At 32.3% G+C, this 144,179-nt stretch overlaps 6 protein-coding genes and 1 long non-coding RNA gene across 16 annotated transcripts; 3 read left to right on the top strand and 4 right to left on the bottom strand.

Annotated features, from left to right (window-relative positions):
• The first annotated feature begins 42,327 nt into the window (after positions 1-42,327).
• On the top strand, positions 42,328-43,770 carry LOC107945109 (putative elongation of fatty acids protein DDB_G0272012). The gene has a single exon (XM_016878965.2). The coding sequence runs from the start codon at positions 42,672-42,674 to the stop codon at positions 43,518-43,520; it is 849 nt and encodes a 282-aa protein (XP_016734454.2). The 5' UTR covers positions 42,328-42,671; the 3' UTR covers positions 43,521-43,770.
• Positions 43,771-51,923: 8,153 nt separating this feature from the next.
• On the bottom strand, positions 51,924-63,181 carry LOC107945107 (sterol 3-beta-glucosyltransferase UGT80B1). 9 transcript variants are annotated; one of them, XR_005922271.1, is made up of 18 exons: positions 62,965-63,181; positions 62,773-62,844; positions 62,554-62,647; positions 62,338-62,480; positions 62,071-62,141; positions 61,647-61,728; positions 61,399-61,500; positions 61,258-61,313; positions 60,821-60,855; positions 60,395-60,608; positions 59,890-60,105; positions 59,574-59,633; positions 59,420-59,459; positions 58,894-59,115; positions 58,227-58,349; positions 57,770-57,995; positions 52,842-57,689; positions 51,924-52,242 (listed from the first exon to the last, which is right to left on the bottom strand). XR_005922271.1 is itself a non-coding variant. In XM_016878962.2 (16 exons), exons 1-15 carry the CDS (start codon positions 63,049-63,051, stop codon positions 58,293-58,295), a joined length of 1,551 nt encoding a protein of 516 aa, XP_016734451.1. In that variant the 5' UTR covers positions 63,052-63,181; the 3' UTR covers positions 57,769-57,995; positions 58,259-58,292. The 9 variants fall into 9 exon arrangements, 3 of the variants coding, with proteins under 3 accessions (XP_016734451.1, XP_016734450.1, XP_016734452.1); XR_005922270.1 differs by having other exon boundaries at positions 58,259-58,349; XR_005922273.1 differs by having other exon boundaries at positions 57,786-57,995; positions 58,259-58,349.
• Positions 52,067-53,482, top strand: LOC107945108 (pathogenesis-related thaumatin-like protein 3.5). Its single transcript, XM_016878964.2, has 3 exons — positions 52,067-52,262; positions 52,494-53,163; positions 53,277-53,482. Exons 1-3 carry the CDS (start codon positions 52,199-52,201, stop codon positions 53,413-53,415), a joined length of 873 nt encoding a protein of 290 aa, XP_016734453.1. The 5' UTR covers positions 52,067-52,198; the 3' UTR covers positions 53,416-53,482.
• A 311-nt stretch (positions 63,182-63,492) lies between the features above and the next one.
• LOC107945106 (pentatricopeptide repeat-containing protein At1g05600) lies at positions 63,493-69,031 on the bottom strand. Its single transcript, XM_016878960.2, has 3 exons — positions 68,786-69,031; positions 67,793-67,935; positions 63,493-65,386 (listed from the first exon to the last, which is right to left on the bottom strand). Exon 3 carries the CDS (start codon positions 65,149-65,151, stop codon positions 63,649-63,651), a length of 1,503 nt encoding a protein of 500 aa, XP_016734449.1. The 5' UTR covers positions 65,152-65,386; positions 67,793-67,935; positions 68,786-69,031; the 3' UTR covers positions 63,493-63,648.
• Positions 69,032-89,640: 20,609 nt separating this feature from the next.
• Positions 89,641-91,081, bottom strand: LOC121224643 (uncharacterized). Its single transcript, XR_005922269.1, has 2 exons — positions 90,684-91,081; positions 89,641-90,056 (listed from the first exon to the last, which is right to left on the bottom strand). It is a non-coding gene; the product is annotated as an uncharacterized lncRNA (long non-coding RNA).
• A 4,114-nt stretch (positions 91,082-95,195) lies between these two features.
• On the top strand, positions 95,196-97,302 carry LOC107940624 (probable WRKY transcription factor 9). The gene is made up of 5 exons (XM_016874059.2): positions 95,196-95,601; positions 95,683-95,820; positions 95,904-96,269; positions 96,348-96,461; positions 96,532-97,302. The coding sequence occupies exons 1-5, from the start codon at positions 95,401-95,403 to the stop codon at positions 97,039-97,041; spliced, it is 1,329 nt and encodes a 442-aa protein (XP_016729548.2). The 5' UTR covers positions 95,196-95,400; the 3' UTR covers positions 97,042-97,302.
• A 40,433-nt stretch (positions 97,303-137,735) lies between these two features.
• On the bottom strand, positions 137,736-142,490 carry LOC107947411 (WAT1-related protein At1g68170). 2 transcript variants are annotated; one of them, XM_016882080.2, is made up of 7 exons: positions 142,091-142,490; positions 139,241-139,300; positions 139,045-139,161; positions 138,713-138,959; positions 138,478-138,636; positions 138,251-138,402; positions 137,736-138,175 (listed from the first exon to the last, which is right to left on the bottom strand). In XM_016882080.2, the coding sequence occupies exons 1-7, from the start codon at positions 142,285-142,287 to the stop codon at positions 137,932-137,934; spliced, it is 1,176 nt and encodes a 391-aa protein (XP_016737569.2). In that variant the 5' UTR covers positions 142,288-142,490; the 3' UTR covers positions 137,736-137,931. The 2 variants fall into 2 exon arrangements, with proteins under 2 accessions (XP_016737569.2, XP_040964240.1); XM_041108306.1 differs by lacking the exon at positions 138,478-138,636.
• Between the last annotated feature and the right edge of the window lie 1,689 nt (positions 142,491-144,179).

Below are 144,179 nucleotides of genomic sequence, written 5' to 3'. Positions count from 1 at the left end.
TTAGTGAAGAAGGGTCGAAACTGTCAGACAGCAGAATAAGGATGACTTTAAAGAATAAACTGTACTTATTGACTAAACCAAAAATTCTGAAAATTTTATAGTAAGAAGATATGTGAGTCTAGTTTTATATAAAATTAACAGATCTCAATTCGGAGTTACATAGCTTAAGATATAAATAATTACGTGACAATAACTCAAGTGGACAGCTTTGAATGAACAAATAAATAGTGAAATTATAGATAATGTTACATATAAGCATGTTATATACATTAAGGATGTGGAATGAAGAGGAGGAGGAAAATATATGATTATTCAACTAGCATGAGTTTTCATTTAAATTGGCTAATTTGCATGTTTTAGGTTCAGGGACTAAATTGAACAAATGTGAAAATTTAAGGGTAAATTTGTAAAAATGTCAAAAAGTGACAAAAAATTACATGAAATGAATTTATTTATTATTTAAATTAATAAATTGAATGAAATATTAATTTATATCAAGATTGGGTGGAAATTCGAGAAAAATAAAAAAATCAAAATGTCCTTGAATTTTGGTATTTCTGCAATTTAGCCTGGTAAGTTCGTGTAAATTGAATTATAATCTTAGATGATTGAAATATATATATATGATTGAGAAATTGAATTGAATCGTGAACATGAGAAATTGTGAATTGAATGAAATAGAAATGAAGCTTTGAATTACATGAGTAAATATCGGGTCTCGTAGGCCCTATTTGTTATGAATATATTATTTCGAGGATATGTTGTAAAGAATTATGAAAGCACGTTAATAATTTAAAAGTTTTAATTCGAATGAAATTTTGTAACTCGGTTTAATACGTATGCAAATGTATGTTTTCTAGTAATGCCTCGTACCCTATTCCGGCGTCGAATACGGGTAAGGGGTGTTACAATGTGACATTGCCAAATTCGATCATAATGTTTAGACCGGGTTTGGGGTGTTACAACTAAGTTAAGGCTCAATTCGCTTTTAATATGAATTTTTAAATATGCTATATAAACTTAGCTGTGAATTAGCCTACTAAATATTATAATTTAAAACTTAACTATTAAATAATAGTTGCATACTAAATATGATTATATTCTTAAACGCGTAATTTTTCTTAACCATTTATATTAATAGCTTATATAAAATTTAAAAAATTATATTTTTATTATTTTATTATGTATTCAAAACTTTCTTGTAGCATTTTAAAATTTAATGGCATGGTGATAAGTTAATTTACTATATTTTTAATTAAGGTAGTGGTAGAAAAATTATCTAGTAATTGAATTTGGGTGTAACCATTATAATTGGTAGATCCAACTGAATTGAGTGTAATTGGAGCACCCAATTATACTTTTCAATTCTTAAGGAGAGGGTGCGAACTTGAGTAATTACACTCAAGTCTAATTACCTTATAACTTTCTAGACACTCATACATGATTTAATTTTAAAAAATTATTTTCATACAAGTTTAAGTTATAAAAATTATATTATAAGCATGAACACGTATGAATGTTTGGGATGGTTATAGCAATTTTTTAAATCATATTATAAATACTAAAAAAATATATTATAAAAATAATTTATGTGTATTTTATAAAATTATACTATTTAAATTCTAAAAAAATTCTAAAGTTATGATAAAAATTATATTATAAAAAAATAAATTACGTGTTATAAAAGTGTTATAATATACTTATTTATACAAAGTGATAACAAAAAAGTATGAACATTACTTATTTATATCCATACTATATATTATAAATAAAAAAACATATTTATAAAAAAAATGTTATAATTTTTGGTCATAACTTATCTATAAAAAATAACTCTCTAAAGTTATGGATAAAACTTATATTATTAAAAAAAGCTAAATTTTATAAATTTTTTTTATAAGGTTATATATTATAAATTTAATAATAATTTAAACTTAATCCGCGTATCATAAGAAGGTTATAATGTAACTTTTTTTTTCAAATTAAATTTATGTAAGTTTTTATAATCAAAGCTACTAATTATTCGCATCGTGAATCCAAGATTATGTGATAGATGCTAGTTAAGCAAATATAAAAGATTTTCTTATACTATATCGTAGAGTATGATACTATTTAAGAGAATGGAGTTAAACACAAGCACTAAAGACGACTCTCGCAAACTTTTTAATTTGAAACATTCAAAACTTCAAAATACATTTGAGATGACATTTATATTAAAAAAAATTCTCTTATTAATAATACCACCTTAGTATAGTATAGTATCAATTAGTTGGGCCAAACAATTCTCTTCGGTATACAAAGATGAGACGATTGAAGGCTTTAAATCCTCTAATGGGGATCAACGGACAGGGGGTTGGAATTTTATTAACACTGATGGTGCTGTCAAATTGGAATTAGGGAGTGCAACAGCTGGGGGAGTTATGCGTGATGAGAACGGTGATTGGGGCTTTGGATACAACCAATTCCTAGGAAAATGCTCGATTTTTGACACAAAACTCTGGGGCATTTTAGATGACCTAAAGATTATCCAACAAAGAGGCAATGACAAGGTGATTATCCAATCGGACAGTTTGAGGTTGTTAAAGCCATACATGAAAGCTTTTTGAAGACTTCAAATTTTGCTCTCATCAGAAGAATCCACCGTATTTTGTCTCAAGAAGATAAGTGAATATTAAGATACATTCCTATGGAGCACAATAAAAGCGTAGATTGCTTAGCCAAATTGGCCTTTGCAGAAAAGGAGAACTTGCAAGTGTTTGAGACCCTTCAACGGGAAGCACTAGAATTTCTTGAAACTGACAGGGAAAGAAGTATTTGTATCCCTTAGTATTTTTCTATGTAAATTAGTATAGCAATGACTTTTATTCACACACACACAAAAAAAAAACCAATGTTGCATACTTTATAATTTCATTCATGGGTAGAATTGAAATGATCTATATTTTGATGAGTACATATAGAAGAAGGAGATCTTGACATTTATAGTGATACATATTTAAATTCAAATGATAAAGAACTTGGTCAAGGGCTAACGGATGCTGATAATGAGTATATGTTAACTGTTAAAGAGGGAAAAAATATAACAAACATGAAATGATAGAGAAATAAGATAAAATTCAATATGATGTTTATTTTTCTTATGACTACTTTTTTGTACTAACATATTTCATATGATTATTTGATTTTAATTTTTGTCTTTTTTAAAAATATCATATTGATAATTTTTTTATAGTAACTAATATTTTTAAAATATAAATTATGTAACTATGTAATTACAATTTATACTATCAAATATAGCATAGAAAATTGTGATGTAATAACACTCTCTTAACCAAACACGTCTAGGAAATTACAATTTTTTGTAATTCCAATTCCAAGAGAATATAATTATTACCCTAATAATTACACTTTCACCATATTACTCTAAATTGCCCAAACAGATTCTAAGATAGTACAATTTATTTTATATATTAAATTCATTTAAATTTAAAAATAATAAAAATATGCATTTTACATATATATTATATATACTTGTGTATTTACATTTTATTTAAAAATAGTTGAACTCAAATACTTTAATTATTTGAATATACTCACAAACATATGAAAAAATGAATACTTCTTAAATTTAATTATTCATGCACCCAATAAAAGCACATTTAATTCACTTGACTTGGTAGGTACTTGATTTGATTTGATTTGACTTCCTATTTTTGAAGAATAATTTTAGGCATTTAAATTTAGGATATAAATATATATTGTTTATTGACTTTAATTTGAAAATTCATAAGTATGATTACATAATAGTATTAATCTCATTAGATAGCTTGATGATTAAAATATTTATGGTTTTAAATATGACTTGAATTCGAATTGTATTAATCATGTTTATTGCAACTTTGACTTGTTTTTGTAATTAAAAAAATTATAGCATTAATTTTTACAGTAACAGGTATTATCTGCTAAAGTTGTTGGTGATGGTATTTTCTTTTGTCAGAATTGATGAGGACTCTCGTTTTACATTGAGTAAGTTGAATTTACTTGAAATCTTGAGGCAAAAATAGTCCTATCATCTTTTTATCCTCCTTTAATATTGTAATAATATAAAAAGGGATTTATCACATATAAATTCTAGGTTAAATTCTGTTAATTTAATTTTTATATTTTAATTTGTTTAAATTTAAATTTTTTATTTTTTTATTTTTTGAATTTTAGTTTTTATATTTTTTTCAAAATTTAAAGTTTTAGTCTTAACCCAAATATTAACAATTAAATCCATTTTGTTAAATTCAATTATTAATTTTGTACTATGCGTACCATTGTAGATTTAGTCCATATTATCCAATTAAATCATTTTAAGCCCTTATACTTTTTGAATTTTAAAGTTTCAATCTTTGTACAAATGACAGTCGTTAATTCATTAACTGAATTTTTAGTGGGTAATATGTAGAAATAACAAGCTAATATGACATTGTGCAAATGATGATATGTATGTTGCACTAGATTTCTTAACTTAATGAATTGAATCATCAGGATTGAAATTTTAAAATTTAAAAAGTATAAGGACTAAAAATATCAAATTCAAGTATAAAGATTAAATCCACTAAAGTAAGGAGCTAATAGTAGAGTTTAACCTAAATTTTCAAAAAAATAACCTACACAAAACATAAATGTGGCAAATTTATGTAAGTTTCGAATTGATTCACATATGATTCAAGGTTGGATATATGTATTTCTAATTTTTTTTCTTTTTCATTATAATGTAATTATTGAGATGTATAAAAAATAAAACCTCAAAATGAAAGCAAATAAAAGAGGAACAGTGGGAGGGTGAGAAAAATGGGGTGTCATGCTCATAATAAAAGTTGAAAGCCTACTTTAAAGAAGACAGTTGGGCGGGGCAATACTGTTTCCATCTTCATATATTATTAATACTGCTATTATGGGAGAAATTTATGGGACGACACGTTGAAAGAGAGAAAGAGATAAGTCGCTTATTTTGCCCCAGTGCAATCCAGCGTCCTCTCTGCAACGCCATGTGCTGGCCTTTGTAACTCCATTTCTTTTTTACTATCCAACAACTGTATTTATTTATTTACTTATTTATTGTTTCTTTCTACTTCCTCATCTCCAACTGCTTTGATAGTTTCCTTTTATATTTAGAATGAGTTTGGATAGGCAGTGCGTTTATTTATTGTTAGTGTAAAAATAACGGTGGCGATGAGATTAGATACTGTAATGATATTATAGCGTGAGATAAAAAAGTAAGCTAAACGCACCGCACCGCACCCAATCACTAATCCAAAGTCACCCTTAATAAATATCAAAATACTAAAATTTTTGGTATATTTAATATATGTATTCTGCTCTTAAAATTTTGATTATATTTTATAAATTTTATGTTAACATGATTGATAGGGAAAGAAAATAGACAGGCTAATAATGGATATAAATTCCATTTTACCTATATAAGTATATATAAACCATTTTTAATATATATTAAGGAAGTATGAGTCATCTACCAATCTCATTTATAGAATTTTAAATTTTTCTTCGAATGGATATAACACTAAAATTAAAATTTGACCTGATACAATTTAATAGTTAAATATTGAATATTTTAACTATTTATATTTATTTTTAATAAATTGTTAATTTAATGTTGGTTTATATAAATTTATAAGGTATAGTACAAGAAAAGGCCCATTTTCTAAATTATTTATGGAAATGGACCATTAAAAAAATTATTTACTGAAATGGTCCGAAAATAGTAAAACGCTCTAACATGGACGCGTTTTCAGAGGAAAACGCAGAAAGCGTGCTAATGAGGACGCGCTTTACTCCGTGTTAGCAAAAGCGCGCTAACGTGGATGCGCTTTACCCCGTATTTGATTAGGGTTTTTGAGTTATTTGCATATTAGTGCTTAGGGTTTTGGAAAAAAATTAGGGTTTAGGGTTTTTAAAAAATAAATTAAGGTTTAGGGTCTATGGTTTAATTTTTTTAATTGGTAAGTACTGTTCCGAAAGAAATAAATTTGACAAGATGGGATATGAAAAAATAAATTTGATGTGATGTGTTCTGAAAAAATTATTTTGACGAGATGGATATTATTTTTTTGTACAGTCAGTAATTGTACAGAAACAGCTTCCAATTGGACTTTTTTTGTACTGTTGAATCTGAAAATATAATTTTGTGAAGATGGTTCGAAAAAATATCTTGGGATTCCTGGGAAATCTGATAATTGGGGTTGAAAAATGTTTCAAGTAGGATGTACTGTCAGCAAAAGTACTAAAAAAGCTCTCACCTAGACGTTTTTTTTGTACTGTTGATTTTGAAAAATATTTTTGAGAAGATGTTTTTGAAAAAAAAAATCCTGGGATTCACGGGAAATCTGATAGTTGGGGTTGAAAAACGCTTCAAGTAGGATGCATTGTCAACAAAAATACTAAAAAACCTCCCAGCTGGACGCTCTTTTCAGTAGTGTTGGTAACAATATATCCCACTATCCCATAGCCTATAAATGAGACAAATTTCATTCTCTTGTTGCATAAGTTACAGCATGTAATACCCCCTACCCATATTCGTCACCGAAATGGGGTATGAGGCATTACTAGATTTTACCGAATAAATTTTTCGCAAAATCCTAAAGTTTTCTTTTTGAACTCAATATAACCCCTTTATAAGTATCTAATCTTCCCTGCAATTTTAAACCGAGACCAATCCAACACAACCAATCCATTTCAACATATTTTTAAGATAGATTTAACGTATTCATAAGATAACCTCATCACATACCAAAACCAAAATTTGTTAGCCATACCAATGGTTAACCATACATTCATTTCACATTAACATTTACTTTACTAGCTTATACATGCCATTGACTTTCAAAATAAAGTTTCTTTATATACCGAAATCTTGAGGTTGATAGTATCATACGTCTTTGACCGTCTCTGACCAAATCCGACCTTTGAGCTCTTAACACTACAAAATAGGGGAAAAAGAAACAGGGTAAGCACTTTGTGCTTAGTAAGTTCATGTAACAAGAATTATACTTACCTAATATTTTCAATACAATGCAAATATTTTCAATACAATTCAATAAACATTCATACACCCATTCAATACATTATTCCCCTATCATGCACAAACTCAACATTCAAATTAGTCCAATAATTTCCATGTATCAATAATATATACCATGATTGATGAGCTCATCAATACCATGATTTCCATTCCCTTGTTATTTTTCCACATTTATCCCGTTGAATTTCTCGGAATTTCGATGGATTTTCAGGGGCACACTTTAGTGTACGAATCCGGGTCCCTCGATTCATATTCATGTGTGCACATTTCCATTTTAGAGAGCACACTCCCGCGAACCTTATCTTTACAGCGGGATTACCAGTCCAGGCAAAATCCCCTGTAATATAAACTCATAGAGTATTGTCGGGATTACCAATTCAGGCTAAATCCCCTGCAATGGCAATTACTCTAATGAGCTTGGATCTGAATTACCAGTCCAGGCTAAATTCAGACCCTAATTCGGATTACCCATTCGGGCTAAATCCATTTTCCACATATTCTTCGGGAGGGCTATATCAGGATAGGATCACCCGTCCGGGGTAGATCCTTTTTACCGTAAATTCCTTTTCAGAGATCCATCAAATTTTCCTTCCATTCAACTGGGATTGCTTCCCCTTTTATCAAATATATCACTGTTTCATCAATTTTCATACAATGAACATTCAAATCATATTCACATCAATAGTAAACATTTCAAGCATTTAAGAATATAATTCAAGCTACACGAACTTACCTCGATACTTGTTCGTAAACAAAAATCTACTAAACCTGAACTTTTTCTTTTCCTCGATCTAGCTTTGTATTTGAATTTTCTAGATCTAAATAAATAAATTTAATCATTAACCTAATACATTTCATGTTCATATGTAACATTCTCTATAATTCCATTATTATTTATAGTGCATTCAAAGCTGTCTCATTGGGTCATAGTCACTAAATTATTTATATCCTGAGATACGGAACTTCAAATTAAGATTCGCTAATTTTCCCCGAAACTAGACTTACATATATTCTTACCATAAAATTTTTAGAATTTTTGGTTTAGCGAAAAAGTACAGTTTATTCTTTAAAGTTCCCATGTTTCACTGTTTGACAGTTCCCACTACACCAAAACAGGTTTTTAGCGGCGTTTTTTAGGCCTTTAGCGGCACTTTTTAGCGCCACTAAAAGTAATTGTGGCGCTTTCATTAGCGTCGCAAAATATGCTGCTATTGACAACGTCGCTAACTTTTACGGCGTTTATTTTTATAAACGCCACTAAAGGTCAGGGTCTTTAGCGGCGCTTATCTTACGAACGCCGCTAAAGGTCATGTTCTTTAGCGGCGCTCTTTCCACAAACGCCGCTATTTGTTTGTTTACTTTTAGCGGCGTTTTTTCTAAAAACGCCACTAATTTTGAGAAATTTGTAATATAAAATTTTATATTTTTTCAGCCCTCCTGTAGCAACAAATAAAAAACAACCAAATTTAAACCAGCTAAAAGCAATAAATTCATATTATTTTCACAAAAATGTAAAAAAGTTAAAATGATAAAAATATTTATGCAATACACTATGACGGCGGAAGTTGCGACTGAAACATCTTCATCATAGTCTGAAGCTGCTGCTGGAGTTCGTCGTACTTTTTGCTCTACTTTGCTTCTCTCGCTGCAGCCTCTGATTCCCTCGCTGCAACTGCTGCTTCCCTCGCTGCCGTCTCTGCTTTAAGTTGTAGCTGGAGTTCTTCATATTTCCTTTGAACCTCAACTATGGTCGCTTGCATCTGAGCCATCTGGTCTTTTAACCTCTGAACTTTAGCTTGAGTCTGACTCCCCGAAGCCATGTATTGCTGCGAGCTGGAGCCAAAATATTGGGTTGGGCTAACAAAAGATTCTTGAAATCGAACCCGACCATACGTTTCAGGACCCAAAACTTCAGTAATAATCCAGTTATCAATGTCTTCAAGATGAACAGAACTATCACTAGAAGCAATTGCTTCGTACTCCGCCTTTTTATCCTTTAGTTTTTCTTAATAAATAAATCACATAGTTAGGAACGCAATATATATTAAAAAAAACAAATGCAACATAACAATAGTCACATTACAAGCAATGAATTAAACCATTAGAAAATAAACACTATAAATAACTAAAACAAGTCAAATCGTATTAAGTAAACGTACCATAATTTCATCAGCTTCAGGATTCATAGCAGATCCATCTTTCTTCCTATGTGTAATTTCAAAAATTTGAAGGCGTCTAACTTTTTGACCGGACGACAATTCCTACAATATAGTAGTAAAAATATTATTTAATGGAAAGTTATACATATTTGACAATATTAAAAAATTTAAAATACCTCCGCCTCAGCTACACATGCAAAACTTCTCAACCCGGCTGTGTGAGTGAATTTTTGTTTCTGCCTGCTACTTTTTCCAACTTGTTCACGATCCTACGTTATGAAATTTTTAGTATGTAAATAGTAAATACTATAAACCAAAATAATTACAATAGTTTGGAATTACATCATACCTCGCCTTTCTTCGATTGCCAAAATCTAACCGCATATTCCCATTGGTACCTCAGCATACCCGGCGGGACATTTTGCAATTTCTCTTCGAGGGTTGTTTTTGTCTTATAATAATTTTTCTTTAAAGTACTTTTATGGTCTCTCCATCTTTTTCCCAATGCCTTCTTTACATAAGCATCCGAGACCTCTAAAGCAAACCTCGCGTACAAAAAACACAAGTTAATAAAGTAAATATAAATGAAACTATTTCCCAAGCATTATAGATGACATTAACCTTAAGTTACCTTAATATTATCGAGGGCTTGGTTTTTGTTGCTATCGGGCATTTGATGCCATGACTCGTAGTTGATAGGCAACATATTCGCATTTCGTGCTAAAATGCTCATGTATCCTGCTAAAAGTCGAGCTTCTGATCCAACAGGCTGACCAAAACTGTTTCGTCCAACTTTGACATGCTCGACTAGATCTAACTCGTATAACTCTCTAAGTAGCGTACGTCCTCGACCTCTGCGTGTCCCACCATTTTCAGCTACAAATGGTATATTATAATATAAGAATTTGAAAAATAAATCAATTATAAGTCAACACGCATGTAAATTAAATATAAAATTACTTTAAACTTCTGTAGGATCCTCAGCTGTAATCGGAACATTCGAAGATCCAATTACTGTCTGTTGCTCAGTACTATTTGTTTCTGTCGAGTTTGGATAATTTTGAACAATGCTTCCCCTTAGAATTTTTCTTCTAGGCATTTTATCTGCAATACACAGAAAATAGTTGAAAACTTAATAACTAATTATAACAATAACAACGCATATAAAATAGTTGAAAAATATAATAAGACCAAGAATTAAATTATGATATTACATATAATTAAAAAATCGTAAAATCTTAATACATCATTATTCGTAAATATCTTCATCCGTATCTTGACGAACCCATTGAAATTGTGCACTAGTACTAGGGATATTATCGTTTAAGTTTTGTTCTGGAAAGGGCAAAGTTTCTGATCTGTCGTCGATGTTATCTCTACTTCCACTGCCCATGTCAAACAAGTCTCTAGGGATGTTACGGAGTACAACGTACCAACCCTCATCAGTTGGATCTTTTGAGTAAAAAACTTATTTGACTTGAGAGGAGAATACATACGGCTCATCTATTAGTTGTTGTCCTGTGTGAATCAATCGGGCGAAGTTCACCATTGTAAAACCAAATTGATCTTGCTTAATTCCACGAGCAGTATTAACATCGGCCCAATCACCTCGAAATAAGACAACTTTCCATTTTCTGTCGTAATCCAACTCAATTATGTCAGTAAGAAGTCCGAAATATTCCACATTTCCCTCGACAGGATTATTGTCCCTAGCACTAGTATAACTTGTAATTGAGGAATTAACAACTATTCCACAATTTTGCATTCTCCTCAACCTCTCGCGATATTTTGTATGAAATCTGAATCCGTTGATGAGGAATGCACTATATCTTTTAACCACTCGATTTGGACCTTGGGAGAGCCATTTAACTTCGTCGTTTACGTTCTTCCCACTCCAAACCTATTGAATGGAAAATAAACTGAGTAATTAAAAATGTTATGAGAAAACATTATTATTTGTAAGCGGAAGCATATCTCGATGTTGTGTTCTTCGGGAGCGCGAACGAGATCTCAATATTTGTTTGTACTCACTATGTTAAAAAATGTTCACTTTGTTAGAAGATAAACGATTTTTAGTTTGGTAAATATTTATCAAATTTGTAGAACTTACTTCCGTAAAGGTTCCATTGATTTGTGGTGAAACAGAACATATCGATGTGCTTGTACCCACGATAAATGATCTAATTCTGCAATTTCAACTTTGTCGATTGGTTCTCCAAAACTTTGGAACAAATAAGTATCGGTGAAGTTATGGTCCGTGAGTCCAGCATTCCTATTTGGTCTGTTCAACCTTGTTTCAACATCTTCCAAATATCTTGAGCAGAAGGTCATACATTCCTCTACCAAGTAGCCTCCTTCTGGATATCGCTTGTTGCGGCAGTAAGACTTTAATTTGAATAGGAACCTAAACATAATATACAACATGATCAAAAGTTGTAACTAAAGGCATAGAGGTGAATGAAGGAAAATTTTAAAAAAATTAATTAACACCTTTCTATGGGATACATCCATCGATAGAAAATAGGTCTGCCAAGAATTGCTTCGTGCGGGAGATGGATTATCAAGTGAACCATAATGGTGAAGAAGGATGGTGAGAAGATTTTCTCCATGTTGCATAAAGTCAAAGCGGCTCGATCTTGTACCTTCTGAAGTTCTTGAACATCCAAAACTTTGCCACAAATGGCTTTCATTATATTAAATAGTTCAATTATACAAGACGTCACCTTCTTGGACATACAACATCGTAGAGCAACTGGTAGTAAATCTTGCATCAAGATGTAATAGTCATGTGATTTTAGCGAATATAATCTTCGATCTTTAACACTAACACATCAAGATATATTTGATGCATACGCATCTGGAACCTTTATATCCTTCAACATCGTGCAGAACACTTCTTTTTCTGTCTTCGACATTGAAAAAATAGAAGGCGACAACCGATATTTCCCATTCGGAAGTGGATTGGGATGAAGATCAGGCCAGATTCCCATTTGGACTAAATCAAATCGACTTTGAAGATTGTCTTTTGATTTTCCGTCGACATTCAAAATTGTACCCACAATGTTCTCGCAGACATTTTTCTCAATGTCCATAACATCAAGATTGTGTCGTAAAAGGTGATGCTCCCAATAAGGCAACTCAAAAAAATACTTCTTTTTTTCCACAAGTCAGCTTCATTAGGATCGTCCTCTTCATCGGAGTCATCATCAGCTTCATCATTTGATCTTCTATTTCTTTGCGTGTTTGGCGGTTGGTTCATCTTCCCATAAATGAAATTCATATCTTCCAACATGAAAAAGATTTCAGAGCCACTGGTCTGCAAAGGAGCTTCTTTGAACTCTTCAGTACCGTCAAACACAGAACTCTGAAATCTAAAACTATGATTTTTCGGTAACCATCGACGATGCCCTATGTAAGAGAACTTCTTTCCATTTTACAACCATTGCGAACATGTTTGTGCAGCACAACAAGGACACGCATAACAACCCTTGGTACTCCAACCGGATAAATTGGCATAAGCGGGAAAGTCATTAATGGTCCACATCAAAGCTGCACATAAATTAAAGTTCTCCTTTCTCAGCACATCGTATGTCTCGACACCAGCCCATAATTGCTTTAACTCTTCAATAAGTGGCTGTAAATAAATGTCGATATCATTTCCGGGCCCTTTCTCTCCAGGGATAATCATAGATAAGATAAGGGAAGATTGCTTCATGCAAATCCACGGAGGCAGATTGTAAGGAACAAGCATTACTGGCCAAGTACTGTACGCAGTGCTCATGATCTTGAAAGGATTAAATCCATCAGATGCTAGCCCAAGCCTCACACTCCTAGGATCGCTTGCAAAGCTTGGAAATTTATTGTCAAATGATTTCCAAGCTAAAGAATCTACCGGATGCCTTAAACATCCATCATCGGTTCGTCCATCATGGTGCCACGTCATAGACTCCGCTGTCTTCGACGACATGAAAAACCTTTGAAGCCTTGGTATAAGGGGAAAATACCGCAAAATCTTGACTGGCTTCTTCCTCAACTGTGCATCATTTTCATGGTCGTTCCCATCTTCTGTGTTTCTATTTATCCAACGGGATTGGCCGCATACATGAAAACACTGTTGGTTTTTCCGATCGCCCCAATACAACATGCAGTCATTTGGGCAACTATGGATTTTGTTGTACCCAAGGCCTAAATCTTTTATCATTTTCTTCATATCTTTGCATGACTGAGGGATTTTTGCAAACGGAAACATTTCTCTCAAAAACTCTAACAGCATTGTCAACGAGTTCCCGGTCCACCCTCCCAAACATTTTAACTGAAAAAGACGAACACAGAAAGACATTTTTCAAAATTTTGATCCCTCATACAGGTCTTCGTTCATGTCATTAAGTAAAGCGTAGAACTTTTCCGCTTCTCCATTTGACTCTTCATGAAGTACACTACTTCCCGGTTCGGTAAAAGTAGTTCCACCAATATTACAATCATCAGATGCCACAAAATCCGTTGGGAATGACTGCACACCATGATTGTGCATATTAAATGCATCCCGCAACATACCTTCCATGTCATCCCCTCTATCAGACTGATGGTAAGCAGTACCAGGATAAGATACATCCATCGTTGAAGAGGAAGTACTAGGCGGGAATTCTCCATAAAATAACCATTGTTTATAACCCCGAACAAACCCATCAACAATTAGATGCTCGTATATAACCTCACGATAATGCCAGTTTATGTTGACACAATTCTTACAGGGGCAAAGAATCATGTTCTCTTGGCTTGCGTATTGAAATGAAAAATTTAGAAATGTTTGTACTCCATTTCGATAACCGTTGCTTACCCTTGACAAATTCATCCAAGACTGGTCCATTTCTTAATTCTTGACGTTTGATTTTCGCCAAAAATTACAACGTTCAATTCTTCACATATAAGTATAAATGAGTTATGTAAGTTATGATATGTAAGTTGTTCATTTTTTTATGTAAGTTGTATTTTATGTAAGTTATTTATTATGTAAGCTACGTAAATTGTGTAGAATGTAAGCTATGTAAGTTGTATTTTATGTAAGTTATTTATTATGTAAGCTAAGTTGAGTATTATGTAAGCTATGTATTATGTTAGTTATGTAAGTTATGTATTATGTATGTTATGTAAGTTCTGTAGAATGTAAGTTATCTTAATATTATATAAGTTATCTTAATTTTATGTAGGTTATGCAAGTTATGTAATGTATCAATTTTATGTATGTAGGTTATGCAAGTTATGTATTGTATCAATTTTTAAAAATATAAGATAAATTAAATAAATATATATATTTTATGTAAGTTAAAATAAATTTTATCTTAATATTATAATACATAAACTCACCATAACCTCACCATTCCAGCCTTACATATTAAACATTTAAGTTCTTTAAGTAATGTAAGTTATAAATTTCAAAAATATATATTAATAAGTTAAATTAAATTTTTAAAATATATTTAAAATATATAAATCATATTTTAAAAAAAATAAATTTTTAAATTTAAAAAAAATATTAATAAGTTATGTAATTTGTGTAAACACAATTGGTAATTCATTGACATTCAATAAATTAATCGATCAATTTATTGTATGAAATTGATTATTAAACATTAACATTCAATCAGTTAATCGCATCTAACATCGATAGTTTATTAATTTAGAAGTGAAATTGATAACTCAGTTACATACTTTGTCAAAATCAATAAATTTTTCACATTAAACCGAATAAACTAATCGCCCATAATTTATTCAAATACTCTTTACATAAGTCCTTTAAGAATTGGGATAATCCGAAATTTAGTAAACTCTGACGATTGTTTTTGTTTGGGTAAACAGTTCGTCGACACATATCAAATCATAATTTAAACATCGCAATTATGTAATCAGGTAGCTGCAAAGTTATAAGTAAACAGATGCATATAGGTTGAAAACCAAAAACCTTAATTAAAACTCCCTTTTAAAACTAAAAAATAATAAGTAATCTATTAAGCTAAAATATATCCAAGTCAGAAATTTAAACATTTGGATGTGTTTTTGTAAGAAAAGTATGTAGTGAAACATAGGAATAAATACCTCAAATTTCCTCAAAGTTGCATAAACTTCTGCAAAAAATAACAAAACACAACTAACTTAGTACCAAAAAAACAGGAAAGAAGTAAACAGAAGATTATTTAAGTACATTTAGATTCAAATCAATGTAACAATCTTAATTATCACAACAATAAACTTAATATGAATTGATAAAGTAACAATCAACTTAATATAAATTAAATCAAAATCTTAAATTGATAAACTAACTTAGTACCAAAAAACAGGAAAAAATACAACAGAAGTAAGAAGAAGATTATTTAACTACAATTATATTCAAATCAATGTATCAATTTTAATTATCACAACAATCAACTTAATAATAATTGATAAAGTAACAATCAACTTAATATAAATTAAATCAGAAACTTAAATTAAACAAATATGGTAAAGTAACAAGGCATTACCAATCAATCTATGTGTAAAACAAGCACAAGAAAGAAAATAATTTATACACAGGAAGCACAGTTACAGGAATTTTACAGAGAAAATAATCGAATTTCATTTGAAGCCACTAAATATTCCAGAGAAAAAGGAATTTTACAGAGGTTTAAAATTTAAGATATGAATATTTCTTCAAACCTAACCAAATCATGCGGGAGAATTCACATTTTCTTCTAATTTAAACCTAAAAAAAATAATGTTAACTGACTATTTGTTTCAGTAATGGACCCATCAAGAATATATAATGCAAATGAATACAAGAAATACTCCATTTCCCATGAAATGGATGCTCGAAAAACTCCATCGACAAGGAAATTAAAGAAATTAAATTGGATGCTAGCAGAATATTTTCTGCAAATAGCAACTCCCAAGATAAAATTCTTTTAACTCAGGCTTTCTATCCATATATAACCATTGAAAGAATTAACAGAATTGATTTCATGGTAAATACCAGCGAAATAAACAAATAATTCACACCATAGTTGCATATATAATCGAAACCTAAAAACCCAATATTTCTTCCCACAACCGAAAAAAATCAGCAATGCAGGTTATCAATCTCTCTACGACTGAACAACTTCATAAAACCAAATAAACTTATATAACCTGAAGCCTAAAGACGCAAAAACAGTAACTGGAAGCAACGGATAAAACCTTACCCAAAAAACTGAATGTCCTCGACGCTGTCTTTGGAGTAAATGTTGCGAAGCCTCCAAATGAAATGATTCGGGTAAGGTAACTGATGAAATGATGAATCGAATGAACAATACCAATGCGGGGGATTAGGGATTAGGAAAAAAAGTTGAAGGGGATTTAGGGATTTCGATGGAGGGCAAAGAATTTTTCAGGAATTAGGGGCTGGGTGCGGGAAAGGAAGGGGGAAAACTACTAACCTAAGCAAAACGACGTCGTCTTTGTTAAGAATTTTTAAGTCCCCGAAATGAAACGGCGACGTTCAGGGGAATTTCTAATATGCTATTGCGGCGATTTTAGCCAAAACGCCACTAAATCTAATAAATTGCGGCGATTTTGAGAAAAACGTCACTGTAAATTTAATATCAATTAAGAAAACGATGCCACTTTTGTTCAATTTTTGATAAATTTTTGCGGCGTTTTCTTCTACGGCATTTTCGATAGAAACGCCACTAAAAACAAATTCCCTATAACCAAACGGCGCCGTTTTCTATAATTTCTAGTACATTGTTGCGGCGTTTTTGCTGCAAACGCCACTACTCTTAAAATTTTTCAATTACTTAATAATTTTATAAAATTTACATTTGATACATTAATATGCCATTATTTTTAATTGTTAAATTTTTACAAATTGAAATATTGTTCGATTTTAAATTTGAATTATGATGGAAGGCATTTTATCTGCTATTAAAATTAATTTAATTTCGGTATCTTAAAATTTATATAATTCTATTATTTAGCAAATTTAAATTTTAAATAATTCTATTAAAATTTAATACTTTAAATTTCAGTATCTAAATCCTATAAACCATTATAACCCCTATATCCTACAAAACCATATACAGTAGACGTACGACCCTAGATCACATACCCTAAACATTAAACCGTAGACCCCTAAACCCTAGGCCCCAACCCTTAAACCGTAAACCACAAATTAACTATAATGCCTAAACCCTTAACCCATATCCCCTAAGCATATTGAATCGTAGAACATAAATATATAAACTATAAACCCCTAAATCCAAAACTTATAAATCATAAACCCTTAACTCGTAACCCTTATTGAATCATAAAACATTAACTATAAACCCCTAAACCCCTAACTCCTAACCCCTAACCCCAGCCCTTAACCCTTCACCCCTAAACCCTTAACCCTTAACCCCAATCCTTAAACCATATCCATAAACCCCTAACCCATATCCCTTAAACCCTAAACCCTGATTCATAGCATATATATAAACTATAAAATGTAAACCCCATCCATTAAAAAATAAATAATAAACATAACCCCTAAACCGATAATGCCTTTAAAGCTCAAAAACAAAAGACTAAAACTTTTTGCGGCATTTTAAACAAAAGCGCCAGTATTGGTTGACTATTCCGGCGTTTCTATAAAAGCGCCACCAATTTTGAGAAGCTGAACAAGAAAACGACGTCGTCTCACTTAACTCTTTTGCGGCGCTTTTTGAGAAAACGCCACTAATTCCTGACTATTGTGGCGTTTATTAATACGCGCCACTAAAGTCTCAAAAAGCTATATAAAAACGACATCTTTTCCTTAACAGTTTATGGCGTTTTTAAACGAGCGCCACTAAAGGCCTTAAATGCTAAATAATAAACGACATCATTTGCTTAATAGTTTTGTGGCGCTTTTGTTAAAGCGCAGCTAATTCTTCACAGTTTTGCGGCATTTCTATGAAAGCGCCACCAATGTCGCAAAAGCTCAACAAGCAAACAGCGTCGTTTGGCTTAACTCCTTTGCGGCGCTTTTCAGAAATCGCCGCTAATTCCTATATTTTGCGGCATTTTTAGACAAGCGCCACTAAAGACTCTAAAACCTAAATTAAAAACAACATCGCTTTCTTAACAGTTTTGCGGCACTTGTGATAAAGCGCCACTAAAGCTTCGCTACTGCGGCGTTTTCTGAAAATCGCCACTAACGTCTCGAAAAGATAAATGAAAAACGGCAACATTTTCTTAACAGTTTTGCGGCGCTTATAATAAAGCGCTGCTAATTCTTGACTATAGCGGCTTTTTTCAGTAAGCGCCACTAAAGTCCCCAAAACCTAAACTGAAAACGACATCGTTTTCTTAACAGTTTTGCGGCGTTTATGACCAAACACCGGTAATTCTTGCATATTGCGGTGTTTCTAAGAAAGGGCCACAAATGTTTAAAAGCTTAACAAGAAAACGGCATCGTTGAACTGAACTCATTTGCGGCGCTTTCTAGAAGCACCGTTAATTCCTGTCTTCTGCGGCGTTTTTTTTAAATCGCCACTAATATCTCTGAATCCAAACAAAAAACGGCATCGTTCGCTTAGCTCTTTTGAGGTGCTTTTAGGAAAGCGCCGCTATTGATGACATTTTGCGACGTTTATTTTAGTTCGCCGCTAATGCTATATTTTTTGTGGCGTTTTTTGATTAAACGCCGCTATAAACTCCGCTAATAACCGGTTTTGGTGTAGTGTCCGATCCCTCTTCACTAAAAATTAATTATCTCTTTGTACAGAATTCGGATGATGTTCTCGCTTGTTTATTTTGAAAATAGACTTATTAAGGATTTTAAATATATAAATTTAAGCCTCTAATTATTTTTATCCAATTTCTGATGATTTTCCAAAGTTAGAATAGGGGAACCCGAATTCATTCTGACCTTGTCTCACAAAATCTATTATACCTCATGATTTACAATTCCATTGCTTACACCGTTTCTTTTATAAGAAACTAGACTCAATAAGATTTAATTTCATATTTTATTCATCCTCTAATTCGATCCATAAAATTTTTGGTGATTTTTCAAATTAGACTACTGCTGCTGTCCAAAACTGTTTTAGTGCATGATGTTAATTACCATTTTTCCCCTAAGCTTTCAATAAATGATAATTTCATCCCCGCTCAATTAACCTCTCAATTGAGCTGATTTTTCTCAATCAACACTTTATTCTATCACTTTAAACTACTTTATAACCTTTGGAAATCAGAATTTAAGCACTAGACTTTAATTCCAAACTTTTTCACAATTAAGTCCTACAAATCTATTTCTATTGAAATTACCTAATAAAATCATCTCATAAACAAATTAAAGCTTCAATTTCATGTTATTTCATCATAAACTTCTAGCACATATTCATAGCAACTTTCAATTTCATTCATAAAATCAAAAACTAATGAATTTAGTAATAGGACCTAGTTGTAAAAGTCTTACAAACACAAAAATTACAAGAAAAAGGCAAGGATTAACTCACTTGGTGCAAAAATTATGAAAAACCCAGCTTGAATAAACCCTTAGGACATTTTTGGCTGATGAGAATGCAGAAAAATAAAGAGAATTCTAGATATTCCAATTTGGTCCCATTTTTATGTTAGTAAAATTTGTTATTTTCCTATTTTACCCTTATTTCACCAATTCTCCTGATTTTTCTCAGCTTATGCCACCCAAAATAAGGTATTTGTAATTTATGTTCCTCCTCATTTAACAATTGAGCTATTTAATCCTTCTAGTAACTTTTACACTTTTTTCAATTTAGTCCTTTTCACTTAATTGATTACCCAAACATTAAAATTTTCTAGCAAAATTTTAAGATCATATTACTAACATTTCATAAATATTTATAAAAATATTTTTGATTCGGTTTTACGAGATCGAGGTCTCGATACCTTTTTTTACCCAATTTCTTCAATAATTTCTTTTTCTAACTAACCACTAAATCGGTAAAATTCTTCTATCTATATTTTCATACGATTTTCCTATCATATCAATATTCATGCAAAAATATTAAAATAAATTTATCTTTAAATCAAATTTGTGGTTATGAAACCACTGTTCCGATAACCTTGAATTTAAGCCATTACAACTCTCCCCCTTTAAGGATTTTCGTCCTCGAAAATCGTACCAGTAAAGAGGTTCGAGTATTGTTTCCTCATTGCCTCCTCCGGTTCCCATGTCGCTTCCTCTATCCTGTGCTTTTGCCATAATACTTTCACCAAATTTATCTTTTTATTTCTTAGCGCCTTTGTTTCCCGTGCCAATATCTTGACCTGTTCTTCATTGTAAGTCATATCTGGTTGAATCTCCACTTCTGTCGGAGAAATAACATGTGAAGGATCTGATCGATACCATTGTAGCATAGACACATGAAAACATTATGAATTCTATCGAGTTCCGGTGGTAATGCCAATCAATAAGCGACCGGTCTAATTCTTTCTATGATTTCATATGGCCCGATAAATCTTGAACTCAATTTACCCTTTCGACCGAACCAGAGAACTTTCTTCCAAGGAGACACTTTTAAGAATACCTTATCACCCACCTGAAATTTAATCTCTTTTCATTTAAGATCAGCATATGACTTTTGATGATCGGAAGTTGCTTTTAGACTATCTCGAATCACCTTGACTTTTTCTTCCGTTTCCTGGATCAAATCAACCCCATGTATCTTCTTTTCACTGAGCTCTGTCCAATATAACGGTGTTCTACATTTTCTACCATACAAAGCTTCATACGGAACCATTTTAATACTGGACTGATAACTGTTATTGTAAGCATATTCAATTAAAGGTAGATACTTCTCCCAATTACCTTCAAACTCTAATATACAACATCGGAGCATATCTTCCAATACCTGAATTACATGCTCAGATTGACCATCTGTCTAAGGATGAAATGCAGTGTTGAAATGCAATTGAGTACCCAAGGCTTCTTGCAATTTATCCCAAAAGCGAGATGTCAAACGGGAATCTCTATCAGAGATAATGGAGATTGGCACTCCATGTAGCCTGACAATCTCAGATATATACAGTTCAGCCAATTTATCTAGAGAATAATCCATACGTACTGGGATAAAATGTGCTGATTTTGTTAATCGATCAACGATCACCCAAATGACATATTTCTTCTTCGGTGACAATGGTAGTCCCGACACAAAATTCATAGTAATTTTTTCTCATTTCCATTCCGGTATAGTAATTGGATGGAGTAATCTCGAAGGTACTTGATGTTCTGCTTTGACTTGTTGACATATCAGACATCTTGATACAAACTCAGAAATATCACGTTTCATACCTGGCCACAATACATCTTCTTCAAATCATTATACATTTTATTACCTCCCGGATGTATGGACATAATACCATTGTGTGCCTCGTGTAAAATCTTCTATACAAGCTTTGAATTCTTCGGTACACATACTCTGCCTCTGAATAATAAACAACCATCAGTCCCAATCTGAAATTCTGAATCATTACCTGACTCAAATTGTACCCGTTTAGCCTGTAGCTTCTCATCATTTTTCTGAACTTCATATATTTTTTGTAAAAATGTCGGTTTAACTCTCAACTCAGCTACGACTGAACCATCATCAACCAAAGACAATTGGGCATTCATAGCTCACAAAGAAAATAGAGATTTTCGACTTAAAGCATCAGCAACAACATTAGCCTTACACGGATGGTAATCAATAATCAAATCATAGTTCTTTCTCAATTCAAGCCACCTACGTTGTCTTAAATTTAGATCTTTCTGTGTCATCAGATATTTCAAACTTTTATGATCAGTATAAATATGACATTTCTCACCATACAAGTAATGCCGTCATATTTTTAATGCAAATACAATAGCAGCTAATTCAAGATCATGCACCAGGTAATTTCTTTCATGTGTCTTAAGTTGTCTCAAAGCATAGGCTATAACTTTACCTTCTTGCATCAAGACACAACCTAAACCATTTAATGATGCATCACTATAAATAATAATTTTTTTACTCGGTTCAGGCTGTACCAACACAGGTGCTTTCATTAACAAATCTTTCAATCGATCGAAACTCTGCTGGCATTCATCAGTCCACTCAAATTTAACATCTTTCTGTAATAAACGGGTCATCAGAGAAGCTATCATAGAGAATCACTGTACAAATCTCCGATAATAACCAGCTAAACCCAAGAAACTTCTAACTTCAGATACATTTTTCGGTGGACTCCAATTAATAATAGCTGAGGATTTACTCGGATCTACCCTGATGCCTTCTGCGGATACAATATGTTCGAGAAAACCCAATTCTCGAAGCCAAAATTCACATTTACTGAATTTAGCATATAGCTGCTTCTCTCGCAGAATTTGCAACACAATTCTCAAATGTTCTGCATGCTCATTTTCATCTCAGGAATAGACTAAGATATCGTCAATAAAAACTACCATGAATCTGTCTAAGTACAATCTGAATATCCGATTCATCAGGTCCATAAATACTACAGGTGCATTAGTCAGCCCAAACAGCATAACCAGAAACTCATAATGCCCATACCTGGTTCTGAAAACTGTCTTTGGCACATCTGGCTCTTTTACCCGTAGCTGATAATAACCCGATCGGAGATCAATCTTTGAAAATATAGTGGCACCCTTCAACTGGTCAAACAATCATCAATCCGAGGCAATGGGTACTTATTCTTTATAGTGACTTTGTTGAGTTGTCGGTAATCAAAACATAATCTTAAGAACCCGTCCTTCTTTTTCACAAATAGAACCGAAGCACCCCAAGGTGAATGACTTGGTCGAACAAAACCCCTGTCAACAAGTTCTTGCAACTATGTCTTTAACTCCTTTAATTTCGTAGGAGTCAAACGATACAGAGCTATGGAGATTGGAGTAGTTCCCGGAATCAGATCTATAGAAAATTCCACTTCTCTTTTTGGTGGCAACCCAGGTAATTCCTCTGGAAACACACCAGAAAATTTACATACAACTGGTACTGCCCGTATCTTTGACTTAGATACCTTAGTGTCTAACACATATGCCAAATAAGCATAATACCATTTTCTAACACACCTCTGAGCTGTCATCATGGAAATAACATTAGATAATTCCTCTGTCTGATCAGATTTAACCCGAAGTAATTATCTATTCTGACACTTCAGAACAATATATTTTTGTTTACAGTTTACTACTGCATCATGCTGAGTTAGCCAATCCATACCCAATATCACATCGAACTCATCAAAAGGAAATAACATCAAGTTAACCGGAAAACAAATACCTTTTACCATCAGTGGACAATTTTTACAAACTTTATCCATCATCACAAACTGGCCCAGGGGGTTCTGGACTTTAACTACAAATTCAGTAGGTTCAACAGATAAATTTTTAACAAATACTAATTTTGTGCATATGTATGAATGTGTAGAACCAGGATCAATCAATGCAGTAGTATCAGTATCAAGTAAAGAAAATGTACCAGTAATAACATCGGGTGTCGAGGCATCTTCTCTAGCACGGATGGCATATGTCCTAGCAGGTGCTCGTGCCTCAGGCCTGCCTGCAGTATCTTTCATATATCCTCGGCTACCACTGACATTACTTGATGGTCGAGGTGGTCTACCCCTCGGAACTGGATTACTCGGCTTTGATGCCTATTCAGTTTCTTTTTCACCCCTTTCTGGACAATCCCTGAGGAAATGATCGAAAGAACCACATTGGTAACAAGCCCCACTCTTTAATCAACATTCACCAAAATGAGTTTTATTACAATACTAGCATCTCGGCTTAGGGGTACCAACACTGCCAACACTGGTCACTGATGGAGTGGAAGGTCTTGGATTAGTGCGTTGAAAACCTCGCTCTCTACCCGAATACCCAATAGCTGAGGTAGAGCGATCCTGGAATTTCTTCAATTTTTTTGAGGCAGAAAACTGAGATTTTTCCATCGATCTTTTACTAAGAATTCGAGCTTCCCTCTCAGCCTATTTCTTTTCTTTGCTCAATTTTTCTGCTTTATAAGCTCGCTCTGCCAATGTAGCAAACTCTTGAATTTCAAGAATTCCGATCAGTAGCTTAATTTCTTCATTCAGCCCTTCTTCGAATCGTTTGCACATTTCGACTTCTGATTGTACCCATTCCCGAGCATATTTACTCAATCGGACAAATTCTCTTTCATACTCAAATACTGATCTGTTACCCTGCTTCAGTTCAAGAAATTCTTTTCTCTTCCGATTGAGGAACCTCTAACTGATATATTTCTTTTTGAACTCAGTCTGAAAGAATTCCCATGTAATTTCTTCTTTCGGAACAATTGAAGCTTTAGTATTCCACCAATGATAAGCTATATCTTTTAGCAATGATACTACACATTTCAAACACTCTTCTCATGTGCAAGATAATTCCTCCAAAACCCAAGTAGTATTTTCTAACCAAAACTTAGCCCGTTCGGGATCATCATCAACCGTAACTCTAAATTCTTCTGCCCCATATTTTCTGATTTTATCAATCAGAGCTTTTTCTTTTCGGATAGATTCAGTACCTGTACCCTGTGGAATCTCGGGAACCAGTGGAGGAGGAGGAAGAGCTTGAGCTTGCTGCACTACAGGGTTAGTTCTTATATACTGAGTAAACCATTCATTCATCATTTGATAGAAGGCCGTTTTATCCTCTTCACTTTGGTCCCTTGTCTCGGACCTTCTACTACTAGTAGCTTCAACTTCTCTTTGTTCTGAAGTCGGAGCATAACTCCCAGCTTCCTCGGGTTGAGCTCGATCGGCAGGCATTTACTATAAAAAATCACATTTCAAATGGTCAGGAGATATCACACTATCAATAATAATTTAAATTGCATGTATAGCTAATCCTGTATTTGCTACGTCGGTCCAAGAACTGGCTAAATCGTGGCTCTGATACCAACAAATGCAACACCCCCTACCCGTATTCGTCGTCGAAATGGGGTATGAGGCATTACCAGATTTTACCGAATAAAATTTTCGCAAAATCCTGAAGTTTTTTTTTGAACTCAATATAACCCCTTTATAAGTATCTAATCTTCCCTGCAATTTTAAACCGAGACCAATCTAAAACAACCAATCCATTTCAACATATTTTCAAGATAGCTTTAACGTATTCATAAGATAACCTCATCACATACCAAGACCAAAATTTGTTAGTCATACCAATGGCTAACCATACATTCATTTCACATTAACATTTACTTTACTAGCTTATATATGCCATTGATTTCCAAAATAAAGTTTCTTTATATACCGAAATCTTGAGGTTGATAGTATGATACGTCTCTGACCGAATTCGACTTCCGAGCTCTTAACACTACAAGATAGGGGAAAAAGAAACAGGGTAAACACTTTTTGCTTAGTAAGTTCATGTAACAAGAATTATACTTAGCTAATATTTTCAATACAATGCAATAAACATTCATCCACCCATTCAATACATTATTCCCCTATCATGCACAAACTCAACATTTAAATTAGTCCAATAATTTCTATGTATCAATAATATATACCATGATTGATGAGCTCATCAATACCATGATTTCCATTCCCTTGTTATTTTTCCACATTTATCCCGTTGAATTTCTCAGAATTTCGATGGATTTTCAGGGGTGCACTTTAGTGTACGAATCCGGGTCCGTTAATTCATATTCATGTGCGCACATTTCCATTTCAAAGAGCACACTCCTGCGAACCTCATCCTTACAGCAGGATTAATAGTCTAGGAAAAATCCCCTGTAATATAAACTCATAGAGTATTATCGGGATTACCAGTCCAGGCTAAATCCCCTGCAATGACAATTGCTCTAATGAGCTTGGATCTGAATTATAAGTCTAGGCTAAATCTAGACCCTAATTCGGATTACCTGTCTGGACTAAATCCATTTTCCATATATTCTTTGGGAGGGCTATATCAGGATAGGATCACCCGTCTGGGCTAGATCCTTTTTACCGTAAATTCCTTTTCAGAGATCCATCGAATTTTCCTTCCATTCAACCGAGATTTCTTCCCCTATTTATCAAATATATCAATGTTTCATCAATTTTCATACAATGAACATTCAAATCATATTCACATCAATAACAAACATTTCAAGCATTTAAGAATATAATTCAAGTTACACGAACTTACCTCGATACTTGTTCGTAAACAAAAATCTACTAATCCCGAACTTTTTTTTCCTTGATCTAGCTTCGTATTTCAATTTTCTGGATCTAAATAAATAAATTTAATTATTAATCTAATACGTTTTATGTTCATATGTAACATTCTCTATAATTCAATTATTATTTATAGTGCATTCAAAGCTGTCTCATTGGGTCATAGTCACTAAATTATTTATATCTTGAGATACGGAACTCAAAATTAAGATCCGCTAATTTTCCCCAAAACTAGACTTACATATCTTATTACTATAAAATTTTCAAAATTTTTTGTTTACCAAATAAGCACATTTTATTCTTTAAATTTTCCCTTGTTTCACTATTTGACAGTTCTGACCCCTCTTCACTAAAAAATAATTATCTCTTTGTACAGAATTTGGATGATGTTCTAGCTTGTTTATTTTGAAAATAGACTCATTAAGGATTTTAAACATATAAAATTTAAGCCCCTAATTATGTTTCTCCAATTTATGATGATTTTCCAAAGTCAGAACAGAGGAACCCGAATTCATTCTGGCCTTGTCTCACAAAATCTATTATATCTCATGATTTACAATTCCATTGCTTACACCGTTTCTTTTATAAGAAACTAGACTCAAGAATATTTAATTTCATATTTTATTCATCCTCTAATTAAATCTCTACAATTTTTGGTGATTTTTCAAATTTAGACTACTGTTGCTGTCCAAAACTGTTTTAGTGCATAATGTTAATTACCATTTTTCCCCTACACTTTCAATAAAAGATAATTTCATCCCTGCTCAATTAACCTCTCAATTGAGCTGATTTTTCTCAATCAACACTTTATTCTATCACTTTAAACTACTTTATAACCTTTGGAAATCAGAATTTTAGCACTAGACTTTAATTCCAAACTTTTTCACAATTAAGTCCTACAAATATATTTCTATTGAAATTACCTAATAAAATCATCTCATAAACAATTTAAAGCTTCAATTTCATGCTATTTCATCATAAAATTCCAGCACATATTCATAGCAACTTTCGATTTCATTCATAAAATCAAAAACTAATGAATTTAGTAATAAGACCTAGTTGTAAAAGTCTTAGAAACACAAAAATTACAGGAAAAAGGCAAGGATTAACTCACTTGGTGCAAAAATTATGAAAAACCAGCTTGAATAAACCCTTAGGATGTTTTTGGCTGATGAGAATGCAGAAAAATAAAGAGAATTCTAGATATTCCAATTTGGTCCCATTTTTATGTTAGTAGAATTTGTTATTTTCCCATTTTACCTTATTTCACCAATTCTACTGATTTTTCTCATTTTGGGCTTATTTGCAATTTATGTCCCTCCTCATTTAACAATTGAGCTATTTAATCATTCTAGTAACTTTTACACCTTTTTCAATTTACTCCTTTTCACTTAATTGACTACCCAAACATTAAAATTTTCTAACGAAATTTTAATATCATATTACTAACATTTCATAAATATTTATAAAAATATTTTTGACTCATTTTTACGAGATCGAGGTCTCGATACCTTATTTTTATCCAATTTCTTCAATAGTTTTTTTTCTAACTAATCACTAAATCGGTAAAATTCTTCTATCTATATTTTCATACGATTTTCCTATCATATCAATATTCATGCAAAAATATTAAAATAAATTTATCTTTAAATCAGATTTGTGGCTACGAAACCACTGTTCTGATAACCTTGAATTTAGGCCATTACACAGCAAGAGAAATTGAAGAAGTTCAGAAGAATAGAAATTGAAGAAGTTGAGAAGGTATAAGTTGATTTATCGTATTAATATTTATACGAATCATTATATTTTTGCATAATGTTTTTTTGTTTTGAAGTTCTTTCGACAAATAATTTGGTTGAAAATGAGTGAACGTATTAATGAAGTTATTTACTACGACAGTGAGGTCCGTGACACCGAGAACGGTGTTGTTTTTTTATCGGAGAACACAGCACGACTGGTTTTCAACGAGAACATAGAATTGACAAAACTTTGCAAAAGAATTAGGCGCAAAATCTTCGAAACGACACCAATGAGAGTTTCGTCTATTAAGTATTGATTTGTGCTTCGACTAATCCAGTGACATATGACTCATTTGATATCAAAGGTGCTCGTGGCTTGGAGGCGATGGTGCAGACTCAGCTCGCCGGGGTTGTGGTTGTTCAGGATCAGCTTTTGGTTGTGGGTGTTGGGAGGATGACCCACCTTGATAGAAGAAACATTTCTTTGGTGTTTACATCACCCACGACCGAGGTGTTTGAATCCCATAAGGCGATGGAAATTGGAAATGAGATGAGCTCCCCGATGGTGCCTCGTGTAGTCTCTCCTGCGATGATGGCCTATATATCATCGGTTGAGTCGAAGTTATTGAGAAATGAGATGCATCAGGCCATGCATTCCAACCTTGCATAGGAGTGGAAAAAGGAAATATATAAGGATTAGGATACACATAAGGTTTAGGATACGCACTTGGCATAATCTAAAGAGGCTGTGGTGTGGGCATTGTCGCTTGCTTCGGTGGGGCAGGTGATTGCGTGGGCACTGTTGATGGGCCCACCTTGCTCGCCCTTGTCATTAGAATTAAAGGGCCCCGTCGTTCCCTTTCGACACAAAATTGTCGATGCCTCTGCTCTTCCGAGAGCAAATATGGCTTGCCATGGATCATAAACCATGGCATGTAATCCGGATTGCACGCTAACTTCAGAACGATAATCGGTTCGTGAGTAGGTATATTATCATATCAATTTTCCCACATTCTGATATATTCCGTGTGGAAGACCGACCAATGTGTATTTAGTCGCCATAAGTCAATTTTGTGCTCATCATCGAGCACTTCTGGTGCAACTAGAATCGGTTGTCAAAATCTAAATTGCCGCAACACTCTATCTGTCTGGTGCATCTCGACGGTAATGTAATTGACCAATGGGACCTTAGTGTGCTAGATGTTCGAATTCTGTAGGAATTCATCCGAAATTACTGCCCAAATTGTTGAATCCTTGTATGGTGTCTATTGAAACTATATGAACGTAATAAAAATATTAGTTATATACATAATACTAAATACTAAACACGAAATCGACTATGTTATATATATAGTTGAAAATGAAATAAATACTTACATGCGCTTCCGACCGTTGGTTTAATAGAAGTCGTATATCTTCAAGAGCAATAGGTATTCCCCCATAACTCGCCGAATGGTTCCACCTATTTAAATAAAATTTTAACATAAAATTATATTTTAAATCTATGCAATAATTTTAAAATCTAATATAAATTTTATCTTTTTAAGAGTGGGAATGTATACGGGTGGTTCACTCGAGGGCGTAAAAATGAAAAGTGAAATCAAGCCCATGATTGTAGCAGTGAGACACAACCTTCGATTTTGATTTTATTTGGTTGCGTAGCCTCACACATCTCTCGGTACAATGTCGACAACATGGTAGACCCCTAACTAAGTTTGCCAACTACTTTAAAATCTATGAGTTTCAGTAGCCACCTTAGATGAATGAGGTTTCGTAACTTGTCCGACATCAGATAACTTTCGAGGATCTGAAGGATGTATGCCCGAGCGTATCGTACTCTTTCTGCTTTAGTCGAATCATCCCCCGGCTTCCGGAATGTGTCATGTAACCAGCCCATATCGATCCGACCTCCGTAAATAATATCCGAAATCACACCCAAAAGATCGTAGCATATGACTCTCCAATTAGCAGATTGAGTGGACCCGGTGAGTACGGACTCATCCACCGGTAACCCCTATTGTAACTACATGTCCTCCAAAATGATGGTAGACTCCCTACATAGAAGATGGAATGTGTGCATCTCGGGTCTCCACCTCTCCACAAATGTGCTGATGAGTTTCGAGTCCAACTTGCACCCCTGGCCTATATTGGCCACGTGCCAAAAACCCGCTTCCCTCAAGTAATTTTCAATCAACGGTGATGTAGGACCATGTAAATTACGAATAAAACATTGTAATACTTGATCTACCGACTGTTATAAAAAAATATTAATTAAATTACAAAAATGAAATAAAAATATTAAATAATATTAAAAATTAAAATTAACCCTTACCATTTTCATTTGGTTGATGGAGATATGTTTATCATTGAGACGAATTAATTGTCGGGTCATTGCTAACACGATCAAATTTATTAGAAATTATAAAAAAAACTAATTTAGACAAAAGTTAAAAAGTTAGAGAGCTTTGAGATTTTTTTTTTGAGAAATTTAGAAAGAAATTTGGAAGAATTATAATTTGGAAGAAATTTTTTGTGAAAAAAATGGATGAAGGGGTTTTATAAATTTTTTTCTTGACTGTTGGGCTCAACGGTCAAATTTTTAAATGACCATTAGAGGTGACCGTTAGGAGAAAATACGGGGTAAAGCGCGTTCACGTTAACGTGCTTTTGCTGACACGTGGCAAAGCATGCCCACGTCAACGTGCTTTTGCTGACACGGGTAAAGCGAATCCCCGTCAACGCGCTTTTTTGCTTTTTTCCCTAAAAATGCATCCACGTCGAAACGTTTTACTGTTTTCGAACCATTCTAGTAAATAATTTTTTTAGTGACCCATTTCCGTAAATAATTTAGGAAATGAGCCTTTTCTGTACTATGCCCAAATTTATACACTGAGAATAAAATAAAAATAAAAAAACAAATATTAATTTAAATTTTTGGGTGAGACATCATCTAAAACTTTGTTTGATTGTAATAACTTCTTTTATTTATTACTTTTTGCTTTTTAACGTATACGTAGTTAATGTAGAATAGTACGGTATTAAAAGAAAAAACAAAAACTTAATCCACACATCAACTACTTTAGTCTTTAATTCTTTTTAGTTCAGTGTAGTTTCGAACGTTACCAGAGTTTATCTTTAGACGTTAAAAATTAATTATTAAGATATTTACCTAATCATATATTATTATGTGCCATATGATGATATCACAATAACACAATTATCCAAATAACCTTATAAAAATTTAAATATGAAAAAATTACAAAAGATTTACAAAAAGATATAAAAAATTACAAATAGAAAAAAAAATTATAAAATTATAAAATATATAAAAAGTTACAATTCTATTAAAATTATAATATATTTTTAAAATTTTTAAAATTTATAAACCAATTTTACTAGAGCTTGAACATAGAATCATTGTCTTTTGGGAGGATACCATCTACGATAATTGTTTTATAATATAATGTATTGAAATTTATAATTGGTAGATCATTTTAGGTGATAAATTTTGATAAGTGTTTAAAATTATTTAAAGGTTAAATTTTGCTATTAGTCCCTATTCTTTGTGAAAGTTGTGGATTTAGTTCCTATACTTTAATCTATTCAATTTTAGTCTCTATACTTTTCAAATTGGTTTTGTCCCCTGTACTTTTTGGATTTTGAAATTTTACTCCTAACCCAAGCAATAACAGTTAAATCTGTTTTGTAAAATTCAATTACTAGTCTTTTACTATGCTTATAGTTGTAGATTTAATACATATTCTCCCATTAGATCATTTTAAGTTCCTATACCTTTTGAATTTTGAAATTTTAATCTTCACTTAAATAACATTCGTCATCCATTAACGGGATTTTTAGTGAGTAAGATGTGGAAATAATAAGTTGACATTGCATTACTCATATGATAATATGTTTGCCGCCTCATATTTTGGAACTAGCATAACTTAATAAATTTAACAGTTATTGTTTGGTGAGGAATGAAATTTTAAAATTTGAAAAATATATAGACTAAAAACCAAATTAAAGTATAAGGACTAAATCCACAATTTTTATAAAGTATAGGGACTAATGGTAGAATTAACCTTATTTGAATAATAAAAAATAATGCTATTTCAATTAAATAATAATTTTAATTATTTCAAATATTGTTTAGGCAAATTATTTGTCTCTAGACCAGTATCTTAAGAACTATTGTGGGTGTTTGACCATTCTAAAGAACTTTGGTACAAAATAAAAAGAGGAAGTGCACAAAAATGGATGAAAGAAGCTTACTCCAGACATTAAATAACATTGGTAGGACTAAAAATTGATGTATTTTTAAATTTAAATATTTCATATAAAAATTTATTCAAAATTTTTAAAATAAAATTTTAAATAAAATGATTGTATTACAATATGTGATTTTTAAATCAAATTTTTAATATTTTAAACGCAATTAGCGTATGTATAATTTTATTATTACTAAAATATTTTAATATTTTAGTATAAGATACAACAATTTTTACTATTTTTAATTTTATAAAAATAATTTTTACAATCTTTTATAATTTCTAATCAGATTTATAATTTTTTACAATAATTTTCAATTTCTAATAATTTTTTTATAATTTTAATATTTTAAATATTTTTTTACGATTTTTATAAAATTCTAACATATTTTTAATTTTTTTAAAAATATATGTTTTATTTTATACTTTTTTTATAATTTAAAAATATCTTTTAGAATTTTTTTTGGATGGTAATACCACGTGATGTCTGTGTATGACTCATGACATAACATTATGATGTGTCATGAGTCATCTCAAATAAGAGTGGCGTTACAATTCAACTAATGGGCAAAATGAGTTCATCCAAATCTTATTTGAGATGACTCATGACAGATCATAACGCCACTCTACTTAAGTTTAAGGTACCATGTCTACCTTAATTTAGCTTTATAAATAACATCCAATAGTAATACATATTTAATCAAGTAGTATTTAAGAAAAAATGTTGGTAAAAAATGAAGTTTGCTATTAATAAGTTAGAATTATATAAAAATAATGGACCATTAAAGTAATTGTTCTTCGAAGAGGCAATATCAAATCATATTTGAACAACAATGACACCAGAGAGTGATGAAAAATTATTTTAATTGATGATAATATAATATAATATTATGATTTTTTTAAAAATTTCTGTAAGTTGTTTATATTGTGTGAAGCACTCTTAAAATCGTTTCTTCTTTTTTATCTATCTGCTATTTGTTTGGTGTAAATAAAAGTATTTTGTGACTTTATTTTGAAAAGAAAGTTAAATTTTATAAATTATTTTGTAATAATTAATAATTAATAATTAATATGTTTATTAATTTAGTATAAATATTTTTTTGTATTCATGAACTATTATTATAATTATTGCATGTTACTTACCTATTTTTTTTCAAATTAATATTATAGTTTTTTATAAGGAAAATAATTAAAAACAAAGGAGAATCCAAGTGGCAGGTACAACCTTGGCCCCCTTTTCAAATGGGCTAATTTATCTTTTAATACTTTTAAATTTTTTATCATTCAATTTAAAGTTTTTTTATACAATATTCATGTTTTGGACTCTCAAGAACTTTGAATTTTATTTCGATCTCTATATGAAAAATTCTGATTTTACTCATGATTAAAAGTACATTATTTAAAAATAATTAAAATTTAAATGCATAAATACCCAATATATTAAAAATTAGTATATATATTAAAAAAGCATGAGTCATCTACCAATCTAATTTATAAAATTAAAAAAAACCTCAAATAATGAATACAACAGTAAAATTAAAATTTGACTTGAGAGCATGACTAGTTATTTAAAAAATCTATAATTTAATAAATTTGTTATGAATGTTATTTAATAGATGTTCAACCTTTCATTTTTTATTTTCTTTAACCTTTAACCTTTCATATTCCTTAAACCTTTCATCTCCTTGTATCCGTTCTAGAAAAGTGATAGATTCATAATTTATCTTGGCTGATGATGGCCGAATGATTAATTTGCCTTGAGAGCAAGCATCACCTGAAAAATGATTAATCTGCTGGCTCTTCAATGAATGTTCACATGAATTGTCAATTTTTTGCATCATAATTGAACTAGGATAGCTTAACCAATCATGCTAAATAATAAAGTCATCAATAAACTTTTGATTTATTATAGCATATGGTTCAATTGTACTAATTCTTGTGTAGTACAAACCAAAGGAGAGTGCGAACAATTTCTCCAAAATAATTTTATTTCCTTGAATTATACTTGTAATTTGAAGATATTCATCATTCCCTTCACTTATTGTCTCAATATGATATCCATTATGACGAATATCTTTAAAACTTAACAAATTTCTTTGAGACTTAGAAGAGTATAACACATCATTAATATGAAACTTAGTTCCTCTAGGAAACAATATATTTGCTCTTTCGGAGCCTTCTATGATTTTGATACTACTAGACATAGTACTCACACTAGCTTTTTATATTGTTAAATGAGAAAAATATCTCTTATTCTTAAGTATAGTATGAGTAGTTGCACTTTCTGCTAAGCATAAGTCTTCACCATTTGTCACTAATTGAATTTGAGAGGTATTCATATTCTTGATCCAAACTAATGAAAAATGCAAGACTCTTGGATTGATGTAAGCACTTGTGCTGGTAACGTATTATAAACAAAAATAATAGATAAAAGATAGATATGAGATTATGAGGATTTCTATTGCATTCTATATTTTTCATCATACTTATAAGTAGTATACTCCACTATATATATATAGGGAGATTAGACTTTTCATATTCTAATACATAAATAAGAAAAAGGGGTTACAAGGAGATGAAATGTTTAAGACCAATATACCCTCCATGTGGACCATTTAGATATTTTATGGTTTCACTCGAAGCTTCGACTAGATGATTACATGTATCCTTGTTATCAACTCGAACATGGCATTTGCAAGGTTACTTGCTCAGTTGATCAAATTACAAGCACATTTTTCAGATTTCCCTATCAAGACAACTCGTCTTGACAATGTTGGTGAATTTAATTCCCAAGCTTTGAATGATTTTTGTATGTCTATTGGAATAAGTGTTGAACATCCTATAGCACATGTTCATACACAAAATGGTCTTGCTGAATCATTAATCAAACATCTTCAATCGATTGCAAGACCATTACTTATGAAGTCAAAACATCCAATTTCTGCTTGGGGGCATGCCATACTACATGCAACATCACTAATTCGAGTCAGGCCAACAAGTTATCATAAGTTCTCCCCGTTACAAATGGTTTTTGGTTAATAACCAAATATTTCCCACCTGATAACTTTTGGATGTGTTGTATATGTTCCGATTACTCCACCATAATGCTCTAAGATGGGTCTTCAAAGGAGGTTAGGAATATATGTTGGATATGAATCTCCATCAATAATTAAATATCTCGAGCCATCAACAGGGAATTTATTTACGGCTCGATTTGCTGACTGTCATTTTAATGAGTTAGTTTCCCCAATTTTAGGGGGAGAAAATAAATAGCTGGAAAAAGAAATAGATTGGAATGAATTATCATTCTCACATCTTGATCCTCGTATGCAACAATGTGCATTGGAGGTTTAGAGGATAATTCATTTACAAAGTTTAGTAAATCAATTGATTGACACATTTACTAATCCAAAAAGAGTGGAAAAATCACATATACTAGCTATAAATGCTCTAATCAAAATTGATGTCCCTGAAGGACAAACCCTAGTTGCTAGTGAGTCTAAAGCACGTTTGAAGCGTGGTAGACCAGTCGATTCCAGAGATAAGAATCCTCGGAAAATAAAAAGAGAAAAAATAAATGATGGTCAAATTGATGAAGCAATGACTTTAAAAGGATCTCCAGAAGAGATTTTAGACATGAATGAAGTTCAAGAAAAATCTCAGGTACTTGATAATGAAGAGATCTCAACAAATTATGTCATGTCAAGAATTAAGTGGAACCAAAATCAAATCGACATCGCTGACATATTTGCATGCAATGTAGCACTAGAAATTTTGAATGACAATGTGGATCATGAACCAATTTCAATTGAAGAATGTAGACAAAGAGATGATTGGCCAAAATGGAAAGAATCAATTGGGGCGGAGTTAAAATCTCTTGTGAAGAGAGATGTATTCGGACATGTAGTTTATACACCCGAAGGTGTAAACCTGTGGAATATAAATGGGTTTTTGTGAGAAAGAGAAATGAAAAAGGAGAAATTGTGAGATATAAAGAACGTTGATAGCTTAAACATAAGCATTTTATTTAACTTTTAATTACATTTTCGTAAGTTTAGTTAAGTTCAATAAAGTTAAGTCTTTTATTGACCTTAGGGGTCGAATGAGACCTAAGGGTGAGCTAATATACTTTTTCAGCGTGCAGGAGACCATTAGAAGGCATGCTAACTCGATACTGGTTGATATGTTGCAATACAGAGCATTGAATGTCGCAACATAGGAAGAAGAATAGAAGAATTCCAAGACTGCCTTCGATATCGTGACACAATCTGAGGATGTCGCGACATACCCTTGAAGACACCCTGAAGATGAGCATACTGCCCTTGATGTCTTGACACAAGACCTGGTGTGTCGCAACATCGCCTCTGTACAATATATAATTATGAGACAAAGGCGTTTTGGTCTACACAATCAAATGTTATGTATGAAGACGGTAGCTGACCTAGGGTTAAGAACGACGGCCACTCTAAAGTCTATAAATAGGCTCATTTAACACATGTTAGGGACATCTTTTGATATTGTATAATTTTCTCTTTAGATTTAGTCTTTACTTTTTCTTTTCTCTTAGGCTTAGGTTTTATTCCAATTCTTGTTATTCACTTTTGTGGGGAAATTAGATTTGTGAAATACCATCAAACTTTGTCAAGATTCTGCGCTTAAATTTTAATACAAATTAGGCTTTTTCTAAACTCTATTCTCTTAAATTGTTCTTCATGTTTATTCTTTCTATCAAGTTTATATTGTTTATTAGATCCATGAGGAACTAATCCTCCTGTAGGGCATTAGCAAGTAGAGGTATGATTAATTAACTGATTTGTATATGTTTCTTAGCGGATCAACTATTCAGGAGAGGAAGAACCTAAACCCTAGGCCTTACAACCCTAAGAAGTCATTAAGGTGGGAATTAACCCAAATTTGGTATGGCCTATCCATGAACACCTCAAACCTGAACCGGTCTGGATTATGAGGTTGAGGGATAAGTAGTTCTTGCCGACTTAGTATTTTAGTAGAAGATCGCAAGATCCTACTGGGGTATTGACTAGTTGATTGAACTAGAAAACCCGAAACGATAGTTGGTTATGATTACTGAAGCAAGCTAATCACCAATGCCCAGATTTGATATATTTTATTATTTTATTTATCGTAATTTATTTCTTTATTTTATTTTCTTTCTTTTCTTATTATTATTAGTATAGATTACCACAACATTTCTTTTTATTCATTGTACCATAATCCATTTAAAGTACTAATTAGATCTATTTATGTGTAGGTTAGAATTAATTTAGTGCTCATATCCCTTGGGTACGATCCTCGGAGTACTCATCTATTCCATAGTAACTATATTACAACCTGACATGTATACTTGAATATACTATCTTTTATATCTTTTGTGCAGGATTTCTACTCTAGCCGTTGGTATGTCTAGAGGCAATCAAACCTACCAACTCTAAAAGAAATGAAAAATGATCAAATTTGAACGTAATTTAAGCGGGAAGAATAAATAGGGTCTCAATTCAATGGTTACTTATTTGCAAATTACTAATTTCTTATAAAGCAAATTTAACGATTAGCAAATAAAACTTCCACGAGGTCTTATAAAATTTGACCCTTCGCTTGTTCATCATCGGGTTGATTAGGGCTTTCTTCAGCAAATGCATATATCGATACCTTGGAGGGCTCATATTTCATAAAATAGTGAAACAACATTGTTAGGACCTTAAGTATCGATACTTAAGACCTTGGGGGTTTGACATAGATCTTTGTACTATTCTGGGAAGTATTCCACCAAATGGGGTGAGATACCTTTGACAATGGTACCCCTAGGCCTTTGAAGTTGAAAATTTGACTAAAAAAACACTTAAAATCATATCTAAACATAACCATATCATTTTCATAAGTCCCCAAAACATTAAATATCAATTTTAAAACTCATTTAAAATCAACTACAGAGTATAAACACATTCACTGATAGAATGACAATCATAATGGTTAAGTAAACTAAAAAGAATTAAACATGCCATTCCACCTTACAATGTTACATACAAAATAAATCTATGTATACATTCCACCTAAATCAACTCAAATAACATTCAAATGTTTAAATTACAATCTTAGAATTTTTTTCGAGTGATGCGATTCTCCCAAGCTATCATAGTGACTTCTTAGGAAGTTCATATCTACCTATTTTAAACCACTAACTCATGAACTTTAGAAGCTCAGTAACAAGGAGAATCAAACTTATCCCAAGTCCTTATTAACGTTGAACCCTTCAGATGAATTATCTTACTAAGTTTACTTAAGCTATACTATACTTTTTTAACCATTCATACCAACTTGCCAAGTTAAGGGTTCAACTTACACCTTTAAGGGTTTATTAACAATTTGGTTATGAAATACATACTTAAGGCCCTTATTGAAAGATCATATTGTGTTTGATCTTTCATATAAATCCCTTGAGTCATCTCTTTAACAATTTCATTTATACATATGTTCCATTTATGGATGTTTATTTCCATTCATGGTTTCCTCATTTCCTTTTTATTTTTCGTTGCTAGGGACTCACTTAATTTAGCACATTTACTTAATAACATTTAAGGCTTTCACTTAATCGCATACAGTTAGAACATATTATTCCACCACATTTTTATTAACTTACTTTTAATGTATACCATTAATGATGCTTATTTTCTTACATTCATGGCCATTGTCATCAACAAGATTTTAGTTCATTATTCCCTTAGTAATCTTAGAGAAGTAAAGGTCGAATACTTGGGACGAACCAACCAAATTCACCACAGTAATGCACTAAAGCACTACATCTGAAGACTAGACTAGAATGGATCCAAAATGCACCGAAGTGCTACGCTCGAAGGCTAAATGATGGTTGAAACCGCATCTCCTATCACTCTCGCGCATACATCCCCTATTGGTATTCCAATCATATCCTAGCTAACTCATTAAGCTATTAGAGATTTATTCTATTAATCCAATTTAATAAAAGATCTCATTTCAACATAATTTCAATTTCAATAACAAATTTTTGTGGCATTTACCACCATGACAGAAATCAATAATAGTTTTATGGCTTATGCCACTATAATTAATTTAACAGAAATCTCATTTCACATATTATGCATATATCATTTTGGCCGTAAATATGATTATTAGTTATTTAGAGTCTTTTATTTCAATTTTCAAAACTCATAACGTAGGTAGGCAATCCTTTGCCTAACTCTACTTTAGGGCCTTCAAATGCCTTCACATATATATTTCAATTCACATTTTTAATTTGGGCTTATCGCATTTTCAATATTCAAATTTTCTTTTTCATATTATGGAAATTGTTACATTTTAGCTTGTATCGCTCTTGTCGACATTAAGTAGAACTTAAAATTTTAACTTTTTTTTACCATAATGGCATTATCCAATTTTTCCAAGATGTGAACATGTTTCATACATATGCATACATAACTTATCAAGTTTTAATTTCTTCCATGGCAACCTTAGTATCATTTTCACATATTTGACTAACAAAACATCACATGACCACTCAAAATTTCCCTTTCATATTTTAATGTTTATTTTATATAACATTATGCCATGGAATTTCACATTATTATTAACATAATTTACATAATTAAACACACAATTGAAACATTAATTTCATAATCACCTAAGCTTACTAACCTAGGAAAAGTAATAGTATCCATGGTACTTACCTTAATGGATGCTCTAAAATACCTAATTAAGCTTCCATATACTCTAATCCATCATCAATCAAGTTGAAAAATCCATAAGTCACCATTTCCTTATTTTCATACAACAAAAATACATTAAAATTTAATATAATTATTTTCAAGCTCTCTCATAAGGTTTCACAACAAATATCAAGTTAGTGGGGGTGTAGGAAATCATTTCTTACCTTATTGAAGCTTTCTCACTCTAGCTTCAACTTCTCTCACTAAAACTCCATAAACCCTAAGTTGAAATTTTTTAAAATGATGAAAGAAATGAGCTTAGGAGGTTGTTTCCATGAAGATTTTAACATTATCTCAAAGTGGGAGGTGGAAATTTTGAAATTTTGAAAGAAAATGAAGAAAAAGTGATAAAAATGAGAAAGAATAAGATGGTAAGCCATGGAGGTCCTGCTGGCTGGAGAAGAAGAGAATGAGGGCTGATTGGGTTCTTTTCCAAATTACAAAGGCCTAACTTTTCTATGTCTAATTTTGTCAAATTATGGCTCAATTCGTTAATACGACGCCCCAACAATCCAAAAAAAATATGAATATCAAGCATCATATTTAAATATTACTTCTATCATAAAACTTTCGAGAATTGATCAAATTATCCTTTTACAACAAAATTATTGTTTTGCCCATTTTTACCCTTTTTCGTGATTTTATCTCAAAATTTGATACTTAGATCAATTCAAGTTCATAATTCATAATAAATATTTAATATAATTTCATGAGTGGTGAAAATTTCATTTCTAATCTTTTCTCAATGAAAATGAAAAATTACAACTTAGTCCCTATACTTTCCAATTTTTTTCAATTCAGTCCTTAAAGTGATTTTCATCTCACCAAGTCATGTTTTAATCTATTTCATATCCTGTAATCCATAATTATTCATATTTTTCTCTTTTGGGCGAGTTTGCACATTAGTCCTCATAGTTTTAAAATTTTATGATTTGGTCATTTTTATCATATTTCCATTTTTACAACACTTTTCACGTAATTCCTTCTCCAATACAATTTCCTTTCATAAATTTTCTCATCTGAGTCATTTCATAAATTTTCTTATGATTTATCTCAACATTCGAACCTGAAATTATGTCACATGTCATATCTAAATTTTCGAGCCGTTACAAATCTTCACCCCTTTTGCTTTGCTTTTTAGTACACATAGTCCCATTCAGATCTTGAAGTGTTAACTATGCTTATGTTTATCGTTATACTAGAGAGTTTTGAATTTGATGGAAAGTTGCTTAAGAAAGGATTTATTTTAGTATTTTTCGAGATAAGTCAAGAAGACAATTATCAAAATTTAAACTAGTGATAAAGACTTATCTCTCGGATGCTGATCAACATTAGATAAGAGCTTCTAAATAGGTTTATGGTTGACATTATTTTTTAATTGTTTGGGGGTGTTTTAGACACTCCATATTTAGGGATTTTTATGGAGAGATTATATGTAATGTGAGGTATTTGGGGAGAGTGGTTTGTAACAATTTGAGTTTGACTTCGGGGTTGCGATTATCCTAGGGAGAGTTTAGATTGGGCGTAAACCAAGAGTTGTACTAGATGAATTGTTAAATAAAATCCTTCTCTAAACAAGGTTTCGTAAAGTAAGATTAGGAAATCCGAACTACATTAACAAGTATTAAGTATTGATTTCTCTTTATTTATCTCTTTGACTCACTAACAATTTTAGATTTATTATGCAAACTCTCTAAATTCTGTCTCTGTTTCTATTTCAACAAAAGATAGAATGGGACTATCCTTTAAACGGCAAAACCAAGTTTTGTTATTCCACCGAATATCATAGCTAGAACAAAGTGCAAACCAAAAGTAGCGGTAACAGTTCTTGAATTGGTTGTAGTTATATTCATCATATTTAAATAAAGCCATGCAGGCATAGGGTTTTATTGCTATTAAAAGAATCGAACTAAATAGTTAAGTTAAATCAAACTAACTAACCAAAATAAATCTTGAAGAAAGTTCACACATTTACATAAGGTTAAACTTAAATTTTAACTCAAAATTTTCGGAGCCTCAACCTTGCCATCCAACAATGCCTCATTTACAATAAAAATTGAATTGGATATATGAGTAATTAACAAAAACGTACCCCGTATTCATAAAGAGAAAAATTAAGAAAAACAGAGTAGATGGTAGGGTGGTGATAAATGAATTCATTAGTGAGGACTGAGGACCCATAATATAAAGATAAAAGTAAGTAGGTATCGATGAATGCAATGGGATGGGATGGGAGCTTTGTTGGTTGATCCATGTTTCAGCCAGCTATGATATTGATCCATTGGCGACCGTTTTAAAACCAGATAAAAAAAAATCAAAATTAAAATTTATCCATCAAGTGATTTAAGTAACTTTTCATTGCTTAAAAATCCAATGCCATTGGCCTTTATGTCTTCACACACCATTTCTGATTTCTCTCCTAGCTAGCTCACTTCACTCCCTCTCGGCCTAGCATCAACTACAAGAGTTTTGCAAAGGGAATTAAGACAATGGAAATACCATTTTTCCCTACCCTTTTCTCAACTGTTAGAAGCTTGGTTGTCAGACAACCCTTTTTCCCAACCTTGGAAGATTGGCTAGTGAATCATCCCAAAATCCTGGGGTTTTCATGGAACAATGGCCAAACTCCAGCCTCCTCCCAACGTTTTCTCGCCCTTACTGTTTTGTGTTACATTTCCTTCACATTCATTCTTTCCCAGGTATCTCGGCCTTCCCTTGCACGTCCAATCCTCAAATCAATCTCAGCCCTTCACAACCTCTTCCTCGTCACACTTTCTTTCATCATGGCCCTTGGTTGCCTCGTCTCAATCTTTTCCCAAGTGCCTAACTTCAGGACCCTCGTTTGTTTCCCTAAGCGCACGTCACCATCGGGACCTCTCTTTTTCTGGGGCTACATATTTTACCTCTCCAAGATCGTTGAATTCATGGATACCCTTTTGATCATCCTCGGTAACTCCATGAAAAGGTTGTCGTTTCTTCACGTCTACCATCACTCGATGGTGGTCATCATGTCTTACGTGTGCGTCAACAGCGCCCAATCTTCTTTCTCGATGGTGCTGGTCACCAACTGCACCGTCCATGTTGTGATGTACGGTTATTACTTGATGTGCACCCTTGGGGTTCGCCCAAAGTGGAAGAAAATGGTCACAGATTTCCAGCTGGTGCAGTTCTGGTCTAGCTTTTTGATAATGGCGATGCTTGCCTTCTACCATTTCACTGGTTCAGGCTGCTCAGGGATTTTGAGTTGGTGCTTCAATGCAGCCTTCATCGTTTCTCTTTTGTTCTTATTCTCAGATTTTCATGCTAAAAATTACTCCCCCAAGGTCAAGAATGCCTAAATTTAGGTTTCCAATGCTTATTTCTTTTTCATTTTATACTTGAAAAAAAATTTTTGAGTTAGGGAAGGAAAAAAAACAAATATGCACATTTCCAGAAGTGCTTTATCATAAATGATTTACTTTTTACATTTTCAATTGATGGTTCACCAATGTATCCCATCTTAGTTTCCATTCAAGACTAGAGTGCTTTGATTATTAATTATTATTGATTAATCTTCTGAACTATTATATATATTGGATTGTATGCTTATATGTTCGCCATGATTCATGTTCATTATTACATGCAGCTTTCCTTTTTTTAGCCACATATATATAATGATCGAACAGTGTATGCAACATTTCACCATTCGAAGAAAAATATTTGAAAATTATTAAAAGAAGAAAATCGAATTTTTGTCAATATTGAGAGTTGTCGTATGGTCCCTAAATTAAATACGGTAAGCAGAAGAGTAAATAACATTGTCAGAAGGATGTCGCCTTCCTCTGTCCTACCCCTTTTAGATCGTTGTATAATATAATATAAATAAATAATTTTAACAACTATTGTTACAAGTTAACTGTGTATATCAATGTCTAAACATTAATTCTTTAAACACAATGAAATATTATTTAATTATGTTTTTATATAAAATAACTAAAAGCACTACAAGGATTAATGAAAATTTGTATAGAAAACCTTTACTCCTATTTCCAAGGATTGATTCCTCAAGATTTTGCAGTAGTATTTCTTCTTTTTATCATTGCATTTGATGACATGATGCCACCTTATTTTGAACCATTTTATTTAACTCTAGGTTTCCTGTGATTTTGATGATCAAGTAAGTAAAATGTTTTAAAATAATGTAATAAGAGGGTCTATTTATTAGTTAAGAGATTTATATATATCATATCCCATGTACTTGTCTTAATTAATGTAACTACTCAGTCCACATAAGTTATTTGTACATTTGAATTGGTTTTTTTATTTGATTACAACATTTCCTTTCTAGAAATTAAATAATTTAAAAAATTATTTTAGATAATATATACGGGGAATATTCGATATATTGATTGTGTATATTTTTTTATGTTACAAGTAATCTTAAAATTTTGACATGTGTAAATATTTATTTTTTAATATTTTTTTATATTCCCATAGAACATTTGTCAATCTCTTGACCCTACTTGTAGAATCTAAAAATTTAACCGATAATATACCAAATAATTTCTCGTGTATATTATATATATATCCAACATTCCAATTCTAAAGTTTTTCGAATTTCCTTATTTTTCTCACAACTTATGGTAGTTGAGTGTTACTATCTCCAATTAATTCCAAATCTATATTTAGCGGAAAAAAAATTAAAATATATTGTTAATTCTTATATTTTTTATAAAACTTGAGATTTAGTCTCTATATTTAAAAAAATAAAAATTAAGTCTTACTACTTTTTTTTATTAAAAATCTCAATCCAGTCACTAAAATTGTAAGTATTTTCTTTCAAAAAATTTCAATTTAGAATTTTCATTAGGCTATCCTCATATGACATGACATATGATTGATGGAAAATAATTATGTTAAATTGATAAATTTTGACAGGAACTACCAATAACAACAATGATTTAACTAGGGTTTTTTAAATGAAAAAGTAGGAAAATTAAATTTTTAATTATTAAAGTATAGGGGCCAAATCTCAAATTTTATAAAAATACAAGGACTACAAACACATTTTAACCAAATTAATTCCATTTCCAATAAATTAGTATTTGGTACACTGATAATATTTATTTATTTTTTTAATATTTTATTATATAAACACTTATTATCAATCTAATTTTATTTATAGAGTCTAAAAACTCGACTAAAAATATACCAAATATTTTGGTGTAGTTTATTTTATGGCTTTTACATGCGGAACAAGTGTTGGAAGAATGTTCACTAATGCATTAAAAATAGCGTATAAAGTTGTCGACTATTACATTTAATACAGTATTAAAATGTTAAACTCTAAAAACACACCCGACAAAAACCCTTTCCATAGCCAAAGTTATCATAATCATAGAGCCTGCTGCTCCCGATTAAGGGAAAACTTATCCTTCTATTTCTAACTACATTATTCATTTTCTAACGTTTGCATCAATTATGATAAATAATGGATAATCGAGTGTAATAGTATGATATATTGTATTTTTAATGAGAGAATTAATTTTTAAATTTTGGAGATAATATTATTAGGAGGGGTACCTATGAACTCTAAATATAGAAGAAATTCTAAATATGAATTGTAAAACGGACATCGAAAATACCAAAAAGTTAAAATGAGTTAAATAATTTGTTAACTTTTTAGTATATGGATAATTATTTGATACATTGATGATGAAATTTTATAACTATATAACTGAGTTTAAGAAATTATCATATGTGTTTTTCCCTCTCTTCTTTTCATAGAAAAATCCTAGCGGTTCAACTTTTTCAAACTAAACTTTTGTATAGTTGGTAGCGGCCTTTGGGCCGGTTTCTAGTTGCAATTTCTCCAACATTTTTTTTATAGTTTTACTTTATTTTTAATTCAATCTACAATTTCATGGTTTTATTCTATCCAAAATTTCGTGTTTTATTTTGTCCACATTTTTTATGGTTTTTATTTTGTCCACTCTGTTTTCTTTGAAGGCAGTGGTGGTTTTATTCTTAATTTTAATTTTTAGTCATGTTCTAGCATATATGTGAGATTTGTCAATATTAGGGTGTCGCTAGATCTATTAGGAACTGTTCTTGAAGAGCTTTATCATGATATGTCATAGTGATAATGATAGATTTGAGATGATGAGGAGAAGGTGAGACCTCTAGTGCATCACTGATGCAATGACTATCTTGGGGCTTTTGACGGTTTTTTCTTCGTTGATTGGTATTCTTCATCAGGTTGACTTGATGATGGAGAGGCTAGGATGCAAATTCCAGCGATGTGATCAAGTGATGCATCTTTAGTTTGTTTCTAAATTATTCCAATATAGCCGTTACTGTCAGTTTGTCTTTCTCTTTTTTTTTAAGATTATTTAACAAACATGACATTTGTACATTAGTTTGCAGTGATTTATTTATCGTTTTTTACTATATATGTCTTTGTATTATTGGTTAATAATATTTTCTTTAAAAAATAAATATTCATATAATTTATTGCACATTAAAATTTCAAGTTGGTGAATACAATTGGTAGAAATTACTATTATATCTTAAATAAAGGTTGGTTGGGTTGGATTATTGAGACAACTTACCCTCACCCATTTATGCTTTCACAAAACAAAATAGCTGTGTAATGCAGGATGATAACCCTTGTAGTTTTATGCATTTGATTTCTTAAGTATGTCTAATCGTTTCTGTTATGCAAACAATAATGCCAACTTCTGCCCATTTTGCCATTCTCTCCAACTATTTTTCAGATGCTTTCATATTTGTTCTTTTTCAATCTCGATCTCTGCTCTACTGACAAGTATTATTTACCTATACCACCTGTATTTGGAGGCTCTTAAATGGACTCTGATGTTGAATTATTGAGTACCCACCTAAATAGTAAGATCACCATTATTCTTACGATACATACATACATATACACATGCACGTTAAAATGGTAGGTTATCTATCCATATTTCAAGGCCTGCTTGATGAATGGGATAAGTTGATTTTGGAGGAAAAAGTTTAGAATATATGTTGAGCTCAAATTTTATCAGAGCTTAATTCCACCAGTTTTAAATTTTATATTATATTATGTAATTTGTAAATATTAAAAAATATATTAACTTATTTATATTTAGAAATATAATAAAATAAAAATATAAGTTTAAATGTTAAAAAAATTATTGTAAAACAATTAAAAGGTAATTAAGTTCTTAACCAAAAATAACACCCAATTAAACTCTTTTAATGATGAATTGCATTCAATTAAGTCCTTGAAATATAGATTTCCATTAAAACCCTTGATGAGTCATTAAGTGTTGACATGGCAATTAATGTGAAAAATGATGATGTGACAGTTGAGGTGAGAAAAATTCTTTAAAAGCTCTAGAAATAGTAAAAATTATTTTAAAAATTGTTAAAAATGCGAGAAAAAATCAAAATATTCTTCAAAATTATATAAAAAAAGGACCTTTAAAAATCAACCAATTTAATAAAAAAAATAGTCCGGTTTATCTAAATGGTGCATCTATAAATGATGGTAAACTTTTTCAAAAAAATTTAGAGGTGTGTTATAATGTTAGCTTGAGCGCTAAACTAATATTCAGTTATTTCCTTAAAGCGACGATCAAATAAATCAACACAATGAGATCCCCATCTTTATGATTTGAAAACTTTTTCTTTTTTTTGACTCTTAATTAAATTCAATATTAAAAAGTTTTAGGTTTCTTATGCAATAGATAAATGAGTTTTTTTTTTATAAAGAGATTTCAGTAGATGTAAGTTACAAAATATGTTGATTTTTTTTTTATTAAATGTATTGTTTGATTTTTTTTTTAACTTTTTCACAATTTTTCCATTTTATTTTTTAAAACTTCTTGAGTTTTCATTATTTCTCATATTATTTTAAAAAAATATTTCATGTTGATACAAGATACAATAAGGAAGGAGTATAATAGGGGTAAGGAGGAGATTAAGGTGTCGTTATGGAGGTCGGTTCACCTGTAAAGACTGAAAGTTAGGACAAGGACAAGAGGACAGGCTAATTAAAAGGATAAATGTTGAGAGTGACTTTAGGGTGCTAAAAAGGCGATCCCTTGTTCATAGTTTTCTAAGATATTTATAGGAAACAGGCTGATTAAAAGGATAAATGTTGAGAGTGACTTCAGGGTGCTAAAAAGGCAATCCCCTGTTCATAGTTTTCCAAGATATTTATAGGAAAAGTCCTCTTGTCCACTGGTATAATATTGGCTAGATAAATGTTTAATCTCATTAAATGTGCAATGGATAATCATAGACACATATTATGAGATTTTATCAGTGTGAGGTAGTCAACCCTAAATAGACTATTTATTGCATTGGAAGTATGTTCAAATTAGGATAACATTCTCCTTTAAACTCGGGTGGTAAGTTCCATTTGAAGTGGGACGGGTGGTAATGCTCAGGAAGTCAATGCATAGTCAACGATGTCTCTTGGGTTGACACGTGTCCTCTTGGTGAAGGGATTTAATAATCTCTAGTTGACCTGTAAAGGCTGAGAGCCAAAACAATGACAAAAGGACAAGTGATTGAGAGGATAAATGCTAAGAGTAACTTAAGAGTACTAAAAAGTCAATCCCCTATTCATAGCTTCCCAAGGTATTTATAAAAAAGGTCCCCTTGTCCATTGGTATAATATTGGCTATATAAATTTCTTCAAAAAAAAAAAATATTGGCTATATAAATGTTTAATCTCGTTAAATGCGTAATGAATAATCATAGGCATATATTATGAGATTCTATCAGTATGAGGTAGTCAAGCTAAAGACTCCTTGTTATCTTGGAAGTGTGTTCACATTAGGATAGCATTCTACTTTAAACACGAGTGATAGTTCCATTTGAAATGGGACGAGTAGTCATGTTTAGGAAATAAATGCATAGTCAACAATGTCTCTTGGGTTGACATGTGTCCTCTTGGCGGAGGGATATAACGATATAATTTTTTTTAGAACTTTCACGTGTTCTCTTGGCGGAGGGATATAATAATATAATTTTTTTTAAAATTTTTTTTAGCTTTTTTAGGTTTTTTCTTTTAACATTTTTAAGAATTTTTAAAGAAATTATAATTAAAAAAAATTAAAATTTTCAAAATATATAGAACTTTATGATTTTTTTTAATGTTACCGACCATGTCATCATATTTTCATGTCAGTTGTCATATTAACTACTATGTCAACACTTAACAGCCTATTAGGGCTTTGACAGAAAACTATATTTTAAAGAGCTTAATTAGGTGCAATTTAAAATTGAAAAGGTTCAATTTGTTGTTGTTTTTAATTAGGGATTTTATTAATTTTTAATTATTTTATGAGAATTTTTTAGCTTAATTTTCAGCATTTAAGCCAAAAATATATATAATGGTGGAAGAATAAATGTATATATATATAGGATTACTCAAATTTTTTTTTTTATTTTTGAAAGGGAATTCATTAATTCATTCTATGAATGGGACCATACAAATTAAGAGGGGAGGGAAACAAATACCTGTCATAGGCGGTAAAGGACAAGCTCCATCAACACAACAAAAATTTTAGCCTCATCATGAAATGAACATTATGGCACGTTGATAATTAGCTCTGTCACAACTTAAGCATGGCATATTTGATGTGATTGCAAGCACTTAATACGATATAGAAATCAACCATGAATGGTCTAAAGTGGCGAGCAAAATCAACAAAAGAACTGAGCTTCCACCAAACTTAGGTGGACGGCAACAAAACTATCCCTAAAATCACTTGCAAAAGCAAGATTAAACAACATGCTACAAGAGCAAACGAAAACTTCTAAAAGTAAAGACTTATTAAACAATAGAAAACAAACAAAAATACATATAAAACTTAAGACAACACGGGTCCAAACTAACTCGTGAAACCATTTATTATTTTGAAATACTCTCAAAACAACACGGGTCCAAACTAACTCGTGAAACCATTTATTATTTTAAAATACTCTCAAAACAAAAACAGATTAAAAAGTCAAATTAGAGCCACCCACTTTCCAAGAGAAACTGCTAGTGGTTGGTGGAGTGTCAGTGGCAACAGGTATCGTTATCAATCCATAACAACTTGTGAAGATAATAAAAATACCCACAAAATAGATCTGCAGAAAAAAGAGAGAAGGCGCATGTAGTGAATGAGGAGAAAAAGGAAAGAGAGGGTTGGTAGGAGGGTGAAAAAAAACTCTACAAACTGCAAAGAGAGAAGCCACATGAAGTGAATGAGGAGGAAAAAGAAAAAAAAAAGGGTTGATGGTGGAAGAAAAAGGTGGGATGTAGCTAGCCCAGAGGTTGGCACCGCCACTGGACAAAACAAAAGAGAAGTAGCAAACGACTTGGAGAAAAAAAGAGAAAAACTTCTAAGTTTTTACAGAATAACTGAGTTTTGAATAAAGATAAATTGTTTTAAAATTTAAATAAAATTATATAGACAGACCTAAACAAGCTTGAGGTAGTTATTTACAAACATTAATAGATTTAGACAAAATTAAAGGTTCATATTTTATGTTGGACTATATTAGAGGTACTCATGGGCTGGATCAAGTCAGGTCTAAGTATGATATTAACACACTTTATATCTGTTCAAGCTCGATTTAGTTCAAAATATGGGCCTAAAATTTTACACAAACTTGCTCATATTTGTAAATGGTTAACCCAAGTCCATTTTAGGCCTACCCATTTTTTTTTAATTTAAAAATTATATTTATATTATTTCAATTTAATAATTTTATATGTTTTTATTTATTAAAATTTTATACATAGTGATCTTAATATTTTTTAATTTTTATATTATAGTAATATTACTATAAATTTAATTTTTGTGTTAAAAATTACATATTAAACAAAAATAACATAATATAAAATATTACAAACTTAGAAAAATGACCAAGTTGAGCAAGGCTTAGCTTATATTTTAAATAAGTCTAATTTTTGTTGTTTAGGCCCATTTTTCGAGCCTAATATTTTTGTCCAACCCCTCCGAATTTTTAGTAAACCTTCAAACCTAGATAGATAACCCAACCTATGAACCGGTCTAGACTAGATGCAAACTTATATATAATATTAATATTATATATGGGAATAACTGAGAACACCCATGAACTCTATTGACTATGCCTATATATGCATGCAAAATACTTGAAAAGCATTCCCTATGCCTCTTTATCCTTGGACTAGATGGACATTTTTAGTAAAAATCACATCATTGTTCAATCTTATTATCATCATCATCATCAACTTTTGGGTACAAAAATTCAATTCAAAGGAATCTTGGAATAGTTTTCTGTACACTCAAAACGATCAGATTCTGCCTTTTGCTTTCTCTGAGAAATAGGAATAAGGGATCACAGTCTAGAGAACACTAATTTGATTTGTTATTGGTGAAGTTGGAAATAATGGGTTTTCCTAATGGATGCATGTTAGAGATCTCAAATTGGAAAAAGAAAAAAAAAATCCAAGGCCATCTAGAGGAATAAATCATACATAACGTGAAGAATTTTCCATTACATTACTGTCCAAGTCACCAAGTCATGTTTGGAGCAAATCTTGCTTCTCAATCTCAGCGTAGAGAAACACACAAATGAATGCATGAAATCGCAACATAAACATGGGGTTGTAATCAGGTTGGTTTGCGCAGTCATTTTTTAAAACATACTACTATATATTTGCAATCTCTATTTATAATCAGAGTTAGAGATTGGCTATGATTGAAATACCTTCATTGAAAAGCTGGGTTATTATTTTATGAAAAAGAAAGAAGAATAACGGCAGATAAAAAGTGGGAAAATAACATAAAAATTTCCAAGTACAATGTAATGAGATAGAGGCAAGGTATAAAATCAATTGGTTAGGGAAGTAAGCAAAGGAAATCTTTTTGAGCTTTGTTGAACAGTGCTTGTAGATTCACCAACTCCTACACGTATTCTCCAAGTTATGATGATTTAAATACAAGGGAACCTCTGTCTTCCCTGGCTGTCTTCAGGTCTCCCCTCAAGGATGGCATTGCCTCACAGTTCTTCTACTTTTCTATTTTTCTGCTTCTGCATTATCCTTGCATCAGGTATATTTCAATTACATTACATAATCACCCCAGTAATTAAATTTCTAGAATTTGGTCCTTTTCATTCCAAGTTACGGTTTTCAGGGTATTTATTTCATCTTTAAGATATCATATTTAATAGATTTCGGGTTTTAATTTCAGTATTTGCAGCATTTTTTTCTATCTCAAAAACCAACCTTTCTAGTTCCGAGAAAAGTACATATAAGTTCACTTATATTTTTATTTGGGCAGGTGTAACAAAGCCTGCAAATGCAAAAAATTTTACACTAGTGAATCAGTGCAAAGAAACAATATGGCCTGCAATAATCACCGATGGAGGCAACTTCCATGGTGAAGGCTTTACCTTGGAATCAGGTCAGACTGCCTTCTATAATGCCCCGAACGGGTGGAGTGGCCGCATATGGGGTCGGACCGGTTGCAGTTTCGATAAAAATGGCAATGGCACGTGCCAAACAGGAAGTTGTGGCACTTCAATAAATTGTACAAGTGCTGGCAGCCTGCCTGTTTCCATAGCCGAATTCACCCTAGGTGATGATATCGATTACTATGATGTTAGCCTTGTAGATGGTTTTAACTTACCTATTGTGGTCAAGCCTGGTGGTGGTAAGGGAAATTGCAGCATTGCTGGCTGTGATGGAGACTTGAGGCAAAACTGCTCATCAGATCTTGAAGTTAAGAACAATGGGAAAGTAGTCGGTTGCCGCAGTGCTTGCAATGCCTTCAACACCGATGAGTACTGTTGCCGTGGGGCGTATAAAGATCCTGTCTCATGTTTGCCTACAAATTTTTCCAAGAGTTTCAAACAAGTATGCCCTGCAGCATCAAGCTATGCCTATGATGACCGCGTTAGTATCATAACTTGCTCTGCATCAGATTATTTGGTAGCCTTTTGTGCATCAAGGTAAAGCTTGACAAAATTCAAAAAACAAACATATAAATCTAATAGTATTGTGAAAAGGGTATTTGCCATGGTTTATTTTGATCAATGAAGTAATGAATTGCTAATGACTCCAGGAACAATACAATATGCACCTACCAAGATCAGAAGTTTGTTTGCAACAGTACATCAAAGGGCTTCAAAGCAATCTCTCAAAGTTGGAGGAGTTGGATGTTGGCATTACCATTGGCTTCCCTTTTACAATTTTTCCTTTAGTAAACTCTGTTCAGCTGTTTCAGTTTTCATCATTCTGAAATTTGAAAGGATGTTATTCACCCCCCCCCTTTTTTCCAGATTCTTTTGGACAGATGAAAACCTTGGAAGAGAAGGTAAGAGAACAAGAAATATGGGGTTTTCTCTGTATTTTCTCATATACCAACAATCATGTTATCCCCAGAGCAATCCATGCTAATATTTCACTTAGATTCATAACTAGATTTTCATGGTACAGGATAGGCGATTTAAAGAGTTTCATATTTGAATTTAGAAATGAGTAAATTTAATACAATGTAATTCACCCATCCCTTCATGAGAGAGAATAGGAGACCAGCCTCAATGCCCCATCAACTAGGGGTTTTCATTCGGTTAACCGACCGGTTAACCGACCCGAAATAACATTAACCTAATTAACCGACCTTTCAAAATTTTTAACTGTTAACCGAACCGAAATATTTTTCAAAAAAATTAACCGAACCGAAATTTTTTCGATTAATTCGGTCGGTTAACCGAATTACCCGAATTAACCAAATTAACCAAATTGAATCACTACATAATTAAATTATTTTTAGACTTTTAGACTTTAGTTTTAGTTTTAGTTTTAAAATTTTATTTTTATTTATTAAATTACAAATAATTTAATTTTATGATTGGGTTGGGTTGGGTAATTGGATTGGGTTGGGTTGAATACTTGGGTTTAGGTGAATAGTGGGCCTATTTATATATTATAATTTTATTTATTAATTTTTCGGTTAACCGAAAAAATTCGGTTAACCGACCGGTTTCGAACCGAATTAACCGTTAACCGAAAAATCAAAAAATAATTAACCGACCCCCGACCGAAAAAATTCGGTTAACCGACCGATTAACCGAATTCGGTCAGTTAGCCGAATTTTTTCGGTTTTACCCGAATTTTGCACACCCCTACCATCAACTAACTAGAAATATTCAAATGTTACCCAATACTCGATAACCTTTTCATACTTCATCCTTACTATTGGTACACTGAGGCAACTTGTCTAGAGCTAAATGATTCAGCTAGTTCTTTCTATAGTAAATGAAAAAACTCAAAGGAAAAAATTTAGTTCAATTTCTACTGCTTTAGTTTACAGATTTACAAAGAGAGAAATAATCATTTTAAAGGAAATAAATCCTAATTCCTAAGAATCAGTAATTGATATCCTAATTTCCTAAGAATCAGTAACTGAGATTAGTTTCTATTTACAAGAGAACTAATAGTAATAAGGTAAGATTTCTATCCTTAATTATAAGGATCCCAACACTCCCCCTCAAGCTGGAGTGTAAATGTTAATCAAACCCAACTTGCCAATAAGTTCTTCAAACATGTTTCTATTCAAACTCTTAGTTAACATGTCTGCAACTTGTTGTCTAGTAGGTAGTAGGTAGGTAGGTGATGCATACTTCTCCTGAGTGTATTTTTTCTTTTATAAAGTGACAATTTATTTCCACATGTTTGGTCCGATCATGATGCACAGGATTATGTGCTATGCTGACAGCAGCTTGGTTGTCACAGTACATCTTCATAGGTCTGGTATAAGGCACTTTTAGTTCTCTCATAAGTCTTTGTATCCAAACTCCTTCGCATATACCATGAGATAATGCTCGATACTCTGCCTCTGCACTGCTGCGTGCTACCACAGACTGTTTTTTGCTCCTCCACGTCACGAGATTACCCCAAACATGACTACAATAGCCGCTTGTAGACCGTTTATCATTAACAGAACCTGCCCAGTCTGCATCAGTGTAGACTTCCACGCTTCGGTTGACAGTCTTCTAGAAGTACAGGCTTTTACCAGGAGTTCCTTTTAGATATCTTAGTATTCTATATGCAGCTTCCAGGTGCTTCTCCCTCGGGGCATGCATATACTGACTAATAACACTCACACTGAAGGCTATGTCAAGACGGGTGTGAGATAGGTAGATGAGCCTTCCTACTAGACGTTGATATCTCCCCCTGTCGATTTCTTCTCCATCCTCATTAGTTCCCAATTTAAGGTTAAACTCCATATGAGTTTCAGCTGGTTTGCTGCCCATCAAGCCAACTTCCGACAGTAGATCAAAAACATATTTCCTTTGGGAAATGAAGATACCTTTTTTCGACCTTGGTACCTCCATACCAAGAAAATATTTAAGACTCCCCAAGTCTTTAAGTTCAAACTCTGTACCAAGAAATTCTTTCAATCTCAAAATTTCGCTCGAGTCATTTCCTGTTAATATTATATCGTCGACATAAACGATAAGGATGCAGCATTTACCCTCTTTCGAGTGCTTGTAGAACATGGTGTGGTCTGCCTGTCCTTGAATGTAATTTCTTCTAGTCATAGCTTTTGCAAATCGGCTGAACCACGCTCGTAGAGATTGTTTCAGCCCATATAAGGACTTCTTCAACTTACACACTTGGCCCTTGTTTTCTTCAAACCCGAGTGGGAAATCCATGTATACCTCCTCATTTAATTCCCTGTTGAGAAAAGCATTTTTTACATCCAATTGAGTCAAGTGCCAATCAAGGTTGGCAGCAAGAGATAGCAGGACTCGAACGGTGTTTAGCTTGGCAACCGGTGCAAACGTCTCGTTGTAGTCGAGACCATAAGTTTGGGTGAATCCCTTAGCCACAAGTCGAGCTTTGTATCGGTCTATATGGCCATCGAGTTTAAATTTCGTAGTGAAAATCCATTTGCACCCTACGATTTTTTTTCCTTTAGGTAGATCCGAGATTTCCCATGTTTCATTTTTTTTAGGGCCTTCATTTCTTCCATCACGGCTTGTCTCCACTCAGCTGATTCAAGAGCCTCTTCTATATTTTTTGGAGTTTTTACAGAATTACATTAGTCACAAAAGCTTTGTAAGACTTTAGATAAATTTCCCTAGGATACAAACCGAGAAATAGGATGTTGAGTGCAGCTCATTGTACCCTTTCGAACTGCAATTGGAAGATAGATGGATGGTGACGGAGGTGGGACTTCTGTTTCAGAACAGTCCTCAGTTGGAGATGTAATTGGCACTACTGTATCAGTTTCAGGAGAACGATTCCGTCGAGAGTAAACCTGTATTTGCTGTTTTCCTTGATCAGGTGGCTGTTGTACTTCGGTGGAGGTATTGTTATTGGGAAGGACGATGTTAAATTCTTGCTGCCCAGGGGAAACAACAACTAAATCTGGGATAGGTTTGTTTGTGATAGTAGTAGTAGGACCAGGAGGTATAATGAGGAGAGTATTAAGGGTCTCATCTTCATTAAAAATCTCCCCCTAAAGATGAGATGCTGCAAAGTATGGTTCATTTTCAAAGACGGTAACATCCCGAGAGACAAACATTCGGCGCAATGTTGGTGAGTAACACTTACAGCCTTCTTGTGTAGGGGAATATCCAATGAAGATGCAGGTGTGGGCTCGAGGATCAAGTTTGGATTGATTTGGTTGATGGTTATGGACAAAAGCTTTACAGCCGAATATTTTGGGTGGAAGATTAGGAACATGAAATAGAGGGAAGGCCTTTAAAAGAGTATTTAGAGGTGTTTGGAAATTGAGGATCTTTGATGGCATTCGGTTTATGAGATAACAGGCAGTGAGGATAGCTTCTCCCCACAAGTATTTTGGAACATTCATAGTAAACATTATGGCTCGAGCCACAGCAAGGAGATGATGATTTTTTCTCTCAGAGATCCCGTTTTGTTGAGGAGTGTCAGGACAAGAGCTTTGGTGTATAATGCCTTGGTCAGAAAGGTATGGACTTAAGACAGAGTTGAAGTATTCTCTCCCATTGTCAGTACGGAGGGTATGTATGGTAGAGTTGAATTGGGTTCGAACCATTGAGTGAAAATTTTGGAATACTTTGGGTGTTTCAGATTTTTCTTTGAGTAGATAGATCCAACAGACCCTAGTATGATCATCAATGAATGTTATAAACCATCTAGCCCCTGTAATATTTTTCACTCGGCTAGCTACCCATAGGTCACTATGGATTAACGAAAAAGGTTAGGACTGAATATGTGGTTTTAAGGGGTATGGCACACGGGTATGTTTAGAGAATTGGCAAATTTCACACTTCAAGGAACTAATACTTTTATTTCGAAATAACAGCAGAAGATGTTTTTTTAAATACACAAAGTTTGGATGTCCTAACCTACGGTGCCATAACATAATAGTGTCCTCTTTTGAAGTGGATAGAGCCAATCCCCCTTGTGTACTGTTTTTATTCCAAATATATAGTTCATCATCAACTTTAGCAATGCAAATCATCCTCCCCGATTTTTGTTCCTGTATCACACAACCAATTGCAGAAAATTCAACAAGACCATTTTCATCCTTAGTAAGTTTACTAATTGAAAGTAAATTACAGGACAAGTTTGGGACATGTAGGACTTTATCGAGAGAAAAACTCTCTGTCATTTGTACTTCTCCTATTCCAGCCACAGGTGAGTAAGAACCGTCAGCTATGCGAATTCGGGATTTGTTATGACAAGGAGTGTAGGTGTGAAACAACATGGAGTCACCTATCATGTGATCGGAGGCGCCCGAATCGAGTATCCAAGGAGATTGATTATTAGATTCAAAAGCAATGCTCTGATACCATGAAAAATTTCAGAGGAAAAAATTCAGTTCAATTTCTACTGCTTTAGTTTACAGATTTATAAAGGGAGAAATAATCATTTTAAAAGAAATAAATCCTAATTCTTAAGAATCAGTAACTGAGATTAGTTTCTATTTACAAGAGAACTAATAGTAATAAGGTAAGATTTCTATCCTTAATTATAGGGATTCCAACAGGAAAAAGAGTAGGAAGGAAAAACTTACAGTAAACAAGTCTAGAGTAAAAAAAAATGTACCATACAACAACAAACTATCCATTCTCAGTTCATCTTAAAGTGCAGGGCCAATCTCTTCCCTTAGGATCTTCACAGCTTCTGAAACTCCATCCTAAACATGAAATAGATTTCAGATAGTCTCAGTATCCTATCAGGAACCAAAAATTGAAGAGAGTGAGTAAATTGGCAGAAAATTAGCCCCCACAATGGGGTTGGTTGGGTATGGATGGGAAATTGGGATTTGTGCACGTATCTCAAACAATATGTATCATACAAACTACAAAGTTCTTTGAAATGCTGATCTGCCATCCAAACACCAATCCTTCTCAACAAGGATCTTTTACGAAAATGGTGAACATTATCTGCCATCAATGTATCATTTCTATTGCCATATCCGGGCTAGTATTGTATGCGGTACACCAAGTAAATGCATAATGCATCAATGATAATGATTAGGATCATTAATAACGGCAGATTACACAGAGGATTGATCGCAAAAGTGAGAGACATCACTGAAGTAAATGTGTTGGCATTCATTTATGGAGATTAGGCTAATAACTTTTTACCATATCTACATAGTTATTACTGATCTAATATTTCTTAGCTTTGATTAAATGAATGGACAGGAAAAATGTATCACAATTGGCAGCCATTACCTCAGGAGAAATCCTTTTACCAATTTCTAATGCACGTTCTTTGATTCTAGGAGATAATGCATCATGTATTGCTTGTGATAGAACATTTGCTGCGGCCCTGATACTTGTTTCACTAATATTTTCTGGAACAAGGTGGTTTCTTCTCAATGGTTCTGGAGCAACTCCAAGCCAAAACATTTTCTCTGCCCAATAGAATTGATCCAGCACAAACGGACATATAATCTGCCATGCAATGATGGTTATATTTGAGAAAGAGCAGTAGGGAAAGAATAGGATGACAAACACCATAACCAAACACAAATACAAATATAAACTACAATTATAAAAGGAATGCATGTAGACTCCAATGACCTTATATTCAGATAACCGAAACTGCTGTTGCATTTCATATAAGATGCTTATTACCTTTTGCTAAATGTCCATCACAAGTATCAACCTACCAAATGCTAAAAAAAAAAATCTGCTCAAACAATAATGGGGATATGAAACAATGAGTATAGTTGAAAGGGTTTAACATGCAATTGACCTGAGGGATACCAGCATATAGAGCTGCAGCAGTGGATCCACTGGTTATCCATTGAAGAAAATAAAGCAATTAATAAATCAGAAGTAATTTTTTCTATGCATTTAACTGAAATAAGAAGTCATAAAGAAAATAAATATGAGGGAAAAATTCTCACCTCCCTCCATGATGAATTGCAGTTACACATCTCGGGAACAGCCAATTATATGGTATCATACTAATGTTACATGATAACAAGACAAGCAAATTTCAATAAGAAAGGTAAGGTCGTAGAAGACAGTTAAGGAATGTGTTAGGTTTTAAAAAATCTAAAAAGCTTATTATCCACATCTTTCTAGAAACACTTCAGATCTGTACCATTGAGCTCTGTAAGAAATTGTGAATTGTACAATTGTTACTTTCTAAATCAACAAATCTTCAAGTAAAATCTTCATCCTTTTTTCTGGCATCCAGATGAAACTAGAAATACTCACCCTGAAAAGCAAAACAGCCGACTATCAAAAAGAGATAACCCCTTTTGAACCGACCATCTTTGCTTCGAAATAGAAGATGCTTCATGGGCAACTTCCTGGACTGCTGCATCTAATGGTTCATAGCCAGCTGTAAAAAGGATAAATCTGTGACATGTAACCTCTAGAACAGTTCGGACAACCTGTAGAAAGGCTCGAGGATTCCTCATAAGCCCCATACTGCAAACAGAAAAAGAACACTTAGTTCAGGAAAGAAACAGAAAAGGCACTCTAAAGCTATTATCCATCAAGGAATCATAAAATAGATAACCCACACAGATGCATAATAGGATCCATTTCAGCTTATAGTTCCATCATATTGCGTATCAAACTGGGTTTTGTCATTATTTAAAACTACAAAAAGAAAGGTTACACAAACACCAATATACAGGGATAACACAATAGTTTAGGGAGATAAAAGGCACTTCCTGCAGACATCTAAGATATCAGACAAAGCTTCAGAACCTACCTTCCAATAGAACTTAGCCCTATGAAAATAGGTGGCCTAGACAAAGGAGTCCTTAGAAAATACTGTAACTCAGCATGAGCTGGACACATGTCATCCGAGTTTAGATGCCGTGTGGAAAGCAGTGTTGAAATTTGTCCACATTCCTGACAGGAAAACTGCCACTCAATAGGGAGGAACCAGAAGCCACAAACCCGAATATTTGATGGCCAATAATCTGTTAACACATTGATATCATAAGCAATCCAAATATGAAGAAGGAATGAAACAGAAAAAAAGGTGAATTTTTACAGAGGTTTGCAGGATCAACCAGTTACCAGAAAACCTCATCATAAAAGGCACTCCAACAAAATTCAAAAAACTATGAAACACTGCCAAATGTTCCACAAAAGGAGTCTGAAACAAGAAGTACAGAAACTTAGGAGTTACCAGGGCACTCAACAATTTCTTTGCTAAACCCATACCTGTTAGACAGAAGTATTTGATAATCAGAGATGGGTGTCATGTATTCATCTTAATACCTTTCTCCAAAGACATAATTCCTCCAAAAATAACTGATGAATGGATTGCATGCCTGTCTCATACTTGTTTCAAATATTCTATTAAATCACAAAAAAGCCTCTAATATCATGTCAACTTCTCATAGCAACACCGATACAAGTGTTCTCTAAAAGAACTTATTCCATAAATTCAAAGAATTTTCAGAAGTACTCTCCATCTAACTTTATAATGAAACACTATAAAGTGCAGCAACCCATTAACAACTCAGTTGGATAATAAGAGGGATACACTATTGCAATTGATTGTTCAATCATACATAAAGTCATTTCATTTCTAGACTTTCTATGTGAAACAGCATGACTTACAATAGTAGGGGAGATGGTGGCCTATCGTGCCAAGTAGGAAGACCTGTTACCGGGTCCTGCTTAGAATATCAAACACTGTCATAAATTAGGTAGTTATGAACTGCATAATAAGTGATTGAGCTCCAAAAGAGAAGTACTAACTGTAAAAGGATAAGGACTCAGATTCAAATCCTCACTTCTCCAAGATTCCCAATTATCACTAAAAAGTGGCCACATCCAATGAATTACATCTTTCCAGCAAACCTGCGTTCATAAAAGAATAAGGAGTTAATATGCGAGATAAACATATTCATACAAAACGACAACAAATAAAAACAATTATCATATCAGAGTGCAAAGGGAATATCAGTTGATCTGTCTGAAGCATTTAACTTATAAGCTTCAACTACCTTATCAGCGGGAGCTTCCTGGAGATATTTGTACAAAAGAGGAAGTTCTTTTCTGAAGTAATGCTCAAAGAATGAAGGTGCACTATACAAAAAATTGTTAACAGAACAGATTATATTAGTTGCAGATAGATACATACCCAGGCCAGCCAATAAGCCAAATGGAGAAAATCATAACATGTAACTTCTTTACCAAGAGCTTTACACGCCAAGTTGTTGAAAAAAAAACAGATATAATTAACTTGAATTTGAGACATTGACAATCATTCAGGATTTCCCTTGTCCTTTTGATATATTCATTGGACTAACCCCGACAAGTGAATTCCATTTCCAGGGAAAATATAGTTGGCCTTTTTCTCCAGAAAAAGAGAACTGATAACATAAAAAACTCATTTATTAAGATGTAAGATAAAATTCATTCGTTTACCTATAAGGAACAACATAAGGAGCAAGAATAATACAACGGACATGGAAAAGTTCTGCAAGGCTCCACCCTTCCTGGACAATCACAAGAATGCAATCTTAAAGAGAAATTGAATCATCACCCCTACAGTCTTAAGTTTCAATAAACCAACCACATCTAAATAATAATTTTGAATTGTTCACTTTATAAATCAGTGACAGTAACTATTAACTTATCAAGCAAAACAAGTTTAACTTAAATTTTTTTTTCTTTTTCGTCCAAAAGAAATACCAAAGCAAAGAAATTTATCCCAATAAAATCACCCTCCAAGCATGGATCATCACCGAATAGCCTTTCAACTGCCAAACAGCATTCTTTTCTTTGTTCTTTTGCAATAATGTTTTTCTGCTCTGAAAATTCTAATCCCGGTGAACCTGACAAAATAATAACATGAATTCACAGAAAAAGGTATAACATGGAAACGGAAAGGAAGCAATCGAACTAAACCTGTCTTATCATCAGTCCCGTTACTAGAAAGAACAGGTGGCGAAGAAATTGGAACAAAAATTATGTTCTTTTTTGCCAAATGTGAACTTAGATTCTACAAGAAAGTAAATCAAAGGTTATTGTTTTTGCTAATTTTACAACCAAAATAAATAAACAAATAACAGAAGTGCAACTTCTAATTAATTGGTAATTAAAACTTGGAATGAGAAAAAGGAGCACCTGATGTGCCGAATGAGTGATAAAAGCGACGTCGTAACCATTCTGGTCCGTAGCGAAAGCTGCAGCAATGGCCTGGAATCACCAATAAAAAAACTGAAACCAAAATTGTTTGCTTTACCATGGAAAATGGAACAATTTTGAGGGAAAAAAATCAAAAGAGCTCCAAAAAGTTGCATTTTTCTATTAAATTACAGCAATAGGGTAGACGTCGCCTTTGGTGCCGAAAGCCATGAAAACAGCGATTCTTTTCGTCCTCCCCTTTTCCTTCTCTCCCTCCATTGCCCTTGAATATAATTTTCCCAACTCAAACTGAATTTGGGAAGCCCAGAAGAATGTTTGGGACCAACAGTGGCAGAAGTTACAAGGAATGAGCCAGGCGTCCTTGGTCCCAAAATTTTCGACAATTTAACTTATGGCCCCAAAAATATTAAAATTTTCTCTTTATATGTAAGGCCCCCAAAAAATGTAAATTTAATGTGATGGCCCCAAAAAATTAAAAAATTTCCCTTGATATCATATAAATATATATTATAAAAGGAAAGGGATAAATATCAGAATACTACTTCAACCTAAACTTTGATTCGGTAACTTAAATTCCGATTCTATTTTGTAGACATTTAACATATGAGATTACATATTAAATCAATTTTAAACGTAATCCATAAAGAAAACATGCTTGTATATATGAAAATTGAGTTATCCCTCGTGCCAATAAAGAGCTGAGAAATTAGCATCATCAATTATCATTGATGGACAAATGAGTTTATTACTTCCGATTTGGAGAAATCAACAAACGTCCAGTTTTATTTTTGATCTAGTGGTTACTTCCGTTTGTTCCATACAATTTTAGCTTAGAAAGGGAGAAAACAGATACTCTTACAGGGTTAAACCGCCCTCATACCAAAAATCTATGTCACTCATTTTACAACACACACATGCAACCAATGAGTTCCATATTGAAATGTCCGGCAGCATCCCCTGACTAACCATCTCTTCTAACCAAATCACAGCTTCATATTGCCTACCCATTGAGCAAAGCCCCTTTATAAGTATGTTATAAGTTTCAGCACCAGGCCAATGAGATTTGATCAGCATCTCCTCCAAAACCCCACTTGCTTCAACAAATTTACCATCTTTGCACAACCCATTCACCAAAATGCTGTATGTTTCTTTGTCAGCTACACAACCAACCTGCTTGGCCATCTTCTTCAAATATCCAACAGCTACTTCTGAATCCCCTGCATTACAAACGCATTTCAGTACAATGTTATACAACCTGACACTTGGAACACATATTCCCTCTATCATATCCTCTTCAATTATTTTCACTACTTCACTAACTCTCCCTTTCTTACTCAAAGCTTCTGCCTTCGCTTCATACATGGACAATGATGGCCAAAACCCTCTCTTACGCATTTCATCAAGCACTTTCTCACCCTCATCCACTCTACCTTCACCATATAAATCAATGGCCATAGCACTGTAGCTACCCATACTAGGAACTCCACCTCCTATCAAGGCTTCATTAATCAAGCGTTTAGTGGCTTCTGAATCTTCCCCACCTCTACATTTACTTAAATCAAGTCGTTGTCGACGACTGTTAGGAGCCTTTAAACCCTTTCTCAAAACCTTGCCAAGAATTCCTAAAGCTTCTTCAACCTTCCCATTATCACATAAAGCATCCAATAAAATCCTATAAATCACGATATCTTCACCACTACCCTTTTGGGAAATCCTCCAAAACATTGAATATAGCAAATGGATAGCTTCATCTAACCTCCCATCATCACATAAACCCTTCATTAAAATCCGATAACTTTCTCTATCAGGGTAACAACCTTGAAAATCCATTTCTTGAAAAATATTCAAGGCAAGATCGGATTTTTTAAATTGACAAAGCCCTTCCATTAATAAGTTCAATGATTTCACCCGAGATTTCACTTCCAACCTCCAACAGTTATCCAAAAACAGCTTATGTGCTGCTTTAAAATTAGACTCCTTCAGCACTATTCCCAAAATGGTATTAAAAGATTCAGTAAAATTGACACAATTGAATTGAGGAATGCTGTTAAAGAGACTGACAGCCTCATTTACCATTCCAGCACTTGCAAAAGTTCTGATAGCCCCGACAAACACTGAGTCTTTGCACTCACAAGAATCGCCTTTCATTTGATCAATTACTTGCTTCATCTCTAAAATTCGACCAGAGTTCCCAAGAATGTTGATCATGGTGGCATAAACGGGACCATTGTGACGATAATTGGGGTATTTTTGTTGGGCTTGGTTGAAGATTTGGAGCGCAGTTAATGGGTTCTTTTGAGTTGATATAATTTGAGAGAGATGTGTTGGAGTTAAAAATCTTGGCCATCTAATGCTCATCGCCAGCTCAAGCTTCTTTTTGCAATTCAGAACTTGAAATTTGAGTTTTAATATCAGTGAGGCATTTAACCAAACAGCTGGACTACCAGTGAACTATTCTGGGGACTCGGGTATAAGGAGTTCCCCGTATTTCAAAATTTTCTCAAATAGTTGTGCTGCCCACCACTGGCGGCCACCGTCTCCGGCTGAAAAAGGCACCATAAGTTTTCTCTCCTTGAGCTCTAATATATACTACCTGTACATATATACACTCAATTAGATATTAACCAAAACGTAATGCATCAGAACTAACCAAAATATATTTATTCTATACCCTACACAATTTTTCTCTAAGTTTTCTCTAGTTTTTTCATGTGCTTGAAAAAACCTCATATCATGTCTAGATTTGAGAACCAAAATACTTGAAAAGAGAAATAAAGAGGCTTAACAGCATAGATAGCCATGTTCCAGGACAATGCTAATCTTATTTCAATTCTATTGATCAATCAATAAGGATGAAAAATCAAAATCAATCTCAATTTCGTTTAGCAGTAAAAACCCTATTAACCATCACCAACATATAATTAAAATTAAACAAATTACCATCACTCATGATGCCAATACCATAGAGTTATCAAACGAAACTTCTCAATATAAAAAGCTAAAAAACAGGATTACGGTCATTACAAATTAGTTAATTAGTTGTGATCTAAAGACCATTAAATAAAAATTAAACTAAATGGGTGAAAACTAAAGACCATTACTATTCATTAGTTTTGAGAAATTAATATTAGTATCATTTTATATATTGGAATGACTTAGAAGTCTTAATTGAAGCAACCAATATATACCAAGGTTCTTAGAATGGAGATTATGGAGTAAGGTATGAGTTAAGAACTTGTTTGATCATAGATAAAGTCAGTTATTTACTAACTTGTAACCTATCATCTAAAACTAAAGACAATAACAAAGAAGATTAAGGTATACGTTCATACTTGGCTTTTAAATATGTCATGACAATATAAATACATGTAACAAACAAGGCACAAAAAATAGCACTAAAAATAGCCTAGAACTTTAGGTAATTCCAATCATTGTTATACGATCTTTAGATCTGCTAAGAAACAAATGCAAGGCACTAAAAATTTGGAGGTGGTATCACAGTTCATGTTAGTCTTTTTATATACTTAATTAACCACCTATGGCTATTATTCAAGGTTCCAATTAGCAACAACATAAAAAGTGTCTCGTGACAAAGAGGACCCTAGTCTCGAAACTTGTACCCCAATGTCTTGAGACATATCATCATCGAAGCAAAAATACTTAAATAAGGAAGACCTGTCTTGAGACATATACTTGTTGTCACGAGATACATTGGATTTTTAATACTTCAGTTTGGATTTGAGTCCCATCTCCGTTTTCGACCCACGTAACCCCGAGACTTGATAAATGAGAATACTCTATATCTTTAATTCATGTCTTTGGATATAGATAATGATTGATTTGATTTGTATGACAATTTACATGATGAATTTGAAATGCTGCATTGAGTTAGTCAAGGTTGCTTCGGCAACCAAATGTGACCTCTCACACTTGGATCCGTCAACTAGATCGGGTGTAGAGTGTTACATTTAGTGTTTAACCAATTACCACAAGTCTTTAACAGCAGCATTATTTGAAGGCAAGCAGCAGCTATTCAGTGCAGCAAGTAATTGGCGGAAAATTGCAGAGCAAATGACAAAGTTAGCAGCAAACAGTGGGGAATTTTATTGGTACCATCATCAACTTTGAGTCATGACACCAGCCAAATAAAGAAGGCACCATTAGCTAAATATCTTGAGTATCTAATAATCTAAATGACCAAAATTGATTGAATGAATTTTATATTCAGAAAAAGGTTAGATCCGTTAAAATAATAAATCGGTCAAACAAATTGATAATCATTACATAATTTTATTTTTGTCCATGCATAAACATGGAATTTTCCTTGCAATTAAGAGTAAAACAGAATGTTTAATAACTTCAAGATATATGAGTATGTATCTATATATACTTGATTATTAATAATAGATCAAATTAAAATTATATGTATTTATTTTTAAAAAAGTAACACCCTTAAATTAAGTTTTGAGTTTACATGGATTAGTGGATGGGCTTCCTATTAATGCCTGATTCCCACAATGTCGCACCCACCATCAAGCTGACTCATTTTGCTATGGACTAATGGAGTGTTTGTCTTTGGATGGGTGCCTGCTTTCCTAAAGTTGCAACATGGGTTGAACTAAGGTATTCATAATACAACACCAGAACTTCTTCCAAATTTCTCATTCAATCTCAAGTCTTGGGTTTGATATAAAAAAATTAAAAATCTATATCCAATAAACTTATTTTTATTAAGATTATATGTTTTTATAGCTAAAATTAAATAAAAGTGACATAATTTGATTCATTAACAATATGATATACTATAAATCACATCAAACATCAAACTTCTTAACAGATTTTACAAAGCGGGAGAAGAATCAAAGGTTAATAGGTTACTAATAATAAAAAGTGACGAAAATTTAAAAGTACAAACAGTAATAAGAAGAATCATATTTTGTATTAGGTGATTTTGAATTTAGAAGTAGAAAAGAATATAATAACAACAATAGAGACTAACCTCAATCACCAACACTCCAGCTTTTCAATTCCACGTCTCTCCTTGAAGAAAACCCAAACTTTACACTAAAATACTTGAATAATTTTTCAATGTCATCAAGCTTTGAAGCTAACCCGCAAAACTAAAGCAAACCTAAATTAAATCTGACCCAAAAAATGAAGAACTTAGCATAACAAAAAATACCAAACTTCATAATTCACTGATATGTATACATATAAGCAATTAAAATTCTGTTTAACTGATTAAAAAACAAACGTATCATGCTTTAGAAAAGCAAAATAAGTTTATCAATAAAGCAGTGTTGTCAAAACAAAACTACTGAAATTCAATTACAACAAGCACCCTTACAGACCCAAAATTCAGATAAAATTTCAGCAGCAAATTCATTTCGGTACACCAGCAGACAACATAACAAGACAACCAAATTGCTAAATTATAACAGCAATTCCTAAGAAGCCAACGTAACAAGCCATTTTTTATGCAGAGAACTCTACTTGATGGAGATAGGAATCAAGTTCAAGAAGTTGAAGTCATCTACGAAGATGCGCATGATTAAAAAAATAAAGCAATTTTTTTCTTACAAAGATTGACAACTCTACTTCCGACTTATAACATTGTGACTATATTTGTTGCCTTGCCAGTTGCCAGCCAAAACAGTCAATTATTTTGCAAAAATGTATCAAACAAACTCAAGCCAAAAGACAGCATTTCCATCAAAAAAAGAAGAAAAAAGGAATAAGTCATAAGACAGTAAATTTTAATACTCGAAGACGAAAGAAGGCAAAAATCGAAAACAGCCTTGTTAGAAATCAACTGTTTTCCCTTCTCTTTATCTTTTAATTTCTTTGTTGTTGTTGTTGTTTTTTTTTTTTTTGCAATGGCCGGCGTATACAATAGAGGAAATTGAAGAGCGCCGACTGAAATCACACATCAGAATTTTTACTCATTCAGATTCGATTAATTAGAATGTTACAAAAGGACTAAATACTTCACCTTCGTCAATCCCGCGTATGAAGTACTCCACGACAAGAGAGAATAAATTGAAGTTCGACCAGCAGAGAAGAACCATACAAGGGCGGCACCAACGAGCAGGCACACCGACGAGGACGAAACTGAAGCTCCAGCGGCGAAGAAGAGACAGCGGGATGTGATTTGGGGTTTCATTTTAGACGGATTTTTGTTATTATTATTATTATTATCAAGTTTTTGGTTGTTGTACATTTGGCAAAATAAAATTACAGTAAAAGAAAATGTCATGTCATTTTAAATGCTTACACGGTTTACATGTTTAAAAAATAAAAATAAAATTATTTATTAAAGGAATCATCATTTAAACCGACGATTAATTTGGTCCGTCGGTAAAATATACTAAATTATTGATGCAATCCGTTGTGTAAATTATTTACCTTGACAGTTTCAAACCGTCAATATAAGACTGTCAATAAATTGTCAAAACTATTTTTTTGAAACAATTGAGGTCGACTTTGATTTTAAAAATAAAAAAAACGGAAGTTGTCACAAATCTTTTTTAATGATGTGTGATCGGGTCGCCTTGAAAAATAGTTATTTTAATAAACAATTTGATTTATTAAAACAACAATTTTGGTCTACGAAATTCAGAAAAAACGAGTTCGGGAGTCGGTTACGTACGAGGAAGGATTAGTACTCTCGTGACGCCCTAAATTAGTACCTAGTTGATTAATTAGTGTTTTAGTGTCGAAAATTGAAAATTTTGAAGAGATTTAAAATACAATCCTTTGTTAAAATATTAAAAATTTTCGATAAAGGGGCATATTTCACATTAATCGAGAACGAGAATTACGTCCTGTAAGTTAGGACACAATATCTTGAATTCTCGATACGAGAATAAATGCCAAAAAATTTACTTAATTGAAAGATATTCGATTATCTCGATTTTAGAAAAGACTATATTCCATAAGTTAGAATGCGATCTTTTATTAATTCTCAAGATTATTAAAAATTTATGCTTAAAAAAGGGTTCGTATATTTGAATTTGTCGAGAAAATCGAAACTCCGTAAGTTAGGGTACAACATTTTCAAATCTCAAAATACGAAGTGTTACTTATTTTAAAGTCATAATTTATCGAGTAAAATTAATGTAACACGAATTGGTAGATATAAAGTACGGTGCTGATATGCATAACAGAATAACAATAAATGCGATAATGTAAATAAAATAATACGAGCAAGACAAAAATAAGATAAATAAAAAAAAACAAACCAATTATATATGTAAAAAATAACAAGTAAATAAACAAATAAAAACTAAAACATTTTTTTAAATAATAAAGGACACATAAATAAATGAATAAATAAATAAACATTAAGTAAAAAATATAGAAATGAAATGAAAATCTAAAAAATACGATAAAATGAAAACAGTTTTAAATACTAAAGTACCAAGAAATAATCAGTACGTATTTAAAAAATATTAAAAATATAAAAATAAAATAAAACAATATATATAAGGAAAATAATAGTAGTAATAATAATATTACATTAATGAATTTAATAATAAAATAGCAAAAATAACAAAAAGGGGGCTAAATTGAACTTTAAAACATAAATTCAGGGCAAATCTGAAATAAATAAAAAGCATAAGGACCCAATAGAACGCGCGAATGACAATGAGGGACCAAATGGGCAATAATCTCCACCTTCCAAAATGGCGTCGTTTGAATGTGGACCAATTCGTAAATATAAATAAATTATAGGGCAAAATTAAAAAATGAAAGAAATTAAATTGTAAACAAATAAAAAAGCATAAGGGCCAAAAGCGCAAATAACCCAACAAGAAAAAACACGCGGATCCTCCTAGGCAGGTCGGGTCAACGCGCGGGCTGAGCTTCAAAACGTCGTCGTTTTTGCCTCTAGAATTAAGGCCCAAAACGGCGTCGTTTCAATCTTCTACATAAACTAAATTTTTTTAAAAAAAATTCATTTCTCCCCTTTTCTCTAAAAAAAATCAGAAAACACTCTCCCCCTCTCTCTCAACTCCCCTCTCCGGCCATGGCTCCGGCCGTCGGACCGCCATGGCGACCGCCGGTTGTCGGCGACGGCGCCGCCGTCCAGGATTGTCGAAAAATCGGCAAAAGCTATTTTTTTGGCTTTTCGACTCCCCGAACCCAAAAACGCTGTTTTTCATCGAAAATGACGAACCTCGGCCTCCCACGACGGCAAAACATGAAAAAGGGGTAAGCTTTCGATTCTTTTCTTTTATTTTCTTTGTTTTCTTCTTAAAAAAAAAGAAACGAAAAAGAAAAAAAATTGAAATCAAAAACTACCTTCAAAGTTTTGTTTGGATTTCAATCTCTATCTTTTTTTGTTCGAAATTTACTATATTTGTATTGATATTGTGTAAAAAATAAAAGTCCATTACATCATTCTGTTCGGACTCTTTATAGCCGAAGAAAAAAAATACAATGCTCTCCTCTTTTTCTCTGTCTGATGTTTGTTTTGCAGGTACAAGGGACAGCTGTGTACGAAGGTTGACGTGGCGGGAGTACAGAGGTGCTGACATGGGTGATGGCGGCAGCAGCTGAAGAGGGAGTTGGAAACCCTAGGGTTTCTGAATTAGATTAGGTCGTGGGCCACTAGGATTGTAATTTTTTTGGGTCTAATATATTTTGTAAATGGACTTTGGTTTATTATTTCTGATTTTCTTTGCTGGGCCCGAGCTAAAATTGGGCTCTACAAATAACATTTCTTTTAGCAAGGCACGAAAAGTTCTCTCTCCTCCTTTCTATCGAATTAGATTTATCTGAAAGACCTCAATTATCTTCAATTGGTCTAACTTCCAATCCAAGGACTAATCAGTAATTTTCTTCATTTTACTAATTAGTAAATTTTGTCCAATTTTCCCAATTATCTTCAATTTGGTCAAATTATCTTCAAAGGTTCTCTCTCCTTCTTTTTATCGAATTAGATTTATCTGAAAGACCCAAATTATCTTCAATTGGTCCAATTTCTTTCTCTATGAACTAATCAACAAAATTTTCCATTTCCCTAATTATCTTCAATTTGGTCCAATTTTTTATCTATTCAATAATTCAATTCAATTTATCAATTTCAAACATCTTATATCACCTTGTTATAAGTATATATCAGTTTAATTTTATTATTCAAATGTCCTTAAACTTTTACATTTTATTAATTTAGTTCATTATACCAAAACACATGTAACTTCCAAATTCAAACTCCAAATTTTTGAGCCAATTTTTAATACATACTGTTAAAGTTGTCCATTATCAAAAATTACAAAAATTTCAACTCAATTTTACATTTTAGTCCATATGAACAAAACTAGCTTTCAATTTTTACAATTTAACCCATTAATCAATTCTAAGCTATTATTTCAATACCAAAAACTCCACAATTAAAAAATGGCAACATCTCTAAACTTTAATAATTTTAAAAACAAAAACACAGTTTAACTAGATCAAACTACAATGATCCCAAAAATATAAAAATTATTAAAAATATGTGAGAAAAAGCTCACCATGCAAAGCTTCCAAGTTTGACTGAAGCTAGAAGTTTTCAAATCTCTTTTATTTTCTAGTCTTCGTGAGAAAGATGGTAAATAGTGATAAGGATGGCTTTCTTTCTTTTTAATTTTTTTAACATATAATATAAATTAATAAAACATTGTTTTGATGAAATTTCCACTTAAAAGTTATACATCACCGTCCACCACTGTTTAAAAAGAGATTAATTGAAACTTTAATCTCTAAGCATTTATTAACTAAGCATCTTAATTAATAAAAATCAATACCTATTAATTTTTACGACTTTTATGATTTAGTCTTTATACCTTAATTAACTACTAATTTGTCAAAATTATCTATCCAAAATTTAATTCACCCATATAATAACTCTGTAAATATTTAAAAATATTTACAGACCCAATTTACGTAAACGAGGTCTCAATACCTTATTTTTCAAAATCACTTACTTCAGGATCAAACCACTTCTATTTTAATTAACCGTCCAATTAGTAAAATTTATCAAATCAAAATTCATTATAACACTGTATTTGAATCGTAAATATTAAATAATAATATTTACGAACTCACTCGTTGGAATTGTGGTCCCAAAACCACTGTTTCCGACACCACTAAAAAACGGATTGTTATAGATCCGATCGTTACACTCCGCAAGCAATAATCTACAAGTAAAGGAAGACAACAGTAAGCATTTTGAGGGCTTAGTAAGCTCATACAAAAATGAACTTAACTCACCTAAGGTTTATATCAAATTAATCAATAGAAATGCAAAGATGCATAACATACGTTTCTTTAACATCTCTAAGCTCCCTTGTACATGTTTACAACACAACCAACAAGTTAGTACATTGATATAATACGATCAAAGTATTCAAATCACATATGTGTACAACCATACCAAATAGTTTCATGCTATTTCAACATATACATTTATAAACATATCAACTAAGTTCATTATTAATCTTTCCAATCATTTCCCTTCTATTTTACTAACATTTTCACCCGAAGAACTATAGTAAATTAATTTTGGATACACGGGATTGATTTGCTCACACAAGTTGTATAATTCACACAAAATGTAAGTCAAGATTGTTCATATAAGTGTTATCCGATGCTGCTTGCGCAAGCTATATAGAATCTGCAACATATGCTAGATCTCAATCATCTATAACTAGGTCCCTGACTAGCACTTGATCTGTATCACTTGGGTCTGCTCACACAAGTTGTAGGTTAGGATTGTTTAGCATTATTTGATGCTTCTTGCACAAGCTGTAGAAAATTCACAACATATGTTGGATCCCAGCCATCGATAACTAAGTCCTTGACCAGTCAAAAAGCCGAAAGCTCAAACTAGTTTTTCCTTATCTTTACCTCTACTTGTAGAAGGTCTTATCGATTCTGATGCTTCAACAAAGTAAATCAAACAACAAGACAATCAACATTTAGCCAAATACTCACTTCAAACAATCCAAAAACACAAGCCTAAGTTAGGTTCTCTTTTGACCGAAACCTTCGACATAGAAAACTTAAAATTCAAATATCTCGGTCTTTACTTAATCTTTCACCTAAAACCAATTCCATTCATCTATTTAATCACCTACGACTAATTCTCAACCCTTAAACTATAAAAAACTACTCAATTCATGGTATCGACTTTTTTGACATATTTTTGGCTATTTTCCAAAAATTCATTAAACCTCAAGAAATCTTTAACGAAACTTCAAATTAAGTTTAGAAACCTCTTAATCATGTCCAAAATAATTGAAAAACACTTTCAAATCACGTTTTTACTCAAAATCCTGAAATCCACCATTAACGAGCCAATTTTTGACTTCTATTCAAAACATGCGATTTAATGGCTAAAAACTTGGTTTTAAAGACTAAATAACATTTAAAACTATTTGGGAGTTGAATTGTTACCTTAGATGATGAAAAACTGAGCGTTTGATCGAAAACTTGAAAAACCAACAAGCTTGACAATAGAGGAAACTATGGGATTTTTGGGTGTTTCCCTTAACTTATATGGAGGTTTATGACTAGGAGGATGATAGAAATTAAAGGAATAAAGTTTAGGAATCAAAATTGGAAGATTTGTGCTTAGGAAACTCAAGGGGCGGCAACACTAAAATATAAAGGAGAAACTATCATGACCTTAATATAAATTGAGGGGAAAATAGGGTGTTTTTAAAATTTTGGTTTAATTGCCTTTTAAAAACTCAAAATTTAGACCCTTTAACAAATCAATCATTATTTCAAAATTGATGATTTTTCAAACACCTTTTTCAAAAATTGACTTGATTTTTCTAAAAACCACAATTGAAAACATTACCGATATACCATGTCGCAAAATTCAAAACACTCTAAGGCTAAAATCTCTAAAATACCCTTAAAACTCCTAGGCCCTATTTTGAGGTGTTACACTTCTCCATGGGTTCCACGAATTGGGCCAGATCAAGTGGGTCAAATGAGGCCCATTTAATTAATTGACCTCCATGGGCATTCCGTGCGCAATGGGCATGGGTTTTGATCAGCGGCTCGTGACACTAGAACATTCCCTTACACCTCTAGAATAGAGCAAATGCCATAATAACATTATTATAAATCCATCAAGGAAACCATCACATCAAGTCCAACCTCATTTGATGATCCCAACTCCCTAATATCACGAATCCCCAATAAGGTCAAATCCAATGCACACCCTAAAACGAGCTTAAGTTTGGACTCTATAAAGAGATCATCATAAGACAAGGTTCTACTCCATGCTCTTCTCTGTTTGAGTAAATTTTCTCAATATATATATTTTTAACTTAAGAATAGAATAAAATGGGATGCAATAAGATGATTACAAATGAGGGGGATGACCTCTATTTATAGTTGAGCTCCCCTAGACCCAACGGTATAGATTTAACTATACCAATGAGTGGGATTAGTGTTTATCTACTAGATGAGAGTCCTAAGAAATTTAAAATCTATACATCTTTATCCATTAAGATTTACATTAATTACCCTGGTAATTATAGTTTTATTAGAGTTTTTAACTGGGCCACCAAGGTTTCAAGTAGATGAATTTCTTCATGAGTTCCACGAATCGGGCCAAATCAAGCGAGTCAAATGAGCCTTATTTAATCAGTTGACCTCCATGGGACGTTCTGTGTTCAATGGTCACAGGTTGTGATCTGCAGCCCGTGACACTAGAACATTCCCTTACACCTTTAGAATAAAGTATATGCCATAATAGCATCACTGTAAATCCATTAAGGACAACCATCACATCAAGTCCAATCTCATTTGATGATCCCAACTTCCTAAGTTCACCAATCCCTAAGAAGGTCAAATCCAATGCACACTCTAAAATGAGCTTAGGGTTGGACTCAATAAAGAGATCATCATGAGGTAAGGTCCTACTCCAATCCCTTCTTCCTTTAAAAAGGGAGGCAAGCAACCATCAACTACCAAAACTCTACTCTTAACATTCTCCATCCACCATCCTTCAATGTTTTTAAATCGAACCGATGGTCGAACTGATCAAGCCACCCGTTCGATCCGATTAAAAAATTATTAAAAATTAAAAAAAAATCATTTCAACTGATTTTTTAACTAGTTCAAATGGTCGATACCTATTTTCAGTCTAATTGATTTAAAGTCATTCTTTGGACCGGTACCTCGACCGATCCAATTCAAACATCCTTGCCATACTTAGCGGTTATTTGCATCCCTATGTTGTAAATTGCCACAACAAGCCACCCCATACTTGTATGTTGTAATAGATTCAAAAAGTGAGAATCAGACATATCCAATTTAAATTTTTTCCAAAAAAATTATATCTTGTTTTGTTACCAAACTTAAGAGTAGAGGCTTTCAAAAAATTGTATTACTTGTTATATTTCAAGGATCTTGATTCAAAATCAAATTCATATTCTAGATTCCGTGAACGAAACAGAAAGATTAAATTTTTGGGAAAAATAAAAAAAAATATTATACCCCTAAAAATAAACCCTTGGCGATGGCTACCCTAAATCTGAGAATTTGAGAAGCGCGATGAAAAAGCGCTTTTAAAAAACTTGGTTTAAGATTTAAGTGTTTAATATTGCTGTCAAAAAGTACTTTTAAGAAATAAAATATTCATTTTAGAAATGATATTGTAAAATAAAAACATATGCATTTAAATGATGTTCAAATTCCTTAATATTATGATAACTTAGTAAAAATATAAAAAATAATTTATTGAATCTCATTATTATTTTAATATATGAAATATAAAATTTAAATATTTTTAAGAAAATAATATTAATTATTTATAAAATTTAATTTGAATATATAAACTAAAATTTAAATATCAAAATACAATCATTATAAATTCAAATACAAAATATTATATAGTTGGAATAAATTTTAATAAAAAAATAATTGTATACCCAATATAAATATTATATAAAATACATTAGATTATAAATGAGGGTTGAAAATATCATTTGACTCCAAAAGTATTTTTCTCCAAATGCAATAGTTTTTGTGTTTAGATTCAACACACTTTTCAAAAGCAATTTTGATTTAAAAAGCTGTGTGTTTAGCATTGCTTATGGCTCAATAAATTTAAGTCCAATACAAATATTATATAAAATATATTAAATTATAAATAAGAGTTAAAAAGATTCTTTGACTCCGAAAATATTTTTTTTTCCAAACGCAATAGCTTTTGGGTTTGGATTGAAAAACAAATTTAATTTAAAAAATGGCCGGTCCAATATAAATATTATATAAAATACATTAGATTATAAATAAGAGTTAAAAATATCCTTGGACTCCAAAAGTGTTTTTTTTTACGAACGTAATAGCTTTTGGGTTTGGATTGAAAATCAATTTTAACTTAAAAAATAATCTGTTTTGTATTGCTTATGACTCAATAAATTCAGATCCTATATAAATATTATATAAAATACATTAGATTATAAATAAGAGTTAAAAACATCTTTGACTCCAGAAGTGTTTTTTTTTTCAAACACAATAGCTTTTGGGTTTGGATTGAAAAACAATTTTAACTTCACAAATAGCCTGTTTTGTATTGCTTATGACTCAATAAATAAGAGTTAAAAATACATTCTTCTTTTTTAACTCTAAAACACAATAACAATAGATATTTAAATTAATTGGCACCTTAAACCGGATCCAAATGAATATTCAAATATCAACCACTACATTAATCGGACCGCTTGAAGTCCAACAGCAAATTGAGAAAGAAAACAAATTTTAAAACCCAAATGCTCAACTTTGACATTAAAATATTAATTAGTTCTACACAATTCTTAAGTATAGTGAATGAGTAGAAATGAGTATGGTTGTATCGATTACACGCTCTTTATTTATAACATCTTCTACTTTGTGTTGTCAATTAGTGCCGTTTGATTAGCATCTAAAACCACTTGTGCTAGATCCCAAAAAAAGACTGTTTTGTTCTTTAAATCTTGGCAACCCAATTTCCCCCCAAGGAAGAAGATGATGACCCTTCTTATAATAACCCACCTACGCCCACATTCCCATAAATGTCAGGGAAAACTACCATTATAATTCATCTCTAACCTTTGTAAACTTAGATTTTTATTCCACATCATATCACTTGGTTAACTGAATCATCAAATAAAAATCATTTCATAATAATCCAAAAATAAACATCACTTAAATTCTTGAAATTTAGTGTTAATGTGTTATTGGTAATAATCCTTTATACCCTAAATTTGTATTTGTACAAGTGTTGCAATAATTTTACAAAAGATAAAAGGAAGAAGGGTTGTAAAAAAATTTGTACAATTTCATACATGTATTATTCCTTTCATGTAATTAAATTAGTGAATCCGCTACACATGAATTCACATGTGTTTTAATAATATTAATTATAGTAAACCTTTTGTTTTCTACGACATAGGAAAGGAGTTTTATTTTTTTATTATTGGATAAATTACTTATTTAATTATTTATATAGTTTAAATATGGTTTTGGTCACTGCATTTTAAAAGTTATGATATAATAATTAATATTATTGATTTATTACATTTTAATCATTTAATTATCAATAACAATGTAACTAGCTGACGTGGCACATAATGTTTATATTAAACGAAAATTTTAGAAGAAGTAGAACAATTAGCCCATATATATATTTTCTTTTTCAACAATTTAATTTAATTTAATTCTTTAATTTTCTTTAATTTCCTTCTTTTCTTCTTCTCCCATTCTCTAACCATTACTAAATAATAAATGGCAAATTGATCTCCACTGTGCAGTAAACCAAATCACCATTCTTTTCATCTTCATTTACCTTTCCATATATAGATAGAAAACAAAGGAAGGGAGGGTGAGAGAAATATATGGTGTTGTGAAAGAATGAGCCAAGAGGAGTTACGATATTTGCTTTGGATTTTTTTTTTGGGGAAGGGTTGGTTCTTCTCTTGGAGTCGGGCTGGTTTTTCTTCGGTATGGGGCGAGGCGGTCTCGTGTTTGTTATCAGACTTTCACATCCTCAATACCTCTTTTTTTATTTCTTACCTTTATGCTAATTTTGCTTAATTCTTAATTAATTGCATTGATTACAATTAATCAATTCTTGTAAGTTCAAAGTTGGTGATTGGTGATCTATTTAACAATTCATCTGGATCAACTATTGGCTAAAGCCTAAACTACCCTTTACACACACAAATATTTGCAGCCCCGTTGAACCGAAATGGTTACAAATCAATCTCCCCAAAGATACCTCACTTTCATTCAAACAAATCTCTCCAAATAATACTTAGAAAAGTGTCACAAAATTATCCAATAAAATAACAAAATACAAAAATCAAAGACACTCAAAAACTGCTCTCAAAGTGATGCCAAACAATAACCTTTTTATAGGCTCTATTCAAGTAAACATTAAGTTGATATGTGACTGCTCCTCAGTGCACGTGACCGAGGTAGATGAGCAATGCAAACAAATATAAAGAAGTGTGTGTACTTCAAGCATACAGGTCAAATTGTAGCATAGTTTAAATTACAACGTAATATAGAACTATTCCAAGGATTGTACACAAGGGAGGGATAAACTAAAGTCGAATTAAACAGGAGTAAAGAACGTGCAAAGCGAAGTCTAAATAGTTATTTATCTAATCACTATAGTACGGCTGATCATAAAATACAGATGAAAAACTTATTATTAACTAAAAAGGACCTAATTGTAAAAATTACAAAAAATTGCAAATGAATTACGCAAGACTGTCAACTAGGAGTTGATGAATTTCCATGGTCGCGATTAATCTCAACTTAGGGATTTTTATCGATAACTTCTTAACTGGTCTAATTAATACTTTTCGGCCTATAATTTTACCATTTATGATTTAGTCCAATTTATCTTTCGACCTGATGGATCTAAACAAGATAATTGAACCGATTCCGGGTAAATTCTCATTTACCTAAATTTTCACCTAAAGTTGTCAATTCTAGGTTTTTACCGTTATTCAATTTAGTCTTATTATTTAGTTTAAACCCTAATTTCGATTAATCACTCCCACTTCAATAAACCAACTTCCTGATGAATTTAGTTACTACCCATCACAATTCTACCATACCCACTTAACTTATAAGGCACTTAATAGATTTAACAATGAAGAAATAAAAGGGTTCAGAGATGCTTAATAGCTGATTGATGGATTCTAATTGTGGAGATTGTGTTGGAGCGGAAACTAAAATTCTCATAGATGGATTTGCTTGATCACTCTTGAAGATAATAAATAATCCACATGAATAAAATTAATGAAAAATTAACTTATCTAAATAATGAACGAAATTGCAAGTCTAAAATTGTTGGAAAACTAAAATCAAAATAACAACTTTGTAGAGAATCCTTAAAACTAAACTACTTAACAACTACTAACTATAAAATGTCCCTCTAATCATGTTTGTAAAGTAGTATTTATAATAATTTTAAGGTTTGACCTAATTTGGACAACTCTACCCTAAGTTACACTTAAATTTTTGATTGCATAGACTGAAACGCCCCTTCAAATTTTAGGTCCGTCGAGCTTTAATGTCGCGACACCATAGGTCTGGTGTCGCGGCGTTCCTGGCAATTTGCTCGATCCTTTGTAGGGTGGCTAGGGTGTCACAATTTTGCCTCTCAGTGCTGTGACTTCGCAGCAACATTGTGATCAACTTTCACCTCTAGCTATTTTCATGAGTGTCGCGACTTTACTTGTCAATGTTGCAACCTTCAGTATTCAATGTCACAACTTTAGCCACAATCCACCTGCAATATTGATGTTTCTCGAAACTCTCATCTCAGGTGCATGTTCAGCTTCAATGTCATGACTTCATGTCTTCAATGTTGTGACATTTTGAGTAGTCCCCTAACATCTATTTCATTTGGCTCAAGTCATTTCTTGCACCAACTACATTACTTAGAACACATTAGGCACGATTGACCTGCCATAATTTGTAGTGGTAGATTAGGTACTTTCTGTCACTTAACGAGCTTGTTTTTCAGCCTTTTTACATACTTTTTACGCATTTTTAGTTTTATTAGCTTAGATTTAATTTCTTGCAAAATAAACGTTTTTACATAATAAATTTGAGTTAGTTGACCTATTGGGTCAATACAAGTCTTAAGATAGTTTCAACAAGTTAATTGAGTGTGCAAGACACCTATTTTCAAGCCTAAAAGCATCGAGAATCGCAACCGGGTCGCAACACGAGCTTTCGGGGTCACAACACAGCGGAACAAACTCTAGATGGGAGATTCAAATTTGTGTGTTGTGACACGCATAAGATGGATGGCTAAAATTAATTAAGGGTGTTCTCATCCGCACAATCCATATTTAGCATAATTAAGGCTTGTAATTGACCTAATTAAGCAACTAACTTTGCCTATAAATAGCAAGACTTATGCTAAGCTATGGGAGGCTGATTGGGAAGTCGTTTTTAGGTTTTAGTTAGTAGATTTAATTATAGTTAGGATTTTAATTAGATTTTATTTTATTTTGAAAAACAATTTATTTCTTATTCTTCGACTTAGATTCAATTTGAGTCCAAGCCTTTGTTATTAAGTGTTTAGTATTTTTCTTTCACTTTTCGCTTTTCAACATCGATATCTTGTTAGCTGTTAAAGGAATTCACAGACTCAAGCACATCTAGCTTATCAAATGGATCAATTTCTTTCTTCCTCTCGTTTTAATTTAATTTGTGTGTTTTGTATGATTGAATTATTTTTAGGGAAAATGACATTTAGATTCATGCGTGGCTAATTCCTTTAAGAAGATTAACAAACAGATGTGAGAGTAATTAATAGAAAATGAGGGTTTATCTTAAAATTAGTTGGCTTAAATTGTGCATGCTTAAACCCTAAGATTGATGACCCTAGGAAGTAATCTAGGTAAATAGGCCAAAAGGATAAGTCTACCGAGCACCTCATAATTTATCCCAGTTTTAAACTGTGAGGTCGAAAGATAAGTGGGCTTCTATCGATTAATTAATCAATTAGAGGTCGAAAGGTAACAATTGGTTAGTTATTAGCTAATTCACTAAAAACCAAGTTTTGAAGTTAATTACAAACTCTGAACCGAATTAATCTTCTACTTGTTATTCGAGATTTCATTAATTGTTAATTTTTTAGTCAATTTATTTTATTTTTATGATATTAGATTTTATTGTTATTTTTTGTAATATAATTTTCAGTTATTATTATTTAGACCTATTACTGTAGAAAATAATATCAAGTTTAATTCATCCTCCTTTGGGTACGATCCTCAGAATACTTACCAAGTGTTTCGTTGTTAACAAACTATATTACAATTTGACCAATATATTTGTGGACACCGTTTCTTTATTATATATCTTTTTGCTATAGTATTTTCAATCCAAAGGTTCACACGTTTAGTGGCAGTCAAGTTTTTGGCGCCATTGTCGATGAGGTTTTGACATTAAATTAAATTTAATTTTCTACAATTAGTAGGATAAATAAAAAAATTGAAAATTATAGGTACGAGTTTTATTTTTTTTATTTTGATTGTATCTTTTATTTTATTCTCTGTATTTGATTTTAGTGTATGACCCGAAGTAGAAGCATTCCAATCGGGCCACATTCAGATCCGAAGTGATTTTTTAGATGCAACTGTCAATTGATGCAAAACTCCCCATATGTGATAGTTGGTTTACCACGAGAAAATCCAATATTTGACGATCCACTTGAACCACAAGCACAAATCCGAGGAGAGCCACTGATGGCTTAACAAAGAACTTTGCGTGACTATGCACTACTAACTTTAAATGTCGTACGAGGCAGTATTGAGAGATTGGCGATTAACACTAATAATTTTGAGATTAAGACAGCTACTATACAGATGATCCAAAACACTTTGTAGTTCTGAGGCAACATGATGTAGGATCCCAATAAGCATTTAAAATGATTCCTTCAACTTTACAACACATTTAAATATAAGGGGGTCACCTATTCGTCTTCAGTTGTTCCCCCTTTCATTGTGTGATAATGCGTATGATTGGCTTGATTTGCAGGAACCAGTTTCGATCACTACATGGGATGATTTAGCTAAATTTTTTTACATTAATTCTTTCCCATCAGCAGAAGTATCCAGCTGAGATGTGATATTGCAAATTTCAAACAGGTTGAGGGCGAAACTCTATACGAGGCGTGGGAGCGATTTAAGTGTGTAAAACAATTAAGCTCTCTCACAATGGAAGACAACACTTGAAAGAATGAATTTCAATTGAACTCACAAGTGTGTACAAGTGAAAATAAGAATAACAAAGAGAAATGATTGGATTTTTGTTCTTGATATTTGTAAGCTTGTTTCTTGCCTTCACATAAGTGCATTTGAACCATATTTATACTCTCTCATTGATTTTTGGAGTTGTTGGAAGGAGTTTGTAACACCCCGATACTCGACTCGATCGTTGGGTTCTTAGTTACGAGATGTCACATTCATTGTCAAAGCAACAACGATCAATCACAATTTATACTATTTAATGAATAAATGTAGCCAAAACATGCATTAAATACAATATAAAATTATTATTGGGTCTTACACGATCTTACAAAAACTCAAATGGTAACTCGAGGTCAAAGAATGACCAAATTATAAAAGTTTCAAAATGCAGGGTTGACCCACACAATCTATCTTATGGCATGCCAACAATATAACTCAATTTGCATTTCATATTTCCAATTCACCAACCAATTCATCAATATCTACATATAGCATAACATGAGTCATCTCAATTCAAAACTAATTTCACATTTTTATCAAATTATACCATTTTTAGTTCTATTCAATTTAGTCCTTTATCTCAATACAATCGTACCAACTCAATTCAGATAACCAATCTCAGCTTACCTTCATATCTTACCATAGTAAAAAAAAATGAAACAATTAAAGTAATTTGAATTATAGAAATATAAACCAAAATTTTCAAGCTACTCGTTGACGGTTTGGATGTTCCTTTCCCTTCCGACGAATCATGGTCGATATTAGCTACATAATAACTTAAACATATAGCACTATCAATAATCAGCCAATTCACAATCAATTTATCAATTTATGCAAATTTTATATTTTATTCAACTTAGTCCCTAAAATCGGGACTAACCTAACTTTCAATTTAAAGCTCCAAATTAAGATCTAATTTCACCATTATTCATTAGGGACCTCCTATTTTCATTTATACAATCAATTTTACATTTTATTTGGTTTGATCCCTAATGTATGAAACTATCAATTAACTTTACAATTTAGTCCTTTTCACAACTAAGCTTAAAATCTATCAATTTAACACCTAAAAATTTCAATTCTCAACAAATGAAAACTTTTAAAACTTTAAATTTTTACAAATTGGTACATGGACTAGATAAATCAAGCTCTCATGACCTCAAAAACATAAAAATTACAAGAAAATAACTTAATTGCATTAACCAATTTATGTATTGAAAAATGCGTCAATGGATTTTTGTTCTTCTTTCTTTCTTTTGATTCAGGTGGAGAATATGTATTTCTTTCCCTTCCCTATGAGCATGCATATATATATATATTAAGTTTAAATGGTTAATTAGCATAATTAACCTTACTTTAGTTTAGTTAAACTTTATTTTAACTAAATTATTAATTATATAATTATACCGTCCACTACATCTTAATTTGACATGGTCTAATTTTTATTTTATATATTTGGTTTATTAAAATTTAAATTCTTGAGCCATTTACTAATTACAAATCTATAGTGATTAGGTTTTACTATTTAATCCCCAAACCTCAATTAAGCCCTAATTTGGATAAATTATTTGTCTGAAATTCATTTAATCTATAAAAATATTTACTGGCTAGGTTTATAGAAATGGGGTTTCGAAATCACTTTTTTTCGACACCATTGGAAATTGGATCATTACAACATTTCTAACCGTTGAGAGCATTAATTTCGTGCATTTATTGCAACTTGCAAGTCTATATCTTGAGACATAGGAGGATTATCTCAAGATAGGAAGAACAAAATAAGACTTTTGGAGCATATTATCTCGTATAGGACAGGGTATGTCTCATGCCATTTTGCAATATGTCTCGAGACAAAATCACAATTGTATTGACACATGGCTACCTTGAAGTAGACCCTTAGCTTCAATGTTTCCTGTCTCGAGACAAACAAGTTTTTGTCTTGTGACAAAACTTAAATTGTCTCGAGACTAAAGTCACTTGAAGCTTAATTTACATTCGAAGTTCTTTGTCGTGAGACATGTGGTCTTGTGTCTCGTGATACTGCTTGGAAAATTCAATTTTAAGGCTTAAAAACTTTTTAAAGGACTTGGGGTACTCAAAAACATTTGTAAAAAGTCCAAGTCATTTTGAAACTTTATTTTTGAGTTTGTAACACTTGAAAATAGATTTAAATATAATCAATGTATATAGTGTAATTTTGATTAAGGGATTTAGAATTAATTTTGTTATATCAAAATATTTGAAAGTCAAAGCTAACAGCGTGTCACGTCAGCTTGTCGTTACACTCTTAATGAAAGTTAATAGCTCAATGGCTATAACATAACAAATAAAAAACATTAGTGATCATATATTAGTTTATTAAAATTTAATAACCAAAACGTAAAATTATGCAAACATGAGTAACCAATTTTGGAATTTATCTAATTTTTTTGTACAAATATCACATTGCACGTTGAGTAGAAGTTTAGGGCCAAAGACCACAATAACCCAAGAGAGGATAAAACAAATATTGAACGGAGCCCAAGGAAAAATGACCTTTGTCCAATAGTAAAATTGGTGACCAAGTCTTAACCCAACCACCCTTCCACCCATCCGTTAGGGATGGCAATAGGGTAGGGTGGGGTGGGGCGGATTTTTGTCTGACCCAACTTTGACCCGAAACTTAATTCATCCGTCCTGATTCTGACCCAATCTCAACTCTTAAAAAAAATTGTTCGGAACTTGAACTCAAATTTTAATAGAAGACCTGACTTTGTCTCGACCCAACTCGAAATTAATTTAATTATTTAATTATTTTATTTTTTATTTTGAAGCAAATAGGATACATTTTTTAATTTTGAAGCAAATAAAATTAGTTTTTTTAGTTTAGAGTTAAAATTTAATATATTTATTTATTGAAAGCAAAAACTTAATATATATACATATTAAGGGTATTTTTATAAATATTTTAGAAGGGATAGATTTACCTCAAATCGGATCTTTACCCGACCCGACTATTTTTTTAAATTTCACTTAATCCACCCTAAACTTGATTTCAAAGAAAATCTAACCCTAACAAATCAGATGGGATTTGAGTTTGTTTACTTTGGTTTAAAATTTTTGATAACCAAGCCAAGCCACAGATAGAAATGGCAGTTCTTAAATTGATATTTTGTTGTTCTTCAAATGTCACCGTTTTCAAGAAGTGATTGGTTCTCGATTACCTCAATTTTGTAAATTACTCTTTAATTGTTATTTATATATTACGTCACTTGCCATTGGCAATTTTATTATGGTACGTCCAAAATTGAGAAAGCACTAAAAATAATTATTTATTATTGATTTATTTAGAACATGATACTGTAGGCAAAATCTTTAAAAATACTACTTAGGATTTTCTTCTTTATAAATAATTAAAATATTACTGAAGATCCAATGCGACTAAAGTCAAATCATTACATGTGCAATTAAGTTGCATGTATCATCATTGACGTTGGAATCTGATCAAATCAAAGAGTAGAAATTATAAAATAATTAGTAACATTTTCATAGTAAAATAAAATTATCCAAAGGCTGCATCGACAGTTTGACACTGGTTCCATTCCCACGCATTCATCTCCACCAAATAGCAGTACCTGGTTTGGGGAAAAAAACACATCATCGTGGTCATCATCAAAGTTTAATTTATATTAAATATTTTTAAAATTATCAATGAAAAAGTTAAAAGGTTTTGGTTTTAAATACTCATGTTTGAGTTTATTTATGTGTAATTGTACATGTGTGGGCTTCTATAGAGGGCTGCCCGGCCTCACGGCTCACCTGAAATATGGGAGGGTTCGGGTAAAAATATAAGCCCGAAATATGGGTTTGGGCTAAAAACGAGGTTCGTTTAGAAAATGGACCGGGCCTCGAGCACCACTTTTTTGGCCCGGGCCAGGCCCGAATAACCAAGTCTAAATATTTCATTCATTAAACCGTCAAACCAAATAAGACAAAATTTTAACCACTTCAGTGACAATTTGCAGTTGGCACTATCTAGTGCCACTTAGCAATTCTCAACTCTTTTTGCGTCAACATATACATATATTATACTTGTAAATGTACCATATTTATATTTATGAAACTTTCAAAAAATATATTTATTACAATTTAGTCAATATTATTTAATTAATTATTTTTATTAAATTTAAAACTAAATTGTTTTAATTAAAACTTGCTTATTATGTATCATTTTTGGATAATATCTAAGGTGAGATTTTATTATAGTGAAATCTCGTGGGATTCTTTTTAAATTAATGGTTGTGCTTAAAAGACAAAAATGAAGAGACTGTACCTGTTTGATCAAGCCACATTAGAAATTAGGAATTGTGCTGGCATTCTAGAACCTGTTAAATCGATTACCAAGTACCTTGTTTTTCTTTAGAATATAATTTCTCTCCTTCATTAGTGTTGAAGTCTATTGAATTAGTTAAAAGATAAGTTCACGTTTCTTAATACAAATCATACGTGACATGATTAACAATAGATTAATTCCCTCTCTTTTTATTTCAACCATTGATTTAAATGAATCCCACGTGAACCCACGATAACGAAATATTTAGATAAAGGTATCTTAATTTTATTTATAAAATCTAAAAATGATTATATATAGATATAAAGAGCAGAGTAAAATTGTAGGAAGTCATGTGGGTTGCATGATCAAATGTTGAATCATAAAAAAGAATATTGAAAAATTTAATGTGTTTATAGGTTGACAAATTGAAGATGAATTGAATATGCTAAATCAATCATCATGCATGCACCATCCCTACAGGGTAGGATCCGCAATTAAAATATACTATGGTAATTAGTTTTAATTGTTGAACCGTCGAACAGCATAAAATATGTTCCACTATTTTATTAATAATTTTCTATTGCCAGCCCAAACATCGGTCGGTAAAATTGATTTTATTTGTAATATTTTAAATCCAGATTAATAATTAACTTATTATTTAATAAGTTAACTTTGATTATTAAATTAAATAAAAAGTTTAGCATAATGAATCAAAGTTTCGACTACTATTTTTTTTTAATTTTAAATGTTTATATATATTTTACTTAAATTTAATTATTAATCTTTAGAAAAGAGTTAAATAGTTTTTTAACAGAAATATTGACTAAAAATATTTTAATTATTTAATGATATTGACATGACAATTTACATGGCAGTCCACGTGTGCTTCATACTAACATGACACTACTTGTCTTATATGTTAAGCTAATAAATAATTTTAAATTATTATAAAAATAAAAAATTCAAAAAGATATAAAGTTCATAAAAATTCAAAAGAATAGAATGAAATAAATGTGAATTGTTATGCGAGTTGACATGTTTAAAATTTTAATGTTTTAGTCAACATTTCTATTAAAAAATAATAATTTAATTTTTTAAAAAAATTTGATGATCAAATTTAACATTTTTTTAAAGATCGAAAATTAAATTTAACTAAAAAAAATAATGAATCAAATTAAATAATATATATAAATGTTAAAAACTAAACTTTATGATTATATTCAAAATTAAATCATACAAAATAAAGAAAAGGGAAGAATCATAAAATAAATAAAATCTAACTTAGAATTAAATCAAATTCTATAATGATAAGACTTTCAACCTAAAATCTCGATGATCCTCATTTCCCTTGCGGTAAATCAAGGTCTATGATACTCAATTTTCCTCCTAGTTTGGCCAAGCTAGGATTATTTATTAAACTTGTTCATTAATAGAAAATTAATTATGTAAACTACATTTCTCAACCGTATTAGGACTGGCGTTATATTTAGGTTTATTTATATCTATTAATGATAAGAAGATTAAGGGACCAAATATCACACTAATAAAAAGGATACAACAAATTTTACTCTTTCAAGGAAAGTGGTCCTTGGGCTAATCAGATAGCAGACGCATTAGCAAAATTAGCTCTATCAAATGATGAAGTGTTGCATATATTTGAGGAACCCCGTTAGAGATTAAAGAGATCTTAAAAGGAAAATTACTTTTGATAATTCATTTATGAATATTTCTATGTAACTTTCTGTTTTATTCATAAAAAAATGAGAAATATATTAAATTTATACATTAACTTTATTTTAATGTATAATTTGATATATGAACTTTTAGCTTTAATGTATATTTTGATTCATGAATTTTTATTTTGTGTACTTATAGACATGAAATTTGTATTATCGTTCATATGTATATATAAAACTTTGATTTTGATTCAATTATACAGATTTAAAGAAATTAATACATGCATTTATTTACATATCGGAATAATATCCAACATAAAATGGTGTTAAATCAATAATATTTTTACTAATTTTTAAAAGATTGAATCAAATTAAAATTCATGTATAATTTTAATATTTATTACTAAATAAATATTACTTAACCAAACGCAGCTCTGTCAAGACTTGTTTGAAGCATTTGTGAAAAAAATTATCCGATGCCTAGTTTTTAGTGTACAAATCTTTATATATAAAGAAACTAATTTTTAGTGGCATTTTTTTCCCTTATATATAAGCCTTGCCAAAATAATAGTAAACACCCCAGATTCCTGCATCGGGAAAAACGACGGTGTTTTAAATTTGCCATTAGACTATAAATATTACAATGCGAAATTTATATTTTTCCTTTAACAGTGCTTTGGTGACAGACGTATTGCGGCCGAGGTGAAATGTTGTTGTTGCTGCATAAAAGCAAATAAGGTTTGAAGCTACTACCTTGGTTCCTAATTTTGTGACTCAAGTTCGTCATATTTTCTTCTGCCTATTCCACGTTCGACTAAATCTTTTTTCCTATCTCTTTCATGCGATTTTTCAACTTATAAACTTGTTGTTTAGCTTCCAAAGTAGTCGGTTGGCATCGTATCTAAACCAACATGGAAAATTCGTTCAGGTCTTTCCGGTCTAACTACTCCCACAAGTACTTGATTTTCAATTTCTTCTCAACTCATGAAAGTCGATAATTTCCTGTTTTCCCTTCTCCAATTGAAGTAGATTGAAAGTTATAGTTAGTTTTTATTTACACATAATAACAAAAAATATGCGCACCACCTCTTCACATATAAGTAAGCTGAAAAGTGCCTATTGACTCACCAAAGAAATTACAATATTGTTTAATAACGCATTATCACTGGACAATAGAAACATGGATTTCTACATCCAGCAAGAAGCAAAAAAAAAACACAAAATGGCAACACTTACAACCTAACTTTACATACACAAAGATGCCCACCTTCCATTAAAGCATTACCACTAAACAACCAGAACATGGAAGATAAAGCGGCGAGAAGCAAAAACTCACAAATTAGTACTACTTACAATCTAAGTTTTAAAATTAGCACCAACCATCCTTCCTCTAAGAAGTAAAAAAACAAGCCGATACAACAAAGCCTAAATACAACCATATAGTTTGCAAAGCAACAAATGGGAATCACATTATTTAAAGGTTGTCTTTCAAAATGAAAAAGGAATAAAGTAATATATATTTCATTTCCTCTTGCAAAATTCACCTTGAAAATAATAAAGATTACCAATATATATAGACATTTGCATTCTAAGAGAAATAAGACTCATCAGTTTTAAGAGATAAAGGCATAGGATTACCCTAAAAAAAATCAAAAGCTACTTCTCATCCTCCTCTGTGAAAGCAAGCCATGATTCGTGGGTACCTCCGATCATTTCGAGCTAACATTCTTAAGAAGCCAACTAGCTATCCATAACTATTACTTGATACAACTATGCGTTCCTCGGGAGGTAGTGGCTATGCCTCCTTTTGTGAGGTACAACCTTTGTTATCATCAATTGCATTAAGAAAAACAAAAACAAAAACAAAAACAAAATCCTAATCATTACTTATGAGAATTTAGTAGAAAAGCTAATATGAGAGATTTATGTACCATGTCTACAACAATACCATAAAATACAATAATATTCTAAAACTTGAGGCTTTATTATATATGCAATTATTAATAACATCAATAGCAATAAGCAACAATAAAGACACCTTTTTTTTTATTATCTTACCAAATTATACACATACAACTATTATCCATAAATATCTTCCACAACATCGTCATCAACTCGTTGGCGTTATATACTAGTACCAAGCATTCAGTTTTAGATTGAAAGTCATCTCAACTCTTACCACATATATCAAACTAGTCTGTAGATATGATATTATAAGTACAAAATATGAATAGGACAGGCTCTTGTCTAGTATGAATTAAACCACATCAAAATAATGTAACCTTTTACTTCTTATAATAATCCAATTCAATAATATTTGTCAAAATTTCCTTCGACTAGATTACTATCCCTAGTATTAGCATGATTTGTAGTTGAAGAATAACAATAATTTCATAGTTTTGTATTCTTTTAAATCTTTCATGAATTTTTGTGTGGGATCTAAATTGATTCACTATTTTATGTAAAATCTTTATGTAGAAATAAAAAAAAAATGTAGGAACATTCTTTTATATATATATTTTAGGTTAGGTGATTATTTGATAAATAACTTGTGGAGTTTATAATTTTTTATTTTAAATAATTTATTTTGTTCTTCCATTTGTTTTATTTTGATTTCATTATTCATTTCTTATGGTTTGTTTGCATAAGTGTTTTTATTGATTACGAGAAACACTCAACTAAGTAAATTGATGAATGAATTTGTGCTAGCCAATCGGTGGACTTTGATATATGTATATAATACTTTATCTTTTCTTATTGTATTAGTTTTTCTTTTGTTAAAACAAGGCATAATGATTTGTTGGGTCCTCTTAATTTATCTAAAAAAAAATTTTCGTTTTTTATTTTTTATAGTCCTTGAATTTGTATTATTTGTCAAATCACTATAAAATAGATGGACAAATTAACTTTTGTTAAATTTGTTGGCGTGGTATACACGTGGGTTCAGTGACGGAGCCACTAAAAAAATTATAAGCTCAATTGACCCAAAAAAATTTACTTGTATAATTTTTTTAAGACACTTATCATTTTTAAATATATATAATATCCGTGTATTAACTTAAAAAAATATTGAAAATGACCCCACAAAATAGTTTAAAAGAGTCTCCCTATATTTTTGAAAAAAACCATTTTATATAAAAATAAATGAATCTCTCTACCTACTAAAACTAAAAAATTCTTAATCTTTTTATTTTCTTCAAACACTCATCGAGATTTATTTTTATTCTCTCACTCTCTAGAATTTTTACAAGATAAGTGTTCAATCTTTCAATTCTTTCATGTTGGTCTCCCCAATTTGATAACAACTTTTCTTTTTTCTTTTTTATTGATTAATATCTAGAAAATTAGGATTATGGCTTTTCTTATGATAGATTAAGATTTTTATACAAGACTTTGCGTGCTATTTAAAAAACTGTAAAATTAAATATTGAAAAATTAAGTGTTGAAAAATTATGAATTTAAGTTATAAAATATGTTTTATATATTTTTTAATTACAAAATTAAGTATAGAATATGATTAACTTTTTAAAATTTTAAAGGTTAAAATTTTAAAAGATAATGCTAGAAGAAATAAAATAAAAAGAATTGAAATTTTCTATATCAAGTGATTAGTTGCTCTTTATCTGCTTATTATTTTTCATTTTTTCCATTTAAAAAATCCTATCATTTATTTTTGTTATTGTGGATTTTCAAACATCCTTACAAATAATGGTTTATCAAAAAAGATGTTACTTTTTTTTATGTAATGATTTTGATATATTGATTTTGTATGAGATTTATAATATCGTGATTGGATAATAATTTTTAGAAGTTGATTAATACAAATCTTTGAAGAAATTAGAATTGATTGTATTTATATTATTAAAATCCTTGAATATTGATTAGAAATTATTTTTGTTAGTGCGATTATTGTGAAACTTAAGTTTAAAAATTGCATTCTCATAACACCAGACAGCACTCAAATGTTTCTTATTTTTGTGAAAGAAAATTACCAATCATATGTTGGGTTCATGAAAACATACAAGTCATGTTACTAGTGAACTGGATGAACAACAACAAGAAAAAGAATTCCAAAATAATATTAAAATCTGGAGCCCATGAGACATTTTCTTTTTTATGACACCATGTATAAATTAAGGGTGTATTTGGGTGAAGAATTTGTGAGAAAATTTTATTTGCATTAAAATTTTTAAAAATAATTCTTTTTGGGTGAGAAAGTTTATTTACTCTTTGTACATTTAAAATTTAGTCCATTTATTTTTGTTTCCAAGAATTTAGTTGCTCTGTTTTTCAAATTTCAAAATTAAGATTCAATTGTTAATATTGTTAAAGTTCATCTCTTAAATTCACTCGTATGTCATTTTGAAATTAAAAAAAAAAATACTCATTTGGTAGCCATTTAATAAAAAGATGACATTGTAATAAAACTTAATTTAATAGGAGAATTTGAATAGCGTTAACAATTTAATTTTTATTTTTAAATTTGAAAAGTATAATTAAATTCCTTAAAATAAAATTATATAAACTAAATTCTAAATATACAACGAGTATAGGTACTTGAAGCATATTTTAACCTAATTTTAAGTACAACTCTGTATATATTGTGTTGAATCATGAGAATTATTAATGTAATTTTTCTTATCTACACTATATATTAAGTGATTGATTGAGTTTGTGTTACCTATCAATCAGGAAATTATCAAATATCCAGTTATTTTACAAAATAAAGATATACTACGAGGGTCTTCTTCCTTTCTTATGTAATTTATTTTATAAATATATTCCCCCACATTGTAATCAAATATTTAATTTTAAAATTAATTTTGAAGTGGGTAATTATCATTTTTATTTTAGTTTTCTCATATTTAGACATTTATTTTTACTACTTTATAGTTCTATTATACATTTATAAAGTGGTAGTGAAAATAAATAGGATGATAAAAAAATCATAAAAACAGGATTATAACCTGATTTTAGGGTTGATTCTTAACTTAGAAAATACCACAGTTGAAGCAGATTGGTGTTTCATTAATTAATTATCCCATAAGGATGGTTACTTTATGTGCATGAAAAGAAAATAAGAAGGCTATTTAATCTCGTTTTTATACACTCCATTATTATTGTTATTATATTTCCAATACATTATTTAGCTTAATAACAACACAATTAACCATGAGAAAGAAATCAATACTTTTCTTTCTACAACCTGCTGCCTTTCCTAATAGCATTTTAAATATTGTTGCAGCGTTGAAAATGGCCTACGCAAAGAAGCAGTGCATGTTCTTTAATTTGCCAAGGAGATATTTTAATAATTACTTGTTTATAATAATTTTTAACTATAATAACGGATTTACTTTTTCTTTATCTATACTATTATTACGTGTTTGATTGAGTTGTAAAATTATCAAAAGTTCATTCAGGGGCTGCTCCCTCCGCAAATGAAAATCATGCAATTTAGAGTAATGGAAATTTAAGTTAATATATGATAAAATTACACTTTGACCCCCTCAAAAATGAAAAAGAATTGTTTAGTCCCATTGAAAATGATGAAATCGTAAATTAATAAATGATAAAATTATATTTTAATCTCTCCCACTAAAAAAGTTTCTGGATTCGCTCCCGAGCTCATTCCTTTTACAAGCAACAAATATTATTTTGAGAGTATTTTTTTAAAATTTAATAAGTTTAAAAAATAAAAATTCATGATGGGAATGATTTGGGATTTAAACCCACAGCAGATTTAACTAAAATGATATTAAAATATAATGACGAAATTTGATTTTGGTGATGGAATATTATTATTATTATAGTTTGGAAAAAGGTAAAGAGTAAGCTAAAACACTCCTTAACATAGATCATAAATAAATTAGGGTAAGTAGTTTAGAAAGTTGAAAAGGTTAATTAATTAATTAACTAACTAATCTTTTTTGATAGAAATAATTATAGGTGCGAGCTTGGTGATGAAATAATGGAACATAGGGGGGGTGTCCTAAGACTGTAATCTTATTAATTAAACAGCCATTTGATTATGTATGTGGTCTTTAATTAATTAAGGAGCCAAATAAAGTCAAAACTTAGATGCGTAGAGTTATCCAGGATGGGGTTAGAATGAATAATAAAACCCTTTTTTCTTTATTTTATTCAGAATTTGATATTTCAAGAGCCTTTTGACTTTCTTTTTAAACAAAATTATTGGTTTAAAGTTGGGATCCCATCCAACCATTAAAACAAGTCTATTACTCACACGTCCTTGTGGAAAGGGAATTGACTTTGGTGCCTCAAAGGCAGCATTTTAAGAGAAAATAAGGGACTCGATGATGTTGAGGAAATAAACTTAACAGATCAAAATAGGGAAATGGAGATGGATCTGTCCCTCAAAGTAGATTCCAAGGAAAAAGAAGAAGATATGGAAGAATCAATGGATTCTAAGATGCAAGTCGAGGAAGCAGAAGCTGCTGAAGATAAAGAGGTCACATCAATGGCTGCTGCAGGTGAAGTAGAAGATGTTGATGCACCATTAGAATTGTCCTTGCAGGGAAACAACAAAACACATGAGGTATTATCAACTTTGATCCTTTTCTTACATATATGTTGGTGTAATTCAGTCTTAAATCTATTATGTTATGCATGTGTATAGTTGTCTGTCTTACAACTGGAGATGAATCGAATGAAAGAAGAGAACAAAGTGTTAAGGAAAGTGGTTGAGAAAACCATGCAAGATTACTATGATCTTCAGATGAAGTTTGCTGTTATTCAGAAAAACGACCATAAGCAGGTTAGCTACCATCCTCTTACAATCATTTTTTTAAAAAATTGAATATTAATCTCAAACATTTTGGATTTGTTTGATATATTTAGGACCCTCCAATCTTTCTTTCACTGAATGGAAATGGAAATGGAAACGGAAACTCAAGTCAAGACCAGCAACCTATTCAAAGAAGCTTAAACATTGGCAGTCATCAAAAGCATGGATCATCAGAAGGTGATCATAATGATGAAAATAACGAAGAAGAACTAGGGCTGTCATTAAGGCTACAAATCAGTTCCAGTCAAAGAGAGAGAGAGGAAGAACACAATAAGGAGGGAAGTGAAGAAACCCCAAATGTTGCATCAGAGCAAAACAAGCTTCAACCAACTTGTTTATCAGCAATCACAAGCCATGCTGTTTCCCCACCCAATAGGAAAGCTAGGGTTTCTGTTAGAGCAAGATGTCAAACGGCAACGGTATGTTGAAATCATTGTATTTTGAATCTATGTATTCAATTTCCTCAAATGCTCAGAGATGATAATTACTTTTTGCAGATGAATGATGGGTGCCAATGGAGGAAATATGGTCAGAAAATCGCTAAAGGAAACCCTTGCCCTCGAGCCTACTACCGTTGCACAGTAGCACCAGGCTGCTCCGTCAGGAAACAAGTAGTACAATCTTCATAACCAGTACTTTCTTAACTTTATGATCTTTCAATTTAACTAGTATTTGTTTTAGGTGCAACGATGCCTGGAGGATATGTCGATTCTGATTACAACCTATGAAGGAACTCACAATCACCCACTCCCCGTGGGTGCAACAGCAATGGCTTCAACAGCTTCAGCAGCAGCAGATTCCTTTATGTTCCTGGATTCAAGCAACCCTCTCTCTAATGGTATCCCAAACTTGAGCCAAGCTTCTTTGCCTTACCAAAACCATCCTCATCTAATGAAGTCTCATAGGAACGTGATGAACTTTACCGACCCTTCAAAAGGATCCATTCTCGACCTCACAAACAACCGCCATGTCAATCATCACTTCCCAACGGCTAGCTCTTCGAGCTCCCACCATCCATCACCAGCGTTCCCGTGGATGCCAAGCAGATTAAGCAATGGAACCAGCTCCAGACAATGGAAATCTCAAGAAGATAAGTCATTAGCTGAGAATGTAACAGCAATCGCTTCAGATCCTAAATTTAGGGTTGCAGTTGCGGCTGCCATTACATCTCTAATAAATAAAGAAAGCTAACCCATCCCTCCTCCAATTGCGTCATCATTCATTGCCATTGCCATTGCCATTGCCATTGGTAACAACAATTGGGCACTCGTGGAAGCTGGTTGGCCCATTCAAAATTACTTATAATTACTTGGGCTATAATACTTTGTGCTTCTTTACTTGTAAATTAACTTTAAAGGCCGATTGAAGAGTACATAAAAAGGTAATGTACTTTTTATGTATCTTGTCTGGATTTGGTTTTTCTCTATTTAATATATAAGGTTGTTTTTTTTACTACAGTAATAATATTTAGTAGTGAGATTTCGTATGTGGTTAAAGTATTTTAACCCGATCAATCATGGAAGATGAGTTAAGAGCATGCATACAATAAAAAAAAGTATCATTTAGTTTTGATTTGTAGATTTTCTAGTTTTCCTTCTAAGACCCAACAAAAATATTATGTTTCTCATTCATTTTCTAAAATATTTTGGGCTAAAAACACTTTTAGAGTCATAAATGTTATACATACATTTTTTTTAAAGTTTTATAACCCAAATGTGTAAGCTATGATTTTTAGTTTTTGCATTGCATTTCAAAATTTTTTTTTTGGAGTCAAATGACGTTTTTAACCCTTATTCATGATCTAATCTATTTTACATAATATTTATATTGGGTATACAATTATTTCCTATAACATTATTCTATCATATATATAACATTATATAATTGAATTTGTAATGTTATATTTTAATTTTTAAAATATGGTTTATATATTTAAATTAAAATTTACAAATATTTAATATTAAATGCTTAAAAATTAAAATTTATATTTCATATATCAAAATATTAATAATGAGATATAGTAAATTATTTTTTATATTTTTATTGAAATATCATACTATTAATAAATTTGAATCAATTAAATGTATACTTTTTATTTTAAAACACCATGTCTAAAATGAACATTTTACTTTTGAAAATCACTTTGTCGTAAAAGTCTTTAATGTCTTTATACTTGTGATTTTATATAAGTTTAGTAAAATAAAAATAAAAAAAGTATAAATTTGTTTTATAAAGATCAAATATAAAATTTTTATCCCAAATTAAAAAATTTGGAGTGCTATGTTTCCTACTATGCAAGAATATAGTCCGATTAATTGGATTGTTAGGTGTAATGTACAAGGGAAGCTCGTTACATGAAATAGGAAGTGCATTAAGATCAATTACAATACGGATCAAGAGGGAGGTTTGCTGGAATGGCCTTTGAAAATTAGAATTTATGGACAAGTCCAGTGGGTAGAATATGAAGGTTTGACAACTACATGATTCAGCTAGGGAAAGATATTAGTCGAAACCATTTTTATATTTCGAAAAAAGGGATCGTCTTTAAAAACAAAATGGGAGTCGCCATCGATCTTTTATTGTGGTGTGATCGGGTCACCTTAAAAATAATTTTAGGTCTGCGAATTTTGAGAAAACAGGTTCGGGAGTCGGTTATGAACGAGGAAGGGTTAGCACCCTCGTGACCCCCAAAATTGGTACCGAATTAATTTTTTAATGTCTTAATGTCGAAATTTTGAAAAGATTTTAAAATTCGATTCTTTTATTTTGAATAAAATGAATTGGATGATAATGTTCACTTATTCCAAAGAAATAAATTGTCACACTCAGTAAGTTAGAGTGCAGCATTTCAAATCTTCAAAATTAAGTTTATCTTTTGACTTTTAAAACCTGTGCATTTTGAGAAGTATATCGGATTATTTGGGTCAAATGAGAAAATCAAAACCCAGTAAGTTAGGGCTCGATTTCACAAAATTCCTAAATATCGAATATTGCATTTATTTTCATTTATTATAAAAATCCTCGTCTCGAGAAAATGACATGTCATATCCAATACGTTAGGACACAACATGTCGAATTCCTGAGAATGAGCTTTTTATTTATGTATTAATTAAAAAGATATTCGGTTTCTTAGATCCTGAGGAAGATTGGAATCTAGTAAGTTAGGACTCAATCTTTTCAAGGATCCCAAATTCCGAGTGTCACGTTATTTTGAAAGCTTCTTGGATAAAATGATTTTGATATTTTCCAAAATAGATGTAACGCGATTGAACGGTAACATATTACGCAAAAAATGATAATTTAAAAATAAAATGCATGTTAACGAATCATGAATAATAAATAAACACAAGCTAGCATGGCGATAATAATCTCAATCATACAATATACCAATATCGATGTCAACATTTGAAATAAAAAACGAGCTAATTAATGCAAACACAAGCTAAGTGTATAAGCTTTGAAATTACTAGAAAAATAAATGGTATGAAAGGAATGGAAATTGTGAATCAATAAAGCGTATATAGAAATATTAACATAAATAATATGCAAAAAATAATTTGAAATAGATTAAAATGGAGTTTAAAATAAAATAAATACTATGCGAAGTAAATTTTAGAATAAATGTTACATATGGAGAAAATCAAAATATTGATATATATAAAATAATATATGAACAAATAATACATATGAAACACAAAAAATCAAAATAAATAATAGTATATGATATCATATGTAAAAGAGTTGAAGTGGATGATATATGATAAGATAAGTTTTGAAAGGAATTATATACATGAGAATAAATATACTATCATAGAATTGATAATATCATATATGTATATACGTATAATAAAAACTTAATACAAACTATATATATAAAATAGTATTATATAAAAAGCGTTAATGATTTTTAAAACACAAAAGTATATATGAATAAACATTTTAAGAAAAACGTATTATAAAAATAAACTCATTAAAACGATAAATAATATTGAATTAACACAAAATATATACTAATGCATTAGAATAAAAGAATTAAAATAACCGTATGTAATAAAATAAAATAATATAAATACGTATATGAAAATAAGTAAATGTATAAACTAATATGCTAATAATAACAATAATAATGATAGTAAAGATAACAAACCAAACAATTTTAGCAATAATAACGAAATAGAGGACTAAATCGGCATTAAAGCAGTGATTCAGGGGAGAAATCTAAAAATAGATAAAAGGAAAGGCTCAAATTACAAAGCGCGAATGACATGGGGGACTGAAAGGGGAATATCCCCCACCCTCCAAAACGCAGCGTTGCATGTGGACCTAAATGAAACAACTATAAAATTATATGGCTAAATTACAATAAAAGAAAAGAAGGAAAAAATGGGCTAATTGTAACGCGCTGCAAAAGCGGAGGGACCCCGCGCGCAAATAACCCATTTCATGAAAACGCGCGGATCCCCCCTGGAGCGGGTCGGATCGCACGCGGGTCATGGGGGCTAAAACGGTGCCGTTTCTTTCAGCAAATAAATGCTAAAGTTAAACCTAAAATCAACAGATTTTTAATCCCTTTTTACAAAAAATCTATGGAACCCTAGAAAAAAAAGATCTCCTCCCCTTTATGCGCCGTTCGCCCAACCGACGCTTGGAGGCCCCGATTCCTCGTCCTATCTCCGATTACGACGAAGAGGACGAGGGTTCGACTTTGCCACAAAGGTAAAAACCTTCACCTTCCTTTCGCTTCCCTTTTTCAAATAGTAAATAAAGGAAAAAGAAATCTAAAAGTCGAAAAAAAGAAAAATCGAGAGGAACGAAGAAGAAAAAAACTCAAAATCACCTTTTTTTGATTTGAATCCCTTTTTTTCTATTCCATATTCGTGTATGTAACCTGACAAAAATGAATCAATCGACTTTTTATATTGCCGAATATTACAAAAATGGTTTTATCATTTTCTTTGATTTGCTGTCGATTTCTACCCCTTTTCCTCTACCTCTTCTGCTTTGTTTGTTTGTTTGTCCTTTGCAGGTACGGCGTGCAGGAGGGCCAACTAGTGTGTATGGAGGCGTGTGGCGTGGCTCGGCTCGGAGGCGTGGCTACGGCGCTGAAAGTTCTAGAAACCCTTAGGGCTTCTGAAACTGTAGAAAACCTGGCGCCGTTTGGGCTTAATGCATTCAGGTTTGGGCTTGGGTAATGTATTTTGGGTTTCGTTATTTAATTTCTGGTATGTAATTAGGTGGTGTATTGGGCTGACTAGGTTAGGTATTAGGAAATTTGGATTGGGCTATTTCGTGATTGGGGTAGGGTCTAGGCAAATTGGGTTCGAATTTTAATGGGCATAGTGTGTTTGGGTTTAGTGGCTATTTGGGCCTGTTGTAAATTGGACATGTTTATTGGACTTTTAATTTTGTTTTTGTATTGGTTTTATTTATTTATCGGGCCGGGAAATATTGGGCCATTACAATATGGACATGTAAAGGAGATTTGCCTGAAAAAAACCAAAATTCATTGGATGATGTACATGTCTAGTTGGGCCTAAGTAGCATCTAAAGGAATTAGGCTTGATAAATAAGACTGAGCTTGAATCATATGAAGACAAACCGGGTAAGCACCTCACTTGATAGAGCCAAGCACACTGTTCGTGGGTGGATGAATACAAAAATCCCTATGACTAGAGAGTTTGGATTGAAATGGAGAGATGTAAGGTAATGTTGTTAGGAAAAAAATTAATGAAGAAACGTCAATGTCAATGTTAGTAGTTATGGAAACAAGAAGCCAATATAGAAGATAATGAGAATCTTGAAGATGTTCATGAAGAGGCCGATGAGATGGGGCTGTTGAAGTTGGCTTCCATGCAGACCATGAAGCAGACCAAGCTGCCCGAGCCATGCAAGTTGCTGCTGAAGCTCATGCTGATGTTTTGTTATTTTCAAGTGGATGTTTTTGCCACTTAGTTAGATATAAACTAAGTTGTTAGCATGTTTGATGTAATTAGGTGCTGATAGATTGATAAATCAGCTTTACCAAGTGTACAAGTTATGTTTATCAAGTTTCTATGCTACTTAGTGGAGTTAGGTAAATGTTTAGGTAGCATTTTTCATCATTTTGACTAGCTAAATGCTTGGTATATGTAATGGCATTATGCCTTTATTCAATTGTAATGAAAATATTTCAATATTCTTCTTCATTTCTGGTTTTACTTAAACATTTTCATGTTCACAAAACTATAGCCGATTCTCTTGTTTGATCAGCAATAAATTGAAGCTTATTGCTTAAGTTTCTGCCAAAGTTTCACATTTTTGTTTTCTTAGTTCCAACAGGGGCTCAGTGCTTAACAGCCCAGGTTTTTCTTTGTTTTCTTTGATAAATTTGAAAGCCATTACTTGGAATTGTTAAGGATGTGGAGATCCTCAAATTCCATAGAATCGTTATGGAGTATGTGAGGGAACATGACCTAGATATCTTTACTTTTGTTGAAACACATATTGGTGGAGATAAAGCTAATAGTGTCATCGTTAAGCTAAGATTCTAATATTCTCATCGTGTGGAAGCTTAAGGACCTTTTTTTTATGGCATTCGAATTTTCTAGAATGATTTAATTAAATTGGATATGTGGGTTTGAATCATTTGCAATTTATTTACTGTAAAGTTAAAAGGTGTTGTAGGAACTTCTTTTACTTAGCTATAGTTTATAGTAATCAAAGTAATAAATGGAAAAATGTTGTGGATGCTTATTGGCAAATAATATGAATCACCCTTGGTTTATATCATGAGATTTTAAATGTATCCTAAATGACACGAAAGATAAGGGGGTTCGAATAGGAAAAATAGAGGGTGCAAATTATTTTCTTCATTGTCACATACATGACATGGGGTTCAGTGGACCATGATTTACCCAGAGTCATGGTGAAGTGCTTGAAAGACATCATCAAGCTGTATGTAACAATTCGTGGGATGAGGCATTTCCAAATTGAACGGTTTACAATCTTCATCGTCATGAGCAAGGAGATTCAACATAATTCGACTAAAACATTAAGATTCCGTTTCGGGATGACTTTCTCATCAGCCTTTTTCTAACTTGTACGAGATAAATGGTAGAAATAGCATAATTTTGTAGACTCAGTTGATGCTTTCACAGAAGATGTCAAGGTGTGGAATAGGGTTGTGTTTAGTAATGTAATCCAACAAAAGAAGAAATATCAACTCAGTTGAAAGGGGTTCAAAGAGCGTCAGACTCTCAGAGTACTAATAAGCTATAAGGTTTGGAAGCTATCCTCAAAAGTGAATTTGAAGATATACTAGATTAAGAGGAATTATTTTGGAGTTTAAAGTCTCGAGATGTGAATGGCTTGCTAATACTGATATAAATACCAAGTATTTCTATAGTTGTATGATGGCTAAGAGAATGATGAATAAAATTGGGGTGCCCCGAATTAGTGATGGGGAATGATGTTATAAAGTTGATATTTTGCAAGAAGAGGCCATTAAGTTTTTTACTGAGTTATATTATACTGAAGGAGCTGTTAATGAACAGTTTCCGATTAGGGAATGTTGTGATAGCCCGAAATAGGGCTTAATCGAAATAGTGGTTTCGTAACCACAAATCCGAAGTGAAATAGTTTAATTTTATAAATTTTTATTAATTACTGATTGAATGAAATATTGTGTGAAAATATGGATAAGAAATTTTAATGATTTAGTGCCTAATTGAATACTTAGGACTAAATTGAGAAAAATGCAAAGTGTGTCTAATTAGTAATTAAATGACTTAATTGAATTATTGCATGAAATTGGAAGTGTTTATGTGGAAATTAGACCATAAATTAGTGTTATGGACACAAAAGGGTAATTCTAGAAAAATATCTAAGTAATGGGTCAAGGGCATTTTTGTCCAAATTGAATAAAAGACAAAATAAAGAGAAAATAAGTGCCCATCTTCTTCAAAATTGAAGAGTTGCTGCTGAAACTTTCATGTTCTATAGGCTAGGATTCTTGATTTTTCTAAGCTCAATTATCAAGAAAGAAGAAATAGTGGAAGTGATCGGGGAAAAGAGAAGGTTACCGACTAAATTATAAAAATAGTCGTTTTGCATCCGAGGTAAGTTATGTGTAAATAATAGCAATATATTTTTATAAATTGTGAATTTTATTTGATATGTGAATCAATATTGAATGTGGAAGGAAAATTGTTCATGAATTATTCAAGTGATAAAGTGTTGAAAATAAAGTGTTAAGTGTAAATTCCCGGTTGAACTTAGGAATAGAAGTGCATACAAGTGACATGTCACTAGAGATCAGTGTTACAGTATTACAGTGAGTCCCGGGTGCTGGGTGATCTAGCATGTGTTGCAGACACCTGACAGCTTGTGTGAGCAGGCCCGTGGGCATTTCCAGTGTTATTGATCAGTGGTAGCTTCGACTACATTTCAGTGGTAGCTTCGGCTACATATCAGTGTGGCACTTATGTGCTAAATCTCTACGTATCTGTGTATATTCCGAGTGTTCAATAGGATTAATAATGAGTTAAAGTGAATATGAAATGAAGTGTGTATGCAGGTACGTTTAAAAGAATGAGCATCTGTGATAAATGTTAAGTGTATAAGTGCATGTGCAAGTGAAATGGGTAAGATTATGCATGTGTAAGTGATTGAAATTGCTAAGAAATGTTTGATTAGTTATATGAGAGAAATGTCAATTATTAAATGAGTACTTATTGTTTACATATAACTTACTAAGCTATTTGTAGCTTACACATTTTCTCCTTTCCTTTGTTTTATAGTGATTTGAGCTTGTTCAAATTGGGGATCGTCGGAGCTCGTATCACACTATCATAACCATCTCGGTATTATGTGTTTTCAAAATGTTTAAAACTATGGCATGTATAGAGTCTTAATCATTTTGAGTATGTTCATATGATATGGCTAAGATTAGTCATTGAAATGGTTAGTAAAGATTATGTTTTGGTGTTATGTATGTTTAAATGGTAGCTAATACAAACAAACAATTTCTTTGACAGCAACAGTGACGTGAATGTGAAAAATCACCATAAATAGTAGAAATGGAATTAGAGAGTGAATGATATATAGAATTAAAGCTTATCAAGTTTATTTTTACATAAAAAACGGTGTAGGCAAGTGAATTTTATATTTTGAGATATTTGAATTTTAGTGAGACAGGGTCAGAATGGTTTTTTAAAGTCCCCTGTTCTGACTTTAGAAAATCATTATAAATTGTACAGAAATAATTATGGGTCATAATTTATATTTATAGATTTTTTAGTGAGTCTGTTTTCAAAAGAAACAAACGATAACATTATATGAATTCTGTACAATAACATAATTGATTTTTAGTGCCAAGAGGGCAGAACTGCCGAGTAGTTAAATAGGGGAGACTTTAATGAATAAACGGTACTAAATGGATAAACCAAAAATTTTAAAAATTTTATGGTAATGAGATATATAAGTCTAGTTTCAGGGAAAGTTTACGGATTTAAAATTTGAGTTTCGTAACTCGAGATATAATTAAATTAGTGACAGTCGCGCAGGTGGACAGTTTTGTTGTGAACAGTGAATTTAATTTTAAAAGCACATTTTTATGCTCCGAATTGGTAGGTTAAGTTGGATGACATCTCGTACTCGATTCCGGCGATGGTTTTGGGTAAGGGGTGTTACATTTAGTGGTATCAGAGCTACGGTTTAGTCAATTCTCGGACTAACGTAGCGAGTGTAATAGACTATCTATACATGCCATAATTGAATAATGATAGTGTGACGACTCCTGACATCTTAAAATGTTTTTCTATAGTAATGGATCCTAATCTAGATACAGCTGATGATACTCAAAGTAATGCGCCTGCTTCCGCGCAAGGGACGACGCCAATTGAAAATTGACCCGAGACTCAAGGTCAAGGAGATGAGGCTCGCGAAGCTTTTCTTCATATGATGAACAATTGGTACATTGAGTTTGTTAGAACTAAACCTAATTCTCAACTTCCTCCGCCCCCTCCTATTCCTCAAGCTGTTCCCATAGCTCCTCAACAAATTGAAGTGTTAAGATTGTCAAAGCCTCTAGTGGACAAAATTCGGAAGTATGGAGCCGAAGAGTTCCGAGCTAATGTAAATGATGATCCTGAAAGAGCAGAGTTCTGGCTTGAAAATATCATCAGAGTGTTGGATGAATTATCTTGTACTCCAGAAGAAAGTCTCAAATGTGCCATCTCATTGTTGAGGGATTCAGCTTATAATTGGTGGAAAACTTTAGTGTTTGTGGTGCCTAAAGAAAAAGTTACATGAGATTTCTTTGAAGAGGAATTTCAGAAGAAGTATGTAAGTTAGCGTTTCATTGATCAAAAGAGAAAAGAGTTTCTTGAATTGAAACAAGGGCGGATGACGGTAGCCGAATATGAACGAGAATTTGTCAAATTAAGTAAGTATGCCCAAGAGTGTGCATCTAATGAAGCTACATTGTGCAAGAGGTTTGAAGATGGATTAAACGAGGATATCCGATTGTTACTGGGAATCCTTGAAATTAAAGAGTTAGTGGTACTAGTTGAAAGAGCTATCAAGGCTAAAAAATTGAGTAAAGAGAAAAGAAAGGTGGAAAGTGAAGCAAGAGATGCAAGAAAAAGATCAATGGGCAATTCGTTTCAGTCTCAAACGAAGAAGTCTAGAAAAATGAATACTCGATCAATTGCTTCTAGTGTGAATTTTCAAAGAGATCGAGGAAGACAATATTCAAGTTCTAAAGCTCAAGAGACCTCTATAGCAAGTGTAGGAAGTGTTAAACCTGCTAGACCGAAATGTCAACATTGTGGAAAACGACATTTGGGAGAATGTTATTTAATCAGCCGACATGTTTTAAATGTAGATCTCAGGATCATTTTGTGAAAGATTGTCCAGAAAGAGAAGAGATAGAAAAGTTTCAGAATGTGAGATCGAACAATGTGACTACTAGCGGAAGACCACCGAGAAATGTGAGGGCTGGAACTAGTGGTAAAGGTGTAACAAAAGACACTACCGTAAGATCCGAAGCGGGAGCTCCAGCGAGAGCTTATGCCATCCGAGCTAGAGAGGAAGCATCTTCCCCTGATGTGATCACTGGTATATTTTCTCTTTACGACACTAATGTTCTTGCATTGATTGATCCTGGTTCTACTCACTCGTATGTATGCATGAATTTAGTGTCTGTTAAGAATTTGTGTGTTGAATTGACTGAGTATGTGGTTAAAGTGTCAAATCCTTTAGGCAAGCATGTGATAGTTGATAAAATATGCAAAAATTATCCTTTGATGATACAAGGTCAGTGTTTCCCTGCCAACTTGATGTTGTTGCCGTTTGATGAATTTGATGTTATTTTTGGAATGGATTGGTTGGCATTACATAAGGCCAAGATAGATTGTAGTCAGAAAATTCTTTAGTTGAAGTGTAGTAGTGGTAAAGTTCTTTGGGGTGAAACAGATAAGTCAAATGTGATGCCAATTGTGATTTCTGCCATGTCTGCTCAGAAATGTTTGAAAAATGGTTGTGAAGCATATCTTGCTTATGTGTTGAATACAAAAGTGTCTGAAACAAAGATCGAATCAGTGCCAGTGGTATGTGAATATTTAGATGTGTTCCCAGAAGAGTTTCCAGGTTTGCCTTCGATTAGAGAAGTAGAGTTTGGTATTGAAGTAATGCCAGATACCGCTCCAATATCGATTGCTCCCTACAGAATGGCACCAACTGAGCTGAAAGAGTTAAAAGTGCAATTACAAGAGTTGACGGATAAAGGATTCATAAGACCAAGTTACTCTTCGTGGGGTGCTTCCGTGCTATTTGTGAAGAAAAAGGGTGGGACATTAAGATTGTGTATTGATTATCGTCAACTTCACAAAGTGACAGTGAAGAATAAGTATCCATTGCCTCGAATAGATGATTTGTTTGATCAGTTAAAAGATGTCACAGTGTTTTCCAAAATTGATTTGAGATTCGGATATTACCAATTAAGAGTTAAAGAGTCAGATGTGCCAAAGACTGCTTTCAGAACCCAGTATGGCCAGTATGAGTTTCTTGTAATGCCTTTTGGTCTGACTAATGCTCCAGTTATTTTTATGGATTTGATGAATCAGATTTTTCGGCCCAATTTGGATAAATTTGTGGTGGTTCTTATAAATGATATTCTTATTTATTCCCGAAGTGAAGCTGAGCATGTCGAACATTTAAGAATTCTGGTACAGACTCTGCGAGAAAAGAAATTGTTTGCTAAATTTAGCAAGAGTGAATTTTGGCTCAGTGAAGTTGAATTTTTGGGACATATTGTCTCGGGAGATGGCATCCGAGTGAATCCGAATAAGATATCGGCAATAGTTGAATGAAAGCCTCCAAGAAATGTATCTGAAGTTAGGAGTTTTCTGGGCTTAGCGGGATATTACCTTTGATTCGTAGAAGGTTTTTCGATGATAGCTTCACTGATGACAAAATTGTTGCAAAAAGATATTAAGGTGTCAACAAAGTTTTGAGAAATTAAAGAAATGTTTAATTGATGCACCAGTGTTAGTACAACCCGAGTCAGGAAAGGAATTTGTTGTTTATAGTGACGCGTCGTTAAATGGGCTCGGATGTGTATTGATGCATGAAGGAAAAGTGATAGCGTATGCTTCTTGACAATTGAAACCGCATGAACGAAATTATCCTACCCATGATTTAGAGTTGGCTGCTATTGTCTTTGCTTTGAAGATTTGGCGTCATTATTTATATGGTGAGAAATGTCGTGTTTTTACAGATCATAAAAGTTTAAAATATGTTATGACACAAAAAGATCTGAATTTGCGGCAACGAAGATGGTTGGAATTGTTGAAAGATTATGAACTTGTGATAGATTATCATCCGGGAAAAGCCAATATAGTTGTTGATGCTTTGAGCAGAAAGTCTCTCTTTGCTTTGAGAGCTTTGAATACGAGATTAACATTGATTGAAGATGGATCATTGTTTGCAGAGTTAAAAGCTAGATCATTTTTTCTTTAAGAAATTTATGAGGCTCAAAAAGTAGATAATGAATTGCAAAGAAAAAGGACTCAGTGTGCAGTGGACGATAATTCTGATTTTTGGATTGATTCAAATGGATGTTTAATGTTTCGTGACAGAATATGTGTTCCGAAAAATGTTGATTTAATTCAAAAAATTTTGCAAGAAGCACATGTTAGTCGTTTGGCAGTTCACCCCGGTAGTGTAAAAATGTACAATGATTTGAAGAAATTATATTGGTGGCCGGGTATGAAACGAGATATCTCTGAGTATGTGACAAAGTGTTTAGTGTGCCAACAAGTAAAAGCTGAACACCAAGTACCTTCAGGGTTACTTCAACCTATTATGGTGCCGGAGTGGAAGCGAGATAGAATTTCTATGGATTTTGTTTCCGGATTGCCGTTGTCACCGAAAAAGAAAGACTCAATTTGGGTGATAGTTGATGGATTGACTAAGTCGGCTCATTTTATTCCTATGCGAATGAGTTTTTCACTTGGCAAGTTAGTTGAATTGTATATTTCTGAGATAGTCCGATTATATGGTGTGCCTATGTCTATTATATCTGGTAGAGATCCACGATTTACTTCAAGGTTTTGGAAGAAATTACAAGAGGCATTGGGTACTAAATTGAATTTTAGTATAGCATTCCATCCCCAAACTGATTGATAGTCTGAAAGAGTAATTCAAGTACTCAAAAATATGTTGAGATGTTGTGTATTGGAATTTGAAGGTAATTGGGAAAGATATCTACCTTTGGTGGAATTTGCATATAATAATAGTTATCAATCGAGCATAAAAATGGCACCTTATGAAGCGCTGTATGGACGAAAGTGTAGGACTCCATTATATTGGACTGAACTTAATGAAAATCAGTTACATGGAGTTGATTTGGTAAAAGAAACTGAAGAACAAGTGAAGATAATTCGTGATTGTTTGAAAGCTGCATCGGATCGACAGAAGTCGTATGCGAACTTAAGAAGAAAAGAGATTGAATTTCAAGTGGGTGATAAAGTATTTTTGAAAATGTCTCCATGGAAGAAAATTTTGAGATTTGACCTTAAAGGTAAATTAAGTCCAAGATTTATTGGTCCGGATGAAGTGATAGAAAGAATCGGTCCAGTGGCTTATCGATTGCCTTTACCATCGGAATTGGAAAGAATTCATAATCTGTTTCATGTTTCTATGTTGAGGCAATATCAATCAGACCCATCGCATGTGATTTCACCGACTGAAGTGGAAATTCGATCGGATATGACATACGAAGAAGAGTCAATTCGAATCTTAGCACGAGAAGTAAAATAGTTGAGAAACAAAGAAATTGCTTTAGTGAAAGTGTTATGGCAACGGCATGGAGTGAATGAGGCAACATGGGAAACCGAGGAGAATTGTGATAGCCCGAAATAGGGCCTAATCGGAATAGTGGTTTCGTAATCACAAATTCGAAGTGAAATAGTTTAATTTTATAAATTTTTATTAATTATTGATTGGATGAAATATTGTGTGAAAATATGAATAGGAAATTTTAATGATTTAGTGCCTAATTGAATTTTTAAGACTAAATTGAGAAAAAATGCAAAGTGTGTCTAATTAGTGATTAAATGACTTAATTGAATTATTGCATGAAATTGGAAGTTTTTATGTGGCAATTAGACCATAAATTAGTGTTATGGACACAAAAGGGTAATTCTAGAGAAATATCTAAGTTATGGGTCAATGACATTTTTGTCTAAATTGAATAAAAGACAAAATAAAGAGAAAATAAGTGTCCATCTTCTTCAAAATTGAAGAGTTTCTGCCGAAACTTTCATGTTCTATAGGCTAGGGTTCTTGATTTTTCTAGGCTTAATTATCAAGAAAGAAGAAATAGTGGAAGTGATTGGAGAAAAGAGAAGGTTATCGACTAAATTACAAAAATAGTCGTTTTGCATCTGAGGTAAGTTATGTGTAAATAATAGCAATATATTTTTATAAATTGTGAATTTTATTTGATATGTGAATCAATATTGAATGTGGAAGGAAAATTTTTCATGAATTATTCAAGTTATAAAGTGTTGAAAATAAAGTGTTAAGTGTAAATTCCCGGTTGAACTTAGGAATAGAAGTGGATACAAGTGACATGTCACTGAGATCAGTGTTACGATGTTACAGTGAGTCCCGGGTGCTGGGTGATCTAGTATGTGTTTCAGACACCTGACAGCTTGTGTGAGCAGGCCCGTGGACATTTCCAGTGTTATTGATAAGTGGTAGCTTCGGCTACATATCAGTGTGGCACTTATGTGCTAAATCTCTACGTATCTGTGTATATTCCGAGTGTTCAACGGGATTAATAATGAGTTAAAGTGAATATGAAATGAAGTGTGTATGCAGGTACGTTTAAAAGAATGAGCATATGTGATAAACGTTAAGTGTATAAATGCATGTGCAAGTGAAATGGGTAAGATTTTGCATGTGTAAGTGATTGAAATTGCTAAGAAATGTTTGATTAGTTATATGAGAGAAATGTCAATTATTAAATGAGTACTTATTGTTTACATATAACTTACTAAGCTATTTGTAGCTTACACATTTTCTCCTTTCCTTTGTTTTATAGTGATTTGAGCTTGTTCAAATTGGGGATCGTCGGAGCTCGTATCACACTATCATAACCATCTCGGTATTCTGTGTTTTCAAAATGTTTAAAACTATGGCATGTATAGAGTCTTAATCATTTTGAGTATGTTCATATGATATGGCTAAGATTAGCTATTGAAATGGTTAGTAAAGATTATGTATGTTTAAATGGTAGCTAATACAAAGAAGCAGTTTCTTTGACAGCAGCAATGACGTGAATGTGAAAAATCACCATAAAGATTAGAAATGGAATTAGAGAGTGAATTATATATAGAATTCTGTACAATGAGATAATTGATTTTTAGTGCCAAGAGGGTAGAACTGCCGAGTAGTTAAACAGGGGAGACTTTAATGAATAAACTGTAGTAATTGGATGAACCAAAAATTTTAAAAATTTTATGGTAAGGAGGTATATAAGTCTAGTTTCAAGGAAAATTTACGGATTTAAATTTTGAGTTTCGTAACTTGAGATATAATTAAATTAGTGACAGTCGCGCAGATGGAAAGTTTTGTTGTGAACAGTGAATTTAATTTTAAAAGCACATTTTTATGCTCTGAATTGGTAAGTTAAGTTGGATGACATCTCGTACTCGATTCCGGCAATGGTCTTGGGTAATGGTTGTTACAAATGTCTTCCAATAATACCATGGGATGAGGTCAACATACTTGATGTGGATATTACCAATGAGGAAATTGAGAGAGCGCGTTCTATATGACGCCACCTAAAAGCACTGGGTATCGATGGGTTCCATGTTCCTTTCAATTAAAGCTAGTGGGAAATTGTGGGTGACTCAACAATGAATTTTTCAAAGGGATCAGTTCGATCCAAAGCTCAATAAAACTTTGTTGGGGTTATCCTTGATAGTGGAGGTACCAGAATGGATTTCACAATTTAGATCTATTAGTTTGTGCTCGATACTATATAAGGTGATTTCTAAAATTATTGTTAGCCAATTGAAGACATGGATGCCACTACTTATCGCACCAAACCAAGTGAATTTTGTTTCTGGAAAGAATATTAACATTATCATAGCTCAAGCAGTTATTCACTCTATAATAACTTGTAGAGGGAAGCCGAGATGGATGACTATAAAAGTTGATCTTGAAAAAGTCTATGAAAGAATTCGATGAGACTTTATGGAGGTCTCGATGAGATAAGTTTGCATTCCTCATAAGTTAATTTAGGCTATTGTGAATTGTATATAAACTTCGACTATACAAATCCTTTAGGATAGAAGTTTCACTTTGAAATTTAAGACAACTTAAGGATTTCGACAGGGAGACTCGTTATTGCCATATTTGTTTGCCATTGGTATAGAGCACTTGGTGTAACGCTTCGGAAATTTTGGTGTTGAAATTGGCAATATTACTAGATTTAAAACGAGAGATTTCTTTAGAACTAATATCGTATTATTTGTATAATACTGTAAAACTGAATTTTTACCAAGATTATTTATTAAATTGGTTGTGGTTAAAATTTATTAATTGTGCTATGGATTATTTTGTAAGAAAAGTCAAATTGAGTGGTGACAAGTCTAAGGTATAGGTTTTTAATAAGGGAAAAAGAGGGGGTTTATGCGGTAATTTTACCAAATGGTTATTTTAGTTATTGATATGAACTTTATATTGCCATTATTTTCTAATACCGAAAAATAAAGAGTATAGGAATAAAAAAAATATTTCATCGTTTCTTCAATATTGGTGCCGAAATCTTCATATGAAGGAATGTAAGCGAGATTTTTCATGCTTTCATAATTATTCTTACTTTTTCCTTTTCCATTGTCACCAAACCAAAGCCATAATAGGAGAGATTCCAATTTTGGTGTTTGTTGATAGATTTTGGAAAGGATTTGAGTGTTAATGAGTTTCAAAATCGATATTTAATCTTTAAAAACCAATTTAGTGCTGATCGGGTTGAATCTTGATAGGAATTTAGTTGTGTTTTTGGAAAGTGTAAAAAAATAAAATGTCGGTAATGACAATATATCGCAAAGAATAGAGAAATAAAAAAATAAAGAACACATAGATTTTTACTTGGAAACCCTTTCGAGAAAAAAACCATGGGCAGAGAAGAAGAAAATTCACTATGTCGAATTTTGAATGATTACAAGAGGAGTAGACTATGTCTATTTATAGCCTTGTAAAACCATATTCTAATAGGAGTGTAGTAAGATTAAAACACCTTATTCTAATCAATATCAAATAGATGGAGTTTAATAAGATTTAAAAAACCTTATTCTAAAATAAAATAAAAGAAGTATAGTTCTCTATGCATTTTACTTTTATTTTATTTTACCACTGTATTTTATTTAAATAATGATTTGGTTCACTTAATTCTAACAATCTCCACCTTGACACAAAATCTCAATGAACAAGTTCTTCATTGCGATTTCTTAACGAACATGTTCTCCACCTCTTCCATAAGACACCTTAAGCGTTGAACTTCAACAATGAACACCAACCAAGTCTAAGCAATACTCAAACTTGGTTATAGGAAGTGACTTAGTCATCATATCTGAAGGATTTTCATGAGACCTAATTTTGCTCACAACAATATCACCACGAGCAATAATATCACGAACAAAATGATACCGAACATCAACGTGTTTTGTTCTCTCGTGAAACATTTGATCTTTTATAAGGAAGATGACACTCTGTCTGTCACAAAATACTGTACTGATTTGAAGGTTTTCATTGATTTCACTAAATAGTCCCTTCAACTAAATAGCTTCTTTACAAGCATTAGTAATCGCCATTTACTCAGCTTCAGTGGTAGACAAAGAGACTGTAGTTTGCATATTGGCTTTCCAACTGATTGCACAACCTTCGATTGTAAATACATAACCTGTGAGAGATCTTCTTCTATCAAGGTCTCTAGAAAAATCAGTATCAACATACCCAATGACTCCATCTCTAGTGATTCCAAACTGTAAGTAAACATTAGTAGTACCTCGTAAGTATCTTAAAATCCACTGAACTGCTTTCCAATGTTCTTTATCGGGATTCGCCATATATCTACTAACTGCACTGATTGCATATGATAAATCTGGACGTGAACAAACCATAGCATACATGAGAGATCCCACAACATTAGAGTATGGAACATGTGACATGTACTCAATCTCATCATCTGATTGTGGAGACAAAGCCGATGAAAGTCTGAAATGGGCTGCTAAAGGAGTACTAACAGGCTTAACAGTCTACATATTGAACCTCCAAAGAACTTTCTCAATGTACCCCTTGTGACTTAGGTACAATTTACTTGCTTTTCTATCTTTGAGAATCTCTATACCAAGTATCTTCTTTGCTGGTCTCAAATCTTTCATTTCAAATTCTTCATTTAGTTGGGCTTTGACCTTTCTTATCTCTCCTTTATCTTTTACTGCTATCAACATGTCATCAACATAAAGGAGTAGATACACAAAAGAACCATAATTTTTTTTATTAAAGTAAACACAACTGTCAAAGATACTTCTTTTGAAATCATGAGAAGTCATAAAGGAATCAAACCTCTTGTACCACTATCTTGGTGATTATTTCAAACCGTAAAGGGACTTTTTCAGCAAGCAAACATAGTCCTCTTTTTCTAAGACTGTAAAACCCTTTGGTTGTTGCATGTAAATATCCTCCTTAAGTTCTCCATGCAAAAATGCAGATTTTACATCTAACTGCTCAAGCTCCAAATCATGCATGGCCACAATACCAAGCAAAGCTCGAATCGAACTATGCTTCACAATTAGGGAGAACACATTTGTGAACTCCACTCCTAAAATATAACTGTAACCATTTGCAACAAGCCTTGCTTTATATCTGGGGTCTTCAACTCCTGGAGTTCATTCTTTCTTTTTAAACACTCATTTACAACGAACAACCTTTTTACCTTTAGGAAGTTTTACAAGATCCCATGTTCTGTTTTTATGGAGTGATTCTATCTCCTCTTGCATAGCAAACACCCACTTTTTTGAGTCTTCATAGCTAATCGCCTTAGAATAATTAGATGACTTTTGGTTTGCATCTATAGCTTCAGCTACATTTAAAGCATAACCAACTAGATCAACGTCGACATACTTCTTTAGAGGTTTAATTTCTCTTCTAGTTCTGTTTTTGGCGATAGAGTATTGTGGTGAAGAAGCAACTCTATTTTGAATTTTTGTACTAGCTTGAGGAGTCGACTCTGTTGTAGATTATGGATTAATCTAATGCTCCACCTACTTTTGATTTTCTTTATTGGAAGAGTGTTTAAGAGATAAGTTAGGTAGCATAGCAGTTTGATCAAAAATAATATCTCTGCTAATTACAACTTTTCTATTTTTAAGACACAATAACTTATACCCTTTTACACTAGTTTTATAAAGAAGAAAAACATATTTAATGGATCTCGGTTCCAATTTTCCATTATCAACATAAGCATACGGAGGACATGCAAAGATCTTTAAATCAAAATAGTCAGCAGGATTACCAGACCACACCTCTTATGGAGTCTTTTTCTCAATGGCAACGGATGGAGATCGGTTGATAAAAAAACATACAGTAGAGGATGCTTTGGCCCAAAATGACTTTGTTAAGTTGGTATTTGACAACATACATCGAACCTTCTCCATGATCGTTCTGTTCATTCGTTCTTCAACACCGTTTTATTGTGGAGTATGACGACCTGTCAAGTGTTTCACGATCCCTTCTGACTTGCACAGTTTATTGAACTCATCAGAATAGAACTCTAAACCATTATTTGTTCGAAAGTATTTTATTTGTTTTCCTATCTATTTTTCAATCATATAAAAGTTAGCATATAATTAGTTCCACCTCTCGAAGGCACTCTAGATGACCCCCCACATATCAGAATCAATATACTCTAATGTTCCCTTTGTGTCATGGATTCCTTTTGAGAATCAAACTCTCTTTTTCTTTGCAAAAACGCAATGCTCACAAAACTTCAGTTTGTAAATTTTTTACCCATCAAGATGTCCTATTTTGCTCAATTTTTCCATGCCATTCTCACTCATATGCCCTAGGCACATATGCAAAAGTTTAATAATATCATCATCTGACAAGGAAAAGGAAGCGATAGCTGCACCACCAGTAACAATAGAACCATGTAGAACATATAACATGGTAGTCTTTCTCTGCCCTTTTATCACAACGAGGGAACCTTTGGAAATCTTCAAAACTCCACTTTCAGCTGTGTATTTGTACCCTTTTGAATCAAGAGTACTCAAAAAATTAAATTTCTCTTCAATTCTAGAACATGTCGTACATCACTAAGTGTTCTAGCAACTCCATCATACATCTTAACTTTTATTGTTCCAACACTTGCGATTTTACACGAAGCGTTATTTCCCATCAAAACAACACCTGCAGACACTGTTTTATAAGTTGTAAACCAATCTCGATTGGCACTCATGTGGAAGGTGCAGCCCGAATCAAGGATTCACTCCTCGCTCACTTTAAAATTGTTGACAGAAGCGACTAGAAGTTTACTATCGCTATAGTCTTCTACAGCATCAGCTTCACCAAAATTTTCTGGTTGTTTTCCCTTTTGATTCGCAGACTAGAAGTTCACCATCGCTGTAGTATTCTATGACATCAACTTCACCGAAATTTTTTGGTTGTTTTCCCTTTTGATTCAGAACCTCCCTTTTGATATTGTTCTGTAGCTTATAGCACTCAGATTTAATATGCCATTTCTTCTTACAGAAGCTACAAGTTTTACCTCTGTTTGAATACTTCGATCTACCCTTAGATTTACCACGAGGATTTCATTCCTATGTCCTTCCACGATCATCATCAGGATTTCGATCTTGCCTTTCACGAACAATGAGACCCTCTCCCTTAACGTTGGGTTTAACCAAAAGATGTTTTATCTTATCATACGATGTCAAAGAATCATAAACCTCATCAAAAGTGAGAGACTTGCGGCTATATAAAATTGTGTCTCTAAAGGTTGAATAAGATAGGGACAACGAACAAAGTAGAATCAACCCTAGATCTTCTTGTCATACTAAACCTCCATAGCCTTAAAGTTTGAGAGAATTTCTTTAAACACTGTTAAGTGTTCGTGTACAGACACACCTTCCTCTAAATGATGAGCATAAAGACGCTGCTTCATGTGCGACTTTCTGGTTAGAGATTTCGACATACATATTTTTTTCCACCTCTTCCATAATGCAGCAGCGGTCTTCTCCTTCGTCACATCATGCAAAATTTTGTTAGACGAATGTAGATGTAATTGTGTTAACGCCTTTCGATCCTTATGCTTCTTCTTTTCATCCGTTAATGTCGAAGGCATCTTATCTATCCCTAGCAGGGCATCCTCTAGATCCATTTGCGCAATAACTGATTGCGTATTAATCTGCCACAACGCAAATCTGGTGTTGCGATCCAACAATGAAATTTCATACTTCAAAGACACCATTACTATGATCGAGATGAACAACCCAGAAGCTCTAATACCAATTTGTAAAAAATAAAATAAAATGTCGGTAATGATAATATATCGCAAAGAATAGAGAAATAAAAAAAAGAACACACAGATTTTTACGTGTAAACCCTTTCGGGGAAAAAACCACGGGCAGAGGAGAAGAAATTCATTATGTCGAATTTTGAATTATTACAAAAGCAGTAGACTATGTCTATTTATAGCCTTGTAAAATCATATTCTAATAGGACTATAATAAGATTTAAACACCTTATTCTAATCAATATCAAATAGATGGAGTTTAATAAGGTTTAAAAAACCATATTCTAAAATAAAATGAAAGAAGTATAGTTCTATATGGATTTTACTTTTATTTTATTTTACCACTGTATTTTATTTAAATAAGGATTCGAGTCACTTAATTCTAACCAAAAGAAAAAAGGTTTCATTGCATCAATTTAGTCCATATTAGTTGATTAAATATCTTAGATGTTTAATATTGGTTAATATTATTAGTTTTGATGTTTTGAATGTGTTATTGAAGTACAAGAAGTTTTCAAACGTTCCAAAGTGAAAGGAAAAAAAGAAGGTGATTGAAGACTGATTGAAATCGAAGTGGTTATAGCTTAGATTATGAATTTGTGTTCTCCAAAATCTAAAATATCCTATAATTCATACTAATTTTTTTGGCAATGTGTTTTTTTAAAGCATCGCTAATGTGTTTGGTTTCATAGTGATGGTTGAATATTAATAGTTATTTCCATATTATGTGTTTAAAGTATGAAGTAATTGTCTAAAGTGTTAACGATTATAATTTCGGTTTAGACCTTTGACTGCTATAGAAATTTTAAATTTGAATATTGACATGATTATGTATGTATATTAAAATAACTTAATAGAATCAATGAGTCGCCAAAGCGACAGATGTTGTAGAAATTATTTTGTTTGATATATATAAAAGATTGTGTGCATGTAACTTAAGTCATGTTAATATCGATCGACCCAATGGAAGGTTAATATTTAACAAAAGTACATATGCAAATGTAGTAATAAACATGTGACGGTTATTCAGTTTTCCATATGAATAAAAAATTGACTGAAAGAAAGATTTATTATTTGACATATTCTTATTGTTTGTGTTTGATTACATCACTAAGATATCACTTAAAAGTTAATATTTTGTCCAAAGATGAAATATTAATAGAATGTATGATATCTTAAGATTGACACTATCGTTATATAAATTTATTATTTTGGGTTATATTTGAAGTCTTATATGAGCTTGTTTTGTTTGTTTTAACTACTATTATACCCGTCAACATCATTACTAGCATTAATTCAATTCCTATGTTAAATAACTACTATTGAGATTGCCTGATATTCATTTTGTATACTTATTTTTTTTAAATAAATTGCTTTAATAAAATATTCTTTGATTACATTAATAGTTTTTGTATATTGTCCTCAATGGTTTTTTGCACGCAAAGAAAAATGGAAGCAAATATTGACTCACTAGTTATCTAATATTTAAATAATACTAAGTGGTGTTAGGTGGTTAGATCGTACTATGGAAAGGCAACTTGTACTAGTAGATAAGTCTAAACATGTCATTAGTCTAATAAAAATGAGCAAGTCAATTGAAAGACTAATATGTCATTTATCAAGTCTAATTTGGGAGATGTTTTGTCTTGTTCGTCGAAGCGGATGACTCCCGGAAGATAGAGATATAGATGTGACTGACTGAACAGACAGTACATTGGATAGTGTGACATGCATTAATCCTGAGTGGATGATGGACTATATATGCATAACTCGTATACTTTAATGTAAGTAAAAGCTTGAGTTCAAATAGATAATGAACCGAAAGTTGGTGCATTAGGTATACAAATTTTATAGTATCTATAATTACATACAATAATGGGATTCATAGCCCAACTAATAAGTAAATGATATCCTCTCATTGGCATTACATGATAGAGAAAAAAGATACATGACCACAAGTAATTTGTATTTGTGATAAATGACTTAATTACTATTTGATAATAATTGACTTTTTATGAAGGAGGAAGTAATAGTTACCATGAGATAAAATATGATCATAATGGGAGAACGAATTTATCCCAAAGAGATGAAGAATATCCTATGAGGGTAACACACTTATGACAATGTAATTAGATAAGCACTTATTAATTAGCTTTTGTAATGGTATGTAATTAGAGAGAGCTCAGTCACGATACTATAGTGGAATGGTTTCGTGGCTAAATAAATTTATAATTAATAAGTGAAAAGTTGGAACTTAATTATAAATCATTTGAGCCTTAATTAAATAAATATTATTTGTTTAGAGATTATTCAACCAAGATTCTTCTAGCACTTCCTATAAATAGATGTCCCTAGTTGACCTAATGCACACACTTCTTGATTATTGAGTTATCATTATTCTGTCAAAAAACTAGTGGTAATTTATTTACTTAAAATCTATTTTCTGTGAATTATAATTTTTATCAATTTCCATTGAGAGAATTGTTTTCCTACTGAAAGTAATAATATCATTTCTTGTTCTGTGTTTGGTTTGTATTGCTTGAACTGACACTCGGCACAATTTGTGGTACAAGGATAGCGGAGAAGGCCATTAGGTTGAAAGTAAGGATCAACTCGTATTCATCTCGCATAAAGCACAAATACTTTTTGGTAAAAACATTATTTCTATAAATATTACAAACTGACTCGATTTTGAAAATTTTAAACTTTCACTATAATTGTAAATTGTTTTCTTAACCTAATTTGTCCAAAATTTTCAAGAATGAAAATGTTGACATTGGTATGTTTTTGACAAATCTAACTTCGATGAGGTACAAAAGGAAAGGTAATATCAAGGAGTACATAATGAAAATGTCTCATCTTTCTTCAAAAATGAAAGCACTTAAGCTAGAACTCGTAAAAAAATTTGTAATCTCCCAAACTCGGCCCAGACGTTATGGCCGAATTTGGAAAGCTATATTGGCCACCAGAATGACCCAAGTAAACTTTCGAAAAAAACATACTTTTTAAAAACCATTTAGTGATTCATTCAAAATTGGTAAAATCGAACATTTGTCTTTATTTTCACTCATATTTCAAAACCATTTGTCCACGAAAATGGCCTAAAACAAACTTCCATAATTTGAACATAATTTAAAATTACTAGCTTATCAATTCAAAACAAGTGAAATCAAATGTTTATCTTAATTTCATAAAAAAATGTTAATTTTAGGAATCGAAATAAATAATATTTCATTTCTTAAAATTCAATCATTTATTCAAAACTATTTTGGGTTTTAAAAACTCATTTTTCTATATTTGCAGCAAAAAAAATGTGCTATTGACAGATTTTATTTAAAAACCTAGTTTCCTGTGAAATCGTTTAAAGTACCCGTTTGAATAGTTTTTAAAACTCTAGTGTCATGCAATCAAGTCATGCAAATCAAAATAAAAATTCCCAAAGTAATGTCTCATGCCACAATCCATAAACAAACTTAATACAGTCCCAAAATAACAAAATACCAAAATAAACTTTAAGTACTTTAATTTAAAAGTAACTCCAAAAAACTCCTCCAAATGCTGTCATTGAATCCTAACCTTGTGAAAAAATTGAAAGGATAGAAAACTTAGGTAACAAACAGTAATTAAAACATACATTTCAGAATATAGCAGAATTATATGTAAGCAATACAGTTTCATAGATATCGATATGCATGATGATGTCAATGCGGAGTTTTTCAAAAATCGGTGTAGAATTTTCAGGAAAATTCCTATCCAACTCCACTATACACCATAAATGAGTTCCCCAGAGTTTGTCCATCTAATAACACACTATGGTAGCTAACATGCTTATGTATGATCAATGTAAGTGTAGTATTTTTCATTTGAACTTACTAAGCATTTATATGCTACTCTAGTTGTTTCTCCTACTTGTAGATCATCAGCTTGCAAAACTCACCGGGTCGGATCAGCACAAAGCACACATTATCATTAAGACGATAAAATTATGTTCATTTTGAGTCCAAGTATTGTGGCATGTATATAAAGGCATCTTGTTGTGCAAATTGATATGTTTGATGCTATTAGATGTGATGATTTTAAATTTGCATAAGTATGGCATGTTAAAGATTGTAAAGTGAAGTGGTTAGGCAAGATAAGTTGATGAATGGTTTGAAAATCATTATGTTTTGATCATGATTTTTTATCCCATTAAAATGTTTGTTTTCAAAGATGTTATTGACTTGAATTGGTATGAATTGATATGAATTGATATTGGTAATCTAGGTATGTACATAGGTGAAATGAAAGGAATTGGTTAGAAGCATGAAATATGTACCAAATGTGATTTTTTGCCAAAAAAAGGCTGACGTTGCAACTATAGGTCCCCAACATCGCGACATAGATTGACAGTGAGTAACATCACGACGTTAAGATTTTGAAAGTTTCGATGTAATTCACTGACGAACGATGTTACGACTTCAAATCGCAGGTTTTGAAAACTTTTTAATTAAGCCATTAACTGACCTTGGGTTAGTAAAAGAGCTTTTGTAAGCTCGTATAAGACCCGTGAATGATTTTACATCATATCAAAATGTGTTTTATATAGGTGAGCATGTTGTATTAACTGAAACATATTGAAATTTGTTGTAGTTTCTTCGACAATGAATATAGCATCCTGTAGCTTGGACCTGGCGATCAAGTCAGGCAAGGGATGTTACAACTTTTCTATTATAGACAATTTTTTTTGTTATTTTAGTTTACGAATATCCTAAGGTTATTTTCTGCATAAATAAAGTTTAATTGGTTTATTCACATTTTGATTTTGGTAATAGATATGTTTAGATCACATTGCATGTAAGTTTCATGCTACACATACATACTTGATCTATATCATTTGGTTGAGTTAATATACATTATCAATGACGGATTTAGTTAAGATATATATGACATCTGCATCTTGTAAGGCTACGATCCTTGAAATCTAGAGTAGATGAGTCAGATATGTGTAGATACTTTAGTAACTAATTTTTAATTGAAGATGGGTTAATTAAAAATTAAAGTTAATTAGAAAAAGTTATATGTATTAGAGTATGGTTCCAAATTATACATATGTAACTTTTTTGACATCCTATCTTATGAAAAACTAGATTCATTAACTGCCTATAAAATTGTTATCGTTTATAGTATAAATTTCACACCAATATATATAATTAAGTCGGTGGTTTCCGCAAGTATACAAGTCAAATTGTAATATAGTATGTGTGTTACAACAGAACACAAGGAAATATTTTGAGGATCGTACCCAAGGGAGGATGAAAGAAATCTATTGAAATTATAAAGATCAAAACCACAAGACTTGAAAATCTCAACACTTCAGTGATTAAAGTACACTTCCACATCTAGTTTTTGTTCTTGATGATCTGACATAACAAATCTTGATTTATTAAGTTTTATATAAAAGTTTTATGGTTCTAACAATCCAAACTCAAACTCGAAGTCTAGCCCAAACTTGAAAAGATTCAAACTCAAAAAGCTCGAATTTGAAAGTATTTGAATATGAGAAAATTCAAACGCGAAAAATTCTAAACTAAAAAATGTTCGAATCCAAAAAATATCAAACCAAAAAAATTTTGAATATGACATAAACTAAGAACAACCCTTCAAACTTATTAACTACCCCTCTAGTTCTAATACACATAATATGTGATATATTAAGGCTTAAAAAAATCTTTGACTATGTTAATAAGAAAAATAATTACACCCCTCTGTCACCGATTTTTATCTTTGACTATGTTGATCGTTAAAATAAGCTAACAGATCAGTTAGATTACGACATGTAGAAGCCTCTAATTTCATCTTTCATTTTTTAATAGAAATCGTAAAAAATATTAAAATATTAAAATATTAAAAATTTATATAAACTTATAAAAATTATAAAAATAATAAAATATTTAAAAATATTTACAAAATTTATATAAACTTATAAAAACTTATAAAAATTAATTTAAAAAAAATTCATTTATTGCTTCCTAATTTTAGAAATTAAACCCCTAAAATCAGAATTAACATCTAGCATTAGACCACTCGTTGGATAATGGGAATAGTCGTCAGATCGTTGGGATCATTTTCTTGTTCGATCAAATGTTTTCGACTTTCCACATATAAAACGACAATGGTGAGACCCACTCCTTTTTATTTATAATTAATAATTTTTATTATGTAATTTTTAATATCTAGTTTTTAAGTACAGTGTAGTAGTCTAGACATTGAAAAATTGAAAATTGTTTGCTAAGTATTGTATGCTATAAAGTATTTTTGGTATAGTTAGATACTATAAAAACAAATTTTCATTATTCAACGATTCCAAATATTTGCATATGTCAGCATAAAATATCTTGATGACTATTCCCATCATCCAACGGTCAGTCTGATGCCACATGTTCATTTTGACTTTAAAAGTTTAGTTTTCAAAATGAGGAACCAATAAATAACTTATTTATAATTTATTATGTTACTGTAATTATAATTTTTAAAAATATATATTTTATATTTTATTAGAATTTTTTATAATATTTATAATATTTATGATTTTTTCTAATTTTAATAAGTTTATATTTGAAAAATGAAAGATTAAATCATGGTCTACCACGAGTTCCCTTATGATTGGTCTATCAATTTATTTTAACGGTCAATGTGGTCAAAGACATAAATCGATAACAGAGGAGCTTAATTAATTTTTTTAATAACGACAAGGGTTCAATAGAGTGAAAATTAAATCGAAGGGTTTAATTGCTTCTTTCCTTTTTAGCTTTTTAAGAGTTTTTTTTTATACCTATAAGCCATTAATTAAAGTATAACATCAAACAAGACACGACAAAAAATAAATGGTAAAAGTACCATGGAGACCCCTATACTAGGAGTCAAATTGCATTTTGTTCCCTCTACTAAAAAAAAGGTAAATTAATCCCTATACATTAGATTAAAGAGCAAATTGGTTCTTTCTGTTAAAAATTTCATCTATTTGTACTGTTAAAAGCTGGCGTGGTTAACGAAATAACTAGATATTGACATGTTATGTGCCCATGTTCCTCATGCTAATCCATATATATATTTTTAACAGCATAAATGAATGAAAATTTTAACAGAAAGATCATTTTCCTCTTTGATCTAATGTACAGTAACTTTTTGGCCCATTTCTTGAGTAGAACGATAAAATGCAATCTAACTCTTAATACAGAGACTTTCATTATACTTTTACCCAAAAAATTGAATATAATATGTTAGATAATTATAAAATCCCTCGCGATAAAAAGAAATATGCAGGGACATCTTCGATTTTCTCAATCTCAATATTTAACATCGTGCACATAATAGGTACCAATCTATGAAGCACCAAAACGAGGAAGCTTCCAAGTACTAGTTTCGTACAGGTGCCTGACATGAACACGCCACTTACATGACAGAATTTATTTTTCAAATTGAACACAGCCTGGGCACGTGTGTCATAAAATGGACACTACCAGACATGAGTATAATGCTTTTTTGGGGCTTCTTTTTCGAAATTGACCCAAAAAATAACTCAGGAGTAAAATCATGTATGAGAATGACCTAAAATATACAGTGTCTTCTAGTGCCTCCAGGCACACCAACGGCACTGCCACTCATCATTAGCCAATCATCAGCTTTTTTAAAAAAATAAATTTTTTGCGTGTCGTCAATGTGTCCTACGACACCTGTATGTAGTTTTTAAAATACTCATATTTCTCACGAGTATTTACAATGAAAAAAATATTTTTTTAATTTTGGTGTTACCATCGTGTTTTTTAAAAAAATGGACCTGCCACCATATTAGGTGGCACCATTGTCAAATTTTAAAAAAATAATTTTTTTGTGCCGTCGATGATGACCATTTTTAAAAAAGATTATTTTTTATAGTTCAAAGAAGAAAAAAAAAAGTAAGCAAATCTTAAATATAGTGAAAAAGAAGGGCAAAATGCCATTAAAAGCCTTTTTTTTTAAAATTTTTCGAAATAAGCCCAGTATTTTATTATTTATCGGAATGGGCCCTTTTCCCCGAAAACGTGTCCACGTCAGCGCGATGTCAAGGGACGTGTCAGCAAAACGCGTCCCTGAGGGTGCGGTTTGCCTACGTGGCAACAAAGCGCGTCCAAGTAAGCGCGCTTTGTTGCTACGTAGGCAAAGTGCGCTGACGTGGACGCGTTTTGTTGCCACGTAACGCGCCATTGGGACGCGTTTTTCCCGCGTGTGAACAGTGCAACAGTCATTTTTTTGACCGATGCCCCCCAACGGTAAAAAAAACTATAAAACCCCTCACCCTTTCATTTTTTTCACAAACTAATTCTCTCTCAATTATTTTCACAATTTCCTCTCAATTTGCTCTCAATTTCCTTCCAAATTTCTCAAATCCAAATTTAATTTCAATTTGCTCTCAATTTCTTCTTAAATTTCTCTTAAATCCCTATTTTTAATTATTTTTAAAAAAAATTTAATTTTTAAATTTTTTTTAAATTGTAAAAATTTGTACGAATTTAGCAATGGCCGGAGAATTGATTCGTTTTGATAACCAGCACATAACCGTTGAAAAAATGAAACTGGTAAATGTTAAATTTATTTTTTAAATATTATTTAAGATTTTTTTATTTATGCATTTTTAGATAATTATTAACTTATTATTTGTTATAAAAGTCTGTAGATCGGATATTGGAATGTTATATCCAGAATATGCATGGTCCTACATCACCGTTGGTAGAGGCTTACCTGCGGGAAGCGGGTTTTTGGCATGTGACGACGGTAGGCCGAGGATGCAAGTTGGACCTGAAACTTATCAGTGCGTTGATCGAGAGGTGGAGACCCGAGACGCACACATTCCATCTTCCATATGGAGAGTGCACTATCACTTTGGAAAATGTTAATCTGCAATTGGATTGCCGGTGGACGGGTACCCAGTCACCGGGTCTGTTCAATCTGGCGATTGGGGAGCGGTGTGCTACGAGCTTTTGGGCGCTATTCCGGAGAAAATTATCAGAGGTCGGATCGAGATAGGCTGGTTACGAGACACATTCTCGGATCCGGATGATGATCCAACCGAAGTAGAAAGAATTCGATATGCTCAGGCATACATTCTTCAGATAATTGGAGGTTATCTAATGCCGGACTTGTCACGAAACCTCGTACATCTAAGATGGCTACTGAAAGTCGTTGATTTTAGAGTAGCTGGTGAATTGAGTTGGGGGTTTACCGTCTTGGCAACATTATATCGGGAGATGTGCGGGGCGACGCGACTGAGTAAAGCAAAAATCGAAGGTTGCCTGTCACTACTGCAGTCATGGGCACGGCTTCGCTTTCCATTTCTACGTCCTCGAGTGAACCACCCATATACATTCCCACTCATAACGAGGTAAATTTTATATTAGATTTTTTACAATTATTATGTAGATTTTTAAAAATAATAGTATGCTAAAAATTTATTTAATTAGGTGGAACCATCCAGCAAGTTATGCTCAATAACCTATCTCTCTTGAAGATATACAGCTTCTATTAGACCAACAGTCAGAAGCACATGTAAGTATTAAATAAAATTGATATTTACATCATGAGCTAGTCGATTGGTATTTAGTATTTAGTATTTAGTATTATGTATATAACTAATATTTCTATCATGTTCATATAGTTTCAATGGACACCATATGAGGATCTGGCAATTCGGGCAGTAATTCCGGATGATTTTTTCCAAAATGAAAATGCTTGGCACGCGAAAGTCGCATTGATCAGCTATGCGACCGTGGAGATGCACCAGTCAGACAGAGTGTTACGGTAATTTGGATCTAGACAACCGATTTCGGTGGCACCTGAGGTGTTTGATGATCACCAAAAAATCGACCTACGACAATTGCATACGGATTGGCGAAGATTTTACTCCCACTACATCCAAATGTGGGAATATCAATATGATTATATACCTACTCGAGAACCGATCATCGTTCCGGAGTTAGCGTGCGTGCCGGAATACATGCCATGGTTTAGGATCCATGGCAAGCCGTATTTACTGTCGGTAGAGGAGAGGCAGCGGCAATTACGTGTCCAAAGGGAACGACGTGGGCCTTTAAATCCAAGACGAAGGGACAATGACGCAGGCCAATCAACGAGGCCCAGACATTCACCCGGCCCATCATCAGTGGCTATTCAATCACCAGGCCTAGCGAGAGCACCGACACAGTCACCCGACCCAGCAGTTCAACCAACGATACCCACGACACAGCCTTTTCAGATGATGCCAGGTGCTTATCCTAGCCCTTTTACGTTCATCCAGGACCGGTGGGAAAACATGTCTCCAGACGTTGTACATGTTTTCTAATTTATACACTTCATCCACATAGCTCATCGGATCCAGACGGAGATTCTGACAAGCTGCAATAACATGAGCGCATGGATAACGAAGTGCATCCAACATCCCACAGTCGCAAGTCCTATTTCGCAAGTGTACACGATATTGCCCGCCAACAACACCTATGTACGGTCTGTCAAACTCTATCACGCGAAACCATAAGTTGTCTCGATCGTGACACATTGTGTGCATGGTGTTCGCCCGCGCCTTGGCCTTATTAATTTCTTGTACTACCTTACTGCACCATACATGGCCTCCCTGTATCTGGCCTGCATAACTCGCTGCTTGCTTTGGAAATAGCGCCGCCAAACGAAAATATGTCCCTCGCACAACCGATGTTATCGGTAGATTAGAATAGAATTTATGCATTCAGCCAGGTTTGAGGTCATATGACCTTATCGTAGGCCGCCGTCGTATGCTTGTGCCTACTGTTCGAGACATATGTTACAAAGGTAGTCCGTGCCTTCTTCATTAATTGAACGTAAAATTACCAACATCTCGTGAAAACGGTCTTTATTTATTTCATACCCTGCCAATATAAGTTCATAGTGAATATTACATACCATTTCTTCATTTACAACTAATTCAAATTAACAAACGAAATAACACAAATAGAGACTAAATACCCATGTTGGTCACTTGTTGACGTTCGCTCTTAGATGGATATTGCCTGTAGTAGTTGGAAGTAACGTGTCTTAGGCAATATCGATGGTGTGTGCACTACCACAAGCTTCCCTGTCGATTAAATACAGCTAGTATACCGATGCCCCGATCTGAAATAACACAGATATCAGGTTGGGGGCACACATGCGTCCTTAACCTAAATAGAAAGAAATCCCAATCATCAAATGACTCCCCTGGTGTTATTGCAAACGCAATTGGAAGAATTCTCCCACCGCCATCCTGTGCCATTGCAAGCAATAGCCGATGAGTATACCTACCAAACATAAAGGTACCGTCAATTTGTACCAATGGCTTGCAGTATGGAAATGCGTCTCGACATTGCTTAAAGGTCCAAAACAGGCGTTTGAACACTTGGTATCCACGTAGCAATCGGCCGTTGTAGTGCGCATGTTCCGTTTTAAGGTTTGTGATGGCACTTGGGACGTATCTCTCTAGCACTTGACACCACTGCCATAGTTCATTATATGAGAAGTCCCACCCACTATGCATCTTCTCCAACGCCTTCTGCTTAGCTATCTAAGCCTTGCGGTACGAGGGCGTGTACCCCATTTGGCTACGAATATTGGCAATTAACACCGGCATTGAAGTCTTAGGATCTGCTTTCACAGTGGGTAGTATCAAGCTAGCTAACATAACTGAATCCATCTTGGGATGATCTTGTGAAACACCTATAAACGGAGTACATTAAATAATGCAACATTACATAATAACATTATTATTCAGAAACCGTCAATATTGTACATGCAGCACATGTATGTGGACCTTTGTACTTTTTTATCTCCAACAACCCTGTCCTTTTCATCAACGAGGCGTAGATTTTCCATGAACATGTCTCGTCTTGCACGACACACTTTGCTTTAAACTTATCAGATTTGGATTTAACGATATGGTAGTTAACGCTGTTTTTGATGCTATGTTGTTTCAAAGCACCAATAAAACTATCATTGTTGGAAAACTGATTACCAACTTCAAATTCACCCGAATCTAGCCCCGAACTTGTACGATCATGCAACCGGTGTGGTAGATCTGGAAACTCCAACGCATCATCTGCAGACAGATCGACATTATGCATATAGGTTGGAGGTGAGTATGCTCTGAATCGTGGATTTTCTTTTTCATCTGAACTCCTTTCAGCATCTTCAGGTTTTGTTGGAATAGGCTCCGGTTTAGAAAATACGCCAACTTCTACACTATCGGGCCCGAGCTCTCGAGGTGGATCCATATTGGAGTCATCTTCTAACCTACCATCATTTGTAACGTACGAGGTCCCCTCACCGGTGGACGTCGTAGGGAATACATCATCCTTTCTTCGGGGCATTTCATAACGTCCCTAATTGTATGTAGATTGTCAACAACTAGAACTTGATGCCGTTCCCCAGTACATAGTTCCAGCATCAAACATCGAGCCACTGACGTGCATGTCCTATCCACTGATAGAGTGTCTTGCAGGGGATGTGCATTCCACACCGCTACCAAACATGGGCTGTTCCGTGTTTTGTAACCCGCTAACCAAGTGTCAACCATGGGCCGTGTATACATCTCGAACACCGATCGTAAGTACATCATTTGGTGATGTAAATTGTACATATAACTCAATATAAGGTGTTCCACTAGCAAGATGAGTCTGCACCATTGCCTCCAAGCTACGAGCACCTTTTATGTCGAACGAGTCATATGTCACCCGATCAACGGAAGAACAAAATCGATACATAATAGACAGAACTTTCATTGGAGTCGTTCCGAAAATTTTACGCCTACTTCTTTCACGAAGTTCTGTCAAATCTATGTTCTAGTTAAAAACCAGTCGCACCGTATTCTTTGAAAAAAAAACAACACCGTTTTCAGTGTGGCAAACCTCACCATCATAGTAAATAACAGCACTAATACGTTCATTCATATTTAATTTCTAACTTTCTTAGCCTCTCTAAATTGTTTTTGCTGTGTAACTTATTCAATCTGAGAACATTTTTTGCCTCATTTATAGCCTCAGCCCAAACATGCTACTGTAGTAAAAGCGCGTCCACGAGGGCGCGATTTCAGAAATTCTTCTGATAAAGCATCCTGCTTGAAGCGTTTTTTATACTATTTGCTCAGAAACGTCAACTTGAAATTATTTTTTCAGGACCTACTGTAGCAAAAGCATGTCCACGTGGGCACGATTTCAGAAATTCTTCTGATAAAGCATCCTGCTTGAAGCGTTTTTTATACTATTTTCTCAGAAACGTCAACTCAAAATTATTTTTTCAGGACCTACTGTAGCAAAAGCGCGTCCACATGGGCGTGATATCAGAAATTTTTTTGATAAAGCATCCTGCCTGAAGCGTTTTTTTGTACTATTTTCTCAGAAACGTCAACTCAAAATTATTTTTTCAAGACCTACTATAGCAAAAGCGCGTCCACATGGGCGCGATTTCAGAAATTCTTCTGATAAAACATCTTGCTTTGATTTTATCTTAAAAACCCATAAACACGAAACCTAATATAATTTTGAAAAAATTATAATTAATTTAATTAAGAAACCCTAAACCCTAATCCCTTTTTTGTTTAATTTTTTCTCTAAAATCCTAAAATCCTTAAACCCTAACCCTAAAATCCCAAAACCTAACATGGGAGAAACGACAAAAACGCGTCCCCAGGGTCACGCTACGTGTCAGCAAAACGCGTCCCTGAAGGCGCGCTTTGCCTACATGGCAACAAAGCGCATCCTCGTAAGCGCGCTTTGTGTCCATTTAAGCAAAGCGCGCCCTCAGGGATGTGTTTTGCTGACACGTCCCCTGACATCGCGCTGACATGGAAGCATTTTCGGGGAAAAGGGCCCATTCCGGTAAAGAATAAAATATCGGGCCCATTTCGATAATTTAAAAAAAAGCTTTTTTTGGTATTTTGCCTGAAAAAGAAGAAATTTTTTTTCCATTTTGTGGACTTATTCTATCTCTTTTAGAAAATACTATACTGCTATTCGAACTTGAACCGATATGCTCTAGCACTACTTCTTAAATAGCAGCATGTTTATCGATTTCACCATAGCTGTTTGCTTGAAATCTTTAGTTTTTTTCTCTCTTTCACTATATTTAAGATTTGTTTGCTTTTTTAAAATTGTAAAAAATGTTTTTTTCTAAAAAGGGTCACCGGTGCCACCTAACACACCGACGACATAATATTTTTAAAAAACTTGACAACGATGCCTCCTGATATGACGGTAGGATCAAATTAAAAAACTAGTGTCGCCTAACATAGCGGCGACCCCAAAATAAAAAATAATAATTTCTTCCACCGTGAATACCTGTGAGAAATATGAAAATTTTGAAAAATACATATAGGTTCCGTCGGATATAGTGGCGGCACCGAAAAAAATTAAAAAACCAATGATTGGCTAATGTTGAAGGGGCGGTGATGTCGGTGTATCTGGCAGCATCGGCAGGCATTGTAGAATTCATGTAATTCTTGTACATGATTTTACTTCTAGATCATTTTTGTAATTATTTAATTTATGTAAAAATAGAACCTCGGTAATGACAATATATCGCAAAGAAAAAGAGAAATAAAAATAAAGAACACACAGATTTTTACATAGAAACCCTTTCGAGAAAAAAAACCACGGGTAGAGGAGAAGAAAATTCACTATGTCAAATTCGAAAGATTACAAGAAGAGTTTCGACTACATCTATTTATAGGTTGAAAAAACCTAATTCTAATCAAAGTCAAATATATTATGTTAACAAATACTAAATATATTATACTCATAAATACTAAATCTTCTAGAAAGAAGATATATTTTGTTTAACTTGACTTGCAAGCAATTTCTTAGAATTTGGGTCACACAACTCTAACAATCTCCGCCTTGACACGAATTCTTAACGAACAAGTTTTTCACCTCTTCCATAAAAACCTTAAGGGTTTAACTTCAACAATGAGCACCAAACAAGTCTAAGCAATGCTCAAACTTGGTTATAGGAAGTAACTTAGTCATCATACCTACAGGATTTTCATGAGTACTAATTTTGCTCACAATAATCACCACGAGCAATAATATCACGAACAAAATGATACTGAATATCAATGTGTTCTGTTCTCTAATGAAAGATTTGATCTTTTGTAAGGAAGATGGCACTCTGACTGTCACAAAATACTGTACCGATTTCAAGGTCTTCATTGAGTTCACTAAATAGTCCCTTCAACCAAATAGCTTTTTTACAAGCCTCAGTAATCGCCATGTACACAGCTTCAGTGGCAGACAAAGCGACTATAGTTTGCAAAGTGGTTTTCCAACTAATTGTACAACCTCTGATTTTAAAGACATAATCTGTGAGAGATCTTCTTCTATCAAGGTCTCTAGAAAAATCAGTATCAACATACCCAATGACTTCATCTCTAGTTCTTCCAAACTGTAAGCAAACATCAGTAGTACCTCGTAAGTATCTTAAAATCCACTGAACTGTTTTCCAATATTCTTTATCGGGATTCGCCATATATATGCTAACTGCACTGATTGCATATGATAAATCTGGACATAAACAAACCATAGAATACATGAGAGATCCCATAGCACTAGAGTATGGAACATGTGACATGTATTCAATCTCATCATCTGATTGTGGAGACAAAGTCGATGAAAGTCTGAAATGGGCTGCTAAAGTAGTACTAACAATCTTAACAGTCTACATATTGAACCTCTAAAGAACTTTCTCAATGTACCCCTTCTGACTTATGTACAATTTACTTACTTTTCTATCTCTGAGAATCTCTATACCAAGTATCTTCTTTGCTGGTCCCAAATCTTTCATTTCAAATTCTTCATTTAGTTGGGCTTTGACCTTTCTTATTTCTCCTTTATCTTTTGTTGCTATCAACATGTCATCAACATAAAGATTAGATACACAAAATAACCATCACTGTTTTTCTTAAAGTAAACACAACTGTCAAATTCTTCAAACCTCTTGTACCACTGTCTTGGTGACTGTTTCAAACCGTAAAGGGACTTTTTCAGCAAGAAAACATAGTCATCTTTTTCTGAGACTGTAAAACCCTTTGGTTGTTGCATGTAAATATCCTCCTCAAGTTCTCCATGCAAAAATACAGTTTTTACATCTAACTGCTCAAGCTCCAAATCATGCATGGCCACAATCCTAAGCAAAGCTCGAATCGAACTATGCTTCACAACTAGGGAGAACACATCTATGAAGTCCACTCTTGTAATTTGACTGTAACCATTTGCAACAAACCTTATTTTATATCTGGGTTATTCAACTCCTGTAGTTCATTCTTTTTTTTTAAACACCCATTTACAACGAATAGTTTTTTTACCTTTAGGAGGTTTCACAAGATCCCATGTTTTTTTTTGTGGAGTGATTTCATCTCCTATTGCATAGAAAACATCCACTTTTCTGAGTCTTCATAGCTAACCGCCTCAGAATAATTAGATGGCTCTTGGTTTGCATCTATGTCTTCAACCATATTTAAAGCATAACCAACTAGATCAGCCTTGGCATAGTTCTTTGGAGGTTTAATTTCTTTTCTAGTTATGTTTTTAGCGAAAGAGTATTGTGGTAAAGAAGCAACTCTATTCTGAATTTTTGTACTAGCTTGAGGAGTCGACTTTGTTGTAGATTCTGGATTAATCTGATGCTCCACCTACTTTTAATTTTCTTTATTGGAAGAGTGTTTAAGAGATATGTTACGTAGCATAGCAGTTTCATCAAAAACAACATCTCTGCTAATCACAACTTTTCTATTTTCAGGACACCATAAGTTATATCCTTTTACACCAACTTTATAGCCAAGAAAAACATATTTAATGGATCTAAATTCCAATTTTTCATTATCAACATGAGTATATGCAGGACGCCCAAAGATCTTTAAATCAGAATAGTCAGCAGAATTACTAGACTATACCTCTTGTGGAGTCTTTTTCTCAATGGCAATAGATGGAGATTGGTTGATCAAGAAACATGCAATAGAGGCTACTTCGGCCCAAAACGACTTTGGTAAGTTGGCATTTGACAACATACATCGAACCTTTTTAATGGTCGTTTTGTTCATTCGTTCTGCAATACCGTTTTACTGTGGAGTATGACGAATTGTCTAGTGTCTCACGATCCCTTCTGTATTGACAGTTTATTAAACTTATCAGAACAGAACTCTAAGCCATTATTTGTGCAGAGGTATTTTATTTATTTTCCCGTCTGTTTTTCAACCATAGTTTTTCAAGACTTAAATGCGAAAAACACATCATTTTTCTGCTTCAGGAAGAATGCCCAAACTTTTCTGGAAAAATCATCAATAAAAGTTAGCATATAATTAGCTCTACCTCTCGAAGGCACTCTGGATGGCCCCCACAGATCAGAATGAATATACTCCAATGTTCTCTCCGTGTTATGGATTCTTCTAGTGAATCGAACTCTCTTTTGCTTCCCTAAAACGCAGTGCTCACAAACCTTTAGTATGCAAATTCCTTACCTATCAAGAAGTCCTCTTTTGCCATTTCATCATAACGAAGGAACCTTTGGAAATCTTCAAAACCCTACTTTCAGTTGTATATCTGTACCCTTTTGAATTAAGAGTACTTAACGAAATTAAATTTCTCTTCAATTCTGGAACATGTCGTGCGTCACTAAGTGTTCTGACAACTCCATCAAACATATTAACTTTAATTGTTCCAACACCTCTAATTTTACACGAAGCATTATTTCCCATCAAAACAACACCTTCAGACATTGTTTCGTAAGTTGTAAACCAATCTCGATTGGGACTCATATGGAAAGTGTAGCTCGAATCAATGATTCATTCCTCGCTCACTTTAGAATTGTTGATAGAAGCGACTAGAAGTTCACCATCACTATAGTCTTCTACAACATCAGTTTCACCAGAATTTTCTGGTTGTTTTCCCTTTTGATTCGTAGTCTCTTTTTTGATCTTGTTCTGTAACTTATAGCACTCAGATTTAATGTGCCCTTTCTTCTTATAGAAGTTACAAGTTTTACCTTTATTTGAAGACTTCGATCTACCCTTAGATTTATCGCGAGGATTCCGTTCCTGTGTCCTTCCACGATCATTACCAGCATGCCGATCTTGTCTCCTACGAATAATGAGACCCTCTCCCTTAAAGTCGAGTTTAACCAAAAGATGCTTCATCTTATCGTACAAGGTCAAAGAATCATAAACCTTATCGATTGTGAGAGATTCGTAGCTATACAAAATCGTGTCTCTAAAGGTTGAATAAGACGGGGGCAACGAACAAAGTAGAATCAACCCTAGATCTTCCTTATCATACTGAACTTCAATGGCCTCCAAGTTTGAGAGAATTTCTTTAAACATTGTTAAGCGTTTGTGCACAGACGCACCTTCCTCCAAACGATGAGTATAAAGACGTTGCTTCATATGCAACTTGCTGGTTAGAGTTTTCGACATACATATTTGTTCCAGCCTCTTCCATAATGCAGCGACAGTCTTCTCCTTCATCAAATCCTGCAAAATTTCGTTAGACAAATGCAGATGTAATTGTGTTAACGTCTTTCGATCCTTACGCTTCTTCTCTTCATCTGTTAATGTCGAAGGCATCTTATCTATCCCTAGTAAGGCATCCTCCAGATCTATCTGCGCAAGAACTACTTGCATTTTAAATTGTCACAACGTAAATCTGGTATTGCGATCCAACAGCGGAATTTCATACTTTAAAGACGCCATTACCGTGATCGAGATAAACAACCTAGAAGCTCGGATACCAATTTGTAAAAATAGAACGTCGGTAATCGCAATATATCGCAAAGAAAAAGAGAAATAAAAATAAAGAACACACATATTTTTATGTGTAAACCCTTTCGGGGAAAAAACCACGGGCAGAGAAGAAGAAAATTCTCTATGTCGAATTTGAATGATTACAAGAGGAGTTTCGACTAAATCTATTGATAGGCTGAAAAAATCTAAGTCTAATTAAAGTCAAATATAATATGTTAATAAATGCTAAATATATTATACTCATAAATACTAAATCTTCTAGAGAGAAGATATATTTTGTTTAACTTGACTTGCAAGCAATCTCTTATAATTTGGGTCACACAACTTTAACAATTTATTTGAGTTAATTTTGAAAAAGTGAAAATATATTTCAAAAACGAAAAAAGTTTAAAATCTAGAAGAGAGAAGAAAGAAGATAAGGAAGAAGAAAAGATGGGGAAGAAGAAAACAGGAAAAAGAAGTGAGGAGAAATAGAAAGGGGCATGGGAAATAAGGAAATCAGGGAACCGTGAATTGAAAAAAAACGTAAAGGTTAAAAATATTAGGGGACCATTAAAAGTAAACAAATATTATAATATTATATATAATATTTGTCTACTTAATTTACTTATTTGATTAAAATTTAACTTTTAATTAAAAATATAGTTTTAATTATAAATTATTAAAAATATTAATATTTCTATTTAAAATGAAACATTATAATGTTAAAATATTTTATAAAAATATCTTTTTATATTATTGTGTCCTGTTATACTTGTATTCTAATTTTTAAAAATTAGGTGTCGTAATATTCATATCGTGTCATACTTGAATTATGTTTTTGGTGCGAGTATTCTTTTGTAATTTTAAGTAACATTAATTAATTGAAAGAAATGATTCTACTAAGCCTCCTTAGGGGTAAGACAAAATGTTGTTTTCAGTAATTAAGTGTAGAAACAAAAATCGTATTTTATCTCCTTAAATCCCCTTAGTGAACCTGATTTGAGTGACGGCTCATTTACATTTTGGGTTGTTTTATAGAATTAACCACTACACTTATTAATTAATTTGAAATCGACTCCGCATTAGTCACAAGCTTATGGCATTTCATGCACTAAGGTAGCCAGCTAACTATTTGGTACTACCACGAATGTAGTCTATGGTTTAGTTCACTGAATATTAACCAAATTCAAGTTCCTTTTTTTTCTGGTGCTCCTATCATCTGTTACTTTTCCTATCCTTCATCTTGTCGATGATTAATCGGTGAAGCCTTGGGGGCTACTACATTTGTTTGGCTGTTAATACAAATGTTGTCATCCGTAGAGTCGACAATGATGTCAACAGGTTCTTCCTGCAGGGAGCTTATCGTTGATGGTGGCACTTCATTTCTTGATGCTGATAATTGATCCTTCATCTCCTTGCCTTTACCCCAAAGCACAATATACAGCCCCAGCACTATGAATACTGCTCCAAGTATGCTGAAATTTAAGGAGGGGGAAAAAGTTAAATAAGTAGCTCTTCATTTTTGCATATTAGAAATTAACATCCCTAACCTTCCCAGGTAAAGCTTTGCATCTAAAAGCAACGACTCAGCCAAAGCGACTAAAACAAGCATTAGAGGGTTAAAAATGGAACCGTAGAGAGGGCCTTTGAGGCGCACACACCAAATTACAATGGTACAAGTCAATCCCGACACAGCAATTCCCTGCAACACAAACAAAAAGTTGCAGATTCCTCGTATAATACAAGTATAAAAAGGAAAGGATTAATGGACACACACCGCGTAAGCAACAGTGAGAAGCCTAATATTGAAACCTAGTTTCCACTGGCTCCAATCTCTTTCCAAGCAAAGCGCATAACCAACTGATTGCATGGCTCCCATTATGCACATCAAAGCCGTGCTTGAGTAAGGACATGGGTAATTTTTACTCATCTTAGCCTACATCATCCCACTACTTTACCTAAATACTTGTTAACAGAACATTTGAGTTAATAATAAAATGTAGGTATATTACCTGAATGAGCAACCAGAAGGTGTAAGAGATGCAGCAGGCAAAAGCTAGCAAAAGACCCAAAAGAGATTTGGATGAGGCAGCAGGGTGTGATGCAGGTGGACCATGATTTAGAAGCTCCAAATGTGTAGGCCAAACGTTAACTTCAACTCCTTTGTAGAATGTGAGAAGCATTGCACCTCCTATTCCTGTTAATGTTCCAAATACTTTTGCCTTCCCTGCCATTGTTCCAAATGCTAGCTTTTCCAGTCTGTCATTCAAATATATAATATATAAATTTAAACCTGGTATGGGCTAAAATAAGGGTGGAGTACTGAAAGATGCATTATATATACCCTAAAAGGACGGCAAAAATGAGGGTAGTGACTGGCATGAGATTAGTGATGGCAGAAACGAATGTTGCAGAAGTTAGAGCTAGGCTTGCAATGTATAGATTCTGAGATAGTGATCCCCTGCAATACATGCTTAATTTTCTTCACACACTAGTATATACATATATAAAAGGAGAACATGATTAGTTACAAACTTTACCCAAATAATCCACAAAGAAATGCCTGGAAGAGTATGGTCCAACTGAGTTTCGGCCTATTTCTGCGCCAAATCAAAATAATATTATTCAACCATAACATTTATTTAAGCACGGATAATGTACACATTCATATAAATTAAAGAGTTTTAAATTTAATTATTAGATTTTTTAACAAATGGAATCTTATGATTTATTGAAGTTATACTTATAAATTCAAGCTCGACTAAGCTCATACATATTTAAGTTTGACCTTAGCTCGATAATTAAGTTTAAGGTTAACAATATATATATAAATAAAGGCAACTACATAATTTAATAACATAAAAATATTTAAAATATATATTAAAATGAAAAACTCAATCAAGATGAGTATTATTAAACTTGAATTCGGTTTGATTGGTTGCTCGAGCTTAGTTTGATAATTATGTAATTGAATTTAAATTTTCTTTTTCGAGTCACACTCGAATAGTTTGCAAACACCACTATCTCATTTACATCCTATATGTATGTATTAATTTATTTAAAATAAGTTGTTTTTCCTAAAATCAATAAATTACTACTTTGTACTAAATTTTCTAAAAAGTCGATCTAAACCTCGAACAGTAGAGGTACTGTACTTAAGGTGTCTATGATTGATTTTAGTTTCAGAGCTTTGTCTCCCTATTACAGAGAGATCCTAAAGAGGCTTATAGAGTTTACCGAGAGCACCTTGAATCCACCAATGAAATATTTTTACCATTTTAGCTTTGGTGGGGTTTGAACCCAAACCCTAAAGGGTCATACCTGGCTAGGCAAATCCTAGGCACTTTTGATAAACTTCATAAACTCATTTAAACTCTCTTTAGAGTCAAGACACAACTCCTAGTACAATACCTCTATTGTTTGAGGTCCAAGTCAGCTGCTTAGAGGACGACACTTGAAAGACTTCCCAATAAGAGAATCGATTCCTCCTCAACATATACCTATTGATCTCTCTCTCTATATATACATATATATATATATAATATAAAATGGCTGACTAAGTTGGCGTCACAAGTCAATTAAAAATCAACTTAGTCATAAAATTACTAAAATACCCTTATTTTAAAGGGAAATTAATATTATTAGAAGAGTATTTTTATCTTTTTATACTTTTATATAATTTTCAAATAAAATAAATGAAAAATATTATTTAAGAATCAAGCACATCAATATATTCATATAAAAAACCTAGTATATTGAAATATTTTTATAAATGTATTTTTAAAATATAAGATATTTTCATTCACCCACATTGTGAGTGATAAAATCCCGTATATAATATTATGAGTTAATTCGCCACGTTAGGAAATTAATTAAAAACTCTTTTAATAAAGCATTAAATATGAATATAATGATCTTTTGCATCTTTTACTATTTTTATATGAAATGTATAAATAAAACAGCTAAAAATGCAATGTTTAAGGATTGAACCCAAAGATAAGCGTTTGGCAAAATGTTAAATTTGACCTTCAATTTTTATTTTTCTTATCAATTTGACCCTTTTTTTAGTTAAATTTAGCCATTAACTTTTCAAAATGAGTTAAATAGCTTTTTTAATAGAAATATTGACTAAAATATTATTTTTTAATAATGTTGAAGCAGCAACCTGCAACCTACGTGACAATATTTACTTACATTTCATACCGATATGTCATTATTTATCTTATGTGTTATTTCAACAAATAATTTAAAAATTATAAAAATATCCACAAATAAAAAATTTAAAAAAATTAGTGGGTATACGTGGATTATCATGCTAGTTACTATGTTTGCAAAATTTAACATTTTAGTTAGTATTTCGGTTAAAAAATAATAATTTAACTCTTTTTGAAATATTAGTGGTGAAATTCAACTTTTTTGAAAATCAAATTTAACTAAAAAAAATAAGAATCAAATTGACAAAAAAAAATAAAAAGGTTAAGAACTAACTTTATTATTATGCCTAAATATTTTATCATTTTCACTTATAACTCAAATTTTTATTATATAAATATAAATATAAATATAATATTATACAAAATCTAATATAAATAAAAGTTGTATACAAGGAAATTCCATATGGCATCCAAAATTGTAAGTTTTGTTGATTATATATACATATATAGCTCATGCTTTCAACATTTTTTCCAAATCGGTTGAACTCTATTTTTTAAATAAATTCAAAAGTCGCAACACAATACTTCCAAAACAAATCTAACTGCCATACCAAATCAAAAGTGTAACACGCACCTCTCCTCTACTCATCCTTCTTCAAAATATAACCTAATTAAGGGTAAATTTGGATGGGCGATTGGGTGCAGTATGATGCGTTTTACGTTAGAATATTTACTCTCACCGCTACTACTATTTTTATACTTACCGCAGATAAAGGCACGAGCATCACTTAAATAAACTTCAACAGTTTTTTTCTTGGTAGACAGAAAATTATGGTAACACTAAACGCTACTTTGACTTCATGGTAAAAATGGTTCTAGTTCTTAGTTTAAATGGTCATCCTTGTACTTACAATGATCTCAACTTTCTTTTTGTATCATCCACAAGTTTTCTAAATCTACTGGACTCTTTTAAATAAATAAACTACAAGCCTGCAACCCTTGATCAGTCATGCATGCTTTCTTCATGGTAGAATTTTTCTCTTTTTTATAATGAAATTTTGATCCTTTATGCATGTTTATTCAAAACTGTTTCCTAAAGTTAACATTGTTTGGGGAGAAAGGAAATTACATGAAAAACAATTACTTAGTAGCATGGAGAGAGATGGATCTATAGAAATAAAAATACTTAAGATCCTACTTGAAGTGAGTATTAATGTAAGAAAAAAAAAAGCAAACCTTTCGAAGAGAAGAGCAAGAGGAAGCATAACAGGAACTGCAAATAAGAATCTGTAGGCAGTGATAATCTTCAAACTCATTCCATCATTAGCAGCCAATTTATACAGCACATTCATTCCAGCAAAAGTTGCTTGAACCACCACCATAGCCATTGCTGGCTTCAATCCTTGTAAAATACTACACTTGTTCTTCCCCATTTTTCTTTTATCAATATTCCAAAACACAAAACAACTCTTATCGTATATTTTCTATACACTTAAAGAGAAAGGAAAAGCTTTTTAGAAGCTTCTGCACTGTCGTTTTCTACTGCAACTGCACATTTCAATTTCATAACCTCAGATATTAAATAATGAAAGAGAGAGAGTGCTGAGGAATTTAGTTTTTCTTTTTTTCTTTTTACAATTAGATGTAAATTTCTGGTTAGTATAACAATAGCAATTAAACACATGGGGAACTCTCGTCATGTGTTGGGAAGCTAATTATGACGTAGTCGATTACGTTGAAGTTCAATTCCCACACTTACTATTTTTTAAGTATTTAATAAATTCATAAACAATACATTTTCAAATAAATATGCGCGGAAACTACTTATATAGAATTTAAATATATGTTTAAAAATAGCATATAATAAATAACAAAATACACAGTTTGAAATTAATTAATCATAATCATTCGTGAAATATGTACGATATTAAAATTAAAAATTCGATTAAATTGTGAGTGAAATAAAATCTAAACTCATAAATACATCATACTAGAAATATTAAATACACTACAATTATTTATCATGGTATTATCATCAATTGTGAGTCAATGTCAAGTTGACTTGTGACACCAACTCAATTAACAACGTTAGTATAGATATACAACTGATGGAGGTAATAAAATGTGCATGTTAAAATAAATGAAGCTTCAATTGAGTGGTAAATTTAAGGTTATATCAACATAATTGACGTGGGTTTAAATCTCATCATATGTGAATTTTTATTAGTTTCTATTAAAATAAAAAGACTAAATCAATCTCAAATAATATAATTTATTTTATAAAAGGACATTTTTGTAATTTTTCTAATCGAGTTGGTGCCATGTTGACTCCTGACATCAACTCAATTAAAGGCCTAAATAAATTTAAGTATAAATATACAACTGATGGAGATAATAAATAGTACATATTAAAATAAAAATGTATAAAATATATTAAAATAAAGTTTTTGTTTAGTAGTAAATTTAAGGTTTTACTAATCTAATTGGGTAGGTTTAAATCCCACTATATACATATTTTTATTTTTATTGGTTATTGTTAAAATAAAAAGACTAAAGTACCTTAAAATAATATAACTTATTTTAATTATGAAATGATATTTTTATAATTTCCTTAATCAAGTTGGTGTATGGTAGAATCGTGAAACCAACTCAATCAGAAACTTAAATAATAGAATATACAACTTTATTCTTATATTTCATGTTTAGTGTTCTATTCAAGTAATAACTTTATTTTAAAATTTGTGGCGCCCCAAACCCAGTCAAGACGATCCGACCCGAATCCAGAATGTCACATTAGCCACTTACGTGACTCTTCTTACCGACCACCAAACACACCACAAAACCACTGTTCACACCTCACAATATTCATGCAACATATTTACATGCATAAACATCAATCATATAGTTTAGGGTAAACATATAAATTCTAAATCATGTTTCCGTTGCGCTACTCTGATTAATACAACAACAGGGTAAATTCGTTTGTTCTCATGCAAGATACAAATCTTACATAACTCAACAAGTTAAGCATACATACAGTTTAAAGCATCTAAACTTAGGCTACATTTAAAAGAAACAGTTCAAAATGATAAGAAAGACTCAATTAATTACAAAACAAAGATTTAAGGACTACTTTGTAAGTTTAGTAAAATACTTTGAATTTTTTTTGTAAAATCGAGAGTATAATTATGAAATTAACCAAATAGGACTTAATATGCAAACTTTCAAGTAATCTCATCGCATTTAAAGACTTTAATTTCATAGTATAAAAATCAAGACTATAATGCAAAATTATCAAAACATGGTTCAATAACTTATTATGTCA

This window comes from Gossypium hirsutum, chromosome D12 (assembly GCF_007990345.1).
Source record: "Gossypium hirsutum isolate 1008001.06 chromosome D12, Gossypium_hirsutum_v2.1, whole genome shotgun sequence".
Taxonomy (NCBI): domain Eukaryota; kingdom Viridiplantae; phylum Streptophyta; class Magnoliopsida; order Malvales; family Malvaceae; genus Gossypium; species Gossypium hirsutum.
Note: the sequence above shows the minus strand (reverse complement) of the source record. Positions and strands in the feature narration are given on the sequence as shown.

What these genes read in the sequence shown, in the direction of transcription:
- LOC107945109 (XM_016878965.2), top strand. Translation starts at nt 42,672, where the DNA reads ATGGAAATACCATTTTTCCCTACCCTTTTCTCAACTGTTAGAAGCTTG.
- LOC107945108 (XM_016878964.2), top strand. Translation starts at nt 52,199, where the DNA reads ATGGCATTGCCTCACAGTTCTTCTACTTTTCTATTTTTCTGCTTCTGC. An exon ending in CTGCATTATCCTTGCATCAG is followed by an intron (nt 52,263 to 52,493) that starts GTATATTTCAAT and finishes TTATTTGGGCAG; the next exon opens with GTGTAACAAAGCCTGCAAAT. An exon ending in GTAGCCTTTTGTGCATCAAG is followed by an intron (nt 53,164 to 53,276) that starts GTAAAGCTTGAC and finishes TAATGACTCCAG; the next exon opens with GAACAATACAATATGCACCT.
- LOC107945107 (XM_016878962.2), bottom strand. Translation starts at nt 63,051, where the DNA reads ATGGAGGGAGAGAAGGAAAAGGGGAGGACGAAAAGAATCGCTGTTTTC. An exon ending in GCGACGTCTACCCTATTGCT is followed by an intron (nt 62,845 to 62,964) that starts GTAATTTAATAG and finishes TGGTGATTCCAG; the next exon opens with GCCATTGCTGCAGCTTTCGC. An exon ending in CCACCATCTCCCCTACTATT is followed by an intron (nt 60,856 to 61,257) that starts GTAAGTCATGCT and finishes TCTGTCTAACAG; the next exon opens with GTATGGGTTTAGCAAAGAAA.
- LOC107945106 (XM_016878960.2), bottom strand. Translation starts at nt 65,151, where the DNA reads ATGAGCATTAGATGGCCAAGATTTTTAACTCCAACACATCTCTCTCAA.
- LOC107940624 (XM_016874059.2), top strand. Translation starts at nt 95,401, where the DNA reads ATGGAGATGGATCTGTCCCTCAAAGTAGATTCCAAGGAAAAAGAAGAA. An exon ending in AGAAAAACGACCATAAGCAG is followed by an intron (nt 95,821 to 95,903) that starts GTTAGCTACCAT and finishes TGATATATTTAG; the next exon opens with GACCCTCCAATCTTTCTTTC. An exon ending in CAAGATGTCAAACGGCAACG is followed by an intron (nt 96,270 to 96,347) that starts GTATGTTGAAAT and finishes TACTTTTTGCAG; the next exon opens with ATGAATGATGGGTGCCAATG.
- LOC107947411 (XM_016882080.2), bottom strand. Translation starts at nt 142,287, where the DNA reads ATGGGGAAGAACAAGTGTAGTATTTTACAAGGATTGAAGCCAGCAATG. An exon ending in TTTCTTTGTGGATTATTTGG is followed by an intron (nt 139,162 to 139,240) that starts GTAAAGTTTGTA and finishes CATGTATTGCAG; the next exon opens with GGGATCACTATCTCAGAATC. An exon ending in TTCTCACTGTTGCTTACGCG is followed by an intron (nt 138,403 to 138,477) that starts GTGTGTGTCCAT and finishes TTTGTGTTGCAG; the next exon opens with GGAATTGCTGTGTCGGGATT.